The sequence below is a fragment of the Microtus oregoni genome, unplaced genomic scaffold, assembly GCF_018167655.1.
Source record: "Microtus oregoni isolate MIOR12 unplaced genomic scaffold, Mior012 000024F_ref0000369, whole genome shotgun sequence".
Taxonomy (NCBI): Eukaryota; Metazoa; Chordata; class Mammalia; order Rodentia; family Cricetidae; genus Microtus; species Microtus oregoni.
Window position 1 is genome coordinate 30,309,079 of NW_024543083.1, and position 144,179 is coordinate 30,453,257.

Sequence of the window (144,179 nt, forward strand, 5' to 3'; positions counted from 1 at the left end):
AATCTTCCCAGATACTTGATTTGGAATGGAGTGAGATCTAACATTTTTTTTTTACTTACACAGTAATTGACATTATTCTGCTAACTCAGTTCAAACACCCAAACTCCTGAAATAAGTTCTTATACCATGACCGAACCAGACGTTAACCTGAGGTGGTTGAAGAGTCAAATGTAGAATGTCAAACCAGGAAGTTCCTAGAGAAAAAAAAATAAAACAGAGTAAAATTACTTGATACACCTTGGCAAAGATTATTCAGATACGACACCGAAACACAGGCAACAGGGAAAAAATAGACAAAGGTGAATTCATTGAACTAAAATCTTACCCACAACAAACTCGTAATTTAGTTGAAGATACATCAAGCAATATAGACCCAAACACAAAAGCTAAAGCTTAGGAAAGGCACAGAAAGACTTCACAAAATAAGGATACATTTAAAATATAACAAATGAAAAGGTTTATTTTGCTGTAGGTTTTTGAGATAGGGTTTCACAAAGTCAAGCTAGCTTCAAGCCCCAGATCTTGAAGTTCTGACTCTCCTGTTGTCATCCCTAAGTGCTGGGCTTACAAGCAGGAAACACTACCCTTGCTTTTAAAAGTGCTCAGGTAATCTATGTGCTGAGGTGAAGGTTGGTAGAGGACGGCTGTAAACGAAAAACCCATGAAGCTCTTGTTTTCAGCAGAGAGCGGCGTAAGATACAATTTATTTTGGATATTTTATAGTCAGTTGAGACCAGTGCTTGTAAACCTTGCTAATGCTGCGTCCCTTTAATATAGGTCCTCATATTGTGGTGACCCCCACCACAAAATTATTTATATTGCTACCCCATAATTGCAATTTTGCTACTGTTATTAATAGTAGTGTAAAATCTGGTATGCAGGATGGTCTTTGTAAGGATGATTAGACTCCCCCAAGAGGATTATGACCCACAGATTGATAGCCACTGGACAGATGTAGGAGATACCTCTTTTCTGAATGGTAGTTTTTAAAGCCTTGGCTTGCTTCTGAAGCAAAATACTTACATATCTGAAGTCTAGAATGTCATTAATATAGACTTTCGAAGACTCTGAATATACTATATCTGTTTTTCTTTTTTTTTTTTTTTTTGATTTTTTCGAGACAAGGTTTCTCCGTAGCTTTTGGTTCCTGTCCTGGAACTAGCTTTTGTAGACCAGGCTGGCCTCGAACTCACAGAGATCCGCTTGCCTCTGCCTCCCGAGTGCTGGGATTAAAGGCGTGCGCCACCACCGCCCGGCTATATCTGTTTTTCTATATGGCTTTGGTGTTTTTCATTGCTGAATGAATTTAGCATGTCAGTTCATATAGGAAAAAGGACAAGGAATGTCTATGCAATAAGCATAAATTCGGTGTCTTGATGGAAATAGAAAACACTATCCTGAGTGCAGTAAGCCAGACCCAAAAAGAGGAACATGGGATGTACTCACTCATATTTGGTTTCTAGCCATAAATAAAGGACATTGAGCCTATAATTCATGTTCCTAGAGAAGCTAAATAAGGTGAATCCAAAGACAAACACATAGGCATCCTCTGGAATATTAAGCTTCATCAGGCGATGAAAGGAGACAGAGACAGAGACCCACACGGGAGCACCGGACAGAAATCTCAAGGTCCAAATCAGGAGCAGAAGGAGACGGAGCACGAGCAAGGAACTCAGGACCACGAGGGGTGCACCCACACACTAAGACAATGGGGATGTTCTATTGGGATCTCACCAAGGCCAGCTGGCCTAGGTCTGAAAAAGCATGGGATAAATCCGGACTAGCTGAACATAGCGGACAATGAGGAATACTGAGAATTCAAGAACAATTGCAGTGGGTTTTTGATCCTACTGCATGTACTGGCTTTATGGGAGCCGAGGCAGTTTGAATGCTCACCTTAGGAGACCTGGATAGAGGTGGGCAGTCCTTGGGCTTCCCACAGGTCAGGGAACCCTGACTGCTCTTCGAGCAGATGAGGGGGGGGGGGGACTTGATCGGGGGAGGGGGAGGGAAATGGGAAGCGGTTGTGGGGACGAGGCAGAAATCCTTAATAAATAAATAAATTTAAAAAATAAAAAAAAAGAAATTCATGAATAATTTAGGAAGATTGATGTCTAAGGGAAATTTATTAACCAGTTTGTCTTTTACATGAATTAGTCAAATAGAAAGTCAGAATTTTTAGTTCTTTATCTGACCATCATTTTGAAATACTATTTTATGATTTCCCTGAAAGTAAATATTATTTTTACTTATCAATGGATTGTCATAAGGATATAATATATCTTTAATTATTCATGTATATTATCAACTATCAATAACCTGTTTATCACTAATAGCAAGTAATATTATCTATGATGTTTTATCTATAATATTGTCTACAGTGTTCTTTCTGTAAAAGAGGTACTTATTATTATGTCTTTCACAGTTTTTATGTATCAAAAACATGGCATCTATTTATAAATTATTCTAGTTTTTAAACATAATTTGTATGCATTTTATATTGTTAAAAATGCCCATTAAAACTTTGTTTGTTATAACATCCCAAATAACCACTTTAAAAAAAAATTAAATATATTCTGTCATGAACTTTCAGTTGAAAAGATTTGGGAAAGATCTGAAAAAGTGGATAAATATAGTCAAACCATGTACTATGAACTTATAAAATGTAAAAATAATAGGAAGAAATAAAGAAGGAAGAGAGGGAAAATTTCATCAGCATTCAAGAAAAACTAAATTTTTCAGGGTAGACAAAAACAAAGCCAATACAAAACAATGACAAAGACCTGGATGCGAGCAGAAGTGGTGCTGTGTTTCTTTATGTATCCTGATGCTGTTCAGAACTCAGCTGGTCCCAGGCTCAAACATTTCTTCTGATGCCCTGTTTTCTCTAGTTGCTTTCTACTATATAATGTGTCAAGAAAACACAAGACCTTTTTAGAAATAAATATATGAATTTGTAGAATATAAATTGAAATTTGGGTATTTTCCACATATATCCTCATCCGTAAATAAGGAACAGCAATCCCCACCCTTACCTTCCAATAGCTGGGATGGACAAGGTGATAGGTGTAAAACTGTATCTCATACCGATTCAGTAACTCAAAGCTACTTCAGGTACTCAAATATTCATTGGCATTATAGGTTAATTTATATTAAATCTTACATAATCAATTTATAATCTTGACATTTGTCTTCAAGGTCTCATTAGGATAATTTGATTCTGTTTCTCTACTTTTAATACCTGTTTTTTTTTTCCTGTCTCTTAACATGCCTCTATTCTGAAACTTATTATGATAAAATCCAGCCTTCAGTGTATGTGGGTCACTTTCCTCATTGTTGAGCCTAATTATAGCAGACACATGTGTCACTTAAAGAAAGTAGGGCCATTTTTGGCTCAGAGTGAGAGCAGATGCAATCCTTTGGTGGTCCCATTGCACCTAATGTCTGGAGGCAGAGAGAGAGGTGATGTTGCTGGTCCACGTGCCCTCTTTTTATCTAGTTTGGAACTCTAGTCTACTTAAAGATGTGCCCATCCTGTTTTAACATTGTTCTTCCTACCGCAGTTAAGCCAATCCAGAATTTTTTTTAACAGAAATGTACATCTGTGATTCTGCACTCTGTCAAGCGACAATAGTAGCCATCACACACGCGTGCGCACGCGCACACACACACTTTAATGTGCCTCTTTGATGTTGAAACTAAACTGACACTCAATCTGAAGTGTTTCTTTGTTTTTGGCTATCTCTAACATCATACTGTTACCACAAAATGTTACCTTATATTACCTTACTTACATCTCTGTGTTTTTACCCGGATCCAACTTGTTTACCTCCTTCCTCGTGTCTTTTCTCACTATGTCCATTTCAATGTTTTGCTAGAAAGTATAGAAGACTCTTTTCCCACCTGTTGCTTTCCAGTTCTCTACTGCCTCTTCATTGACCTCTGTGATTATTTCTTTCCTGATTTCCTCTTATCTTGGTTAATTCCTGCAGAATAAATAGTTTTTAGTAAGTCATTGATCATTTAGTAATTTCTATACAAGTTTATATTAAGGAGTTTTTCTATATGATAAAAATTTTACACACATTTATTTTCCTAAAAGTTTATTAATACATAATTTGTATTATTCTACATTCTACAATGTAAGAGTAGTGCAAAAATATCACCCTCCATTCTACCTACAAAAATTAACTACCAATAATTTTGTTTTGTGTTTTATATAGTAAGTTATTCTGTTTATGTATGTGGAGTTCACTGTGTGTCACTTGGCCACAAGAAAGCTTTTAAATAATAAATAAGCAAATGTTTGTTTCAAATACCTTATTTACTTTTAGTTGTATGTATTTGTGTGTGTGTGTGTGTGTGTGATCTATAGGTACATATGTACAAGTATGCATTCATGTGCATGCATACACAAATAAGCACACACAGAAGGCTTAGAGGCCAGCATCAGGTGTCTCCCTTTAATACTTTAAAACATTTATTGGGAATAGGATCTCCCATGCTTCTGTTTCAGGCAAATCAACTGAGCAGAGAACTCTGAAGCTCTACCTGTACTCTGTCCCTTAGCTCTAGAGGAATAGTACACACTTTGCTTCATCTGTTCTTTGTGTGGGTGCTGGGCATCCAAACTCAAGTGCTCATGTTTGCATAGCAAGCCCTTTACCCATTCAACCGTCTCCCTATCCCAACTACTAATTAGATTTAATAAATTGCTATGCTAGACATTTTGAGGATAATATTGATGAGTAAAATCCAATCTCTGTACAATCAACTTTTTTCCATTAATGATATAGATGATAAGGATCAATATAAACATTTTGATCTGATCTTCGCTTCTGGAGGGAAATGGAGAAAAAGGAAGAAACCATAAGGTCACTGTTCAAACATTTGCTAAGTACTATGGTTTGGAAAGGTCTTTGGAATGTCCTTCAAGGCTTCTTGCACTGAAATTCCATTCCTATCATGAGTTGTTTTAACAGTGGAAATTTAATCTATGATGTTTGTTGAGAAGGCCTTTGGGAGGTGATTAAGCCTGGATAAGGGCCTTAAGGTGGAGCTTCTGTGATTAATCGATCCTAGTCCTAAAGGTTTTATAAATAAATAATAAAAAGGCAAAGATATACAAAATAAACACATGTATTACTTGTCTCTTGCTGTAACCAGTAGAATAGCAGGCTGGGACTGTGTCAGCCTGAAGGCCATCACCAGTTTTGCTTCTCAACCTTGGATTTCCAGAGTTAGGAGCCAAATTAATGCCTTTCCTTAAAAAATAATCCAACGTGTAGATTCTGTGTCATTGACAGCCCTCCCCCAGTAACCTGAAAAATATCCTTCATGGCATATAATAGCCATTAATTCATAATTATTTTTCACACTCAATAGAAAGTTTACTGGGGGACTATTAAACCTCAGGCATTTTGGGGAGATGTTTACCAGGATTAACTAATACTTTATTTGCATGACTCACATGTGGCAAATTGGGGTTCGCCAAAGGTCACATAAGAGAGCACTGATAGACAGTCAGTTACCGCCTTAGTAAGCGGTAAGGCTTGCAATCCTTTGTAAGGTTTGTAAATACGAGGCAGGCAGGTCTCAAATTCAAACCATCTGTTTCTTGTTCCCTTTCTTCCCTGAAAGTTTGTTTACAGATGTTATCTCTGACAGAGGGTCCTTGAGCTGCTTTCACTGGAGGCAGAAACTTGCTTTCTAGAGGGTTTTGATTCTTGGTTACCTGTCCTGTATGTCCTCTGGGGGTGGGTGGAGAGAGAAAAAATGATTTTAAACAATTGTGAGTAAAACTGAGTATTTTACTATAGGAACTGGCGGGTAGCACTTGCAGAAAAATGTGTGCAAATCAGAACTTCAGCGTTCAGCCTGCTCAGGCCGTGCACAGGACTCTCAGAGTTCGAGTCATGCCATGACTAAAGACACAGAAAGCAACGCTAAAGATAGAGACCTAGAACTTTGGCAGGCTAAACACATAAGTCACCAACTATCTAGAACCTAGTCACTAACCTCTAGATAGTTGTACTGATAATGTATCTTAGGGGAGAAAGGAGTCCATGGGGGAGGAAAGGAGGCCAAGAAGAATGAGAAAGGAGCACAGGCATTCTAGGATGGCCACTGGCCCACCATCTTTTGGGTGCTAGTACTTGGAATGTTGTATAGAAGGATCCCTGTCCTGCAAGATCTCTCTAGAAACAGCCCTGTGGTAGAAATTCTCTCCTTCTGAGGACTGTTTGCTTCTGGAGAATTGTCAAGAATTTCAAACTTTAAGTTTCCTCAAACAACAGCAATCTACTTGCCAGTAGCTCAAATCTTGTGTCTATATAGCTGGGAAATCTTAGTCCCAGTGTTTATAGCCTCGTGTTTTACTAGAGTTCTAGTCAAAATTTCCTTGTTTCCCTCCTGTGTGGCCAGTGTTGTTCCAGGGACTTTTCTATGCAGTCTTTTCACAAGGACAAAGACTTTAGAATAAACGTCTGTGGAGGCAACTTCAGAGAACATAGAGGAAATGAAACTCCTAACTGTTGATGCTAAGATGAACCCTGCGTGAGTCTCTTGTAGTGCTCTGTCATAGCCAGGCAGAGTCAGAAAGACCCCTCCATTATATTCTTAATGGATTTACTAGAAGAGGAAGAGAGACTTGAGTCAGTCAGTTTCTTTACCTAGACTTGTTCTCTGCTCTTTATGATCTTGAAGAAGTTCCTTAAAGAATGGGTAGGATGCTCAAGGACTTCCTAGCTTCCAAAACCATAAGATAAATGAACAACTTTTCTTTATAAATTAACCAATCTGTGGTCTTCAGTTTTAGAAAGTGAAAATAAACTAAGATAGATCTCAAAATTTGAGGGTAAGAGAATATTTATTTTCAAAGGGAAGATGGTTTGGTTGTGTGGTTAGAGTAACTGAGAGGTGGCCTGAGGGTTTTGCTGCTGTTGTTGCTACGTGTTGTGTGAGTGAATATGTGAGCGTATGTTTGTGCGTGTGTACGTGTGTGTAGGTTCAAAGTTGACATTAGGTCTTTCCCTCTATTGTTCTCTACTTAATTTATGGAGATAGAGTTTCTCACGGAACCTGGAGCTTGCCAATTGCAGTGAGTCTTGCACAGTTATAATCAGTCTTTGCCACCCAAGTGGAGGGAATACATTGTGACCACCATATCTAGCAGGCATTTCTATGAGTTCTTGGCACACTCCCTGGTCCTCCCACCAAAGAAAATAAAAGAAAAGAGAGTGCTTTATCCATTGAGCCATCTTCTCAGCCCCTGATTTTAGTTTTAATGTAATCATTTCCATATTTTTGCATTTTTGCAGAAGATTGGGGTGGTGGTTATAGCATATTGGAGTTGCTAAGGTCTCTAATAACTGAGTCAATGCTGGGAGACAGACTGGACTCCTCCATATCAAGAGTTCAAAATCAGTGAGGCTTGCTTTATTTATTTGTTTATTTATTTATTTAGTCAGAATCACAATATCCCAGCAAACAAAAACTTTCCTCCTCCTTTGGAAAGGAGCAAATGTGGTTATAGATTTAACATTTACTGCAAAGAATCTCGAAGTCAGTGTGCAAGCTTCTCTGACACGTGGGCTCTTGGTTCATGATTTACCTTTACAGTGTTTCACAAGCTGGCTAATGCAGAGGAGGCATGCCACGTTCACATAGCCTTATTAAAATTTGCCACTAATATTGGAGGAAAAGGAGAAATATTATCTTGTTCTCCTTTGGTGGACCGTATTGTCTAAAATGTTTTTGCAAGGTTTTGGCTGAGGGGGCTCTGGCAGTTGGTAGAAAAGTGTCGTGAGAACAGCACAGATCTCCATCATTTTTGTTGCAATTGTCACAATTACTCTTCCTGAATACATACATGTTGTTAGAGAACAAAATTAATCTCCTAAAAAAATTCAACTGAAATCTATAACGGAACACAGTCCTCTTAATTGCAGACCTCGAAAGATTCTCAGTGAACGGAACTAATGGAAAAGCAGCTAAGTGAAGAGACACTGGCATCGAGACACACAAAAACAATATCCCCAACTGAGACCCAACTGAGGGTCTCAAGGGGGCAAGTCCAGGATCAAAGTGATGGCAGTTGGAATACCCCGAGAAGAGTTATTCTTCGGAAGGGGTGGCAGTGATGAGGATTTGGGCTGAGCTTACAGCACCGATATTGACAAAAACGTCTAAAACAATCTTTTACTCTTTCTTTAGAGACTCTCTGTGGGAGTTCAAGGGTAAATGGGAAATTGCTTCAATTCACTTGTTGCAGTGACATGGAACCCTTCACATAGCTGTTTTTCCATTATTTTAATTCGCTGAGAATTTTTAGAGATCTGCAATTAGGAGGGTTGTGTTCGATTATAGATTCCAGTTGAAATTTTTTTAGTTGATTAATTTTTTTCTCTAACAACATGTATGAATTCATATTTTCTCTTTCTTCCCCACCACTCTCCCTTGTCTCTTTCTTTTTCCCATTGCCCTCATCATGCATCACTTCCCCTGGATTCTAGTTTTTCCTTGTGTTTTAAATTTGCTATTTCTCTGAATTACAGGTTTTCGAGGTAATATGAGCTGAGAACCAATTGATTTTTCAAGTCTACAAGTGCACGCTTCTAGAGGTGTGAGAGCGCCTCTACCAGGTCTCTAGGATAGCCTTCAATCTGTTTGCTTTAGCTCACAAATTCCAAATTTTTTATTTAAAATTTCATTGAATTTTTAATGCTTCTAGTTTTGCGATGAAACTTGGGGTCTCTATTGTTGCTACTTAAAAAAAAATAGAATCACACTTGAGACTAAAAAGGCTATATCATTTTATTGCAATAATTGATAAACAATTTTTTGAGAGCCTTATGCACTGGGTTCTCCAACAAATGGCTACAGAATCTAAGGGCGTGAAGTCATAGCTTTAAGAAGTGGGAAAAGACTGGTGAGAAACTGTCAAAGCCAGCATCTCATAGGAAAAACAATACCTCTGAAAGCCTTGTCAACTTTTGATAAAGTCTTTGAGAAAGTCTGACCAATAAATGTCAGTCTGAGACAATGTCTGCATGTCCGATCCCCAGGGCTGGCTCAAGGAATTGGTTTAACAAGGTTTACACTTAGTCTCTTTCTTGTGAACTTCCTGTTATTCACTCCCAAAGGAGAATGACAAAGAGAGCAGTGACAAAAGACAATGTTGTTGGAGATGCAGCAGATTTCTTCAAGGAATAAGTGTGATAAATACAATCAAATAATCAAAGCATCCCTGAAAGGGAGTCCAAGGAGACAAAGTCACCGTGCACTTGGTAGCTTGATGAAAAGTAATTGCTACTGAAATCTAGAGGGAGCTAGAAAAATCTCAAAGCAAGAACATTCAAAGCCATCGGGGGGTTGATTTATTTCTGAATTAGGGGGTTTTGGTTTGAGCAATGAAGGGGATATTATTATGATCTCAGTGGGACCTTCTCAAATAACAGCGGGTGCTCTCTCAGTAAACAAAAGTTGCATTTCCGTAGGATTTATTGTCATGCTGGGGAACAGCTTTAACCAATCTTCTCAGAGTCTCAGCTTGTTAGTGTGTAAGAAAACTGAAGGACATTGGAGCAAGAACTCCAGAAGTTTCGAGATAGAGCTTTTGAAGTGAGGAACTGAGGGGGATTGGGCAGAGGGCTAGTGATACAAGTTCTATAGCATTGGCAGACACAAGAAAGGCTTTTGAAATATCAGCTGTTATTGATAATCAGGCTGCCTGTTGGAGTGAAAACATTATTTTCATCAATAAATTGATTTGTTGGCATTTCCTGAAGCCAATGGGAAACTTCAGTTGTTTTCTCATCATTTTGCCTTTATCAGACTAGAGCTTTCTAGAAGAGATTAGCAAGTCATGTTGACATGGTTACAATTTTATTATTTCATGTTTATACCTGGTGTCAAATTGTCAGACTATGATTTTAATGGGAATAGACAGTATTTTAAACTGGAAAGTTTATAGTAGTAAAGACATTTAATCAAATCTGCAGTCTGAAATAGGAAAAAAGACCAGTATAACAGGAGATTTCTAAAATTTGACCAATGTGTGATTTTAATATTGCCAAAGAAGCTCAAAAATTCATATCTAGCAAATATGGTATATATATAATTAGTTACAATAATCAACCATTTAGGTACAAAGAAAATGCTACTGTACTTCTAAAAATGTACATTATTTATAGCCTAACTACATAGAGAAGAATTGTAAAATAGCTAACGTTCTCTTTTCAAACTATAAAACACAAATAAGTTTTTAGTTAAAGACAAATACAAAATTAATTTAAGCTACTATGATGGATAATTTTGGTTGTCAAATTGACTGCATCTAGAAGCAATTGAGACATAATTTGCAGGGCATTTCTGCAAGGGTTTTTCTTGATCAGATTATGAAGCAAGAAGATCCACCCTAAATATGGGCAGAATCTTCTGGTGGAGGCTGGATAAAAAGACATGGAGGAAGAAAATTTGCTTTTAACTGTTTGTCCTCAATTTCCCTAGTAAGTTCATCTCTCCTGCTGCTAGGAATTTTAAGACACTCCTTCACAGATTTTAGAACCCACTTCTTAGCAATTCCAGTGTAGACTGAAGACCAGCAGCTCTCCTGGACTCTTCCAGGCCTTCAGCATCAGACGGAACTAATGAGATATTGGGGGTCCTGAATTGAACGGCTTGTGGCCTCTCCAGTGTGGGATAACCATAGTTGGACTCTTCAGACCACATACTGTAAGTCAATCTAATAAATCCAAAATATAATATGCACATATGTATGTGTGCATGTATGTATTTGTTCTATTAGTGCTCATCTTTTACAGAACCCCTTTTCTACAGAATCTTTTGCTAAAGCAGATTATGGTACCGAGAGTGGAGTAATTGCCATGGTGGTTCTGATGATGTTATTCTTCTCAGAAGGACTGTGGAATAATTTTGGAATCCTGAGATAGAGAATGGCTGTGAGTGTGCAGAGCTGAATGAACTGCTGTAGGATCTTGGAAGACAGGAACATTAAGAGATATGCCTACAATGGAGGACTGGCTTGCAAAGTTGCAGAGGGAGGCAAAGACTCTCTTAGATCCATTTATTTGATATTACGGACTTAGGATCTGTTCGGTTAAAACCTTTGCTTTACTGGACAATAGATGCTGGTTATCTGGGGCTGAGGAATCCAACATTAGTGAGGTGCCATCTTTTGAGGAATATTTTTTTTTTGGAGGAGATAAAATTTTATTGTCCATCATTGTTATACAAAAATCTACAATAGATTTGTACAGGAGAAAAATATCCAAGTGACTAGTAAACGGAAGCACTAACAGAAATAATTTAAACCTGCTTTTTTTCCTCCCATGATATTAGGATGACAGCCATTTCAAAGCATGATTCTGATGTCAAGGTAGCTTTTGTTCACTGGCCAAAGCTTGCCACTTAAATTAAAGCCCTTGGTCTCTGACAGTTCTACTGGCTCTTGACAAAACTTTTGAGGTCCTCGAGAAAGGTGATATATTCTTGGTGCTCTAGGGCTGTACTGAGTTCCACCAACTCATCTGCAAAAGTGTTGTCAATCCCTCAGTCCTCAAGGAAATCCATCAGGTGGTCATACAAGGCCCAGTCCAGGGAATCTGTGTTGAGTATGTAGTTTTTGAGGAATATTGCCTCAGAGTCAGCACACAGAAGCTATGGTCCAGACAGAGCCCAGGCTTTATCTGATGTCGGTAATTTTGTTTACATTCTACTAACATTAGAAGGATGGGGGCATGGATTCTTCCTCGCTTTCAGAGGGCCACTGAGGCCAGGCAGTATGTGACGTGAGACTCCGGGTAGGAAGGAGACCCTGAAAGGTCAGTATGCAAACTTGTGAAAGTGAAACCTGGGTTTCAGACCCAAAGAAAATTCCTTTCTTGCATCACTACTACTTGACTCTGATGGACTCTCAAGGTGACAGATCACAGAATTTGGCCCTGAGGAGGCTAAAAACCTCTGATAATATGCAAACATAGACATATTGTTATTTGCCGTCAAACTGTCTTCCAAAAAGATTTGAAACCCAATGGCTATATCAAACCGTAGGTATCATCCAACTTTTATCCAATTCTCTCATCTCAGTGTCTACCAACAATGTAATACTTTCTGGAAAACAAAATAAAGCAAAGAATAAAATGCCCCTCATACCTTCCTTTAGAAGCACATTTAAAAGAAAGGTAGCAGTGGGTCTTAAAAGATCTTGGAGGAAGTCACCAATTTAAAAAAATATCAAAACAAAACCCAGTAAAAACAATCATTTTTAAACTTCAAAGTCTGTTAATGGTTTATATAATTTTTTAGGTGTTAAGTTGAGAAAAAAAATCCCCAGAAAGTCTTTCATTTTACTTTCCAAGACTTTTTATTCTTTAAATTGTATGCTGTTAAGAAATGGTACTACTGCTGCTGCTGCTGCTGCTGCTGCTGCTGCTGCTGCTGCTGCTGCTGCTTTGAGTCCCTAAGCTTCCTGCATGGTGGGTGAGCATTCTAACACTGGGCTCTATTGCCAGCTCTACTGTATTCTTTTGAAAGATTACTGACATTTTTTTTTATTTAAATAGATCATTATTTGCCTCAAACAGCAATAGCAGTAGGAAGTTAACTATATTTCAATGGAAAAAGTATGTGCTAAGGATTTTTTTAAATCCTGCCACTAATACATTTTGATACACATTGAGTCTGTCGATGTTATGGTATTCATACCATGCTACACCCTGAGGCTGTTGGAAATGTGTAAAGTTCTCTATGTGGGCCTGCTGACATCCAAGTCTTTTCCCAGAATGCCGTAAATTCTGGTGGTGTGCCCAACCATCTGTTTTTACAACCACCCCTTGTGATTCCAAGTACAATAAAAGTCGAGGATCACTGCACTGTGACAAGATTACAAGGGCACTCCATTTCCACTTGAGTTCCAGTCCAGCCTGTCTTTAGATTCTCATTCCCTATAACTTTATTAAGATACAAAGATAAATGTGATAAGTTCTTTAAATACACCCACAACAAGGACACTGAAAGAGGGGAATGTATTAACCAAGTCAAGATCCCTAATTATTTCAACACATTGTGATGGGCCGACTGTGGCAAGGTAGAACTTCTTCATGTTAAATAACAAAGCACAAATCAGGGCACAGGAAGGCAACCCTGACACAAAGGCAGAGCTATGCAGATGGGACTAAATAGCACTATGCATGCAGATTTCTTGAGAAATCTGGTCAACTTTAAGTGTCCATTGCATCAAGAGTTGGGTTTGGCTGCCAGAAAGTAAACTTGGTCCAAGGCTATGTCAACAAATGCTTATGCTTGGGACAAGGAAGACCCTTTTCTTGCATGCTTCAATGGAGGAGTTTAAGTATGGAGCCATGTTCTGAACAGCATACTTTATGAACATAAACTTAGCATGATGGATGAGGATAATTGGAGCTGAAGGTTAAATAAAAAGGAATCTTTCACTGGTAGGAAAAGTTAGGCCTGGGAGAATGTGACATATATTTCCAAAATATCCGAGCAGAGTACATGTGGAAGTTAGATTAGATGAAGTGTGCAGAATGCCAAAGTCAAAAGCAATGGATAGAAGGAAGGAAACTTCAAAAACATTGGTCCTCAGTAAAGGGAACACGCTCAGGCAAACCATGGAGTGTTCCCTGTTTGTAGGGGTATTTGAGTGTTTGTGTAAGTGTTGGGTAAGGAGATCTTCATATTTTAGGATTTGAATCACACAAAAAAGGTTTCCTCAATTTTATACGTTAGTGTACTTAATATAGTTTTTTTATTAAATGAAAAAGACCCTTTATGTTTTGAATTCAGTTGAAACTGCTTAACTGGAACTTCTGCAACATGCACACCAGCCCCAAGGGGGAAAGCCACTACAGTCTCCAGTAACACAACACAGTCCCTGGGTGCTTTTCCAAAGGACAAAGGCACCACAGCAGATGGCTCTTTCAGCATATAAATTGTCACATCCTCATTGACTTTCTCTTATAAATGGAAGGTATGTCTTGCGGAAACTTTTTGGGGTGTGTCTCTTTAAGTGTCCTTGAAAACTGGCTCATCTACCAAGCTGGTATAAGTATGGAACTTTCTGAAGATCACTAATCTTGGAACTATCTCAACAGACTGCCCTGTATTCTAAGAAGTCCCTCATTCTTACTTCAAGCAACAAAGAAAACAATGGAGGTGGTGGTGGTGATGAGACTTCTTATTCCATGGCCCCAAAGATCTCAGCCATGATGACTTTAGATTTTTAGAACTCTTAGACTGATTCCAAACTTCGGGGGGACTCTAACGACAAAGAATGCATAAAGTTAAGATTGACCTCACGGGTCAAAGCATGTATCTCCCCTTACCCACTGTATTCTCACCCCCCCCACACCCCCCCCCAAAAAAAAACCTCCTACCCCTATCTTTCCTATCTTTTTAGTAGTTGAGCTCAGTCATGTGGCCTCTAAAACATGAGGATAGGGCTCCAGTCCCCAGACTTAACCTGAGCCTCCGGCCACCCCCTCCCAGCAGAGTCCAGAGAGAAGGGGAGAGAAAGGGAAAGCAAGAAGAGGATGGAGGTGGGGCTGGAGGAAAGCATGAGGCTGGAGGGAGCGAGCTTCCGAGGGAAAGAGAGGGGAGGGCAGACGGGGCTCGGCACGCTCCCTCCCTCGGCCGCTTTCTCTCACATAAGCGCAGGCAGAGGGCGCATCAGTCATGCCCTGCCCCTGCGCCCGCCGCCGCCACCGCTCGGCCCCGCGCGCGCAGGAGGCTCGAGCGCCCGGGAGCTCGCCGGCCTCGCCGCCGCCGGGCGCCCCGCCGCCCTCCTCCCGCCCCCCGACTCCGCCGCCGCCACCGCCTCTCCCGCGGCTCCCGCGGCCCCGGCTCCTTTCACTTCGGGCGAGGGGAGGGAGGAGGGGGACGAGGGACCCACGGGCTCCTCGGGACCAGTGGAACATCTCGGGGTGACTGGGCTTAACCAACCCCCCTCCCCTTCTTTGCAAAACGCCAAAACAAAACCGCGATCGGCGGGCGGCGGAGCCGGCCCCCGGCGCCCTCGCTTCACCTCGCGGGCCGCCACCGAGGGCAGCTCGGATGTCCGGTTTCCTGTGAGCCTCGTACCTGACACCCGGCGCCTCTCCCAGGCGCGGGCTGCCATATCGGAGGGCAAAAGTTGGGAGCTGCGGAGTCCCCGGGATCCGCTCACCCAGGGGGGTCCCCCGAAGGAAACCGCGGGACTGGGACGAGGACAGGACCTCAGCCTCGCGCCCCAGCCTGCGTCTGCCAGCGGACCGGCCTCCCCGCTCCCGGTCCTTCCACCATGCACTTGCTGGGCTTCTTGGCTCTGGCGTGTTCCTTGCTCGCCGCTGCGCTGATCCCGGGTCCCCGCGAGGCGCCCGCCACCGCCGCCGCCTTCGAGTCGGGACTGGGCTTCTCGGAAGCGGAGCCCGACGGGGGCGAGGTCAAGGTAGGTGCGCGGACCCCGCCGGGCTGGGCTGAGACTCCTCAGCTCCCAGTCCTGGACTGTGGGCTTGGCTTTGCTGGGTGTACAGAGAACCTGCAGTGGAGAGTGTGTGCATAATTATTTATTTAACCTTTGGATCCAAAGTGAGAGATTGGTGCACGCTTCCTTGGAGCAAAGTTTCTCCTTCTTTTTTTTTTTTTTTTTCCAGGGGGAAAGCTGTTACTAGAAAGAAAGCAACTTAGAGGAGTGAAGGGGCCCAAAAAGGTGTCCTGTGACAGAAATGGAGCATTCTCTTTCAGAATGGTATCCTGGTGCCAACAGGAGAGCTTGCACCCTGTCCCCATGGCAAGGCTCCAGAGAGAATTTCATTACTGTAGGGAAATGTTCTTTTCTTTTCCTGGCTGGTTCTTTGGACTCCAAGGAGCTTCTGTGATGTGTGATTAGACAACTTAGCTCTCTGGCCCTGGAGTGTTTATAGCGGGAGCCCTGGGCACTGGGAACTAGTTTGGAAAAAGTGGAAGTAAATTTAGTAACTAGTCTTGGCGGTTTTAGATTTTAGGATTAACTTGAACTTGCTCAAATCAAAGATGTAACAGAGATTGGAATCTGTTAAATCATTGTCAAGAGAGACTTTTCCCCAGCCTTATCAACTGTGTCTCTAAACTCTGGCTATGTTATAGTAAACACTGAAGAGTCAATGTGTTTTATTTTGTTTTTAAGTTTTTTTTTTTTAAAGTCCCTTTCCTAAACATGTTAAGGCACTTTGGAAGACATTCTGATTCTCAAAAGAAGTTATCTTACCTTGTTCTTGTGTATTTCTCTTTGGGACCTTCTAAGGAATATCTGTAAATCTTAAAGTTTTGAGCTCCTGAAGAAGTTGCACCGCGAAGCCCCTCTGGCTGGGAGCAGACTGAAGTGGTTTTACTGTAGCTGACTGCAAGTGGGAAACAGGCAAGGGGTGTGTTCCTCTCAACTTTCAGCTGACTTTATTGGGGATCTCATACGGAATGTGCAGAGATCAAATCACCCTCCCTGGGTTTTGTCTGAGACTACGCTTAGATACGGACAAAGACTCAAGCCAACTACCATTGTGTTTACATTTGGGAAAAGTATCAGAATTTGTAGTTCATTATGAGAATCGTAACTCTCAACGTAAACTTATTAGTGTAACTATAGGGATGAGAACATTATTGTTCAAAGTACCACCAAAATCAAGCTCTGAATCTAATACTGCTTCTTGTAATATGAGCCCTTCAGTTTTGCCAGACCCATTCACTTTCTGACTCTTCAACCTTCATAGGTATGACTTACTCAGACAGCATCTCCATTGCCTCTGATAACTGGCTTTGATTTACCGTAGAGAAGTGTTTAGCACTGAGTAAAATGAGAAACAATTTCTGATAAGCCAATAGTTTACACAATAGTCAGTCACCACCGAGTCAGTCCTGAGTGACTGTACCAAAGCACAAATGTGTGTGTGTGTATGTCTGAGCGCTCAGGTGTGTATTCCAGAAAGGTAGAGAGTTGCGAGATAAAAAAAAAAGTCCCTGCATTTTTAATTTTCAAGGCTATTGTCATTTGCATGCCTTAAATTTCTCCTTTTCTCTGAAATTCTATATATTTTGTTTGCAAAAGTCTCTGTATTTAATCACTTCTTAAATTCTGTATGGTGAACAAGCACTGATATTTGATATGAAATACAATTTTTTTTTTATCTGTAGGAGGACACTTTATTTTGTGTCTTTGAGTTTCGTGGGCAGTGAACCTGTATACTTAGCTGTTCCCTAGTGGGTGAAGAGGACTTGACAGCCTATTTTCCAGATGTTTTCAGGAAACCACTGTGCCCTTGCTGAGTACACAGCACACAGTGAGCCAAGCACTGGTGTAAAAGACTCCATGTCTCTCCCTAGTGGCCTTTCCAAGCACCTCAGTTCCCTTCAAGCAGTGGAGAACCTGAAGGACACCGGTTGTAAGTGACCTAAAACCTCAAGATAACAACAAGGTGTCAATTATACATAGTATTGACTCGTACAAAGTTTTGTTAATGCATAGCTACCCATGTCGCTTTTTTAAATTCACAAATAGAGAAAAGCTATTAAGCTATGAAGAGAGCTGGGCATCCAGCCTTCGTTGTGGCATCCAAGGCTATGCAGATAATTGAAAGTAGGTCCCTCTTTCTCATGTTTTTTTTTTTCATGGTTGTATGATGTAATGAAAAGTCCTAAATCATTTTCTGAAGGGTGTTAATGCAAACAGGACAGTGTTAGAAAACTAAAGCAACAGGATACTGTGGGCGTAAAAAGAAATATTCCAGACTTGTTATCAAACAAATGGCTATTGTTGATCTTGGAGGAAGCACCTAATTGCTGTAGCTAATAATTTGCATTCCAAGTCTGCATGGAGCATACTCTGGTGAGTTGTAATTGAGGAATTTAGCTTTAAGAAAGACATTGGATTATGACAAAAAGTAAACCAGAAGGAAGACTTACGTCATATATACTATAACTATCAAAGTTTTTTCTTTTATCGAAAGCATATTCTTTTCTTACATAATATATCCTGATTGCGGTCCCCCTTCCAATTACTTCCACTTCCATTTTTTGTCTCTTATTTAAAAACAAAAGGTTTTTATGAGCTGATAATAATCGAAATATAATATATAAAACAAAAATGAGCTTGTTGGTTGTGACACATATCTTTAATCTCATCACTCGGGAGGCAGAGGCAGGTGGATCTGTGTGAGTTTGAGGTCAGCCTGGTCTACAAGAGTTACTTCCAGGACAGTTGGGCTACATAGAGAAACTCTATCTTGAAAAACCAACCAATCAAACAAACAAACAAATCCAAAAAAAAAAAACAAAAAACAAAATCAAACAAACAAATAGAAGGAAAAGAACCCAAGAGAAGGCACAAGAAACAAATAAATTTAAAAAAAAAAGAAAGAAAGAAAAGGGAAAGACTTGACAGGACATTATGAGACAAGGTGCCTCCAAAGATGCCACTGAATTCATTTTCGGTTAGCCATGCTCTGCTGGGCATGCAGCCTACACTTAATTGTAGTTTGTTTTTTCTGGGTTAGGGATGGGGCCATGTGTTCATTTCTCCTTTCAGGTCTAAGACTCCATCTGGTAAAGAGCCATGTGGCTTCCTCAGTCTCTGTGAGTTCATATGTATTTTAATCATTGCTGATTTAGGGACAACAAAGGGCCTTGGCGTCCTCCATTCCCTCTGGTTCTTACAATCTTTCTTCCTCTTCTGCAGTGTTCCCTGATCCCTGTGAGAAGGTATTTGATAGAGACTCTCAGTTATAGACAACTGTTCCAAGGTCTCTCACTCTCTGCATGATGTCTGGCTGTTGGGACTGTATTTGCTCCCATCTGCTGCAGGAAGAAGATTCTCCAATAATAGCTGAGCAAGGCATTGATCATATTTGCCTTTTTGGGTAGCTATCAAACTTTAAATACAATGTTTTTATTTTTTCATTGAGTTTTTTTATTCATGTGTACAATTTATTTTGTTCATATCCTTCCTCCACTTTGCCATTCCAAATCTTTCCAGAACTCTCCTCCCCCAAATTTCATGTTTTCCTAATTTGTTCTTGAAAAAGGGTATGCAAATATGTATGTCTTTACTTACTTTGGTTTACAATAGATCAGATTTTATCAATTTTAATAGGTTTATATACTTTGTGTGTTTTAGTTTATTATTTATTCTGTCAACCAAATCAATGGCAGTGTTCTTAAAGGTACCATATGTGTGCCTGCACCAGATTTCCCTAGAGGTCTTTGTTTTTTTTTTTTTTTTAACCTGATACCAAGTAAATCTTTGGGCTTTGGTTAGGAATACACATTTGAAATAATATCCCAAGTCATTTCTATTCTCAATAAAAGTATTACATGCTGCATTTGGATGATTAAGTTCATTAGATTTTATCATGATCATCATTTAATTCATCATTTCAATTTGTGAAATATGTCAGGCAGAAGTCATCTTGAAAGACATGGCCCTTTTCTATTTTTTTTTAAGTACTGTACTATTGAGATGAAAAAGTCAAGGTAAATTATTATCTATTTTCATAAAATTAAAATTATGAAATGTTTATCTATTATGAAATTTATCTATTATTATGATCTATAATTATGAAATTTGCATTGTATATGTTCTGAAGTTTGGGAGAGACTCATCTGTGGGGTTATTTGATCTAGAATCTTTGATCTCAGAGAAGAGCTTTGATTGTAATTGGATTGTTCATTTTTAATAGATGAATTCATCAACACCAGAATTACACTTGCTGTACATGATAGCATGGGGACATGAGAAAGCAAACAGGGCAGTTTGGAGCTGGGGTGTTATATAGATAACAGTGAGTTCTCCTGAGTATCAGTATGTTTAGATAGCCAGAATTCTGCTTGGTTTGTTTCGCCACTCAGCCTTCAGGGTTTTGACTTAACACTGTGAGTCATGGGGGAAGGGTTAGTTATTATCTCAGAAAATAATAAGCAGACCATTGAAATAATCCTAAGACTGGATAAAAGTCATAAAGATTAATGGAGGGTGTCTAATTAAGAAGTCAAAGAGATACATCAGATGGAGAGTCATGCACAGCCCCAGCAGGGCAGAGACAAGAAGGACAGGATGAAGGAGCTGTCCCCAGAGGATGGACCCGTCATTCTGGGGATTGATTACTGTGAAAGTTGAAGGAGCAGGAGAAATTAGCCCTGACCTCAATATTTTAGTCATAGGACAATATTGTTTTCCACTTGTAGAATTAGGCTATTTCATAGAAGAACATGGGTAGCAGTATAATTCCACAGATCACTTAAGGCACTAGCAGGAATAAGACTTATTTGGAAAAGCAAAATAAACCTCAAAGTAAGCTCTTACATCAGTGGTTCTCAACCTTCCTAATACTCAGACTCTTTAATACAGTTCCTCCTGTTATGATTGCCCCCAACCATAAAATTATTTCATTGCTACATCATAACTGTAATTTTGTTACTGTTTTTCAAGAAATCTGATATGCAACTCCCAAAGGCATTGCGCCCCATAGGTTGAGAGCCTCTGTTTTAAAGGGAAGTGACTGTCTTGGGCCAGTAGGACTTAAGGTGTGTGATAAAGTTGTGACAGTTGTTTCTACAATCTCTGTGAATAGTTAAAATATATTAGCTTGTATTTAACATATAAAAACATAATTTTATTCAAGTAAAACAGTTAATATAGCGATGATGTGTCCTCATTTAGTTCGAACCTTGTCTGTGTTTCTCTGTTCTCCTATCTTCTCCTAACTTCTTGGTAGGAACCTCCCCACTTCCACAATATCAGAATTCTAAGATTAGGAATAAGGTGCTGTTAACTTCTTACTTCATTCCACCTCAACTTCTGTTAGAGCCTTCAATTTGACTTCTTAGATGCCTCTTCTGAGGAAGGCAGAGGTTTGTCTAAGGGAAGTATTGGATTGTTGTCTGCTTTTCTGAATTAGCTACTATCTATGGATAGACATAGAGTCATACAGCTTGGTTTTGCTCAAAGTATAATAATGTGTTTTTCTCATTCTTCTCTCTGGTTTTTGCTATGCTGTGTTTACTGCTCTGACAGTGGTGGGAGCTGGGAGAATGGGCCCAAAGAGGGTAACTGAAGTTTCATGCAGTAGCCAACTTTATACAGAGCATCAGACAATTTATACTCGGAGGGTTAAGAGGACTCACACAAGTAAAGTGGACAGTCACAAGGGCAAACCACACATGACAGGCAAGCTGCACATGGCAAAAACATGTTTTCCATACAGGCATATAAACAAATAACACTAGCCGTTTGTGTAGTCAATAATCTGAAATAAACTCACTCCTCTCCACTACACCTGAGCGAAGCAGAAAAATATATTCCGAGAAAAAGTCCATGTTTTTGAAGAAACTGAGGTCACAAGACTCTTGTCTTGTTTTCTTGGAGTTTTCTCATAAGCACTCAGAAATCTCCCTCTGACTCTGTTCTTGAACTGTGTTCTGACAATGCTGGATACATGTGGATTTGTATCCAAAATGCTCAGTTCACCTTTCTTTGGCTTTACTTCTTTATATTTATTCTCAACTATGATTTCCTGGTAACCATTTTTTTCATGTCACTCGATAAAAACTGACTTAGCAAACAGTTTCTGACTGCAGTGCTTCCTCTTTAGGTCTGTAGTCTTTGTTCCAATCCTACACTGATTTGAAAGCTTGGACTCATAGATTTGGGGGCTGTAGCTCTTGCAAGATATATAGTCACCTTGTTTGAAGCCTGGATGCTTGGCTCAGCTGAAACTGGGGTTTTGCGGACAAGGGGATGGGCATGTGGGGATGTCAGATTCTTTCAGTGCCAGTGCCGGTCTTGCCCAAGCTGCTGCACAACACTCCATCTTCTAGATACCAGCTATTCCCTAAACATTGAGACTAAGAGGAAATAATAATGGTCCTCACCACCCTGAGAACCTTTGTGCATCCTCTTTGTCACTCTAGACTCATAATCTGATATCATTTTGATTTTCACTTCATCTCCATAGATGGATGCCATGTTATATTAAGGATGATAAGTGTAAGATGTAAGTTACTGAACCAGGAATAATATCAGTCTTTAGTCTTAGGGTCTGAGATGGTGTTGATGTTGTGTATATGTGTGGCAGGTTCATGTGTGTACTCTGGTTCAAAATCAGATCCTTAGGCCTTCACAACAAGCGTTTTACTGACAGCCATCTCCCATCTAAGAATAGTTTCTTGTTTTGTTTTTCCTTTTTATAAAAACAGTGAACCTTTACAACATTTATCTTAGAATAATGGTTTCACAAACCATCTGGGCTGTGAAGACTCATGCTTTTTTTTAATGTTTGTTTTAAATTTAAGTGCTCTATATGCATGTATGCCTGCAGATCCCATTATAGATGGTTGTAAGTACCATGTGGTTGCTGGGAATTGAACTCAGGACTTCTAGAAGAACAGCCAGTGCTCTTAGCCTCTGAGACATCTCTCCAGCTCCAAGAAAGACTCCATGCTTTTATTTCCTTTCAGAATCTTTCTGCACTTTTTTCTGCTGATTTTATCATTGTGCAAGAACACAGAGGAAATCATATTACAGCCATTAGGGTAAACTAGTTACATTTACTTATGAATGAACAGGAACCTCCTAGCCTTTACCATTTGCCACACCTTTGACTAAAAGTAGATCATAGATGGACAATATCCTGGATCAGGGTTTCACTTAGCCTAGGTTACTCTTGAACACTAAGCAATCTGGGGTGAGGAATTCTCTTTTAATCCCAGAGTGATAGGATTACAGGCTTTTGCCACAATGTCTACTGCATAAATGTTCTGGCTGCCAAATATTGAAAAAAACAATTGCTTAGCCAGGGCCTTTGCAAGAATTTCTAATAGGTTTTCTGAATTTGCAATATGATTTTGTGAAAAAAATAGGTGGGGGGGCTTTTCACGTCTAACAAGCCTTCACCAATCAGAGGGCTCAGCAAGAACCAATCAGAGTTAACAAGAGACCCATCCCTTCTCCAACTTCCAGGCATTTATTCTGTCATCTTTTAAAGATTGCCTTATTACTGGAGGATATACATTCTTGTTATAAGCTGAACTGACCTTTTGCTACATAAGTGCAGGTTCATTTTTATGTTCTTTGGGATTTAAGATACTGTTGATAATTGGAGCTGTCAGGTTAAATAAAAAGGAATATTTCACTGGTAGGAAAAGTTTGGCCTGGGAGAATGTGACATTCTATTTCCAAGATATCTGAGCAGAGTACATGTGGAAGTTAGATTAAATAAAGTATGCAAAATGCTAAAGTCAAAAGCAATGGATAAATAAAAGGGAACCTTAAAAACACTGGTCTTCAATAATTGCAAGACAGATGAAAAATGGATTCAGCAAAGAACTTTGAATAACAATTCAAAGTTGATAATGAGTTTGATTTATATTTAAATTCTAAAGTTTACAACAAAACACTTTAGGCTTGAAATTGGTTCTCCTGCAACATTCCTATTGCTCTTTCAGAGTTTGTAGTTTATGCAAACAGAGACTGTGTTCAATTAGTTGGTTTTATTGAGCATTCAGGGCAAATGTTCTTTTGTATGATTTTACATAAAAATCCTTTTTTGTATGATGAATTCTCATTGTTTTACTGTTTCCTTGTATGAACATTGCCCTGATAGGTTGGAAAGATGGGGTATGTGTCATCTACAAGTGTTCAGTAGACTTTGTTTTGGTATTCATTTTACCTTGTATCTTGGGCTTCCTTCCTTCCTTCCTTCCTTCCTTCCTTCCTTCCTTCCCTCCCTCCCTCCCTCCCTCCCTCCTTCCTTCCTTTCCTCCCCTTTCTTTCATTCTTTTTTCTTTCCTTCCTTCCTTTTCTTCTCTTCTTTTCTTCTCCCCCCCCTTTCTTTTTTTCTTTCTTTCTTTCTGTTTTGGAACTCGCACTCTTGACCAAGATGGCCTCAAATTCACAGATACTGCTTGCCTCTGCATTTCGAGTGCTGGAATTAAGGGCGTAAGCCACCACCACCCCGCCGCCCGGCATATCTTGATTTCTAAATGACCCTTTTTCTTTCACACAAAGTATATGGTCTTAAGTGGTGAAAGCTGGACCCAAACTTGCTTTTTCCTCTGATGGCAGAACCTTTGTAAATTCCTTTGAACTTTCAAGAACAGTGTCTAGAAGTCATGCTGATTGTTTGCAACTTATTGCAGTCACATAACAGCCAAGAGTAGAACTGTTAGGACAGAAAATTAAACAATGGAGAGGGGTGGAGGCATTGTGATAATTCCTGAATCCTTATTGTGGCTATCCACATTTATACCCTGCCAGTGCCTCCTACTGTGCCTAGGACAACACAGGTTAGTCTTTTTTACAAGTAAGGTGAAGATGAAAGTAAAGATTCCCACTATATCATTGAGGCTTCAAGAGTAGAGAGCTAAGTAATGGCTAGAGGGATGGATTAACACTATGACTGGCCTCTGTGGTTAGCGTTCTATAATGTAATGGTTTGGCTTCATGACTAAGGGGAAAAAAATCAAAGCATAGATTATGTCTCGAGCATACGGAGTAACTCTGATTGTCTAGGACATTAAAAAGAAATTTATTGAAAATAATGTATTATAAATTGTCATAATTTCTAAGAAGTTATGTACATAGAGTGTTAATTGTTTGGGCTAAAGCCCCACATGTAGTACTTGTAACATGTTTTCACCTGTTTTGGGTCCTGAGTTTTGTCAGTCCTTGAAAGTGACAGCCCTGGCCCTTTAGAAAATTATTTAAACATTTTAAATATATTTTTATTTGTTCAATCCCCATACATTTGTTTACTAGTTTTTGTTTATTCTTCTCTCATATTTTACATCGTGACCACAATTCTCCCTCTTCTTCTCCCATTCTCTTTCCCCCATCCCCACCCCATCCATTTCTCCTCCAGTTCCCTTCAGAAAAGGGGAGGTTTCCCAGAAATAGCAACTAAATCTGGATATCAAGTTCAATAAGACTAGGCACATCCCCTCATATTAAGGCTGGAAAAGAAGAAATAGGGTCCCAAAAGCAGACGAAAGAGTCAGAGACAACAGCACCCTCTCTCACTTTTAGGATTCCTACAAGAACACCAAACACCACAACCATAACCTGTCTGAAGAAGAAAACAAATCTAAAAAACAGTCTTGAACAGAATATGCTAATTAAAAATAAACTAATATGGTACTTCAATGTGTGAACATCTAAAAATCTCAGCAAAATTATGTTGACAAATCTATAAATCTAAAAACAAGTTAGTGTGTATGCCTAAAATATTAAAAAGCATTTCACTGAAGAACTATGAAGAAAACTCAATGAAAGTTACATGCAACCGCTAAGCTTCTGTGGATTTGCTAGGAAAAGTGAGCTTTCCTTGCTTCTTTGCGATTGTCTTCCTGTATGGCAGCTGGTACAGGATGTACCATGTCTGTTGTCCATTAGATGAATCATGGAATCGACACTTCTGGTTTACCTGGGTGATTTGAATGCCCTCACTCTACCGTAGTTGGTTTCATTTGACCATTCTGTTAGGTCATCAGTCAATGCTATCAACTGCATGATTCCCTTGTGTTCAATGCTATATGTTACTGGGCATTGAGGAACATGAGTGGTCAGAAAAAAGGAATTAAAAAAAAAGACATCAATTTGTTTTACAACGCAAATGATCAGCCATGAAAACATGTGCATACAAGTCACATACAGACTAAGAAGATCATATCTATGTATTTAGAAATATATATGTATATATATATATATAAACATATATGTATCTTACAACAATTAAAGAGAACACGGGTCACAAGAAAGAAGAATACACAATTCTAAGCTCTAGATATCATCTCGAATCTAGTCATTTTTTAGGATCCCCATGTTTTAGGACTTTCAATCAGCTATCAATCATACTTCCCAACAGAACACAGAAACCATCCAGCACATAAATAGATATGCACATGGACAATTCATTATCCATACATTTGTCTACAAGCATACTGGTATCATCTTTTTAAAAAAAATAATTTTGAGTTTTAATTTAAAGGTTAGAATTTCATCTGAACAAAGCACTTATATGGAAGTTTCACAGCATTCAGACTTAGACTTTTACATAAAATAATTTCTTGTATTGACTTTTTTCATTTATAGACTATTAGACTATTTGTCTTAAACACTGCTGAGCTTTTTTTTTTTTTTCATGACAGGGCTTCCACTGCTGTTACTTTTATTTTGCTTTTTGGGCAAATCACAATTAAAAATAATATTGTTTGCTTAATATTATCTTACATGCAGAGTTCAAAACAAAAGGAATCAAAACAGAGCAAACGAGTGCATGGGTGTGTGCCATGCAGAGACAAACAGCACATCAGTCACCCTTGAGGGAATTGACTAGGCATATAGGGACCTACTCCCTCAACAAGTAGTGTGAAATGTGTGCCACCTTTTCAGAAATGGCAAACATAGTTACCAAACTAAAGAAGGTGTGTTGGTAGCAGCCTTTCACCAAGAAAATGTCGATTTTTCTCATTTTTTTTTCTTTACACATGAGTCAGGTCCCTCCCCACCACGTGCATAATTTGACAAATTACATCATATTGGAATCTTAAATAAAATGTTTTCTTTTTCTTTTAACACGAGTGGCCCCACAGCTGCCTTGTGTCTCGTAATTGAATTCCTATAATCTGTAAAATGCATTGCTATTTCCGCTTGCTCAAAAAATTTCTTGGAAGTAGCCAGTTAATATCAAGGACAAGATGTGGGCTTGTTTGAAACCACCATGGGTTACTTTACTACAGTATCATTGCCTAAATGGAATATTTTTAATTCTTTTTCTTTATTTGTGTCTGTTGTATTTAGTTACTTTATTCCTTTTAAATCCCTCTTCCAAGTTTCTGTTTTGAAAATGGAATCCTTACTTAGATTCATGTTTGTTTATAGGTCGTGACATTAATGACATCCTAGGAAAACAAGCCAATCCTTTTGCCTCGAAGCCAAATTTTAGTTTTGAGAGGAAAATGATTCATTGCTTGGTCTCTTTGAGTCTCCTGACTTTCTTCTATTTTTTTGGTGATTATCCATGCTAAACTACAATTTTGGGCCAAAATCACCCATAAGTCATGATAATCACACTTAAAACCAGGATGTCTAAGCTTTAGATACACAAATGAAGCAAATAATGAAATCATAGATTTTAATATAAGATTTTCCCCTCTTAACTTTGCCAGTAATGATACCTGATGTGGTGGAGATGAATTCTAATCTAGAAAATACAAGCTTGTGGTTATCTCCGTGAGTAGAGCATCACTATGTTACTGAGTCATGTTGAAACATGACAGTGAGCTAATTACAAGAAATTTAAGATCTACAGTCAGTATAACCGATTGGCTCCAAACTCTTTTGACTGTTCGCATTCTTAGTTACTTTTCTGTTGCTGTCGTAAACTCCATCATCCAGGCAATTCATAAAAGAAAGCATTTAATTTAGCTTACAATTTCAAAGATGAGAATCCTTGACGAAGGAGTAAAGGAATGACTGAGAGCTCACATCTTGATCCACAACCACTAGGCAGAGAGAGAAACACTGGGTAGGCAGGAGTCTTTTGAAACCTCAACACCTAGTCTCCTAGCACAGCACCTCCAACAGGGCTGCACGTGATAATTCTTCCCAAACAATTCCATCAACCAGGGATGAAGTATCAAATATATAAGCCAATGGAGGCCATTTATACCACCACTACAGTCATAACAAAGGAGTGTTGTTTCTGTGAATGCTACATTTTACACTGAAGTGACTCCATTTTGATTCATTGCCCTTCCTCCTCCTTTCCTTTCATTATTCTTCCTCTGTTCTGCTTTGGTTGCCGTCCTGTAGTGAGTGCTGCTGGGAGAAGTGAAACCTTTAGGATTTAAGGTCTAATGAAAATGACTCAAGTTCGGTTACTAAGGCCATTCCCTTAGAGATATTAGAATCTCCCCACTTCCAGTTCTCCAGAGGTTTTAGTACTCTCTACCACCCACCATGATACTCTGTTTTTATCACATGCCAAAATGACAGAGCCAAGTGATCATATACCGAAACCTGAAAACCGTTAGTTCAAATAATGCTTTTATACTCGAAGTGTTGAGTACTTTGTCAGCCTGTGAAAAGCAGACTCGCACAAGGACATACTTCAAAAGCTCCCCAATCCTTCTTGAGCTGACACCCTCTGAAATTCGATTTAGCTCTCCTGTGCCATTTTTATTAGTACTGAATCTGCTCTTGATGGAGATTTTATGATACCACTGTGAAATGTGCGCACTGTGGTGAGTATATGCCTGATGTGCCTCAGTTAATAGCTATACTTATTCCATTGTGGTTGCACAGCTTCCTCTTCATAGGATCTTCTCAGACCAATCAAAATTTAAATTAAGCAGATAAATATAATTTAATTCCCAATGTGACTTAAAATACCTTACCAACTAAAATTTTTATGCATTCAAGTTAAATTTTGATATCGAAATGAACTATGCATTTTATTGGAACTATTGCGTATTGTGTATAAAAAGTAGATTTTTGCTTAGTGAAAGCAATAGGTGAGTTTTAATAAATATCTCAGTAAAATGCGAAGTTCCCAATTGCCGTTAATCTGAATTATGAGTTCTACATAAGTGCACATTTTACAAATATTTAATTCTTCAAGCAGTGGTGGCATACAACTTTAATCCTAGCATTTGGGATGCAGAGGCAGGCAGATCTCTATGAATTTGAGGCCATCCTGGTCTACAAAGCTAGTTTCAGGACAGGCTCCAAAGCTACAGAAAAAGTTTGTCTCAAAAAAACAAAAAAAGTAAAATAAAATATGAAAAAAATCTTTAATTCTTTAATAAAAGGTCACCAAAATCTCTTATTTCAATATAGTGGCTATGGATTTCACTCCAAATCAAGGACTTACCTGTATCTGAAACTGCATGATTTTACCTTAGAACACTGAAGTTCTTATATATAACATATATATATATATCATATATATATAACATCTTATATACATAAACATATTTATATGAATATTTTTGAAACGGATTTCTCTGTGTAATAGTCCTAGCTTTCCTGGAACTCAGTTTGTAGACCAGGTTGGCCAAGAAGTCATAGAGATCCTCCTGCCTCTGCTTCCCAAAGTGCTAAGATTAAAGGTGTGCCATCACACCGGACAGCTGTTACCATTCTAATTGATATTTTTCCCATGAGAACTTCACTATACTCTAGGTCCTGTGTTTTTTAATTGATAATAAATTGTTCTTTTCTATGTGAAGTAGGAAAAAATATGTCACCGTGCCGGGATCTTTGTAAGAAAGTTGAAATTAGAGTATACTGTTTGACCGTAAAGCAAGGTATCCTATTGGACAATGTGCCGTTTGATACTCAAAGATATAGTGCTGTAGGAATTCCTACCAGCTTTAAGTTACCAGCCCACTTGGGCGGGGCCTCTTAAACTATTTGTGCCGATGTAAAGCACACTTCCGATCTCTTTTCCAACTGTGGTATTTAGTTGCTGATTTTCGTTCCAGCAAAGTATTGTGATTTGTGAGTCTAACCCTAAATAAATAATCCTCCATTATTCTCAATTCTGAGCTCATGTGGGATTTCTTTTAAGCATCCTTCTTCATCTGGTGCCCAACGTGGGTCTGTCATTTGTTGCACATTTTGGAAGTTGTTTGATTACACTTTCTGCTTACTCAAGTAATATTATTTTCCTTCTCGGATCTTAGATGGGGTTGAAGACTAGATACTTGTAGCTACTTTCCTCTCATGACTTAGCCAAGTTACTTATTATGCATGACTTAAACTCATTAGGATAGGATAATTATTGAAACATTTATCACATGTTTCTTGCTTGACATGTTTGTTATTATTGTATATAATTTTGTATTAGGCTTAGAACTTTCTTATTTAAACAAAAATGGGAGGTGCTGTAGGAATTCCTACCACCGATAGCTTATAAGTTACCTGTCCACTGGGTGTGGCCTCATACTATTTATGCCCATGTAAAGTGCAAATCCGGTCTCTTTTCTGCAGATGGGATTCAGTTGCTGATCTCTGTTCCAGCAGAGAATTGTGATTTGTAAGTTTGCCCCTAAATAAACAACCCTCTATTATTCTCAGTTCTGAGCTAGTGTGAGATTTCTTTTAGGCATCCTTCTTCAATATAGTCACTGTTTTAAATCAAAATATCAGACACCCAGTAGGAAGTCTTCTTAGAGTACATCTCAACACTGTTTATTACATTATGTTTATTCCCATTGTGATATTTTTCAATTAAATATTTTAAGTAGGCTTGAAATTACTTTAAAAGATGAAAGAGGGAGAGGGGATATTACAGGTTTACATGTACCACAGTATATGGGTTAAGGCTAGAGGACAACTCCCAGGAGTCCTTGCTGAGGCTGTCTTTAGTCTTTTTTCTATTGTGTAGTGTACTCCAGACTAGCAGGCTGTTAAGCTTCAAGCCAGTTCTCCCCCCCATCTCACGAACCACTGGCATTATGGATTATAGATGTAAATGAGCAAGTCACCCATTACCCCATCAAACAAACAATTGCTTGTTTGTTTGTTTTTAATGTGGATTGAACTCAGTCATGTGGTTTACAATGTGGTGGTTTGAATGAGGATGGCTGGCTTCCACGGCCTCACATGTTTGAATGCTTAGTCTTCAGTTTGGGGAACTGTTTGAGAAGGATTAGGAGGTGTGGCCTTTTTAAGGGAGGTTTCAAAAGCCCTGCCATTCCTGGTTAGTGTTCCTCCCTTTCTCTGTCTCCTGCTGTGAATCAGATGTAAGTTCCCTGCTTCTCTACTAACTCTACACTTGCTGCCTGCTAGCATGTTCCCACCATGACGGATACAGACTCGCCTTCTGAAACTGTACGCGAGGGCGTGAGAAGCTGTGTTCTATAAGTTGCATGGTCATGGTGTCTCTTTACAGCAAAAGAATAACTGAAATACAGTGTACGTCTCTTACCCACCAGCTACTTTCCTGCCCCCAAATTGCCTTTTTTTATTACAGAATAACTGTGTCCATCACTGCTAGAATTGTCTTTATTGTTTATGTACATATATATTGCAATATATATGTGACTTCATAAAATACATGGAAGTGTATATTGAGATTTCTTTTTTAACAGTTTGAGTTTGAACTTAAATTCTTTTGTAACATGGAGCTTTTTATTACATTTTCATAACTAATTTGCATCATCCTATTTTTTTGGATTGTAGTGGATACCTTTTTTGGTGGATTTGATTTTATTACAATATTAGCTGGTGTTATAAGTTGAAATGTTTATTACATGTATAGTAATTATCAGTATAGGACTGTGTCTGTATGAAGTATGCACAAAAATGTATTTTGTTTGTTTAGTTTTTTTTTTTTTTTCTAGACTGGGTTTCTCTGTGGTTTTGGAGCCTGTCCTGGAACTAGCTCTTGTAGACCAGGCTGGTCTCGAACTCACAGAGATCCGCCTGCCTCTGCCTCCCAAGTGCTGGGATTAAAGGCGTGCGCCACCACCGCCTGGTCTTTACAAAAAATGTAAAGAAGCAGGCATCTTCAGCTCTGTGAAACAGTACGGAGGATGCAGTCAGTCTTTGGTAATACAAAATTTGTTAAAACTTTGTCAGATTGGATTTTGTTAATTGAATTTCTGGGATTGTTATTAGAAAAATAGTTTATGTAGGACATGTTAAGAATCACTGTTTCAAATAGCATTCTTTTCTAGAAGAGGGTCCTACTTCCTTAATCGATTTCTTCCTAAATGTGTTTTATGAATTTATTTTTATTTTATTTTCTATATATGTGTGTTTTGCCTGTATGCTTGTATGTATTGTATGTGTATGCTTGTTTCCCAGAGAGGCCAAAAGAGTGTTCAGGTGCCCTGAGATTGGGGTTCCAGGCAATTGGGAGCTCCTGTGTGGGACCTCTGGAATAGCAGCCTGTGCTCTAACTGTAGAGCCTGTCCTAGAAATATGCTTTTTAATTTTTTTACTGTTGGCAAACCATAATATAAATTCATCACATCAGAGTCGAGTCACTGAAGCTTCTGAACAATGGTACCTACAAAGAATCTGCATTTGACACAGCTAGACCATCAGCATGGCAAGGGACATTGTACTTTGCTTGCCTGTCATTATTTTATATTTGTTTTGATTAAAATAAAAGTACTTTTGAGTGTAATTGTGCATAAAATAAAGCCTTATTTAAAAGTTATGAAGTTTTTAGATTTTAGGTTTTTTTAAAAAATCAATATCAGTTAAAGTAAACCAAGGAACCAGATATTTAAGTACACGGGGTCTGTGGCATAGATACTGTGCATTCACCCAAGAACAGCTGCATATTTCTGTCAGTCACTTTATAACACCTGTCAGTGGATTTAGCATTTATTGTTCTTTCTGTTCTAGTGTATAAGTTTTAAAACCTTGAAGAAGCCATGTGATAGATGATTCAAGGAAGCGAAGTATTTTATGTATTAAAGAGTTTTAAGAGTTGAAATCATTCCCATCTGTACACATTAAATAATAAGCAATAAAGTATAAAAAATACTAGACTAAGAATAATGAGGCTGTCCATAACGTAAAATGTTGATAAAGAACATATACTTTAATAAATGTAAATATTGACACTAGGATGAAATTTTATGTTTGATATAGGTGGATTATTCATTCTGATATATATAAAACAATAAAAGCAAACCTAAAACTTGCATAATAAAATTTCCAATTTTCCCAAATCCTTGGGCTATGACATCATCATAGAAAACTGTTCTTGAGTTCAGGTCTAGCCTGGGGTGAGGAGGGGCCAGGGAGCTATGAATCTTCTATGTCCTTCCTGGTTCTCTGGGAAGCTTTGGCAACAACTTTGAAATATCTCAGGATCACATTCAGAGGGACTAGTTTGTTCCCATGCTCGTTCACTCCCAGTCCAGTTGGAGTTGGTGAGCTACCATTAGCTCAGGCAAACTGTCTCAGTGGATGAACCCCTCATGGTCTTGACTTCCTTGCTCATACCCTTATTCCTTCCACTCTTCTCCTGGATCTTGGGAGCTCAGTCCATTGCTCCGATGTGGGTCTTTGTGGTTGACAGTTGGGGCAGACTGAGGGGCCACTGATAGTGACACTGAGATTTATCTCTCCTGCATGTACTGGCTTCTTGGGATCCTATTCTCTTTGAATATATACCTTGCCCAACCTAGATGTAGTAGGGAGGGCCTTGGACTTTCCACAGGGTGGGGTGAATTGCCCTCTCTTAGGATTGGAGGGGGTGGGATGGGAGAGTGTGTGGAGGGAGTGGAAGGGGACTGGAAAGAGGGGAGGGAGTGGAAATTTTGATTGGTATTTTTTTAATAGTTTTCTCATTTCTTTATTTTTATTTTTTATTTATTTATTAAAGGTATTTTTTAATTAATAAAATAAAAAATGCAGAAAGGAAATATTCAATTTGTTTGTGCAATTCAAAGAAATAATTAGGTTTCAGCTATGAAAAGTTCCAATTATTTCTTTGAATTGCACAAACAAATTGAATCAGAGCTGACAGAGCTATGACATAAAACACAACATATGATCACTTCTATGAGGGGAAAAAAAAACAACACATTCATGTCCTGAGATATTTCCTTTTTGTATTTTTTATTTTATTAATTAAAAAATACCTTTAATAAATAAACAAGGAATCCAGAGTAACTTGTAACAAGTACTGCCAGAGGTTAGTTGATAAAATGCATTAGGGGTTTATCTGCTTTTTTTTAAAATCGCTTTTCTGCTAAAGGAACTATTTTCTTCTTGTTTCCTTATTTTCTTTCTTGCGAAGCAGAACATGTTTTACATTTTCAGATTGTTCTGTATGTCAAAAGAAAATTAAAAATTTTACATTTAGGTGGATCAAGACTTTCATAATTACTACATAAACCTTTGATGAAGGATTAAATTTCTGAATTTGCACATGTACTGACCCTTAAAATTAGAATAACTTTTATCTTTGTAATTTAATTTCTAGATTCGGCTGATGGATAGTTTAAAAATGTTATAGTTCTGTTTTATGCATGCTTTAAGATATCTTACTCAAGAGTGAATTTCAAGCAAATAAAGGTCGTATGTTTTGGTAATGCCATATACTCATTGTTCATTCTGTTTCCTTGATGGGGAGTGAGGATTACACTTATCTTTGAGTATCACGCTAAATGTTTACATTGTTAGGGATAATGCTGGTTTAGTAAATTAGTGGTTATAGATTTTCCTCCAATATCCACGACTTCATTAGCACTAAATAATTAACTAGGTTTCCAGTATCAGACATGATTTCCTCTTGTTGACTAGGTCTTAAGTCCAATTAGAGAGTAATTGGTTATCACTGAGTTGTAAATTCCACTACTCTTGCAACCTTAGGATTATTTTGTCATGTTGGCCATTGATGTTATGACTCAAAAATCATCACTGGGTAAAATTGTTGGTTGCCTCTCTCATTTGGAAGACTTTATGGTTAAGAAATATCTTTGTGACAGATGAAGACTGCTACAGAAAACTACAACAAATCAAAACTGCAGAGTGTGGAGCCCAGTCCCAATGGATACATCTACAAAACATTCCTACAGCTAAGATACAAGTAACATTGTGGAAGAAGGGGTAGAAAAATTGCAATACCCAGGAGGTCTGGAATGTGTGGTGAAACTGTGTGTCCTAGTAATACCAGAAAATACACCCATAAAGTATCAACAACACAACGATTCCAAAATGCCAAAGTAACATTATACTGATTAAGTAGCTTATACCTAAGAATATATATGTATGCACATATATCAAGTAACAACAATTAATGCAAAAAGACTGTATTTGAAAGAGCTAGGGTGAATATATGGGAAGGTTTGGAGTGAGGAAAGGAAACAGAGAAATGCAATTAAATTATGATCTCAATAATAAAAAAGAAAGTTATAAAAGAAGTGATTGTAGCCTGAAGATGAACCTCTTCTAGTTCTGATTGCTTGGATAATTAGGCAGGATAGAGGGGGGGCATTCTTTTTTTTTTTTTTTTTTTGAGAAAAAAAAAGTTTCTGCCTCCTCCCAGCCTCGCATTTCCCTCCCCCTCCTCCCACCCTTCTCCCCCTCCCCCCACTCCTCTCCCCCTCCCTCTCCAGTCCAAAGAGCAGTCAGGGTTCCCTGCCCTGTGGAAAGTCCAAGGTCCTCGCCCCTCCATCCAGGTCTAGGAAGGTGAACATCCAAACTGGCTAGGCTCCCACAAAGCCAGAACATGAAGTAAGATCAAAACCCCGTGCCATTGTCCTTGGCTTCTCATCAGCCCTCATTGTTAGCCATGTTCAGAGTCTGGTTTTGTCCCGTGCTTTTTCAGTCACAGTCCAGCTGGCCTTAGTGAGCTCCCAATAGATCAGCCCCACTGTCTCAGTGGGTGGGTGCACCCCTCGTGGTCCTGACTTCCTTGCTCATGTTCATGTAAGGTATTAGAGAGGAAAATTGGATGAGAAGTCTTGAAACTGACAAGAAACAATGTTGAAGAAAATATTTTCCTAAGTTTTCTAAGATCAATGAATAATTAACACACCTGAACTGTGCAGAACTAGTGATTGATTATAGGCCTTGGGAACCCTGAGTGTGTCATCACAGTCCTCAGATGCGACCTTAGGAAAGAATGTTCATTGAAATGTAAAACAGCTGGGTCTACAGTTTATGACTTCCAGGCTTATCACATCTGTCAGCAACGGCTTGCAGATGTCACATAACTGTTTTAACTGCAGTTCTAAAACTCAAAGGAATGTCTAGAGGTGATAAAAAACATGATTGGGTGACTTGCGGAGTTTGCTTCCAAACCATTCTGTACATCATACACCCAAATGTGTGCAAACTCTTCTACACTGATTAAGGGTTTGAGTTTAACATTTTTGTCCAAAATATCAAGCAATAAATGAAATATTGTATATGTAAAATAGTTTACTTATAGACTTGGTGCATTTCTTTCAATTAAATTATTTTCTTAGTTATAAAACTGGAACTAAATAGTACAAGCAAGGCAGCAGTACAGCTAAAATGATTCAAGATTTGAATCTTGACAGCTTCCTACCTGCAACGTATTTATTTCTCTTTTGGGCTTAGATTTGCTCAATTTAACTCCAGGATATGTGTCTAAAATTATTTCTGCCAGATCATTTCCCATTTGTTTGTTGGTTAAACTTCCTTGGAGTTGGCAGCATTTATGCAACATATTTCCTATGGAGGCACTTTGACAGTATCAATTATTTAAATCTGATCAATTGCTCCATAGCTTGCCCTGGTCTGAAGCAGGAACAATTAATTTTTAAGATATTCTTATTTGGCAATCTGCAGAATATAAATTTATTCAGGTATAAGAAGCAATGTTAATTAAAACATGTTCTGATGTGTCCTTTCGAGACATAATCTATATCAACAAATGACATTTTTACTAAGCTTACATAGGGAAATCAATTTTTTTTCAAAGAAAACTAGAGACATCATCTTTCTATGTATCCCTGACTCTCAAAGAACTTGCTCTCTAGATCAGGCTGGCCTCAAAATCAGAGATCTACCTGTCTCTGCCTCTGATTCCTGAGTGTCTGGATTAAAGGTGTGTTCCACCACACTTGGCAAATTATATCATTATAATTGGTAAGACTGGTCATACTTTTTCTGATTCCATTGTTTTGTTTAAAGGTTTAATATCATGCTATTTTATTTTATCTGCTGTCTATACTTGGTTTGCTATGAATATTTGACAAACTTCATGAATTTTTAGATAGCTGCCCTAACTGTACACAATTTTTGAATGATTGACAGGATGCCTTAACAGCACACAGTATTCATTGTATTGAAATCATTTGCTGTGATGTAAATTAAGTGATCCCAGAGTGTACATTATTTTAGAACTACATAATATGCAAATATGTGTGGTGGCGTAAATCTCCTTTATAATCTATATCATTGATGATCATGGTTTCTACTTTTTCCTCCCCTAGACATGTGCTGAGAACATCTAAGTTTCACATGCATGGGATATTAAATGACCATTCATTTTTATTTGAATTGAAGTTGTCTTTCTAATTGTATGTCTGGGTTTCTGAAAATAAACATTTTAAGTGAATAGGTATTGAGTATAACCCTATCCTAATGAATCAGCTGAAGTCCCAGAATCATGGTTGCTTCTCATTGATCAAGTGTGCTCATTATCATTTTCCTCCTTGCCTTCCTACATTTCAACAGTTCCTTCTACATTCCTTTCTCTTCTTTGCTGTGGGAGAATGCTCTTTTGTACACTGCAAAGATTTGCCACTTATATTAATTTAATAAAACACTGATTGGCTAGTAACCAAGAAGTATAGACGGGGTGACCAGACTTAGAGAATTCTGAGAAGAGGAAAGAGAGGGAGATGCAGGCACAAGCCAGACTCATAGGAAACAAGATGAGAATGCCTCACTGAGAAAAGGTACCTAGGCATGTGGCTAAACATAGATCAGAAATATGGATTAATTTAAGTAGTAATAGCTTATTAATGATAACCCTGAGCAATAGGCCAAATAATTTGAAACTGAACAACTGTGGGACCAGGTGAGACAGAAACTTAAGTCTATACTTCATTCCCCAGCTTTCTTCTATACCCCTGTTCTTTGATACTAGAAAGAACTTTTAATAGTAATGTCAAAACCGTAAAATAGTTTCATTTCAATCTCAAATGATTTTACACAATATTTTGAGATTATCAATCAATTAGTTGCTGAAAAATTGGAGTTTATTACTAAGCAATAACCAAACAACCTCCGTGGGTGGCTAAGATATAGTACAGCATAGATTTTTCTCTCTGGTATATGTTGCCAATATTCTGGACTTCAGTCTCATTTTCAGTTGTTCATTTTAGCATGAATTTGGTTTTCTTTACTGTGTTTCCCCTTTCATGTTTGCAGTGACTCTTAGAGCTCCATAACATTATAGCTGATTGCAAGGAAGTATAAATGGAGGAGCAGGTTAGCGGTGCGGTGGTAATATCTCAACAAAAAGGCAAAGCTTCTCAAAAATACTTTTTTATTAGAACTGTCTTTTTTTTTTAAAACATCTTTAATTGCTGAGAAGCAAAAACTCAGTGACTTCCAACATGTCCAAATGCTCCTTATAAGGAAGAAATGGAGAATAGAATCCAATTAGAATACTGGTAGTATTGGTTGCATTTTCTTTTTTTTTGGTTTCTAGATATTTTACCTTTTTGTGACTTACAATCTTGATGTACTCTTTTTAGATTTGCTTACACAGTTAATGTTTTCAAAACACTGGGATTTTAGTAAGATTGATATTATTATGCATGTCCAAAAGATTTAAAACCTAATTTGCCGAAAGCATTTTTACATGAAATATTCATACAGATGAGGATTTGAACTCACTAATTTTAATGTATCAAAAGTAGATGTACGAAAGAGAAGGGAAAATCTTGGGAAGACTATTGCTCAGAAAGCACTAAAACAATGAGGTTTCATTTAAATAAAATAAAATTAGCTAAATATCATATTAGTTTTTGAAACATAATGGTATTCAGCATTCTTTCACTTTCTTATCTTCTATGCATGACGGGAAAACAGAAAAATTTCTAGTATTGATTCTCCCTGAGAATTTTCTTTAATCTCTTACTGTATGGACCATGACCTAGCATTCTTCAGTCAAAATGCTGAGCTTTTGTATGAAAAGTGGGTTGTAATACTAGACCACAGCCATGTGCTATGATATTATGGCAAAAAATAAAAGGCAAGTTGATGGGGAACTTTAGCCAATCACATCCTTAAATATTATTTGAAGTTGATCTGGTTAATTACAACTTTCTATCGACCACACCCCTTTAGCAAGTCATCAAGCCAGGTATATGATTACATTTTTTGGCACTGCTATAGCACCCCAGTTACACATGACATGCATTGCAATCTCTCCTGGTAATAAATTAATGTTTCCTGTTCTCAAATGGAATCCTATGTCATTGGGTCCAATATGGCACTATGGAACTCTTCATGTGTGTTCAACAGTATGTATGTGTGTCACTTTTGAACTCTATGATTTACCCATAAAAAAAATTAAGAAAACCAGAAGCTTAAAAAATGTGTTTAGTGCATTTGTAATGCTAATGAAAAATAGGAATACATTTCTCTATTTACTTGTTATCCTTGATATTTCACCCTATTGATTTCATGATTCTAATTCTTCAAAATTAGATTTATTTATTTTTATGTGAATGAATGTTTTTGTTCTCGTGCATGTATATGTGTATACCGTGTGTCTGCCTGGTGCCCTTGGAGGTCAGAAGAATTCTTCAGGTCCCCTAGATTTGGAGAGACAGGCAGTTGCTAGCCACCATGTGGGTGCTGAAAACTGAACCCAGAACCTCTTTGAGAACAAAACTCTTAAGTACTGTGTAGTAATAAGGGTGGCGGCGGGGCTGCGTCCACAACACCCCAGCCGCCTGCCCGGCTAGCTTATGCCCCGAAATAATTACACGGACACTGTATTCTTTTAAACACTGCTTGCCCCATTCTCTTCTAGGCTAATTCTCACATATTAATTTAGCCCATTTCTAATCATCTGTGTGTAGCACCCCAAGGTGCGCTTACCGGGAAGATTCTAGCCTATGTCCATCCTGGGTCAGAGCATCATCCCGGAGCACGGCATGGCATCTCTCTCAGGCCTCTGCTCCTGAGAGGAGAGCTGTCGCGTCTCTGACCTCACTTCCTCTTCCTCCCAGCGTTCTGATCTGTTTACTCCACCTACCTATGTCCTAACCAATAAAATGGGCCAGGGCAGTTCCTTTATTAGCCAATGACCTTCCTCCATCAGTACTGTGCCATCATCTCTCCAGCTCTTATTATTCTAATTCTAAATCATAATATGTAAAACACTTTTTCACTATATAGACTGCATATTAAGTGTAATGGCACTTGGCAAGAAAAGCATTTAAACTAGAACTGATAACATCTATTCTTCCAAGAACATTTGAAATTTGAGCATTTTCTCATTTAATTTCCTTACTACGACTTGACTGGTTTACGTTACTTGAATTTTCACCTGCAATTGGATTATGTATCCTTAATGTTTTGAACTGTTTTCATAGGATGACTTTCAAATGGGCTGATGTTTCCAGTGTTGTCCACATTAGAGTTTACATTTAACATTGTTTTCTGATTTGGAAGATGCTCAATAAACAATTGCTATAAGAGAGGCAATCCTCACATAATTATCTGTTATTTTAATTTCCATGTAGTATGAAGTAAGAGGATGTTGCACGATTTTCGTGAGAACTTGTGGCATCCAGTGAGAATAGCCACTTTGTGGACATAAAGGTAGTGATCACAAGCGAAACGAATCATGATGAACCTCACTATTCACCAGCCATAGCACAGTTCCATAATTTTAATTAAACTCTAAACTGTAATCTATTAAAACTACTGCACAGTGAGTCGGCTTCTAAAATAGCTCAGTTATTCCTTTTAGAAACGGGGCCCCACAAGTAGATAATACCAATGTTGAGACATATAATGTGCTTTTTCCTTGGGGCTTTATTTTGCTCTGCTGTCTCATGGCAACACCATTTGTCATCACTGGAAATGCCAGGTCACTTTGCAAAAGTGATTTCAGGGGTAGTCAAATCAAGTTGCTGAAAATACTTTTAAAGATCATTCTGGTGACTATTATCATAAAATGTTTCCTTAATAACAGGTTCAGTAATATTATAATTTATAATTTTCATCCTAAATGACTTGCCAAATTTGAAAAGTCTCAGAACCAAATATAATTGCCAAATATACCATAAAATGCTTTTTTAATAACAAAAGGTCTTTTTTAAAGCATAAAATCCTACTTTTAAGTAATAGTATTTATAGAGGCTACTCAGTTGCTTCAGAGAGAAGTGGACCTGGTTGTAGCTGGTATAACTCTTCTAAGTATTTCAAGGACATTGGAATAAAAGGGATAAGATCCTAGTAACAACCAAGAGATTGAGCATTTACTCTTGTTTAATTTTCATAGATACTGTTTTATAATCCTATATAATTGCCCGATATTTTGAAAATTGCCTTAGGAACTTATTTCTAACAGGGATTTTTTTAAAATCAAACATTGTAAGAGTATGCTTTATTGAATTTATTAACTATGCGTTACTAGGTAAACAACATTTTTATTTAGTATGGGATTTTAAATTTGACTCCCAAATAATTCAAGTACATTATCTTTAGTCATTATATTTTGAACTATTAGTAGAGATTATAGGATAATTAAAATCAAATAGATTTTGGAGTCAGACTTGGTTTTTTTGGTTGATGTCATTGTTTTTCTCCCTACGAAGTCTGGCTTCCTTGACTATAAACTGGGTAAACAATACATATTTTTGTTTGATGAAAAGTAAAACAATATATGCCTTTCTCATTGTTGTCACAAAGTATCGGATGCACACCTTGTAAGGGAGGAAAGACATGCTTTTATCTCATGATTTAATAGAGGCTCCATGTTTTCAGACCCTTGGTGAAGAAGAGCATCCTGGCAGAGGAAACATTTGGAGGATCCTATTGTACCTACTTCATGGCAAACAGGAAGTGAGACAAAGAGGGGCAGAAAGTCTAGGATCAAGATAACCCAAGGACATTCCCTTGGTGACCAACTGCCTCCATAAAGGACCCACCTTCTAAAGTTTGCCAAATCTCCCAAAAATATTTCTTCCATCTGAGGTCCAAGTAGACCATTTTACTCAAACTATTGCTCTTCCCACATTGCAAGGAAGCCCATTTAAACCAGAGTTTTATGCTTGTGTCCAGTTCCAATAAATCATTGACTCATTCTCCAGTGCCTATCAAAATCTATAACTCCATAAGTTTCAGTTACACTCCTGTCATGGCCCACAGGAGAGAAGGAAGATCTTCCAAGCACTCATTTATTAATGCTGTCTGTGTTTGTTAGCTACATACTTAGGAGATATAGATAAAAATAACTCTTTTTAATACCAACACCCTTCATGTTGCGGAATCCATTTAAAGATATCAGATTCTGTTTTTTAAGTCACTGTCTGTCATCCAAGGACACAGAAAAGGAACAAGTCCACTGTTCTTTGATAATAAGTTGAGACACCCTTGGGGTAGAACAACCCTTTCGCAAGGACTATATATCAGATATCCCACATCTCAGATATTTGCATGACAATTCATAACAGTTTCAAAAGTCCAGGTATGAAGTAGCAATGAGAATAATTTAATGATTGGGGGTCACCAGCACATGAGGAACTGTATTAAAGGGTTACCGTATTAGGAAGGTTCAGAACCACTGGTCTAAGAGATGGCTAGGAGCATATTCTATGATATATGGTAACAGGGTGTCTTATTCTCTTCAAGCCCCTGTAACAAGATACCTTAGCACTGAGACCTGGGTACAGCAGAAATTTATTGTTCCCAGTTCTAGAGGCTGGAAAGTCCAAGATCAGGATGGTCATTGATCATACACGCCACCTTTCGGCTGTGGCCTCATACAAAAAAGGAGAGAGGGTAACTAGTTGTTCTTATTCCTTTTTTATCATAAGGGTTCTGTATTGGCTTATTTCATGCCATCTCGACACAGCATCAAGTCATTAGGGAATATGGAACATTATGTTATTGAATGCTTTTACCAGACTGGCTGTTGGACAAGCCTGTGCAGCATTTTCTTGATTACTGATTGGTGTCAATCCCACAGTGGTTCTTACCACTTCTGTGCTAATGGTCCAGGGTGATCTGAGAAAGCAGTTTGAACAAGTCACAAAAAACAACGAGTAAGCAGTACTTTTCGATGAGCCATTGTGGGTGGTCCCACCCATAGGCAGGTAGTCCAGGGTGTCTAAGGAAAGAGGTCTAAAGGCAAGCTATGAAAACAGAGCTATTGCATCCAGTAAAAAACGTGACACCTTTGTCAGCTCCTGCCTGGTTCCTGCCCTGACTTTTCATATTGGCCTGGAATCTGTAAACTGAATAATCCCCTTTTCCCCAAGAGAAGCAAGCCTTAGGCATCCTTTTGTCTCTGCCTCCCCAGCACTTCAGTTGAGTGTATGCCACCATGCCATATCTTTATCTGGGTACTGGGGATTAAACTCAGTTCCTCCCACGGCGTCAAGCACTTCACCCACCCTTTTCACCTTTTAATTATGGAAATATCTCTATTATATATCTACTTTATTTATTTACTTGATTAGTTTACTTAAATCTCTACTCACTCTCAGAACTCTTGTTCTCACTTTATAAATTTTCCCGAATTCTCCATCTCTGTCTGAACGTACCTTCTTAACTTTAGAATATGATCAATTTCTTATTTAATATTATTACTCTAACAAGTTTAGGACTTTCATAACCAAGTTAGTGGACTCCCCACTTCTTGGTCACATTCATTCTATACATGGCTTTCTCCAACTCATTCCACTGCAGCAAATTAAATTATGTAAGTAGAAGTTCATGAAGTTTTCTTTTATTTCATTTTCACCCTATGTCCAAATTGTCAGGAAGTCTAGTCTTTTGATTCAGTCTTGAGGATATTTCCAAGGTCTTGCCACTTTTTCCCAAGTACTGGAGTCTCTGATCTAAATGCCAATGTGTAAAGGAGTCTATACTTACATTCTATAGAGAATGTTAATCTCAACACAGGTATAATGATCACTGAGGATATAAATCATATTGCATTTCTATTCTATTCTATGTGAGGCCCTAGGATGGCTCTCTGCTTAAAACAAGATTTTTAAAGAATGATAACAATGAAGTTAAAAACTGGAGTTTTTAAATTTTAATGCTAAACTAAGTTTTTTTCTCTTTCTTATTTTATTTGATTTTATGTCTTGATTTAAAAAAACTGTATATGAAAACAGCTTTCTAGAAGCTCTATTATTTTTGCTCTCATATTAATATTTATAGTCCCCCTATAACTGTCTGTGCAGGGCAAAGGAAAGGGGTTGAGATTAGTTTTTTCATTTGCATATTTGGCTGTGTCAGCATCTTCTCTCCTCATTGTTCATCCTGTCACTCCTGTCATAAATGATACCTCCCTGAAACTTCCATTTGGACTGTGTTTTGTTATTATATCAATTATATCTTGAATCAAGATGCATTGCTTAATTCTCTAATTTCATATTTAGTATTAATCTGTTGCAGAGCTATATCCAGTTGTCGTTTAACATGAACTTGAATGCATGCTATTATTGCTTTAGCACTTAGGAGCATCTCCTTTTGCATCTGTGAAGTTCATAGCAGTTCTTGAATCAAAAAGCCTAATGAGTTTTTCTGCTTTAGAAAACCCTAGAGAGTTCTTCCTCAAATACTCCTGTCTCTCTTTTCTGTCTAACATTGATGTGGTGGTGTGAATAAAAATGGCCCCCGGAGGCTTCTAGGGAGTGGCACTATTAGGAGTTGAGGCCTTTTTGGAGTAGATGTGACTTTGTTGGAGGAAGTGTTCACTATAGGCAGGCTTTGAGGTCTCAGATGCTCAAGTCTGACTGGTGTGTCACTGTTATTACCTGCCGCATGCAGATTCAGATGTGTAGCTCTCAGCTACCTCTCCACTATGTCTGCCTGCAAGCAGCCATGCTCCTCACCATGATGAGAATTAACTAAACCTCTGAAATCGTAAGCCAGCCCCAGTTAAGTGCTTTCTTTTGTAAGAGTCGTTGTGGTCATGGTGTCTCTTCACAGCAATAGAACACTGTATAATCTCTGATAGTCAGCTAAAATTAAATCAGGTCACTTCAGTTATATCCCAACATGCCACAGTGTATTGTCTGGAGCCCTTGCTAGCTCTGGCTGGTTTGATCCACATTTGTTGACTGGGAGTTGACATTTAGTAGATACACTTCAGAGACAAAAGTTTAAGGTGCCGTACCTCTTTCTGGTTTTGAAAGTCCAGTTTGGTTATTGTCAGCACTCTGGGACTGCTGAAAGCATACTTATGCTTGTCAAAAAGATTTCATTGACTTATTTTTATCTAATCCTATGCACATGTACTTCAACACTTTGTTTCCTCATTTTTGAATTCGATTAATCATCATTTTATATGTTCTTTATTTTGATTCATGTTAGTGTCCAGCAAGTTTATTCTCTCATCATACTTATTTTCCATGCCCTCAAGAATCTCTTATCTGACTGTTAGTGACATCCCAAACACCAGAGATTTTCATTCTAGTCTTATAAAAATGCTGCAAGTCTCATTTTAATATATAAACTATTTCCCATTGATATTATAAGTATTTAATTTCTAGTATTAAATACTATTTATTTTTGATAACGTACAATTAGAAACAACTAAGGGAAGAATGATTTAATTAAACTCATGCTCCATTATGGTAAGAAAGCCATAGGAGCTAAATGACGTCTTTGAAAACAGGATTCATAATTATGTAAATTAATGGATTAAATCCAAGAATTTCTAACACAGGAGAAGATTTCTCATCTAATTATCTAACAAATAAGGGCTATTTATTCTCACAATACTACACTGTACTACAATTTATGGTGCTAAGATTTTTTCCAGGAAGTTATCTTTGTTTCATGTGTATTTATAAGTGTTTGTGATGTAGTTGTGTCTTTACCATTTTCACTAGCTTTTTTCTTTAAGGTAGATAACTGGGATACAGGCTCTTAGCAGAAAGTTCTATTACTTTCAGTAGGAAATTCTTCAGAAGCATTTAAATGTATTTCAATAACAGTTGATTTATAGATAAGTAATTGCAACTCTGATGTGTGTGTGTGTGTGTGTGTGTGTGTGTGTGTGTGCAGGTGTCCATGCAGCTACCCATACTTTGGAAGCCAGAAGCCGGAAGTTGCCACTGGGTATCTTCCTTAAATTGTTATCCCCATTATTTCATGAGATTGGGTATCTCAATGAACCAATATGTCACTGGATAGACTGACTGGGTATTAAGCCCTAGGGATCTTCTGTCTCTGTCTTCTCTGCACTGTGATTACAGGAAGATACCATGCCCAGCTTTTCACATGGGTGATGGAGATCTGAATTCAAGTTCTCTTGCTTTTGTACCTCATGCTTCACTGATCAAGCAGCACCTTAGCTCTGTTATTATTGGTCTTGTTCTGGATGGGATAAGCTCGGGAGTCTAGAAAAGAGCTGAACAATTACTAACTGAAGATGAATGCTTAGAAGGAGCCTGGTTGGCTTCTAAGAATGATCATTTGATGGTGGCCATGTCAAAAAGGGCTTGACCCTGAGCATTTCAAGAGAAAAGCATTTGACAATACAGATAGCAGTAAGGTCTGGTATTTGAATACTTCACAGGCTAAGAAGTAGCTGTTATGGAAAGGGCTCATATTTGTATCTAAGATTTGGAAGAAAAATCCATTTCCTAGGAACAAGTTACCCACCCAAGCAAAGCACCAAGTCCAAAATGGGGCTGACTTGGGAATCTACTGACAAATGCAGCTTATATGTTTCCCGACATGGATCAAGATTGATAATCACATTTAATTTAGTTTTTGTCAGCATGGAAGTGTTCTAATGCCAACTGCCAAGACTGAAAGTGTGCATGCCCTGATGCTCACGACTGTCTGCTATGATTGATGCTTGGTACTTGCTCCTCTAAATACAAGTTTAGTGCCAGGAAGTACGTTAAAGCTCTAGTGTTCATTTGGTAAAGCAGCAAAGCAATAAGGTGCATCAGAAGTCAGAATGATTAGAAAAAAATATCCTATGAAGAAAATCAGAGACAGTTGAAAGATTTGCTCACTAAGATGAGCCTTCAGCTATGTAATCATGCGTTACTAGTTTCTGTCCACTAATGATGCACTTGCACATTCGCTGCATTCCATGTCAGTGACCGTTTTTGTTTAGAATTCTGTATTAAACAAGCCTATGTTATTGAATGGATGTTTACCAAAGAAAATGTTGTGATGTAAACTACATCATTTCAGATTATGAAACACAGAAAACCTTCAGTGAGATTGTGCATTCACCTCTATGAAAAAAAAAAAAGGAAAAGAAGAGACAAAATTTCCCCAACAGACATTGACTCTATAAACTTTCTGAATGTAAGTTGTTCTAACAAAGAATACTAAGGGGCCAAATGATTTGGTTTGTGATACTTTCAGGTTGTTTAAAGAGGCTGTTGCCCATCAAAATTAGGAATAAATATATGTTGAGGACACGTGAAAAAATTAGACTCTGAGGAAGCTATGAAGAAAGGTAGTTGAAGATATATTCAGAAGAAGAAAGAGATCGTTTAAAATTGATCACAAGATGATGTGGAATAATGGTAAATGTTACTAGTGAGTGCGTGCTATATGTGTGTGTTGAGAATAGCATTTTGGGTTCATTAATCTCTCTAATGAATAAATGAATACTTTAGAATTTCCATTAGAATTTAGTTGCCTATGATTGAACCAATATTCTTCTGTTGGGAGTGTAAGCTTTGTTTTTGATTATGTCTATTTGTTATAGTTTTAACAGATCAAACCTTTGGTTTGAATTAAATGCCTTGTGATATAAATTGTATCTATGCTCATATAAGCACAGATCCAGGGATCTCACATCTTCTAACTTTCAAATGATTATGATCTATTCAGTTTGCAATTAGCATGTATTACATTGAGGACTAGTGTCATATGTGTGACTTTCTTATAGATTTTTGTTTGATTGTTTTGTTTTTCAAGACAGAGATTCTCTGTGCAACTTTGGCTATCCTGGTATTTTCTTTGTAGATTACGCTGGCCTCAGACTCAGAGAGAGACCTGTCAGTTTGTGGGCCAACACCACCCAGTTGGATTTTTATAGATTTAACATTAACAACCTAGTTAGATGAATCTACAATGTGGATATCCTCATGTAGAAAAAAGAACATGTTAAGAAATAATTGTTTTATCCATTAGCTTATTTTTCTGTCTATTAGCACACACTCACCCTGTATCTCAGTTAAGTGATCTGTATTTTAATCCCCTTTCTTTATGTGCCTGGTTATCATTTCATTTACTGGGTGCTTCCTATGTGTCAGACATTGAGCGTGTGCATCTAATTAAAATGAATTTATTAAAATCTTTGATTTTTTTCATTTAATATTATTGCCTAAATCCTCGAGTAATCTATCAGTAAGTCATCTTTTCTCTTTCTCTAAAATGTATCTTAAATCCATGTTTTCCTTGCATTTCAACTGTTAGTATTATACTCTGTTCTCATGATTGCAGAAAAAAATCTGACTGGTCTTCTTCATTTTCTTCTCCTACTCCTCTTCTTCCCCTTTTTCCTTCCCCTTCTCCTCCTCCTTCATTGTTTTGCATCTTCAAGTCAAGTCTGTCCATGGAAGACAGAATGTTTCTCTAATTGTGAAGAAACACCATCCCTAGATAATGCTAGCACGGAGTATAATGCAACCCATCCTGCTTTGACCACTAAGTACTTCTGTGGTTTATATTTCCACCACGCTGCCACATACACCATTTTCAGAAGAATGTTGCTTTTTCTTTCTGTCTGTTTTGTAATCGCATTCTTTTCTGAGAGCTTGGAATGTTCTTCCTTAGACGAGCATGGCTGGATCTGCTTTGTGTTGAGGGTCCGGCTTCAATGCCAATTCCTTAGGGGGGTATACTTTCTTTTTCTCTTCCAAAGTAACCACTCAGTTCCTATCATGGCCCTCTATTTTCAGCATAATTTTGATTATTTTTTTCTTTATTTGCATATTTTCTAATCGACTTTATCTCCCTCTATATAAAAAATCTCCAAAGCTTTGAAGGATCCCATTCATAGCTGTGTATACCTGAATGCTCATAATTTAGAGTGAAATTTATTTTTCTTCATTTTCTTTGTCATATCATTTTCTTTTCTATTTTGAGAGAGGGTCTTACTGTATAATTGAGCTTGGCTTGAAACTTGTTGTGTTACCTTGTAACTCTCCCGATTCTGCTAGGATTACTTACACATGCCACCCACAGATTAAAGTGATTTCTTACACTGTCTATAAACATTTAGTATTTTTTATTCAATTGTAAACTTTTTATAAGATCATGGAATACTATTTTAAGTTTAATCACATTATTATGATCTGATAGATCTTAAAAGCCAAGAATTTGCCTAGGGTTCATGTGATGTCAGAATGTGTTGTCAGCACTGTTAAAAACTGAGGGATGATTACCCCAGGTGAGTATTACTACTGGAAGAGGCTAATATGGTTCTTGAAGGATGGGTTAGCTCCCACAGTGAACTGGCTCCTTCCTCTTCTCCTTCCTCTTTCCCATTTGAAGTCTTTGCCATGTAGATGCCATCTGCCACACTGGGTGACTAAGCCAGAAGGCCTTCACAAGATACCCCTTGGTGTATTGCCTGATCTTTGATTTTTAACCCTCAAAACTGTGTTCTAAATAAATATCTGTTCTTTGTAGACTAGCCACAGCCAAGATTTGAATAACACTAAATATGAACTAAGGCAATATGAATATCTGAGTAGCATACTTGCCAGGCATATTTAAGGCCCTAGATTCATGCTGAGCTCCACAAAGGAGCAGCTGCAGTTCCAGGAAAGCCTATTCCCTTTAAAGTCAGTGATAAGATGTGGGGGTATATGTCAGTAATCTCAGCAGGGTGGGGGTGGAGGCAAAAGAGGGTCCCCAGACCAAGGCCAGCATAGATTAAATAGCCAGACTGCTTCTCAAAAACAAAACAGACAAGCAAAGAAGAATGAACCAAAATCTAATCACATATGCATGTATGATTTCTAGAAATTGCGTAGCATATCAATCAGTTATGGATCTACCCATAAATATTTGTGATTAACTGAGTTTAAATCTTTCCCAGAAGTAAACTTTGAGAGTTATTTGAAGGAAGAGTTTTCTGAGGGAGGGATTCTAGGTTAACTGGCAAGGAGATGACAAAGTGGGACAAGATAGGAAAGGATTGCCGCTAAGGAAAGCTGAAGCTTAATTCTATGGGCAAACCCTGGAGGATGGTATAAAACACGTCTCTGGGTGTAATCCTAACTTAAAGCACAGAGACTGATGCATATAAATTTACTCACCCATTCTTGTTAGTCACGGGTTTAGCAGCCAAGGGCTATTTTAGGGGCTTTAATCCCCCAAATGCCCATCGTGCTGTAAGTGGGCATTGTGACATTAGGCAACACATGGACACTCAACAACAAAATGCAGATGCTGATGACGGAAACTAGACTGGAATTTACTGAAATTGGAAGGACCTGAACATACTAGGGGAAGCAGCTTCTTAACTTTATTAACTACCCACATGTGTGGTAATCTGTATGCATTTGTGTGCGTTTACAACTGATTAGGAACAGCAGATGAGAGTAACTAAGTGAAAATCAAATATATGAGGTAATAAATCCAACAGGAGCATTAGAATGTAGACAGTATTCTAAGAATACTGGCCTTTATGCGAATATATACATTGATATAGATAATAAGGCAATTTGTATTAAGAATTGTAGGTGTACTATCAAAAGTTATGCACAAGCATGTACACGTGCGGGCACACACACATGCCAATGTTACTATGTAACCTAAACTGTTATGGTATTCATAGTCTTCCAGGTTACTAAGTATTTGTGTTATAGTCATGCACTCCATACATAGAGAAAGTTACAACTCTTCTTCAGGATGTGTCAGTAACACACTAAATCTTTCAATATTTCCTTGACTTATTCACCCTCATCTCACACTGACAGGTTTTGTTTGTTTGTTTGTTTTGAGATGGGGGTCTTTCTATATAGCCCTGGATGTCCTGGAGCTCACAGTGTAGACCAATGTGACTGGGACTCACAGAAATCTGACTTCTTCTGCCTCTTCAGTGCTGGGATTACAGATGTGCACCATCATGGCCTGGCTTACTTAGAGACTTCTGATAACTCAAACCCACCTGTATTATACTAAATAATGACCTATAAAGATGAGCGTGTGCTGTGACCTAGATAATGAATGACTTCCTTCATTGCACTACCCTGCATTAGCAGATGTTACCAAGTTAAGATTCTTGAGATGAGAAGAATGTGATCTGGGCCATAGATGTGTAATGGAGTCCAGTGAGTACCTTCTGGTATTTCTACATTCTTTTGTCCTGCAACAAGAATTTGGATATATGGATAGTGGTGAAGAAAGACAAGTTATTAGGAAAGAAACCATTGCCAAGAAAGGAAATAGGTCAGAACTGGGGAAAAGATCAGAGGCTCAGTGGCTCCAAGCAGAGAGGGTTATAATATTTTATGGCTCATTTGCTTAGTGCTGTTTTTTCTCTCACATGCTGTCCCATGCATGTTGGCTTGTTCAGGGAGGTTTCTTGTCTTTCTCCTTGACTAATGGTTTCTTTTATCTTCTAATTTTGACCTTACTCCCTACCCTATTCTCCTGTACCTCTGGGTGGGCCCAGTGTCCTTATAAGTGTGATACAGAAGGTAGAGAGTCGGCTTCAGAGTAATGAGATGGAACAGACTCCTCGAATCATGACTGGCCATGGAGGCAGTAAGGACATGAGCCAAGCGGTGCAGACAGCTTCTTGACTTTGGAAAGGCAAGATGGGATCCTTCTGTAGACCGCAGCACAGGCCCCATTGACACGTTGACCCCAACGGAATCATTTTCAACGTCTTACCTCTACGTTGTAACATAATGCATCTGTGTTGTTTTAAGCAACTCTCCTTGTGTAATTTATTCTAGCAGCAACAGGAAACCGTTATTTTTCCTAATCAAACACAGAGATATAAAGTCTTCTTTCCTCAAGTGAAAACAGTATAAAGAATTGCGGTTTTAAAACTGTGGCAGCCCTTCCATTTTCTGTATATATCCAAGTAGTTATAAACGCTAAGCTACAAGAAGAGATTTGAACTGTAAGTAAGTAACAGTGGGTTGGAACTCTTCCTAGTTACTCTCCATTAGCTCTCAGATAGTTTTCCATTTCTCATAGCTTTAAGTTCAACATCAGGAGTATGAGGACAGCAACTTTTCTTTTAGAAGTTCGTTGTATTAATTTGCATAATTCATCTTAAAAAACTGTACTGTAACCAAAAAGTCTGTCAATAAAATATTAAGAGGTTCTCCTGAAAAAATAAATACGTTGCAGATGGCAAAGCAGGGCAAACAGTCTTGTTTGTCTCTCACACAATGGTAGTTGCGGAAGTCATCCCCAAAGTCAAACATTCAAAAGATAGAAACTATGTTATGTAGTTCTAAGTAGAGTGTTCGTAAATCAAACTAGCTGCGTGTATCTGCAGCATGTAAGCCAGCCTGGTTTATGAATGGATGGATGCAGTAACCTCAGATACAGAACATATTTTCACTTTGGAAGAATTAGAAGACTGAATTTTAGCTTGGCTTAAAAATGTTGGTAAAATTATTGTGTGTGTTTTCTTCTCATCTTTGCATCTATCTTAACATGAACAAAGATGCCTTGGGGGTCACACACACACACACACACACACACACACAAAAGAATCAATGATCTCTGATGAAAGGGTCAACCTAAATTCCAGTGACCAAAAGAGCTGCCTGCTGACAACTTTGTTGCAATCCTCCAGGCTGCCACAGAGTCATGGCTGAGGAATCCACACAGCTAATGAATTCCATAAGGTGTTTCTCTCTTCTTAAGCCCGAGGCATGCAGCATTGCTGCTCCTTGTTCAACAGTGCAGACTCTAGCTCATTCTTGACACCCACTGCCATTTCCTGTCCCTCCCCAAAGTCAGCCCCAAACAGAACAACAACGCACAACTTTCAATTTAATTTCCACCAGCATCCGCTGCCCTCAGCTGGTAGGAGCACCACTGCTGCCTCCCTGAAGTATCTCGCTGGGGTCATACGAGAAACAGGGATAGATAAAGCAAAGCTCCACCACCTTAAGGATTTCACTTCATTGCTAGCAGTTCTAACAAACTGTCTTGGACCTGTTTCTCTGTATTTATGTCCATCATTAAGTTATAAGTAAGCATGGCTGAACAAAAAACGTGCCTCACGTTGTACTTTTGTTCTTAAGATAATACCAGGACCTGGACATTGGTATCATCTTACAAACATGGAAACATTTCTAACAGTGACCAACAATGCAAACAAATGGCATGACTGATGGTTTTGAAAGTTAAGTCTCTGTGGCGTCCTACTTCTTTATTATTATTATTATTATTTCACTTCTGCAGGGGAAATGCTTCTGAGTTAAGTGTGAGAAGAATTCTTGATGGAGAAAATGTGCACACTTATATCATAAGTTTGACATTTTTATTAGAGGAATGATTTTATTAGAGGTTTATTTCTAGTGTGAGAATAATGAAGTAACCATCCCAAGGATATTAGAGGTCAAGAATTTAAACATAATTTAATATAGTCATATTACTAATATTTTAGTAAGGATTTTATATTGTACTTCCCATATTTTGTAGAAACAAAATTGTACGAGGTGTGATACTTATCCATCTGTTTGGTTTTCTTTTGTCACATATCCCAAATATAGAAGAGGGCCAAGACCCAAAGCCTTCACAGTCACTGAAATTTCTTACAACTTGCCTTATGTTGACATATGTGTATGTGTGTGCCATATATATACACACACAAACATATATATATATGTATGATAACATAAAACCTGCACATACATGCATGCACTCATATACAAGCATATGCATGCAAACATGCATATATACATGCCTACACACCACATTTACACATACATATGCAAAAATAGTTGCACATTCACATGCCCAGACTTGTATAAGAATGTACAGAATAATCTTATTCATATATGTTTGTGTGTGTATGTGTCTATTTATTTATTTATTTTATTTAAAATTTCCACCTCCTCCCATGTCCCTCTCTCTCCCCCCAACCCCTCTTCTCCTCCCTCTCCAGTCCAAAGAGCAGTCAGGATTCCCTGCCCTGTGGGAAGTTTAAGGTCCTCCCCGCTCCATCCAGGTCTAGGAAGGTGAGCATCCAAAACAGACTAGGTTCCCACAAAGCCAGTACATGCAGTAGAATCAGAACCCAGTGCCATTGTCCTTGGCTTCTCAGTCAGCCCTCTTTGTCAGCCACATTCAGAGAGTCCGGTTTGATCACGTGCTCCGTCAGTCCCAGTCCAGCTGGCCTTGGTGAGCTCCCATTAGATCAGCTCCACCATCTCAGTGGGTGGGCGCACCCCTTGCGGTCCTGCCTTCCTTCCTCATGTTCTCTCTCCTTCTGCTCCTCATTTGGACCTTGGGAGCTCGGTCCAGTGCTCCAGTGTGGGTCTCTATCTCTATCTCCATCCATTGCCAGATGAAGGTTCTATGCAAGAAGGTGATATGCAAGATATTCATCAGTGTGACTATAGGATAGGGCCAGTTCAGGTGCCCTCTCCTCAGCTGCCCAAGGAACAAGCTGGGGACATTTCCTTGGACACCTGGGAACCCCTCTAGAGTCAAGTCTCTTGCCAACCCTAAAATGGCTCCCTTAATTAAGATATATACTTCCCTGCTCCCATATCCACCTTTCCTCCATCCCAACCATCCCATTCCCCCAAGCTCTCCCCATCCTCCCCTTCTCACTTCTCTCTCCCCATCTCCTCTTACCCCCACTTCACCCCCACCCCCAAGCTCCCAATTTTTGCCTGGCAATCTTGTCTACTTCCAATATCCAGAAAAATAACTATATGTTTTTCTTTGGGTTCACCTTCTTATTTAGCTTCTCTAGGATCACAAATAGTAGGCTCAGTGTGGGTATTAGTGATCTGCTAGGGTAGTAGATGAACATTTACCCTCAGGCTTTATTTTAGTACTTAGGATTACATATGTGCCAGCGTTATCATCATGATTTTTAATATGGACAAGTTTAATTTGTTTAATATTTTTTTCTTTCTGTTTATTTCTTTCTCCTGGAAAATGTATTTATTTCATATTTAATTTTTCTCAAAACAGATAATTTAAACTTAGGTAAAAATCAAAACCAACTAGTTCTAGGGTTGGTGAGATGAGTTAGCAGGTAAAATGCTTGCTGTTCGAGCTTGGAGACATGACTGAGTTCAGATCCCCAGCACCCATCGGGCATAGTGGAGGAGTCTTTAACCCTAGCATTTGGGCTGCATGAAAGATAGGGCCCGGTAGATCTCCAGAGCTTATTGGTCAGCCAGGCTACCTAATTGGTGAGATCCTGATTCAGTGAGGAACAATCTTATCTCAAAAAGAAAGAACCGCCGATGAAGAATGGAGTGTTATCTTCTGGCCTTCCCTTGCACATACATCCATGTACAGGCACTCGCCCATGCACATATATGCATACGATCATGTCAACATATGCATATGTCATGCACCCACCCCCACACACCACAACTGGTGTTTTAAATTTCTAGGTAATTATACATTGTTTATTGATCTATAGCAAGTTTCCATAAGTTCTCAGAAAATGTATTATTCAAAATTTTTAAAAGAACTATTTGGGATTTTTTTTTAAAGAAAAGAAGTACGTCTTTTCATGGAATATTTTTAGATTAGTTAATATTTCTAAATTTTATTTCAGCTTGTATTAATACTTAACTGTTCCTATGTGCAAAAATCGTCTAAGAGACTAACCTCCATTTAGTTTACAGAGTGTATGCTTCAGCTATTCTTTCTTTGCATTTTCCAAGGTTTTCAATCTTTTGATGATCTTACAGAGAGATAAACTGGGTTTCAGTATTTAAGCTACTGTCTGCCACCCTGGAATATTCTTTATTGTCAAGATGATTGGTTACATTTAGGTACATTTTCTTCTTCTCTCTTTGATATCACTAATATTGCCCCGCTTCAATATGCTTTTAGTCTTTACTGTGATCATAGAATTTAGATTATCACATGATGGCTATACATTATCAATGTTCTCTTAAGAATAAAACTGACAATTCATCTTCTTATTTTATTAATTTTTCCCAGCTTGATTACAGTTTTCCTGTCCTCTTCTCCTCTCAGTACCTCCCATCTATTCTGCTTTTTTTTGAAAGATTTATTTATTATGTGTACAGCATTCCTCCCATGTGTGCCCACAGGCCAGAAAGGGGCACCGTGTCTCATTATAGATGGCTGTGAGCCACCATGTGGTTGCTGGGAATTGAACTCAGGACCTCTGGAAGAGCATTCGGTGCTCTTAACCACTGAGCCATTTCTCCAGCCCTGCTAATCTTTTTTTTATTGATTTTTATTGAGCTGTACATTTTTCTCTGCTCCTCTTCCTGCCTCTCCCCTCCCCTTCAACCCTCTCCTAAGGTCCCCATGCTCCCAATTTACTCAGGAGATCTTGTCTTTTTCTACTTCCCATGTAGATTAGATCTATGTATGTCTCTCTTAGAGTCCTCAGTGTTGTCTAGGTTCTAAAGGATTGTGATTTGTGCTCATCTTTTTATGTGATTGACTTTCCAAGTTCCTTAGATCAATCTTTATTTTATATTGTTTCATTAATTGCTTATTTTCTCCCTACATGAGCTGCTTTCTCTTTTGCAAATTTCCATTAACTACTATTCATTTGTATTTTATTTTGGTTTCATACTGTATACCCCTTCAAAATCTGTTCATTTCCCTTCCGTGTTTGTTTGCTTTGCCATTCATTATGGTGAATAGCCTTTACTTCCACAATTACTCATGACCTATTTATACAGAAAATACAGAAAAATCTTTCTCTCCCCTTAAAAGAAATGTTATCACATGATAATGATATCTAAGATGTGGGGTTAATACAGAGCTAATTCAATGCAGTCTTGATAAAGCCTAAAATTTTAGGAAGTTCCGATACACACGCTAAATGATTTTGTACATATCTTAAATGGCTTTACCAATCTCAGTTTATTTACTATATCGATATTTATTTTTGTTGCAGTCTTTAAAAAATATTAGTGTAGTCTAGAAAGATGACTGAGCAGTTAAGAGCACTAACTGCTCTTACAGAAGACCTGTGTTCAGTTCTCAGGACTGACATTGGACAGCGCAAAACTGCCAACAGTCCTAGTTAGGAGTTTAGATATGCCGTTCTAACCTGGATGCACCTGCACACAGATGGTGTACATTAATCCACACAGCCATATAAATACAAAGATAAATCAAAAAATATTAATGTAAATTCAAGATTTGCCAAAGAAAATAATTATTGCTGGGCCGAAACTGCTTATCTCTAAAATCTATTTAATGAAGCACATTTTGGTTATTACGTGTATGACGAACTTAAGGCATCTAATCTTTGTTCCTGACACTGGGCTTCCAAGCGCATTCTTCGTATTTTTTGAATGAGGACTGTGGTATTTTTTTAAAAAATGGTGTTTTCAGTTTTACATCATTTGCTTCTGCCTTAATATACTTTTCTTAATTATTCAAAAGACACTGACATCAACAAATAATTGTAATTAATTTATTTTCTATACCCAGACCTACTAAAGAAGAACATTTTCAGTTTGTAATGTGAGTTCGCATCTATCTTGACTTGCTTATAAGTGCATCTCATTCCCCCGTGCTTCTGTCTTTAATTCTTTTATAAACCACATTGCTGAACCTTATGCATGATGTAACAGATTACGGCCCCATGATATATTTCCATGATGTCAAGGCTTTGAATTATGTAAATGGAAACATGAAGCAGAAGCCTGCCACTTGTTCAATATGCGCTATCACGTGGCATTATGCATAGTCAAGTGAGGCTATCTATCTCCCTATCTGCATTTTTGCAAAGTGCATATCTCTGTGGTATCTATGCACTCAGGCAGTAAGTTTCTGCATCTGGCTAATAAACCCAGCAAACAAAAGTTTATCTACATCTGGCATCTGCTTTCCTTTTGTGAATTTCCATGAATAACTAATGCATGGTGACCTTTGATAATTTCTGTGTTTGCTTAGAATTTCAATGGTGGTTCATGTTATTTCTCTGATGCTGGGAATTTCAATATGACAACCAACCTCTTCATGGTTACTTGCCTCACATTGGAATTCATAGGCTTAAGCACCCAAATGTTACTCAGCCTTAAGTTTTACACATGGGCCACACTAACTGGTACAACTTTCTACAGTATAATAAACTCAAACAAGATAATATGAGAATTATGAAGATTGTGGTCACAGTTAAGGATAATTTTTCTCTCTTGTATGTTACAGTGCAGGAAGCTAATAAACAACACACACTGTCCTGGGAGGATCCTGGTGTTCTAGATCTCATTTCTCTTTTCTCCTCTTTGTCCTTGGCTTCCTCTTTCTCTTTTCCCCTCTTTCCTGTCATCCTTTGCTTTTGACTTTCTGGTACTAATGTATCATGTGTTTTTCTTAGTGAACAGAGAGTTTCCTAAAAGGCTGACATTATTAGCCTGATATGAATTAATTTTCCCTCCTTCTAGACAGAGTCTAGGCAGAGAATGGGCAACACAGGTTTACCTAAAGTAGGCAGAGTGGAAGGTATTTTTGTCCCCTCTGCTTGTCACATTAAATTGGTGGGAAAAAAAAAAAACTCAAGGAACTAAGAAATAAAAATTTATCTGCCAGGTATCTTCCTTACTGTCTCTCACAAGTTACTTATCTTCCATTATGTGGATTTCACCCCTCTACATTACATTCCTGAAAACTTACAGATTAGAAAGAACTGCATCTCAGGAACCATTTCTTAAATTGGACTGAGGCTTTTGTCTTTGTATACTGGCTCTGATTACATAAACTGGGTAATTGAAAACATGTCTTCTGCAGGTCAACACAAGAAGTGCATGCAAAATGATGATACATCTTTTGTTTGTTTTTCATGCTACATGTCTATCCACAGTGCCATTAATAACAAATTAGGCAGTCTGACTTGTAGCTGTTGTTATCCCATTGTCTTGAAGTACAACAATCGCAATTATAATTGGACACCATATGGCATTTGTCAAGGGCCTAGGTCATACCCAGGCAGGCCATGGCACAGCTTTAGCAGGTTGTCATATGTATGTTTTGTAATAAATTTGTTAGGTCTTTCCACTCCATTTCCCATGAATCCTTGATAAAGAAGGTTGTGTGCACATTTATTGAGACTATTGTTTACACGATTGTCCCTGGAACCAGATCTAAAATTTCCATAGGCTGGCGGCAAAGCCCAGAAATAACCCCGTAATTCTTGACAGATTTGGGTAGTGTGCACTGCAGACAGAATGCTGTAGAGACTCATGCCACATAGAATGCTTGCCCACCAAATTGTCAAGAACTCGTGAGCCAGAGATTAAAAAGACGGACTGGAATTTATATATTTTAAACAGCATGTGTTTGTGTGCATTCACTTTCAACAAAGGCTTTAGAATGACTGTTATAAGGAAGACAGTAGCAGTGGTCATGCAGGCAAGTAACTGGGCAACTGTGTAACTCATATCAGACATGATAAAACGTCTTCAGTCCTCAAGGAAACAGTGACATGCGCACATCCATAAGGATCCGTGATCTAGTGTGTGGCTCAGGGCCTTCTGTCACTGTCTTTGTACTTTGTTTCGTCAGCTGGGTGGAGGAAGCTCGTCAGAAACCATCCACTCAGAGTTATCTAGGAGCCCACTACCGCCTGAGATACAAGGGCGTTTCAGAATTGCACAAATAATGTAAGATCGTTTGGATAGATAGTGCGGACTCTAGAGGAAAAACATCTTGGAAGAGAGTTTGTGCTTTTCCTCTCCAACTTAGAAACTTATTCAGAACTTAACTTCTCTTTAAACTTCAGGTTTATCTTATGCATTCTGACGAGCTCTAGCTTGAAGTGTATGAAATCACCATGTATTCATAAGCAGCCCTGATTCTGGTCAAGATAAAAATGAAAATATTCATATCTCTAAAGATGAAAATTACATTTGTAATATTAGGCTGTGGCTTCTGATAGCTCGGCGGCTGCACGCTGTAGGATGCCCTGAGGCCCGGGGGCATTTTTACTGAACTTTGCACATATAATCTATTATATTGCCTCTCAATTGGACCTAAGTTTCCTAAAGAATGAAGTCATTTTTCTTAATTTAGAGAAGAGTATTCTCACGTCGTAAGGAAATTTTAGTTACAAACATTGCAGGATTTATAAGAATACAAGATGGTTTCCCTCCGTAAAATGTGTGCCGGCTGTCCAAGCTTTTCCAGATGCTCTGATCAGCCTGTATATCCTAACGCAAACTTCATTTGCCAAAGGCCTCATTAACAATAAATTATGTTTATGAATTGGCACCTGATACACAAACAGTGCAATTGACTTTATTTTGTTTCTTTGTTTTGTTTTTTGGTATCAATGAGTGAACCCAGATTACCGCAAATGATAATAAGCCACAATTGCCTTTATAAAAATAATTTCATGGCCAGTAACTTCATTTTCATATTTAATCAGCAGATTTGGGGGAATGAATGTGCAAGATTAATTGCAGTCAAACATTGTCAACATAAGGAGATACTTCAGAATGATACTTTTTTGTATTCAAATTTTATTAATATTGTAAGCATGAAAAGTTCTGAGACAAGTAGTGCATTTGAGAATACATGACTATGGCTTTGGAAACAGAGTAACAGACCGGAAGCCTAGCTTAGAATTAGCATGTACTTAGTATGAAGCAAAGCCATGAGTTCAGTAGCTAAAACCAAAACCAAATGAATCCTCACATGGTTGACCAAACACACAGAACAACACTGCCTATATTAGCTACAATTCCATGACAGTGGCTGTTTTCCCTTTTCAGAAGGGATACTAGAGCTTTTGGAAATCCAAACTTGGATGCCTTAGTGTGAACTTAATTATAAATAAAATTAAGCATAGGATGGAGATTTGAGGCCATAGGTTAAATGGCATTTATTCCACATTGACTTTATTGTTGGTATTATGAAGGATTTAGAAAGGTTATATTTCTTTAGCTTGTAGGATAAAGGTTTTAAAACTCAATAAATAGCATACATCATTAAATGCCTTAATATAGTCACCATTCTGTATAAAAATAGATAAACAAGTTTTGATTTTCCCTGATGAATTTAAGCCAGTTATTTACAATCTATATCATCAGACATGTTTATAAGTATCTATAAAATCATTATTATATATAGTATAATACACATAGCATATATAAATATATATGTGACTAAAATATGGGTTGTTTTATGTATATTATAAAACTTAACTTTTAAAATTTTGCACTTTTTTGCATATAACAATCACATGATTGTACATGAAGAATACTATCTTAAATCTCTTGTCATTACAAGACTTTTAGCCACTTAATCATATTTTATGATTCTGTAGTACCACTTTTATTGGCTATAAATTCTTATTAATGAGGAAAACATCAAATAAGCAGCCACCTAATTTACTAGGGATTTTCTTGTCCTAAATATTTTGACTGTTGTGTATTATCCACGTAAAAATAGATACTTTGAAAACAACCTTCAATATTCCGCTCTGCCTTCAGTCATTTCAAGGAGAGCATCCTCAGGAAAACCCACATTGAAATGTACAAGGAGAGACTCTCATTGTGGTCAGCAAAGTTGCCCTTTCTACCTTTTGCTGTTTTTTTTTTTTTTTTCTAACTTGTTACTCTCCTGGCTTCGCTGGGTTGCTCTTCTTTTGTTGAGTATATCTGGCTTTCGGTGTTAATTCTTCCCATACCATTATACCAGCATTCACTGAGCTCGCCTTTGGGGCTTTACTCACCTCTGTTGCGATCATGGTCATTCAGTATAGTGATATTTTATTTTGGTTTTAATAAATAAAGCTTTCCTAAATTAGATCAGAAGGACAAAGCTAAGCCACTAGAGGTCATCCAGGCAGTGGTGGTGCAAGCCTTTAATCCTAGCACTTAAGAGGCAGAGTCAGAGACAGACAGACCTCTGTGAGTTCAAGGCCACATCGGGCTACACTAGCTGGACTCAGAAACAAATCCAGGTGGAGGTGGTTTACACCTTTAATCCCCGTACTAGGGAGTCATGCCTTTAATTCCAGCACTAGAGTAGATATAAAATGGGAGGAGAGAGAGGCTTAGTGTGCTTAGGTCTGCATAGTTTGCAGTTACCCAGCCTTGGAAGAGGTAAAACTTCTCTAGTCGCTTGGCTTCTTTACTTTTCTGATTTTTGGGTTTAACCCCAATATCTGTTTCCGGGTTTTTAATACTAGTATTTAACTCAGTATTGCTCCTGTCTGAAATTAGGAGATCCTTGACAACAGGAGTTCCTGTTGTCTCTAGAACCTGGCTCAGTTCTAGCCAAGTAATTATTTTATGAGATAACCTTAATATTTGACCTTTCACGTCATTGTGGGCAAATCCTACATTGCAAATATCAGAGAGATTTGAAGAGAGCTGACTGGGAGAAGAATTGCTGTGCATAATTTTACAATTTAAAAAATCATTCCTAAGGGAATAGGTCACAGCAGTGATTGGTCGTTATCTGTACCACGTGTTTTAGTCCTCAGCCTGGCCGAAAAGATCTTTGTGATGAGACGCATTTAAACCTGATAAAGTTGGGTTTTAAAATGACTGCTGATATTATTTGAATGTAGATTTAAGAATGTTCTAAGATGGAGAGTTTGAATTAAGATGGCTGTAATTCCAAACCTTTGGTATTGCTCCTAAGTCATACATCTAGATGTCATGTAGAAGAAGTAGAAGGGAAGGAAGGGATTAGAGATAACTCTTTTGATGGTCGACCATTCAATGTCTTTTTCTAAGAATGGCAAATGCCAAGGCACTGCGTAGCATGGATAGATATAATTTGCTTTTCCTTCTTTTATACAGATCTTGGTTTCAATCCAGGTTATTTTCTTTCTAATGAACAATCCATTCAGCATTCCTCAAAACAAATATTTTAATTCATGACATGCATTAAATAGATTTCCAAGCAAAGGTTACACTTTATCTTTTTTTTTTATTAGCCACAACATAATATATTGTAGATTGTATAGAACACCATGTACTCGGTTAGCCTTAAATTAGGAACTAAGGGTCTGAGGTACCACATCCACAGCATAATTCAGTAGCTTCTGGCAGTTTCCCAATGGCTCTGATACTAAAGATAACCACCACAGATAAATCAAGCCCCAAAGTGGACTCTCCAGCCCAGATTGCTCAAGCTTTAATGTGCCTGTGTAATCTCCCAATGCAATCTTCATCACTGCCGATTACACTGCTGCCGCTGCCTAGGGCACTAAAGTGATTTACATAAGCTAAGTCATTATTCTAACAATTAAATCACTTGGAATTAGCACAAGCACTTTTTTCTTGCTCCAATATTAGATTTTGAAGTCAATTGAACACAACTCTCCATATGTTACATAATGTTACTAGAAAACAATGGTTTAATAGCAGGGCAAACAAACCAGAGCTCTTAGGCTGCAAACAAAGACATGTTTATTCAGGTGACAAAGAGTAAAGAATATGCAGGAAATACTGGATGATGGTGTTTCAAATTTAGAATGTAAAAGTATCCTTCAGATTGATTTCCCCTTTCACTATTTCCTTTTTCTTTCTTTAATCAGATTTGAACAATTCTTTTCAGCCCCATCAAGTAATAGGTTAACAAGTAAATACGAACAAATGTTTGTTGAGTATTGCAATTCATCCTTGATTGCAGAGTCCCTTGTTTCACGAAAAATAAATATCTGAGCTCATGGCCAAGATGATTTACTTTTGCTTAGATAATTTTGTATATTTAATTTTTGACTTCTATTAGCATTTATTTTTGTTATTCTGAGATGTCTGAATGATGCCATATATACAGATAAGCTCAATCATCTATAAGTCTAATAAATAAATATTTGTTTCATTAGGCAAGGCCGAGTTTTATCTAAGTGCCTCTATGAGAATAAACTGAAGGGTTTTATTTCCATGTTCTGAAACAATCGTGAGCTTATGCTTGAATCATGTTCCCTAACTGACTTTACAGCTTCTTCCACCAAACTCACAATCAGGTGAAGCATAAGGAGGGCCCACTTGTTATCACACTGTACATGAAATGAGCTGGAGGCTGACTTCTTGGGAAACTAACCTTGCTGTATCAAGCTATAAATAAGGGAATGAGTGCCAGAAACAGGTTGAACCAGAAGAGTTACCACTTAAATGTTATATGATGTGTTTTATAAGGTGACACTGTGAGTGACATCATTCTTTATTTTTAGTTTTCTATTTTTGTGGTTCTGGAAATGGGACCCAGAACCTGATGCTCACAGGATGAGTACTTGACCTCCAGGTATAATATGAAATTCTTGATACTTTTAGTTTAGGTACTTACCTGAATTTCAACCGTGAAAGGACTCTACGGAGTTTGCTGTAACTTATTTGTCCATCACATGTTTCTGAAATTTCAAGTATATCTTTATATTACACTGGCATTTAGAAGGCATAAACTGATTAGTTATTTTATTTCTTAAAATATTTCAAAAACATTCCTAATGGCAAGTTTATTACTATCTTTTGCCTGGCTTATTATATTTGTGTCTATGCTTTGTTTATTTGGTTTTTAAATTTTATCTTTTAAAGCCTGGTATTTGATTTTTCATATGGAAGTATTTTTATGAATTCTTTAAGAATTTTATATATTATATTTTGATTGTATTCACTCTTACTCTTCAACACCTCATAGATTCATTCCCTTTTCCACACCTACGAAGCCTTTATCTTCACTTTTTAAAAACTCATCAAGTTCAATTAGTCCTGGCTGTGTACTCGGGTGTGTGGCCATGCACTGGAGTCTCTACCACACCAGGGTCCATGCCTGTTGACAGAGGTTTTCTGTTGTGCCCAGTCCTACAACCAGTCAGTCCCAAAGAAACACACAGAGGTCTACATTAATTATAAACTTGTTGACCTATTAACTCAGGCTTCTTATTAACTCTTACATCTTAAATTAGCCCATAATTCTTGTCTGTCTTAGCCACGTGACTTGGTACCTTTCATCAGTGAGGCATTCTCATCTTGCTTCCTCTTGGTCTGGGTTACAACTGCAGACAGAGCCTTTCCTCTTCCCAGAATTCTTCCTTTCTTGTCACACCCCCTCTACTTCCTGCCTGGTCACCCTTCCTATACTTCCTGCCTGGCTACTGGTCAGTCAGGGTTTTATTAAAATAATACAAATGACAGGGTACAATACCATTGTCCCACAGAACATGCATTTAGAAAACGACCACCCTGTCTCCTGACAACTATCCATGGTCAGTAGCTCGTCAGCTGAAGGTAGGACATCCTAACCTTCTGTTCTTTCCTTGCTTGGATTTCAGTTGACTTGTGCTTGCCATCACAATGTTGAGTGTGCAACTTCCCTGTTGTTTCAGGAAAACAGTATTTCCTTATTTCTTTGTAGTCAATTGCCACCTCTGGTTCTTATAATTTTTTTTTAACCTACTCTTCTACAGTGATTTCTGAGTCTTGGCTGGAGGAGATGTGCCATAGATGTCCATTTAGGGCTGAGCACTCCTTAGCCAGTTATTCTTTGCCCTTTGATGAGCTGTGGATCTCTATGGTAAATGTCATCTACTGAAAAGAATCTTCTCTGCTGAGGTAGGAAGGATACACTAATCTGTGAGTGTAAAGAGAAGTCATCAGAAGTGGGTTTAATGCTATGTCCCATTAGCAGAGTAACAGTTGCAGGTTCTCTCCTAGGGCATATGATCTGTCTTGCCCTCGGCACTTAGCCCCAATCATGGTGCCAGGTATGGATTCCATCTTGTGAACTGGACCTTCAGTGTAATCAGGAAGTAGTTTGTTACACTCAGGACATTCGTGCCACTTTGATAACACTGAGCTTATCTGCCAAGCGTGCTATTATTGTACTTCTCAGAGTTCACAGCTTGATACTATTGATTAATTTTCTCTTCCAGTACTGTCATAGCACCTTAGCGCATTTTGAAAGCTAGCCAGCAGAGATGACGCTTCCGTTTCAGCAACAGCTGGGTTTATGCATGTTCTATGACTCAAATAAACTTCTGGAGTGTAAGGACGAACAATAACATGAGTCTATACTTTTAGTGGGACCTCACTGGTCCATAAATCCAGTAGAGATTACCCATTTCCAGCACTGTACCTTTTATTTTCTAGTCTGGTGTGTAGTAGAGCATGGTTACCTACTCTAGGGTAAGTTAATTTAAATTCTTTTTATATGTGTGTATGTTTATATTTTAGGACACTTCTGTAGTGGAGTTTTGCATATGAACTTTCCAGAAAATCTTTAAGGTTATTTATAACTCCCTGTGTTAATCCCCTCCTCTACCAGGCCCTCTATCCCTCATACCATTTAACCCACCCCTTTCTAGTATTTCCCTTTAATCCTTTATATCACTGTGTTCTATTTTCTCTCCCTTGTCACCATTTTCCAGTGGCTTCTGGAGTTTCTAGACTGCTGTGAATGTTCACAAGTATTTTGTTTTGAGACAGTCTTTCTGTGGGGCCAAACTGAACCTCAGAGTTACTGTGTAGTCCAGGGTAGGTTCAAACTTGAGATTTCTGTCTTTTCTCCTCTCAAGCTCTGAATGTGCACCACTAGATATATCCTAGCATCTCAAGCAGACATCACATAGCATTTACTTTCTACTTGATAGATTATTGATATTTTACAATCAAACAACCTTAATTAAGTCACCAAAGAAGGTGGCATAATGCCTCTTAAAGTTAGTAAGGCATAATTATACTCATTTATTGCTTTCTTCATTTACAAGTTATAAAGAAATAAGAAACCTACTCTGAAGTAGGACCAAGGTTGAAACATGAAATATTTGAAGTATTGATGTGATTTTTCTAATACAGGTTTTACTTGACGAAAAAATTCCACAATTATGCAAGTAGACTCTTCTTATAATGGATCTGTTCAAAATATTAACTTATTTTTAAAAATATTTTTTTTTGTTTATCAATTAAGGAAAGGTCGTTTTCAAATCTTCATGATAAAATTTTAAAACTTTTTTTGAATAATTCTGGGTTAAATCTACAGATGCATTTTAAACATAACCCTGATGGAGGAAGGTCATTGGCTAATAAAGGAACTGCCCTGGCCCATTTTATTGGTTAGAAGATAGGTGGGAGGAGAAAACAGAATAGGACGCTGGGAGGAAGAGGAAGTGAGCTCAGAGACTCCACAGCTCTCTCGGGAGCAGACGCCTGAGAGAGACGCCATGCCCCGCTCCCAGGATGAAGCTCCGAACCAGGATGGACTAGGCTAGAATCTTCCCGGTAAGACCGGTTCTCACAGATTACTAGAGATGGGTTGATTGGGATGTGAGAATTAGCCTGTAAGTGCTAGAGCTAAAGGGCCAAGCAGTGCTTAAAAGAATACATTGTCTGTGTAATTATTTTGGGGCATAAGCTAGCTGAGCAGGCAGCCGGGATGCTGGGGACGCAGTCCCACCGCCCTTATTACTTCATAACCCTTTATATGAAAAAAATAATTATAAGACATTTAAAAATTTTTTTTTTGCATAACCTTATTACATAATTCTGGTGTTTCAATTAACTAATTTTCATACTGGTTTATATTTCTTTTTCAATGTTATTTTACATTTGACTTTAGAAAGTTTACTACTTAATGTGACAATGTGGGTGGTCTCTTAAATTACTGTTACCACATATTTTGTGATGAGTTCTAGATTTGCATAACTATTTAAAATCTACGCACACTAATACATTAGACATTTTGTTTAAGTATTCTTAAAATTGTGGATCCAGAAGATCATTATTTTAATGGCATCCTTAAACATAAAATCAGATAAGCCTTTCTGCATAAGCAGCTTATTGATAAATATTTATTTCATTGTTTTGTCTCTTTGTATTTGTCATTTGAGAAAATTTATATGAATATGAAAAACATCTAAGTGATTATAAAATAGTAAATTTACAAAAGAGAAGCATTAAAATAAGTATGATAAATATTTCCATTGAAATGACTGATTATATGCAAGTCTTTCATTCCTTGTATGTGTATATATTTAAATTTTAATGTTCTTGGCAGGCATCTCAAGGAAAATTATTTAATATTTACTGAATGTCTATTATGTGTCCCAAGCATTATACTGAGTTCTACCAAGACATTCCTTTTAATCATCATAGGGATTCACGAAGTAGATTGCTGCCTTTTTGGAATAGAAGTAATTGAAGCAAAAAGAAACTAAACAACTTTCTCAATTTCCACAGCTGTTAGTGAAAGATAAATTATGTGCTCAGGCCAGTTCACATTTGAGGCTATCCAAATGGCCAAGAAACAGTGGCCATAATCTAAAGACTATTCTCTCTGCTTCTATTTTGGGTGCACAGAAAAAAATGTGATTTTTAATTTTAAGCAAAAAAAAAAAAAAACAGTTGAATTTTAAGCCAAAAGGAAACAGTTGAACTGAACTACAGATACTTGTGTAAAATATGGTGACATCATTATGTGAATATGTTTAATTGGTGGGTGAGTTCTACAGACTCAGAGAAAGGTAATTCAAAGTTATTGTCCAAACCATTCAGTTGCTTAATTTTTTCTCATGTTATAGTTTTTGTTTTCTCCAAAATGATTCTCCCTCTCCCTATTCAGTAAAAACTTAGAGTTGGAACCTTAAAGAATTTTCTGCTAATAAAAATTAATGTAAATATCTCCACAGACAAAAGATGTTTTTTTTTTCTCTAGCAGTAAGCAGTGACTATAAAACCTTTTTTTTTTTTTTGTCATTTGGTCTCTCCATTTCAGTTAAGGTGGAGTAATTTCCAAAGCCTTTGGTGTTGTAGGGTTTATAAAAGGCTATGTATATGTCACAGTTTAATAATACCCACTTTAAATGTTTTTCCATACCATACTAAAACAATTTCATGATCTTTCCAAATAATGTATTTTAAAACACTCAACTGCCAGGCATCTCTTTACGGTGGTATTTATTGGCTGTCGGTACAATCTCTCTTCACATTGGGAAGTCAATATTATGTTCCCTTGAATCCGATGTAAACTTTGCAGTTCCTGAAAAAAGGACCCTGTTCAGAAGACTGTTTTTAAACTATTAAAATAGGGTTTCAGAATTTCCTTTCTACACTGAACTCTTCTTCTAATTCCAAATAAAGAAAAAATAAGAATTTAATTTCTGTACAAATTTCTTCCAAAAGTCTCTGTCCAAAATACCAAGTGCTGAAATGTAAAAAATTTTCAGCGTAGCATATGCTAATTTACTCCTTTTTTTCTTCTTCTTTTGTTCTTTTTTTAATGGCTAAATGATAGAACAGCTAAATGACCCACATTCAAAATGTGGCCCATTCTTTCCTATTGCAAATATGAATTACTTAATACTGTTGTTATTTTATTAACTGTGCTTTGTGTGTATACAAAATAAAACTATTGTGAAATGCATGCAATAATTAATATTCTGGTGAAATAACAAACAGGGATTCCATTTTTGATGCTAAAGGAGTTGATAAATCAGTGAAAGAGGAATGCTGTTTAAAATTCCTAGCCATTTGAATAACTGAAGTCAAGTTTTTATTTGTGCTTAAATTCTGGTTTAGATAAATAGTAATAAGAGGCAAATGTTAGGTGAATATGTTTGGCTAACTTTAAGGAAATAATTAGTAAATGATACAGGAAATAATCCATGAGAAGAGAAAACATTATACAGCAAGGGGAAAGAAGTTCTCATCAGATTGGATTATAAACAGATTCCAAGAATCAACTGGGTCCATCAAAATATGTACTTTCTAAAAAATGACAGAAAAAATGAGATGAAGGAAAAGAAGAAAATGCTGAGAGAGAGAGCCAACATAAAATAGTTAAAATACAATAGTTTCTTAAAATGCAAGAGAGTTAAAACCTGATTTGCAAGGCTAGCTAAGTAAATAAATAGTCAAGTAAATAAATGAATAGTTTAAAAGTGAAAGAAATATCTTAAAAGATAATTTCTCTCCTCCAAAGCAAAAACTTATTCCAGCCACAGATGACTTTAAAAAGCTTATATTGTTTGATTTGCTGCTAGTCATTTAAAGGAAAGAAATAAAGTTCATGATTGATTATTTCAAAGTGTATTCATTGAATACTTTGCCTAACTGAAAAGTCATAGTTATTGTGTTATTTAATTCTTTAGTAACATTATTATTATGAAATTTTATGGCTCAATATTATGTTACTATTTCTACATATCATAAATGAGACTTTCAACTGAGATATGGCATATAACATAATGATTAGTTAATATGTATTTGCAAACACATGCAATTCTCCAAATACTTTTTTCAAATAATTTGACACTTATTTAGCTTTCTCCTATTGAATTTTTGATCTTTTGTCATTTTTAAAGCATAACAATCAAGTATTTGAATATAATTTGTTAAGATATCTGTTCAAGTATTATAATTTTGAAACAGGGTTATTGGGAAAAATTCATATATTCTCTATAAATTCTTTATCAGATATTTGACTCATACTTTATTCATAATTTTAGTTTGTCTTTAATTCTCTTTAAATTTTAGTATATTTATTTATTTATTGTGTGTGCATGTGTATATTTGGGTGAGAGAGAGGAAAGATAGTCAGGGTCTCAGTTGAATTAGTCAGAGGACTAGTTTAAGACAAGTTCTCTCTTCTGTCATGTGAGTCTCCATTATTGAACTTAGATCCTTTGGTGTGGAGCTTGTTGCCTATACTAGCTAAACTGTTTTACTAGTCTTTGCCTTTTATTTTTCTTAATGCTTTTCAATGAAGAGTAAAATTGTAATTTTGGTTAATCCAACTTATTCTTATTTTCAAAAGTTCTGCTTTTGATGTCATGTCAGAGTTTCAAAGAGGTCAAAGTCACAAAGATAAAATTGCATTTGGTGCTGCAAGTGTTGTAGTTTCTACTCTGTACTGAAGTAAGATCTGACTTTTGGTCCTCTCCCCTCACCCTCCCTCCCCCCCCTGGCCCAGAAGAAATCTCTTGATTTCAGGTAAAATTTGAAAAATGGTTTTGCTTGATGGAATGAGGATAGTAGCTTGGAAATATGAAGGCTACCTTGATCCTTAATTAAACCTTAATCAATCTACCAACATATTCTCTGCCTCTTCATTTCCATTTCTGCATAGTAGCTAGTGCATGAATAGAACTATGTATTTGGAGTTTTGAATCCCTCTTCATTTTATCATTTTTGTAAGTAGGCACATCTATTCTGCTTTTCCTCGCTGGGTAAACCTATTGATCTTCATCCTAAAAAATTGTACTCTTCTAGGTGCAGCATGACTTCATATCGTTTTATCTCTGTGTTTTTAACATATTACTCTCATTTTAGTAGATTTGGAGCAAATCCAAGCTATAAGGCTGCATTCATCCTGTCATGTTTTAGTAGACGCTGAAAGATTCATCTTCACTTCAAGTTATTCATTCACGCATTTTCTGTTTGTGTATGTGTAGGTCTGGGCATGTGTGCTTAGAGGGCACATGCAGTCATTTACACAGCATAAGTGCCTTTCTTTTCTGCTCCCTGGTTTACTGCCTTGACTCAGGTCTCATGTGGAGCCTAATTTTCATCCATAGTTTGAAACAATTTGAAATAATATCTCCTATAGAGCCTAGTGCTCATCAATTTGCCTAGGATGACCGGCTTGAATCCCGCATCCCCCTGTCCCGCAACACACACACTGGTCTTCCTGCTCCCACCCACTGACCAGCCCCAGTCCTGAAATTAAAAGCACATGCCACTGCACCAATGGGTACTGGAAGTATAAATTTGACCCCCATACTTGCATGGCAAACCCTCAGTTTCTCACTTGTAATTCACTTGGTCTTAGTTCTCTTACCTTAGCGCTTAATGCAGCACGTGTATTTAAAACTAGGACAAAGCGATGGACGGACATTATAAGATTTGAACATGTTGCATGACATCCCTTTGTCTTTGTCAAGGCCTGGGACTGTCCTTGCTTGATGTAAGACTTGCACAAGAGTCAAGACATTAGGAAGAGATGTCACTGATATTTTACCTTCACAAAGCAAACGCTATACAAATTACATTCACCAACACTGAGTTCAAAGCCCTGACTCCCAATTTTATCTTTTGATGCACTTTTGAAATTTAGTACCAGTGTGTTGGGGGATGGATGTACTTGGATGTGGAACATGCTTATGTGTAATAATAAGGGTGCGGCGGGGCTGCGTCCCCATCACCCCGGCTGCCTGCTCGGCTAGCTTATGCCCCGAAATAATTACACGGACACTGTATTCTTTTAAACACTGCTTGGCCCATTCTCTTCTAGGCTAATTCTCACATATTAATTTAGCCCATCTCTAATCATCTGTGTATGGCAACCCAAGGTGCGCTTACCAGGAAGATTCTAGCCTATGTCCATCCTGGGTCGGAGCTTCATCCCGGGAGCAGGGCATGGCATCTCTCTCAGGCGTCTGCTCCCGAGAGGAGAGATGTCGAGACTGACCTCACTTCCTCTTCCTCCTGGCATTCTGTTCTGTTTACTCCTCCCACCTATCCTCTAACCAATAAAATGGGCCATCAAAGACTCCAGAAAGATACAATACTACATAAGCAAACAAGAAAAAAGCAACTTTTAAAACTCTAGAAATGACAGAGACATCTCGCTGCCTGGACAGTCACCCAAAGTTCTTTTGTACCGTTGGGGCATCCATCTTCAGCCTTCAGGCCCAGGCTATCCAGCAGACATTTCCATAAAGCAGGAAAATTCAAAGTCAGTTCAGTCACTATCTGTTGTGTCCTGCAGAATGTCTCGCCGACTCTTTCAAAAATCAGGAACCCCGAAAGATCATCTCACCTTAGGCAAGTTCAGTAGTCCTCTCTCTGTGGGTTCTCTGTGTCCAGTTTATGCAATAGTCCAGGCAAGAGCAGTTTCTTGCCCAAATGGCTATCAAACTCCATAAGGATCCTCTTCGATGCCCATCTTCCTCTTGAAGTAGATTGGTGCTGCCAGGAGCAGAGTGTCTCATTGTCATGAAAAGTCCTCACTTATTAAAACATTAAATGTCCTATTCTGTAAACTTTGAAAGACATGAAGAATGTCTATCTAAAATATATCTCTATATATCTAGAAAATCTAACTAACATGACTACAAGCTTTACTATTATCGATGATTATCCATCAACAACCTATACTTCTTAATTATACAGTACATATTTAAATGAACTACACTATCACAATACCTTAATCAAAATCAGAAACACTTATACATATAACAAAATTGACCTTAAATCTCTATCAATAAAGCAAAATCTATACTAATGTAAATTATTCATATCTATATCATATCCCCCTTTAAATGTAAAAGAACATTTATAAACATTTTTTGGGAATATGGGCGCAGTTATTTCTCTCCAAACTGCTTCCTGCTGAATGGGGGCATCGTTAATTAGGTCTTTCATGGTATAACATGTGTGCTAGTTTCATCTCAGTTGGCAGTTGAGCGAAGCAATTTTCTGAAGATGTTTACACCAACCCTTCAGGAGGGCGTGGTCCATCATACCAAATTGGAATAGAAGAAATGAACAGCGTCTCATCCTCTGTGAAAACAAAATAAGAAACTCCTTTCCAAAGTATCATGTCCTTAGATCCAAATTTCAAAGTCAAGGCATCAAAATATCTATGTTGGATTAGTTCAGCAGCATTTATAAATAAATATCTTTTAGCAGCTGTTGCTCCTTCCTCAGCATTCAAACAATTCAAAGAGAGCATAATAGCATACAGTATCAAGATTCTCTGTGTAATTTCCATCTTTGTTCGTTTTATTTTAACCTCTATTTTGTTTATTTTTACTTTTAATTTTTTGCTTTTTGTGATAGGTTCTCTGTATCTTTGACCTGAAGTAACTCTGTAGACCAGGCTGTCTTTGAACTCTCAGAGATCTGCCTGTCTCTGCCTCCCAGGCATTCGGGATTAAAGGTGTACACTACTACACCTTGAACTCACAGAGATCTGTTTGTCTCTGCCTTCTAGGCACTGGGATTAAAGGTGTGTGCTACCACACACAACAACTCTCTTCCTTTTTTTGTTTTTTACTTTAAGAACTTCAACTTTTAGTCTGCATATATTTTTAACACACTTCAAACCATTTAGAAATTTTCTTTGTCTTTGAATCTCTCTTTACTGTATCTCTCTTTTTCTGACCACAGGAGCCTTTAAATTACTGAGCAATATCGGTAGGATTAAAGGCGTGGCTTTGCCAGCTAGATCCAGTCCATTCCTTAGCTTTCCAGCCTCATGGCTGAGGTACTGGCTGTAGCCATGTTTACTGCTACAACTCTATGGCATTTCAAGGTCCCTGCCAGCAAGCGAGCTTCAGCAGCTTTAGATGCCTTTCTCTACCACTTCCTTCCTTGACACAGATTTCATACTGGACATGCTCACTTTTGATCTTGGTTGTCTAGTAGAGGTTGGCAAGATCTGCCAGTTTGTTACCACCCATTACTAGGGTATACCTTCGCCATACTTTTTATGTGGGTCTGAGGATCAGAACTCAGGTCTTCATGCCCTCATGTCTGCAGAGCAAGTCTTCCTACCACAGAGCCCTTTCCATAGTCCTGCTTGGTAGATTTCCATACTGGTTCTTTTGTAACTACCTTTATCCATACATGCTTTTTATCTTTATTTCCTGTTATGCTAGGGCTGTGCTTCAGTTAAAATGGGGTTAGTTGTCTACGAGTAGTAGCAGTAGTCAGTGGTAGTGATTAGCCAGTAAGAGTCTTGGACCAGGCATAAATGAAAACCCAGTAAGACTTTACCTATCAGCACTGGTGCAGTACAGGTGATATTTCGTCTTCTCTGACGTTCGGTTTCAGGTCTTCAGGAAAGAGATGAAATCATTGTTTCTTGCATCATATTAAATGCCCCTTATAGAACTTCTTATAACAGTCAGCTGTTCATACTACATTTTAGTTGGTTTAAAAGGAAATTTAAAAAAAAAATTCAGATTAAAAAACCATAACATTTCTGTGTTTGTTATTCTTTCTTTTGCTTAGCCTAGTTGGAAAGTTACAGTACTAACATGGTGAAAAACTTGGCTGAAATACAAATATTCTTTCAATCTTCCCTCTTAGAAGGAAATTGTGTTTATTTTCTCTATTCATGATTGAGATTAAAAAAAGGAAACCCTCCTAAATATCATTGTAGAAGCATTTGCTTTTGGAGCAGCTTTAATGAAATTCCTTTTAGCCGGTTTTATAAGGCTTTGTGAAAGTTATCAGTGATGCTATTTCTTGATGTGAGAAATGAAAAATGACTGCTTACCTGTACCCCGTTATATTGTTTTCTGTAGGTGCTTAGAAGCAACAAAAGAGGTGTGGCGGGAAGTAAATGAGAAGAAATGAAGCAAAAAAATGAGTGAGGATGTTTTCATAGTGACGTAGGTGGTATGGAAGACATAACAGGAGTTAAAATAAAATTTGTGGCTCAGGATATCAAGTTACATCAGATGGACATCTGTAGTGATAATTTGACATTTACGTTGCCCCTTAGTGACAGGATGGTGCCAGGCACATATAGTGTTAGGATAATCTAATTCTATGAAATGAAAGAGATCTTTGCCTAGGTTATTTGCTTAAAATAAACTTAAAGATTGTAAGATGCTAAAATTCTAATAGCAGTGGTTCCTCTGTCTTTCTAATGCTGTGACCCCCAACCATAAAACTATTACATTGTTAGCAAATAACTGTAATTCTGCTACTTTTATGAATTGTAATGTATTTTTTATTTTTTGGAGATAGACGTTGGTCAAAAGGGTCACGACCCACAGATTGAGAACCACTATTCTAAAGTGAAGTATATGCAGTTGAGAAAAACTGAGGCATCAACTGGAGCCAGATCATCCAAGGACACTGAGTTACTTATCCAGCAGATCAGCTGGGTAAGTGGCTTCGTTAAGAGAGCATTGATAAGGACTTCTCTGGTTTGTGTAGAAAGCCAGTTGCGTGGTTTAGAACAGCAAGTGGATAGACCAGTTTTGAGGATGATTCTGTGAGTTGGACAGAAGTGATGGTTGTGTTGATCAAGAATTTCATGGCAAACAGGGATGGCATTAATAGAATTTAGTAATAAAGCATTTAATACTTGATGATAGATTTCATTGGAATAAGAATGAGTTATAACATCTAATTTTCAGGCTCTTGAAGGTACAGATTAGTAAATTCTGTGAATATGGGTAAAGATTCTGAGGGGGACGTTAGAGACTTCTATGTTAGATGCTAGAAGTGGTGTCTTGAGAACTCTAATGACAAACTTTGAAGTTGAATGTACACATTTCCATCTTCAGACACAGATTATTCGGGGAAAGTCAAGAATAGATTACGTTACTAAGAAGGGGAAGTAAGAGGATGGGAGGCAAAATAGTTCTGAATCTTTAGTGCCAAAACTGGAGAGATTATATATGGGGGAAGTAAGCAAAGGTCACAGATAATAATAGACACTGATGGAGAGAAAATAGCAGAAAAATATGGCCTTGAGGAGGCACACACACACATGGCTTTAATAGAAAAACAGCACAGTGACCCATGAGCTAGTTCCAGGGGACTTCTGGGTAAAAGAACCCAGATGGAACGCTGACAGTAGACTGTCAAGGAAGGGCAGAGAACAGGAGTCCCTCTAAACCCTTAAGTTCTGAGAGGGAAGAAGGAGGGTATGGATTTAAGGAGTGTTTTTATCTGCTTGATATTTTCTTTGTATGTTCGTATTTATTATCTGTTTGTTGGAGTGTGTGCTTGTATGTGTATGTGCGTGCTTGCGTGTGTGTGTGTGTGTGTGTGTGTGTGTGTGTGTGTAGAACTCTCAATAACAAGAACAGTTAAGAGTTGCTTTGATAAGGACAGAAGTGATGCAGACATCTGTGGAGTTAATGGCCTCTGAGAAGAATGGAAAAGCATTTGATTAGTCTTCTTGAAAGGAAAAAGAAAGATTTGGAAATGGGATTTTTGCTGAAGGTCAGACGAAGTGATCAGATGTGATCCAGGAATGGCTGGGAAATGTGAGATTTGATCAAATACCCCAGGTGATCACCTATGAAAGGAGATGAGGTTCTCTCTAAACTCAAGTAGTGGGGAAAAAAAAACCTGTTAGTTAGATGTCCATCCCTGCATCAAATAACTGGGGTAAATAATTTATAACAGAAGAAGGTTGATTTGAAGCTTACATGTGATTCCAGTCTATCCACAGGTGCTTCTGGGCCTGTGCTTAGGCAGCGCACCATGCCAGGAGTGTTTAGTGCAGCCAGATTTTAAGTCATCATGAGCCTAGAGGAAAAGAGGACAAGAAAGGGTCAAGGTCACACAACCTCCTTCTGCTAGCTGCCTGTCCCCAGTAACCCAAAGAACCTCCCATTGAACCCCACCACTTAAATATTCTATTGCCTTCTATGGTTATCCTCCTGGGACCCAATACTATCACATTGTCATTGGGGGTGTGGACTAGAGTCAACATTCAAACCTTGTTTTGAATGTTTGAATGTTTGAATGTTTGAATGTTGGTTTGAAGAACCTTTTGGTTCTTCGAGGAAATGTTGGTAAGACACAATGATAAGACCAATTGAACAGGGGCTCAACAGCTTGCTAACAGTTCATTGTCAGCCTGAGCTAGTTATAGTGGAGATTATTAAAGCTCTTTATACATTCAAGTTGACAGAATACCACATTCTCAGAACAAAATGAATAGATTAGAGTAGTGACATACTAGTTTTGTGAACATGGCGTCGGTGCACATGCTCTATTTTCCCCTCTCTACTGGAGTTTTCTGTTGGGAAATGTGGGCCCTCTAGAAACATAAAATGCTCCTTTCACATAAATATCCAATAAATATTAATTGTATTAATGAATATATAAAGCAAATATGTTGACATGATTTTCTGCTAGATAGATAAGTTGGTTTCTTCCACCCATCTCTCCCTCCTCCTTCCCCTCATCCCTTCCCTACTTCTCTCTTTCCTTCTCCTTCTCCTCCTGACTCCCTCCCTCCTCCCCCTCCTCTTCTCCCTATTTCTTCTCTTGATCACATTCCTCCTCCTCGCTCTCTTCCTCTCCCTTCTTCTCCTGATTTCTCAAGTCAAGTGATATCTTAGGAATAGTCCAACAGACAAGAAGAATAAAGAATATTCATTTCAGTTATCTTAAAATCAAATCCAGTTTGGTAAATATACTGGTCATATAGAACTGTACCTAGAAAATCTTAGTAAATACGCAATTTGGACTTTTACCAACTAAATCAAACGAACTGAGCTCCATAATGCTTTGCTTGTATCTTCGGGTCAGGAAGCTAATAGCAGACAGGAGAGTGCAATGTTTGAAAGTTGCTGCCTCAGTTAAATGGATAGTTTCCTCTAGTGAAACTTTAAACATGAATTCTGCTTATTGGCACAAAGCATTGGAGAATGTAAATATTTAATTCTAAACTTGACCTCCACAGGTCAAGATTTTAAACTAGAAAGAAAATGTGGTCTAGGATTATTCTTAAGCTAAAATCTAAGATTTAAAGAATAAATATTGGTTGCAAATTCCATTAACATAATAGTTTTCTTCTCTTATTTAATGAAAACTTCGACTCATCCACTTACATTATCCTACAGAAAGGTAGAAATGTCTGTGCTAAAGATCAACTGAGTTTTTAACACCATATTCATTTGTCTAAATTCTAGTTTGTTAGGACTGGGAAGGTTACAGCAAATATTTATTACTACACGGAATTTGGTTTTAAATTTCCATCTTCTGTTAGGAAGGAATGCCTCATTCCTTACTATTCCTGTACAAATAATAGTATTTGCAATGACACACCTGCCGACAGTCTTGTGAAATTCTAACTGCACAAAGCGTGAAATGAGGAAATATGTTGTGGGAAGGCATTGCCGAAAGCAGCCTTGACAGTGAGTAATGGAACAGGCTTAGTGACATTCTTAAAGTAAGCAGTTAGGGATCTAGGGAATCCTGGCGTGATAAGGAAGTGTGTGTGGCTTCCCAGACTAAGTACTTTTCCCAGAGCTCATTAAGTGAACTGACCTCAGGCAAACTTAATGATGAATTAGATATAGTGGTAATAGTTCCTATTCCAGCTTCCTTAAAAAGTATATAGCTGCATAATCTAACCACCAACTGCTAAGCCCACTTCTCTATCCCCTCCCTCCATCCTTCTCTCTTTCTGCCCTCCCCCCCTCACACACACACACACATTCTAGAAGCAAGATACAACTGTGGACCAAATTAGTGTCATCATATAAGACGATGAGTTAACGGATTTTATTTGTGCATCCATTCATTCACGTGTGTGTGTGTGTGTGTGTGTGTGTGTGTGTGTGTGTTCGCCATGTATGTGCAGATGCTCTCAGGGTTAGAAGAGAGTGTTGGAATCCTTTGATTTACAGTTACATGCAGTCATTTGGTCTCCTATGTGGAGAGCTGGGAATTGAACTGAGGTCCTCTGGGAGGGCATAACTCTCTTGTCACCACTGAGCCATCTCTCCAACGCTAGTAAAGAGATTATTAAGAAGACAATTGAAAATTGATAGTTTGCCTCTCTGAAATAAGTTCTCGCACAGGTTTTAATCATAGAAAGTAAATTTAACAACTCATGAGTTGGTGAGAGTACAAAAGAGAAGTTTTATGTTTTTTGATGCAGTACTTCTGGTTAAATAATTCAACTTTGTTTTCCTCAACATTGTTTCATAGCAACAAATTCCTCTCCCTGACACTTTAGTAACTAATCTGGAATCCTTTAGACACAAGCACATAAACTACAGAGAATTTGTCTGGAATTAATTGCTTTTATACAAAACAGGTATGTCTTAAGATTTGCAAGTTCCTCGAAAAGAAGAAATTCGGGAAGCTGCTATTTAGGATTCTTAGTTCTCAAAATAAACATACGTAATTTCTAGCTTACAAAGTGCAACAAAGCAGAGACTTTGTTCCAGTATAACATGCCTAGAACATTCCTTGGCACACTGTAGTTACTCAGTAGAAAGTGGTTACTTCATAATCTTTTCTCTTTTGCCGTTCATTTAAAATACTTTATTAAAGGTAGAGGCTGCGTAGCTAGCATGTCTCAGTCCTCTGTTATTTACAAAGATAATGGTTAAGTATGGGAAATAGAAGTTTCCCAAGGTACACCTCACTATACAGTGTTTGTTTGTGAATATACATAATTAGTTTTGTTGTTATCTATACATTAAAATGTATTAGGACTACATTCCAAATGTCAGCTGAAGAGGCATTGTTATATATATATATATATATACATATATACATATGAATAATATATTTCTTAATGGACAGATCATAGTTCTGCTTCAGGGTTTCAGGGGTATACAAGATGATTTAGAAGAGAAAACACGTGACCCATTTAGTTTCACACAAATAAGTAAAGCATGGGTTTCAAGATTAGCCACGTAGGGCTAGAAAGGAAAGTGTGGGTAGCTTCCAGTGTCACTTGTCATTCCCATTCACTTTAATCCTGGACATTTCTTATGTGGACTTTGCCTCCCTTTGAAGATGTAGACTTTGCATGCCTTTGAAGACAAGCTTTCCTTTTCTGTAAAATGCATTCTGTTCTTCACGCATTGTTGGCTATGTCCTTTAACACTTCCAGGACTGAGTTTTGACGACTTCGTCCTGGTTTGGTATAATAAACAGAGGTTATCTTTGTTTATTTGAAACAATTATGAGACATATTTTATATATAATACAATTTACCAACCTATATTTTACAATTTGATAGGTTTAGAAGATTCAGAGTTATGCAACCATCACAATATATCTGATTTTTTCACCTGTTTGAGTTCTTTGTGGGCAGCAATCCTGTTATTCATTTTTGTAACTCAGTACATACTACACATGGCATCAGGAGGACAGAGGTCTGCATGTTTGTTGAATAAATGAATATATGCATACAAAAATTAGTGACTTAATGAGAATGTCAAGCCTGAAAAACAAAGATAAAAGGAAGAAGGTAAGGAAGGGAAGAAGGAAGAAAGAAAAGTAGAAAGAAAAAAAGAAAGAAAGAAGGAAGGAAGGAAGGAAAAAAGGAAGGAAGGAAGGAAAAAAGGAAGGAAAGAAGGAAGGAAGGAAGGAAGGAGGAAGGAAGGAAGGAAAGAAGGAATGGAAAAACACATTCTGTTTCTATGTAAGCCTTGGTGTGTGTTATGCTTGTTTTGAGAACTATGCATGCAAATCCTTGAATCCTCTGGGTTGTAGGGTACTTAACAATGTCTCAGCTGTTTGCAGCTGACACTTGACTAAATGGGATAGGTGGTGGAATTAAGGAAGCTGTTAAAATTGTGTATCATCCCCACACCTAGATTAAAGTGTAGGCATCATGTAACCATTTAAAAACCACTAAGGATTCAGAGCACCAGGCCGGCTTCTCGTTCTCAAGACTTTTGAGCTCTGTCTTAATTCTCTTGAGTAGCTGGAATATGTTCTTCTGGTCTGTGTCCTCACGGATAATCATATCCTTTTTCTTCTCCCCACTTTCCATCCTCATAGGATTAAATGGGATCTGGTTACAAACAAAGAAGCCGCTTTTGGGGTAATGATGCACCTTAAAACTTCCTCATGAGATTTCATAACTTTGAGCACATTTCAGCTTTTGTGGAAAGGCTTAAAGTGCCTTGTCACAAAGAGAAATAGTTGTTTCCTGCTCCCCTACATAGAGGGCCATAAGTGAAAAGAATAAAAAATAAATAAATGAATGTTGCTTTATGAATAGAAACATTGGAGAAAGAAAACAATAATTTATATGAAATAGATTGGCATAATAAATTCAGTTCAAGTTCAGCCATGAAACAATACTAATAAAACATCGTTAATATGGAAAGAAACTTTAAGGAAATTAGGAAACCATAAATAAGTGTCTGCCTACTTACATACCTTATTTCGCAGGATCACATTAAATTTTTAGAGCTGTTTCAGTTGAGGAAATGAACCCTAAATTAGGTCATGCACACAGTAAATGTGGCGGCTAAGAATAAAAAAGTAAGTTTGTCTGTCTGTGCTGAAAGCGTGTTATGCACATGTGCTTCCCCAAAATATGATCTGCAAGAAAACCCAGATCTTAGGCAGATACTGTATTAAGCATATGTCTTTAGGTAGGCAACGTGTGCTTTATATTAACATGCACATATGATTGGGGGAAATGAGGTTTCACAGAATATAGGTTATAAGAACTTGAGAATGAAGAGTGCTTTGAAGTTGAACTTGCTCTATCAGAGTGAATACTCTTAAAACAGTGCTTAGATGGTTACTGTTGTTACCAACACTCTTGGTTATAGTAGTCCTTAGTACGTACCATATATGAAGCACTGGATGTTTCATTAGACCTGCTGATTTATGAAATAGAGAACATGAAGTATATTTTTTCAAACAAATGTAACTGAAATTTGTGATAGAAGAAAAAGAAATAAAATTTCAATTATTTTGGATATCAATGCTGTTAAAATAAGGAAATCGCATGTACTATCCAAATACTATACTTAATATCAAGCTTCATTGTAAAGCTATTGTAGGGACTGGTGATGTATTCTACAGTAGAGTATTTACTTACCCGCACTTGTAAGACCCTGGGCTCAGTCTCTAGTACTTAATTGAACAGTTAGTGTTAGCATAGGGGTAGATAATTAAACAGATACCTGAGAAGGGGATCAGTTTTGCTCTATGCAAAAGTGATGGAGATCTGAATAAATGATGCAGGATAAATTAGATATAAGAAAATAGGATTCTGGCATCTGCTTCACACTATATTGGACAAATAATTCCAGGTTCATAACTGTCCTAAAAATAAAATTTTAGAAAATAATGTAGAAAGACAATTTTCATGATCCTGAATTAAATGTTATTTAAAAAAAATATACCAGTAACATTAACCTTGAAAAAACTCAGATAATGTTAGTATAAAAAACTTCCGTTCACTAGAAATCACTATTGAATGAGTGAAAAGAGATGCACAATATATGTCTGTGGTTTACATATCCAAAGGTACACAATAAAAAGAGCTTTTATGCAGAATATTTTTATAATTCTCACCAATAACAGCACCAAGAATGGTTAACAGAAATGAATAAAAAGCTTTTTTGGCCTCTGCAAACAGCCAAACACATTAAACCACAATGAGATATTATTGCTTACATATTAAAATAACTGGAAATTTAAAAAAAAAACAACTAATATTTGTTGGCAAAGACGCAGAGCAAGAGAATTTATATACAGCCTTCAGAAGTGTAAATTGATACTTTTTTTTGCCTTATCTGGACAGCTAATTACGTGATTAATTCATGAGTCTCAATTTCTTTTCTTATTATGTACCGTCCCCAAGTGCATACTGCATACACACAGACTAGCGAATTGCAGTAGTTTACAGAATGGTTCGATTTCACAAACACAAGGTTGAGAAAAGAAACCCAGTACTGTGGATACATACTGCAACACACTACTGTTGTAATCTCAAAGCAAAGTAAAAGCCATATTAAAGAGCTCAGAATAATGTTAGCTACTTTTAGTGGACTATTATAATTAAAAAGCATGGTAAAAAAATCTGCTAGAATGTATTAAGTGTGCTCATCTGATTGGGGTTACCAAAGTTCAGTTTACGAAAGATCCTCAAACTGTGTGATCATGATCTAGTCACTTTCTAATGGAATATATGTTTACTAAAAATTTAAAAATCATACTATTGATATTATAATTAGTAGTAAATAATGTCAGCACCAGTTGTTTCTTTTTTATATCAAAGAAATGTTACTAAAATAAATGTTTTAAAACCTATTACATATTTTAATTTCAAGGCAAATTTTTAAATATTCATTTGTGTGTGTGTGTCTTTACACGTGATTGCTGACGTGTGTGAGGTGCACACATATGTGCTTTTGAGTATAGAGACGGGAATTGACACTGATGTTGAGATGGGGTCTCACTTGAACCCAGAGCTTGCCAATTCCAATATCTATCTCTGAAGGACTAAGATTGCAGGCAGTTGCCATATCCGCTCCCCATTCATGTGAGTCCTGTGGATACAAACTGGTCCTCATGCTTGCTCCATTGCCAGTGCTTACCTACGAAGCCAGCTCTCGAGAAGTTGAGTGCACATTTTTCAAAGATGTAAAGCTCGTTTTTGAAATTATAAACAATAAAATGGAAATAATCAACATATTGTATTTACTTAGGAATACCATATATAAATGAATACATTGTGCTATTTGTTATGAGCCAAGAGAACACTATTAAGAATGGTTTTTGTAAAAACAGAAGCGTGCTCCTGTCACTGAGTGATACACATTAATCCAAGCAGGTGGTAGTATTTCAACCTACTAATTCATTTCAAATTCCAAAGAATTTTACAAAATGAAATTTATAAAATATTTCCCCCTTCTGGAGTAGTCTTGAGAGCAATACGTGATGTGTGTACTTTACACCATCACATGAAATTGACTTAACCACCTAATGAAGCCCTCTACTGCCCCCTACAGTGTTTCCTAAAATTAGCAGTGTTAAAACATTAGCCTAAGACAATTTTTCTGTAGGACATTGACCTAAAAGTGTAATGATATTCTTGGTCACTGTCCCTTACTACTAATAGGAACACACTCATTGTTCTGAAAAGGAAAGTTATCTCTTGACCTAGTTAGATGTTTCCAAATGTCTCTAGATGGACAGGAATCAAACCTGCTGTAAACATTTTTTTGTTTATCTGTTTAATGCTATGTTTGCAGTCATACCTGAGGGGGGAAAAAGAGAAGAATTATTAATTGTTCTAGAAAGTAGAATCAATGGGAATTTGATTCTAGCAAAAAGTCTTACCAGTAGTGATCCGTGTCCTGTGTCTTTCACGTGTCTTGTTTTCCATTGTGTTGACTGCAGAGCTGACAGGGGAAGCAGAAGGTTGCCTTGGAAATAACATAATTTAAAATGAATAAAGCATTCTTTACTATACCACTTAAACTCCATTAGGAAAATAATCCACTATTTTAATTTTGATATCTCTATGTAACAAACTAAAATGTAGCCTGTTTAAAAATAATAGGTGTTAAAAGCATCTCTTCTTTATGAGAGAAATATTTACAACATTTACAATGCAACATTTCAGATAAAACTTAGAAATTTAAACCTCCCAGAGGAAGCTTTGAACACTAAACTAAAATTGAAATAACCTTTTCCATCTTTGGGCTTTTGTGGTTTCAGACTTGTGTAGACCTGGTTGGCAGGTGGCCGGAGGGTGAAATAAGCCCAACTCTTCCCTTTCTTTAGAACATTAGGTGAAAGGACTTGATAAGACTTTGGAAAAATATTTACAAAATTTCTTTCATTAGGGTGATGTTTGAGTTTCCTTTTATAGTTATGGATTATAAGAGAGAAAGATTTAAAAGGTGATTTTTAAAATTGCATGTTAAATCTCACTTTTCTGTGGTGTGTGTGTCTTAAATAATTAGGATGTGATTTTAAATTTTTAGACATTCGCCCAAGAGAAAATTCCATGTGTTATGAAAATGCCATTGTTAAGTAGTACAAAATAGCAAAAATAAAACACATCTTTGTTTTATATTTATTTTTTGCTATCTTAGTGGATGAGTAAATTCAATACTCATTTAATTTAATAATTTAATTTGAACCTATTTAATAGAAAGTAATGCAAGCAATTGTGTCAGTTACTGACTTTGATTACTGTGGTAGGTGACATCTACTAATAATCTGATTTCTTAAGACAGAGAAGTGATGTGTATAACAAGTAATATGAAAAATGTTTTCTAATCTGTAGTTTAGTCAAACTCTATTCTTATTGAACTGATACCTTGACCTAGAATTATAAGATGCAATCTGCTATCTTATAAATTGTGTAAGATAATACAAATTACTGCTTATAATACACCATTAAAGATAATGCATGGCTAACTTAAAATACAAACATTTAGTATTTAAGCTTATGTATTGCTGTCATCTTCTTTACCCACTTCTAAAATACAAATATATTGGGTAAGCAACCATATTTATATATGAACCTTTGGGCTCTCATAAAAAAAGAACAGAATGATAAACCACTATCACTTCTGATTATTATCACTTGGTAACTGTGTAAATTTAAGGGAAAAAGCTTTCATAATTGCAATATATGGATTTACCTATGAGTTTCAACCCCATCCAGTTATTAATAAAGATCCAGTTTATACATGCATGCTATATACTCGATAGCAGTTTGAACAAATGCTTGACATTTGTTTACAGACTGTTAAAAACAAATTTTTAGTCATAGCAAGTTCAGCATGTTTTTCACACTTACTATTTATTATAATCCCCTGGGCTTTTTCAAATTGAAATGCCTACATGCAATCATGTCTTCTCCCTGCCAGTCACCTGAGCAAACTTTAATCAAGCCAAGGCACCTGAAGGAACACTAGTGAGTGACAAGGTTGTCGGTCACACATGGGAACCCACTTTCTCAGCTTCTCTTACGGCTTCTTCACAACAGAGAAGAAACACAGAGTGCAGGTGAAAGGCTCTTTCTCGTGTGATTCCAAGGAGTATAGATCGGCATTGTTGTCCGAATAACGTTGACACCGAGACGATTGCTTCTCTTGTTCTCTGCTCATCATGTCGCTACCTTATCTCTGACATTTGTTCCACCTTTATGTGCTTCCCTCAATGTCTTTGAGGTTGTTCTTTGCTAATAGAGAGATGCTAACAGTTATGCAAGGACTACTGCTAATATCTCCTAGGTGATCTACCCACATTGACATGCAAAATTACATTCAGTTTTAGATTGCATGAGGCTTTACTTCAAGTTATGTATATGTTTTTAAGATACTGTCACTTTTAAACTGTGTGGGATTTCTGGAAAACAAAAACAACACATATTCAAGCAAATAAGCTAAGTGTTCTAGACAACATTAGTGAAATAAATATTCAAGGGTATGTTAAAACTAACCTGACTCTCATGTAATTAACTCTTCCCTTTGAAGGGATTTTGCGTGTTGCTTGCTCAGTTGAGAATTCATTCTAGGTTGGTGAGGCCTCTTCACATCTTCAAAAATAGATTACAAATTGAATGTTCCACAATCAGATGGTCAAATACAATCTTAAGTCTTCTGGACACTCTATCACTATTCCTTGAAATACTAACAGAGCACCTGCCACTTCATAGCCAACAGTGCTCAGTTACTAGCTTGCTAGTCCCTTATTATAAAAACGCAGGGGTCATATAAGAAATTCCACACCACACCTGTGTTCACAGCAGCATAAAAGCTTCACTTTAACTAAAGACGAGCAAATGACAGTTCCTCTGCTGTCTGTGGCAGTTACATTATGCTTTTAAGTGGTTTCTTTGAACCATCATAAAAACTCCATGAATAGACATGATTGTCATTTCACAAAGTAAGATAACGCTATGAAGTTTAATATTAGGCAACATAATAGGATCTTTCAATCCAAGATGGAGATCATCTGGGTCTTTCGATGATAAGGGCTGTCATTCATACAAATGTATTACAGTAATGAACATCTGGTGGGTAAAGGGACTGGATAGCTCAACCTGTAATCCACTTTCATTCCATTTGTTTGTAATAACCTCTGCCCCTTTCAGTGATTCTTACAATTTAAATACTATAGCAAAGGCACATTCTATGAAATTATAAGAGCTAATCTGAGAACCTACAATGTACTTATAGATGATAGTTTTATCTGATTATTAAGAGTTATGTCTGTACATTACTAAAACTCATTGCTCTTCGGGGTGACGAGGGAGGGGGACTTGATTGGGGGAGGGGGAGGGAAATGGGAGGCGGAGGGGAGGAGGCAGAAATCTTTAATAAATAAATAAATAAATAACAAAATTCACCCTATAATTTGTAGAACATAACTAGGCTTGCTGTGTCTCTTTAACTCAAGACAGTATATATTTATCCAATATGTATATTTTTTCAAGAAGTATATATCTTATCATTATGTGTGTTAATGTACATATTGTGTACCTTTTCCATGTTTAAATCGTACAGCTCTCTCATCATTTTGTAATGTGATTATATTACATTCTGTAATTTCTGTTGTTTATTGCAACTTGTTTGATCAATTCTTTATTTTCTATATAGCACTTTTTCACATTCATATATGGACAGATTTACAATGAGTTTGCATGTATACTTTGGCAGAACAGACACATATGGAAAAGGTGATTTCACAGTAAATCTACTGTCTTTGTGAACCTTGTGTAAAGTCCCATCAGCTTGTAATGCAGTATTTTCCTTGACTAACACAAATATATGCTCCTACTGGTACTCAAAAGAATTATTTTTCCTTTCTTATTGTTATCATCCAATATATATATACTTATTGTCCATCTAATATTCTGTACATGTCTCCCATGGATGGTAGAAGTATCCTGATGGTGCTCTTCTTGGTTCAGTGAACACATGACCTATTCTGCATTTCTCTGTGATTTGATAAGGTCAGAAGTTGGCTGTAGTCTTTGCAGAGTTGTAAGGGAAGGCTCTAGCAACCTTCCTGTCACAATCAGTCCCCCCTGTTACTCATTTTCTAGAGGCTAACAATTAGATACTAACAGAAGCATTATGAAATTTTATTGCACTTGGCAGTTTTTAAAAATATATCTGATTACTATTTTATTCTCTAGCTTTACTAGGATTGATTGGCAATATATATATATATATATATATATATATGCATTATGTCTTGACATGCATGCTCATGGTATTTTGATATGCTCAGAATGTCATATGCACAGATGTCATCTCATAGAATGAGCTTCATTCAGTCACTTTGCCTACATAACTGTTGTCTCCCTCAGTAAACATTTTATATCTCCAAACTTTTGATTCCTGAGTTTTGTGTCATATCTGAGGTTTTCCTCAAGCAAATATACCATGTATACAAACTGGGAAGTTATGAAATTGTGTCACTGAGTGATGCTAAGATGTCCTCTAAAGTTCAACTTTATGTATTTATGTCATGCTGCCATAACCGGTCCAGCCTTTGCCCTTTTTCTTAGTGCTGAGAATCAAGCCGGGAGCTTTGACAGCCTTCAATCCAACTTTTAAAGCCTGTTATGTAATTATGTTTCAATTAAAATTAATATGTACATATTTTAAAGACTACATGTTTAAAGACTAGTTGTATAGATGCTGGTGTATAACTTTAGAAGAAAGTTATCTCATTTTGTTTATATATGGTAGATGGGCAATATATATGTGGTAATTATTTATTTTACTTTATTTTTTAAATTTCATTTTACATTCCATTCACAGTTCTCTCCCTTACTCTATCTTTCCCTCCACCTCTACCCCTGTCCATCCCCCATCCATTCCTCCTAAGGGATAAGGACTTTTATGAAGTCAACAAAGTCTGGCACATTAAGTTGAGGCAGGACCAACACCCTCCTCACTGCATTAAGGCTGAGCCTGGCATCCCACCATAGGTAATGGGCACCAATAAGCTAGCTCATGCACCAGGGATGAATCCTGGTCCTATTGCCAGGTACCTCACATATAGTCCAAACTTCATCACTATTTCCCATATAAGAAGGGCTGAGTTCGGTCCCATGGGGGCTCCACCACTATCGGTCTAATGTTCATAAGTTTCCACGAGCTTTATGTATAGATTTCTCCATCATGATCTTCAAGACCGTGAATAAGTTTGTAAGCCAACACATTTGTCAATATGCAAAAGAGCTGTTATACAACAAAAAATTAAAATCATTTTAAAAATCATATGCCCAATATTTGTCTTAAAACCAAATACAGTTTAATTGTGCTTATTCAGAGAACAAAATATTAATATGAACCCTGTTTTACCATAAAAATTTAAACAAGTCAATATTTGTTGATAAGATGTTTATTAGCAGATTCTGTGTCTGTCATATTAAGACATAAGTGTTTTGAATTTGTCTTCCTAAACTTTCAGCCTGGTGCAGTCTTGATTGTGTGCTTTTCCTTGACAGGCTTTCGCAGGCAAAGACCTGGAGGAGCAGCTTCGGGCAGTATCCAGTGTAGATGAGCTCATGTCGGTCCTGTACCCAGACTACTGGAAAATGTACAAGTGCCAGCTGAGGAAAGGTGGCTGGCAGCAGCCTGCCCTCAACACAAGGACAGGGGACACTGTCAAATTTGCTGCTGCACACTATAACACAGAGATCCTGAAAAGTAAGTACGGGCAGCAAAGTGCAAGAAGAGCTTTGTGCGTTCATCAGTGATGATGATGGTGTGGGCCTTTGCTTCCAGCTCAATATACTTTAAGCCCCCCCCCCAAAAAAAAATTAGGAAATAGAAATTAGTGGAATTACTTTGAATAAAACACTTTGGCAATCCTTTTTACGTAGTTAGATGATTTCTTGAAATTCACAGCTAGAAGGCATATACATATCAACAAATATTTATTTTGGGAATTGAGACAATATTTCACTGCAAACATTTGAAAATACTTAAATTTTCTATACTGTTTTAATTTGTTTTAGTAACTTAGGTTAGTTTAAATGTTTATATTTCAAGAAAACTTGTATATTAGGAAAAAGCAGTGCATGCATTTCCTTTTGGGGGGATATGCTTAATTTAACTTTTCTGCTAAAACATTAGAATGTTTATCCATTGTGCATAAGGTACATAACACTCTGGGCACTATTTTCACAGACAGGCAGGCAGACAGACGCACACACACACACACACACACACGCACATACACGCACACACACAAACACTTAAAAACAGTGAAAGGGAAGTAGTTACTAATCCACATCACCTTCCGAAAGCTACATGTTCTCTTATCATCTCAGAAATAACTGACTCAGAGTTTCCCTTTATGAAGTAGATGAATATCTACCATAATATCTTACAAAATTATGATGTTGTATAAAATGACATAATAGGAGTTGGCAGACCAATTAAGAAAAAGCTTTCTTTAGTTTTAAATATTACTCTGTTTTAACATTTGGTATTGGGGTCAGGGAGATAACTCAGGGAGTAAGAAAGTTGGCTTTACAAGCATGAAGACCTGAATTTCAATGCCCAGCACTTATGTAAAATATGCATAGTTAGGAGTGCCTAAAACCTCAGCATTGCAGAGAACAGACAATGGGAAGTCCTGTGAACTAAGAGGCCAGCCAGCCAAGCCTAAACAGAGTTTCTGGTTCACTGAGGAAGCCTATCTCAAGATAATAAGGTAGAGAATGGAAGAGGTCTCAGCATCTCCCTCTAGCCTGTGAATGGCATGCACCTCACCACACACATACAAATTGATACTGCAAAGTATGTTTAAAGCAAAACCAAACAAATTAACGGGAATCAGTGGGATAACCCATAATATATTATTCTTGAAAATGTTTAGAGGAAATATGGAAGAAATAAACTACAACACTCAGAAACGGCATCATTTTTAATATAATACAGAGTCAATAATGTCACAGGTCAGCCAACATCTTATTGGAAGCAGAGGTCCAAAAGAAAGCATGAAGGGGATAAGAACTTTGATTTTCCTGAGAAGAGTCAGTTTAGGTTACACGTTGTAATAGGTAGAAAATAACTTTGCTTGCACATTGCTACTGTCATGACATTGTTCATAATTGCTGGAAAGCTTGTCTGAAAATGAGCTTTGAATAGACACCAAAACCATAGTTTTTTTTCGTTTGCATCTCAGTTTAAGGAGAAAAACAGGAACATGTTGTTTACATTTGCTTCATGACCACAGAAGTTGCACATGCCAGGCAAAGAGCGTGGCGTAGTTTCTGCACAACTTGTAAGCCTCCATATATTAAATTTCCCTTTTTTTTAAGCAAGGAGAACCAAACATATGTGTTATGATAGTGGTGTAATTTTTTAAATCCTTAATTTAAATCTATTTTTGTTACCTCCCTGAAAAAAAATCATTTTAAAAGGAAACTTCCCCAACTATTCTGCTAAATCTTGTCTTACGTTCCGATTCCTACACAAAATATTAAAATCTGAAGTCAAATATGAGTAAGTTCCCAATGCTGTAGGCTTTGTTTCTCCCTTGGTGGCTTCTGTGTAACTTATGGACTTCCCTATGACTCGACAGGTATTGATAATGAGTGGAGAAAGACTCAATGCATGCCACGTGAGGTGTGTATAGATGTGGGGAAGGAGTTTGGAGCAGCCACAAACACCTTCTTTAAACCTCCATGTGTGTCCGTCTACAGATGTGGGGGCTGCTGCAACAGCGAGGGGCTGCAATGCATGAACACCAGCACAGGTTACCTCAGCAAGACGGTAGGTATTTCACACCTCAGTTCTCCTTTAGAGCCCTCTAAGTAATAAAGGGAATAGGAGCATATACCTCTGATCCCATTACAGTGACTTACTTCCTGTAGAATGGTTCTTACGTTTTATTTGGAAAAATGAAGTAAATGTATCGATCAGCTTGTGGTTTTGGTGCTACAGTTTCACAAGGAAAGAAATTCATGCATTATAAACTCTGCTCATATAGAAAAGTCTTGTCAAGAAAACAATATGCATGACAGTACAATCATATGCATATATGCTGCATATAGGACATGTATGTCTACCTGCATTGCGTATACACTTATTTAAACCCGCGTTTGTGGTGAACTTAATCCCATCATCGGACACCAGAAGGATAACTCAGTTGTTACACTTAATTTGGAAGTACAATTTCTGAGTTTAGTCTCCAGTACCAGTGATAGGGGTTTATAATGCCTGTGCTAAGGAGGGAGAAATAGGCTCAATAGCCAGCCAGGCTAACCAGTAAGTCCCAGGTCTCTGTGAGAGACACTGTCTCTAGTAACACAGTAGGTGGCTTCAGAGGTATTATACCTGAGGTTGACCTCTGGCTGTCATATGTACACACACTTGCACACACACATATACACACACAACCTGGATAGAGAGAGAGAAAGAGAGAGAGAGAGAATAACCATTTTCATTTACTGACCAAGCACTTTAAAATATTTAAAGCCTCTGGCTTTAGAAATGTAGCAAAAATATGCTCTCAAAAAACTAAGTTAAATAATCACTTTCAGTGGTACAATCAAAAATTTAAACTGGGATTTGATTTGCTTGATGTAAAATTGTATCAAATTGATGGTTTAATTGAATACACACTTTAGCTGATCAACAGTATCAGCTATTTTAGGATAATCTCATTGATGGTAGGAAGTAAGACTACTCCCTCAATTATTACTGGTCTTTCCAGTTAAAAACCAATCTTTAAGTCTAACTAAAAGTTATATGTGAAATCACTAGAACAGAGGGGACTAGGTGATCCTTAAGAATTGAAGAGAGTCTAGAACATTGGTCATACAAAATGGTCAGAAGATATTATAGTAGGAGATTCTAAGGGGTAAATTACAGGATAGTCATGAATATGATAATCTTATTCTAAAACCAGTGGGGCTCAGTGAACGACCTTGAAGTTGGAGAATGACAACATTAGACATGTGCTTTTTATAAAAACATGCTGGGTAACCATGGGATAGATGCGGAAGAGAAGAAACTAAAGTATGGACAACAGAAAGGATACCATCACACTAACTGGGAAGAGCAGCGAAGGCATCTTGATGCACAATGACAGTGGAATCATGGCAATTTAAGATAGTTGGGAACCAGTTAACATTTGTCTAAAGACCTCTCTTATCCAGCTGCACACTCATGGTCTTCCATCTATTGTGTTTGCTTTTCACAGTGATTCATTCCAAATCTCTCCTGATTTCCATAATCCATACTTAAAGCTGTGACTCAGCTTCCTCCTAGAAAGTCAGTCAGTATGCCTATGACTGCCTGAGAAGCAACTAAGTCAATCTCATTCTCCCCCATTTCCCTCTGTTTTTATTGTCACACCGTCATCTGTTTGGTCAAGCCAAGTATTCTTTTAACGAAAAGTTTAATCAACAGTTCCACTAATAAACTTAACTTCCAAGTATCTCCGGAACCCCTATTATGTCTTCACTCTGGTGTAGCCCACATTTATCTCTCACTAGGACCATAAAACATGGATCTAATAGCTGCTGTCCCACATCTATGATTAGTTCTTTCCAACATACTTGCAACATTATGTAGTGACATAAACTCTTCTCAGTAGCCCTGTATTGTTGAGTCCGGGCCAGCATCTTTCCAGTGTACTGATTGGCTCGTGTTTGACTATTGGAATACCCAGAAAAGCATGTCTTCTCATCTACAAAGACTGCAAGCTGACTGCTTTTATCGTTCCCTTCATTAAGACGTGATTTGCCAGGCCCACCGTAATCCCTCACTCTCGGCTCCCGTCTCTCTTTGCTTCTGTCCTCAAGAGCTGCTCTTCACTGCTACTTGTATTCCTCTGACCCAGGTCACGTGGCTGCTCACCTGTCAGTCATTTTAGTGTTGTGCACCGTGTCAGAAATGTCTCCATACATGTTCTTCCTCAAGTCTCCATTTATCCCGCGAGGCTCTGCTCGCCCTTAGAGTCACTCACAGAAGCTGTTTCCACATTTCCCTGACGTGGCGCTGTGTTATTCCATAGCTTCTTTCGTTACTTGTCATTTTCCATCATCACATCCTCTGTCGTATTTGCCATGTGTTTACTTCTTATTTTTTATTCTTTTCCCTTAATTCCAAGAAAACAAAACCCGTGTGTTTATTAACCTAGAGAATACAGTGCAGTCTTTGACACATGCTAAACACTTGGCTGAGTAGAATGAATACTTGAGTGAAAAGATGTTACTTCCAGGTTGGAGGTCGAGTTTGCGGTGTGCTGGTTTCAGGACTTTGAAAGCACTAAAAGGTGCAGATAATTAGAATCATGTTGCACCTAGAATTCTATCTAGTGAAGTGACTGGGTCTGTTGCTTTTGATTTGTGAGAAAGCACCATGCTGCTAATTTTTATTTGAAGTGAAGCCTAGTGTGCTTTTTAATAGCAACTTAATTTTTCAGAATAGAAAAACAAATACCAACGTAAAATCAGAATCCATTATTTGTCTCAGCCATGACTTCTTATTTTGTAAAACCATGCTTTCCTTAGACTAAAACAATGAATATGACATAAATTCACATAAATAAGTAGCATCCCATTGTGTTTTACAGGAAGTTGCAACATATACATCCTGTCCAAGTAAGATTTTGTATATGGCCAAGATGATTAGTATCTGAGACTGGAGAGATAACTCAGAGATTAAGAGTGCTGATCTTATGCATACAGGACCAGAGTTTAATTCCCAACGCGAAGACCTGGTTGTTCACAAAGATCTATAACCAGCTTCAGGGGATCCAACTTCTCTAATATACATGCCTCACCAGACACACGCACGTACACATAATTAAAACTAACCTTGTAAAATAAAAATATTTATAATGTCATTAAAAGTAGTACAAGTATTACGAATGAGAACTGCACAGGTTTATGGAAGTGCATTCAACGAGCCATCCCAAGTAACTAGAGCATAAAACTCCCAACGGCAGGATGGAATGCTCAGATGTATTTTGCTTTTTAATACAGTTTGCTAAATCTTCTACTTAAAAAATTTCTCCTAAAGCAATCTAACCAATTTACACATGAGTATGTGTAAAGATTTCTCTTCAATGAAAAGAACTAGGCTTTTACTGCTAAATTTCTTTAACATAAAAGAAAAAAAAACCACAAATAAACAAAATACCCAAGTTTTTGTTTTGTTTTGTTAAAGTTTCAGACACATATTTGAGCAGTCCAAGTCACCTATGTGAGTCATATGGACTTTAAGACCACCGGGGCTTCTGGTGTTGTGCTCTGATGGTTGATTTTTTTATAATAGAGAAATAGAAATGTTTGTATAGGTCTCTGTGAAGGGCAGGTTATCAGAATGCACGAGGAAGACCGTTTCTAGTTGTAAAGTAAAACCACATTGGCTGAGCATTCCAACCTGAAGTAATCAATACCAACTGCTTCAGAGGCTTCCCCGTTAAACACCTAGGGACATACAGATTGGATGTCATCTTAAACTCCTGCAGAAACATTCTCTAAGTGTATTTTCTTCTGTTAAGTTGTATATTTAGGCGATAAAACCGAAAGCTAAAGCGATTTGTGCCGGAAGTAAAAGCTATTTGGAGATGAAAGTAGAGACAGAAGGAAGGTGGGTGCTTTGAAGCCACATGCTTGTTGTAAGAAGCTCCTGAATGTTACCTGGGCAGTGGTGGTGCATACCTTTAATCCCAGGATTTGGGAAGCAAAGGCAGGCGGATTTTTGTGAGTTCAAGGCCAGCCTGGTCTACAAGAGCTAGTTCCAGGACAGAATCCAAAGCTACAGAGTAAACCCTGTTTTGAAAAACAAACAAACAAACAAAAAAAACAAAAACAAAACAAAAAAAAAACAAATTCCTGAATGTTCCCATTTGCCCAAAATGTCATCTCACTGACTTTGGTGCTCAAGAAACTGGACCCTTTTGTATATGTGATAGTATTAGGCCAGAGCTACCTGCCTTGCCAACAGGAGCTAATTTTGAGCATTATTTAAAATACTTTATTTCCATCTCAAAAATTCTCAATTTATGTTTAGAATTTTTATAGAAATCATATAAGGTCACGCCTTTAATCCCAGTACTCAGGAGGCAGAGGCAGGCAGATCTCTGTGGGTTCGAGGCCAGCTTGGTGTACTAAAGTTAGTTGCAGGACAACTAGGACTGCTACACGGAGAAATCCTGTCTCGAAAAATCAAATTAAAAAAAGAAAGAAATCATATAAGCATAGGTGATGACAAAATTATTCCTTTATAGGTTATATTTAAAGAAAAGGTATCATAATTTCTTTGTAGCATTACATTTCTGCCTTAGTATAAAATTGAACTTTATAATAAAAATAGGCACTGTTGTTTTGTACTGTAGTTAGAAACATTTCTTCCAGAATGCTGCAGTAGTGTGAAAGATTAATTTATTCAACTCATGTATATTTGTGAATTTGATAACTAGAATATTATTTGTCTTGTACCTTTAACATGTTAGTATTTGGCAAGTACAGTTGTTAGAAAACAGGTTTTATCTTGATGGGGAGAAAGAGCTCTCGGCCAGGAATAGTTATCAGGAAGTTTTGCAATAATCCTATTTTCCTGCAGAGAGTAATAAAGACATCTGTGAAAAAGATGCTACTTTGGTCAAATAACAGTATCGCTTTGTTAAAATTTTATCACGTACTCTGAAAACTCCTAGTTTGGGGTTTATATGTAACCCAGGGTGTGCATCTCATGCAGGACAGTATGTTGAGAACCTCTGCCTTCTCTCTGCTTTTCCTTCCAGAAACATCTAAGTTCCGCGGTCTTTGAATGGCTGTGTGTGCCGCTGAAACACTAAGCTTAACCACTAAGCTCAGCTTTGAACTTTCATCTCTTCCCATTTTTAGGAATTAAATGTTTTATAATTTTAAGTCAGATTTTACTATTGCTATTACAGCCTCTAGCCACACAGTCTGTTATGTTTATGTTGAGTGTGTGAAAAGTTAGGATAGTTAGAGGAAAAGCGAATTATATTTTAGATATGAAGATGGTTGAAAAGTCTCAATTTGTGATTATATTTCTGTCCAAAAATATTCTTGTTGAGTTTAGTAATGTACTGTAGCCCAGTTTATTCCCAGCAAAGACGTTTTGCACTTTTTCTTGGCCAGCCTGTAATGTATGGAGATGGAAAGTGCTGATCTGCAGCAGTTGCTGTGCCGGGTAAACACTATTGTTCCAAAGTGTGCTTTACTTGGAGTCCTTTCTTGTTGGTAAGAGTTGGCCATTACAGATTCTCATTAAAGAATGCCAGTAGATAACACCAGGGAACCTAACGTCAGAAATATTTCCCATTTCTCTTTACTTAGCACGTATTGGCAGAATATAAAATCAGAAGTTTTTCCATTTTTAGACATTAAGGAAAACCTTATTAATATGTATGCCTTTTAAAATCGATCCCAAAGCCCAACCAAACATGTAAACGTATATAAAAATATTTTCATAAAATTACTTTTATCACTTAAATATTAAATCAAATATAAATTAATATTATGTGTTGTTCTGGAAGTACTTTCTTTGTAGCATAAAATTGTTTTATTTATTTATATTATACTGTAATTCATTACATTTTTAAGTAGATCGTGCTATCTTTTAGTGCCTACTAAATAGACACACTAGACAGGGACTATTATTTAATTCTGCACACCGTGCCTGAATTTTTTACTTTGGACTTAAGTGAATAAAAAATGCTACTAGGTACAGATTAAAATGCAAATTCACGTGACAGCAGTGTGAGAACACTGTTAAAGCATGATAGAATCCGTTTACTGTTTCAAGCATCAATATTTCTATATAGCTGATGACTCTGCTGACAGATGATTGTAGTTAATTGTTCAGATTTCACATGGACAGAGAAACTTCACATGGAGTTTGCACTGCAGCTTCTTGTTTACTAAGAGCATTTATTGGAAACTCTGTGGTACCTTAAAAATTCTCCCATGGTATCTGTCCAAGCACACACGTGTGCTGCCATTCACTCTTAGTGATAATACTGTTAACCGTGAGCATCGTGTTGATGACTATCATCTGGGAGTTCCATTTAGGATCTTTCCAGTTTAGAGAGACACTCGATCAATAATTATTGATGATCGGAATAAGGAAAAGAATTTAAACAGAAAGAAAGAAAAATAAACATCAGAATTCAACATCCATTCAGCAAAGTTTCACATTAATCTCTTATTATGGTTTTTAAAAAGAGGAGCAGGGAGAAGACAGAATCCAAACTCAATACTAGTCATCACTATTATCACAGTAATTTTATACATAACATAATGGATGCTTAGAATTAAAATCACTGTTCCTAAGATATACTCACACATGGCAATTGCAAGACTCTACCCAATGTCTGGTATTCCTTAAGACCTCAAGCTCTTGGTTGTTGATTTATACTAGGGATTGCCTAAAGAGAAAAGCAACCAACTATTTGAAGAGTGTGTATGTTTGGTTAGTCAGTGGCACATGCATCTTAAAAATGTACATGTAGTGATTATCTACTTAATTTTTAAAGCATATGCTTTGAAAACATATGATCTGATTAAGAAAAAAGGCCTATGTATTCGTTTTAAGTAATATTTAGTTTATCAATTATAGAAAAAAAATCACAAATTAACATGCAAATAAGCAAGTTTACAATAATTTAAAATGTAAGACAGAGTCCCATCGTCATACACATACAGGGCAATAGAGAAGGAAATTGGAAACTCGAGAAGCCTCTTGAGTATCCAGCAAAAGTTGGCATAGTTACAGTTTGTTTTAGTAAACTCACATAATTGGCAATGTTTTTGAGGTTGATAGATGGATAAAACTTAAGTATTAAGAATCCTTCTACTTGGCATATTAGTCAAATCTTTCCTGGGATCCCTAGCCTGTCACTGATATAGTCAACTACAGAATGAATAAAGCTCCCTGAAAAACTTGTCTTTGGAATGAAAGTGTCTTGTTTCATCCAGATTGCCCCTGTAGGTCAGGTGGACTCAGTTCAGCTTCCCCATTCTCTGCTTAGCCACAGTGAACTGTGAAAATGTTCATTGTGATTTTGTTTGCCTTGTGTTTGGTTAACTCCGAAAGCACCCCTGTGGCCGCTTATTACAGCTCCTCAGTTTTTGGCAGAGTCAACTCTGTAGTGTTAGGATCTTCAGCCTCTTCACCTGATACTTCATACCTTTACATATTCATTATACATCTCTTCCTACCTTCCAAAGCTTACAGCCGTGTTATTTTTCTAAGGATATGCTTTAACAATCCTCCATCTTACCAAAACATTCTTCAGAGCTCTCACTACTAAATACAACCCAGACATGTGAGAGACGCTGATAGTAAATATTTTCTATGTGGTTGAAATAATGGTACCATGATCACTGAGACTACCCACTGTGGCCTTCGGGTCCTTTTCCCCCCTTGGATAACAGGGTGGATGGAGCTTGGAGTGGCAGCAACATCATAGATAGAGATGTTACTGCCAAGGCTTGGGGCAGGGCAATTCAGCCCTTTGATGTAGCCATAATCTCCAAAAATATCTTTTCTATCACTGTGGGAGTTTGTGCTGCCTCATCATGAAAGCCAATGTCAGTGCTTGCAATAGGAAACCTGTAACAACAGATTTCCCAGTGGTCTGCCCCCTCTGAGTCCTTTCCCAGGCATACTGTTTTCTTTCTTCCTGTCCTCCAGTTCTCTTTTCTGCTCCTCTCTTACAGCTTCTGCCCAACCACTGCCTGTAGAGCTGTTTGCGGGCTCCTAGCCTCCATCCAGTCCCTACGACTCTGGTTAGATGTTTGCCTAACATTTAACCAAAGACACCCTTTTCAAGTTCTTCTTTCTGTCTTTGGCTCAGCTTCCATTGCATAGTCCCTCCTGGCTTACTCCCTACTTAGTCTTATCTTTTCACAAGATATTTATGTGTCTCTGCCTCCTCTATTAATGTTCCTGTTATTATGTTCATCCTCTTTCCATTTCCAATAATCTCACTGCATATCACAGCAATGCCATAATTTATTTCACAACTTTGATACTGAAAACTCTCTTACAGCTCTAGACACAAATATTTATCTGCATATTATAATCATTATTGCACCTTTATTGCTAACTTATAGACCTTACTATCATTTGTATCATTTTAAAATGTAAAATACATTAAAATATGCAGTTAAAATCATATATAACTATAAAAATATTAAGAACTGAAACACAATTCAGTATCAGATCATATGCAAGTGCCCAGATTCTGTCCCCAGTATCACATAAATTAAAGAAATAATTTATAAATATATTTAAATTCCTATTTTGATGCACAACCTATACATCGTCTATGCTGATTACTGTTATTGTAGGCTTAGTGCAAGTTCTAAAAAAACAGAAAAGCAGTTGCTTATGTAAACCTACAAAATTCTTTATTTAAACAGCAATCTAGAGATCAAATGAGAAGTTTCATCCCAGCAACATAAGCAATAGCATGCTCAGAGAACAACTGCTCAAAATCATAATTCTGGCCATGTTGTAATCATATATTATCTATGAAAAGTACATAGTATTCTGGAAAAAACATAGCCTTGAGAATTTATTCAAATAATAACATCTCTATAGAAAATTGTATACATAATCATGTTCGTGCACACTGTTACATAATTTTCATAGTAGTCTTGTGAGGTAATACATCAGTCAATACTTTTAGTTAACTGATTATTAAAAACAAAATATATTTCTTGGAAAAGATTAACTACTTTTCTAAACGCATGTAGTATTTGAATACAGAAACTAAGAAAAATATGCTTTCTGGGTATAATCTATATCCATCCTTATGAACATGTTATGTTTTTTATAGAAAATAGTTGAATTGTTGAATGTATATGTACCCTTCAAGTAAAGAAAATACACATCATATACTTCAGATCATTCTTTTTCTTCAATTTACGTTTATTTTGATAGCTACATTAAAAACGGAATTTCATATTGATAGTATACTGAATATTTAAATATGTATGCATTGTGTAATCAGGTTAAAAGCCTATGTGCTCAAATATTTATAAGTTATATCTGCAAAAATACTGAAGATACTTCTTGCTTTTTGAAATATGCAACACGCAATGACTGTAAGTTGTCCCCTTGCTGTGAAATAGTACCCTAGAGCGTACTGAAGCCTTGTCCTATCGTTCTTCCCCAGCTTCTGAAAACCATCCTTTCTATTCTTAATTTCAGTGATTTTGCTTACTTGATTTTCCACGTACATATGAGACAATGTAGTACTTGTATTTCTGGGCCTGGCTTGTATCACTTTACACAATCTTCATTCAGGTTTAGCCATGATGCCATAAATAACTTTATTTCTTTCTTGACAATTCAGTGAAAATGTCTTCCTAGTGTGTGCCCCAAGCTGTCAAATGTATTTTAACCACTGTCAGTAATTGTTATGTTATGTGATGGCGTGAAATTACAACCAGGGAACAGGGGGAAGTTGCACAGCTCGGAGGTATTTCTCCCTGTGGAGCACGTCTCAGACTGCTAAGGCAATGCAGAATAACACAGTGTCCAACTATCATTGTTTTACTATAAGTAGATCTTACAGGCAGGCAGCTAAGGGGCAGGCTCTTGCTTCTACCATTCTTTCCAGTAATAAGCTGGCTTATGAACCTTAGAATCAAAATCCACTTAGTTTATGTGTTACGCCCGCCCACATCCCTTTTTGAGACGTATAGTTCTCCATGAACTAGGAATGCAGAAAACACCTTAGTTACACCTCATCTTCAGACTCTGGCCCAACAACACATAACATGCCCTACTTTATTTTCAGCTCCATTTTTATAAGGTCTGTCAAGATTGCAATAACACAGCTTTGTTTGTCAAAATAATGGATTGCTTGTTTTTATTTTAAATGTAAATTCTTGAGATCTGAGATGTGTAAAACTTTCAAGAAGAAATTTCTTTTGGAATGGAAATGAGTTTTATAACTGTAATTTATGTCTGTGGATGTGGTTGCCATAAAATAGGACTTAACTAAGCATTTCTAGGCTGTGTGGCCAGTAGCTTTGCTCATAAGTCAGGAAGATATTCACTACAGATACTTTGTATTGCATTTTAAATTCCTAGGCTTTTAAGACCTTGATACTAAGTAATCTTGGACTCTGAAACAATTCTTTTTCCTTGAACATACTGGTCTGTCACTCCTCTGTTCTATATCATTAGTTGGTCATCATATTTTTAATATGCTCCATAGCAAGTGATTTGATGTCAGCATCTGAAATATTTATTATTCTGGTGGAAGACAGTATTTAGGAGCAAACTTTTTTTACTTTGTTATCATTTTAAAAGCATTAAGGAGGCTCTGCCTATATGACATAGTACCAAGCTATAGCAAGCTAATTTCATGCACTCTTGTGGACTCCAACATTCACCATAGAAGTCCTTAGTAGCATCTATATAATAATTTTTTCTTTTTTGTCCCTTTGTAGTTGTTTGAAATTACAGTGCCTCTCTCTCAAGGCCCCAAACCAGTCACAATCAGTTTTGCCAATCATACTTCCTGCCGATGCATGTCTAAACTGGACGTTTACAGACAAGTTCATTCCATTATTAGACGTTCTCTGCCAGCAACACTATCACAGTGAGTATGAATTCAGTCTGTCTTTCTACACCTTCTCCTAAGTTAAAATTACCTTCAAAGAAACCCAAGTTTATTTAAGGAAGTTTTATAAAGACTGTTCTATTTATCATCAAATACAAAACATAAAACATTATCCAATAAAAGTAGATTTATACTGAACTACCCCTTGTATGGACAGGGTAGTTCACAACATAAACAGTCTATAGAATGGTTCACAGCCCACCGCCATTCACATAACTAAGGAAGTAGCCACATTGATTTAATGTCTGTGAAGTTGACTATTCACTTGGAAATTATTCTAAAGCTTAAAAATTTAAGCCTTAATGATTTAAGTTTAAAACAATTATTAACCACTCATATTATGATGGTATACTAAAATGTAAGTTGAAATATACTTCCTATTTCTTGTTTCAGCAAAGATTGACTTGAAATATTACTAATTAATTGGATTTTCTCTTTATATTACTTGAAATAATATTCAAGCTATCATTTAACATTCAAGTTGTTTTCTTGTCTCTCTTTTACTATAGCAAAGAGTAGCACTAGATTAAAGGGAAGGGCAGATTATCAATTTAGACACTGAATAACTGATATTAGTACAAATCTGTCCTCCTTTGCTTGGAAAAGAAAAGATCTTGCAGATATCGCTGAAGAAAACCATAGTAATTTAAGGAAAGTGACCCACCTTAACTGACAGGGCCCATCTCTCATCTCATTCATGCAGGCCCTCGAGTACTATTTATTTCTTGACCCTATTTCTGTAGGCAAAGCATCTGTTCTGAGAACTTTAGGTATCCTCTCTTTGTTCATGGTTCCCAAAATTTTATTTGTAGATCCGATCATGTATTTGTTTTCTAATAATTTTCTACACTTATCTATTTTTCATATAATTATGTTAGCTCTGTCTTAAACCCAAAGATTAGTTCATTCCCTTCTATTTCTCTTTATTTCATATCACAAAATCCTCATATTCTTTGGAAATTTAGAAGTTGCAGTTATCAGTAATTTCTTCTTTTATCCCACACAACTATGAATCATTATCTTGGAGAAGAGGGAGATCCATCTTCAGCCTTCATTTAATTCTCATCACTTCCATTCATCCACTCTAGTCTGTGTGGATGTCGGATTTAGCACATCAGCAGCAAACCGGTCTCTTAATATCAAATATTTCCCTCATTCCTGTACGCTGTTGTAAATAACCTTCAAAAGACATCATTTGATTTATCCAAGCAAGAATAGTGCTTATCTGTTGCTGAAGGAATTGTGCACAAGTTTCTCACCATTCTTTTTCTTTGTCATCTTTCTTGTCATTATTCTCCACGTCTATGTTTTACAAAGTTTGATTCCCTGATCACAAGGTCTTTTCCTATTCTGTATCTTGTTTCTATTATGACTTCAGCTTGAAGTAAGTTCTCTTTCTTTTATTCCTTTCGAAGGCCACATCCATTTCCTAGTGCTCAGATGAAAGCCTTTCCCCTGCATTTGTCTCATCAAAATACCACAATCAGCATTGCTTCTGTATTAATTTGATAGCATCTTTGCTTTGTGCTATGAATATTATGGTTTTAGAGATGTAATTGTGTTGTTACATGCACATGTAGTTTGCTTATTTCATAGCTACTATATTCTGTTAAATTGATAACTGATTATGTTTCCATGGCAAATACTACAGGAAAATCAATGTACTACAAAATATAAATAGAAGGATATAATCATGGAAGGGTAGAAGAACACAAAGAGAGAGATAAAAAGAGAGAGAGGGAAAGGGAGGAGAGGGAGAGAGAGAAGTGAATATTATATAAAGACATAAGTATCTTGGTTTTTCGAGACAGGGTTTCCCCGTATAGCCTTGGACAACCTGGAACTCACTCTGCAGACCCGGCTGGCCTTGAACTCACAGAAATCTGCCTGCCTTTGCCTCATGAGTACTGGGATTAAAAGTGTGAGACACCAATGACTGGAAAGACACAAACAAGTATCTTAAAGTTACTAGTGGTGATTTTATTGCCTAATTGATTAATGCCTCCATTGTCCATGAAGATGTAAGAAAATTTAAATCTAGTGGCAAAATTGGGATGATTTAATTACATTTTAATCCATGAAATTAATATGCTATTAAATAATCAAAAGACTAAGGCTGTGATTTTGAAGTAGTGAAGACCTATCTATGAATCTTCATGTTTTTATAAAAATATGAAAATAGAATATGAAGTTTTATTGATAAATGTTATGTAAAGGTTTAATATAGTCAAAGCATCTTGAATTGTAATTTATACATCATTGAATGACTGCAAATTATTATTTGAAATCAATCATCATATTATGGCAGTCTTTCAGGTAGTGTCTAATTGAAAAGAAAGATAAAGGGGGATTATAAAATAGAAAATTCTAGCACAGGTTATAATTCATCTTTTATTTGATTCCTGAATTGTTATAAAATATTGACCCTAAAACACTAAATATGTTTAATAGTAATAAGTTACATTTATTGGAATTTAAGAGGAGGATTTCATTATTGTGAGGACTCTTATTTTTGCTAAAGAGAACAGAGGATACACAGCCCAGGGAACTTTTTACTTAAGACTTGAGAACTCAATGTCTTTAGTCCATTAATCTATAATAGATCCTCAATCTCATTGCTTAAAAGCTCAAAAGCTAGGATGTTTTCTTTTTCTAGCTCTAATTGCCCAGTTTTCCCTTTGAATTCTTGAGTGTCATGCATTGTTCTTTTCCTTTAAATATAAATAAACAGAAAAGAATAAGAATAATTTACTAACATTTAAAAAAGAGTAGACCTTGGATACTCCCATTAAATTGATTAAGACATAATCTTAAACCATCTGATCAAAAATAATTTTTCATCAGAATACAAAAGAAATCATTTCAGGAAGTTCTAGAAATGTTCTCTTTGCAAATTTACAATTGCTGTGAACATAGGTCATTATTTTTTGAAATTTTAATGTATATATCTGTTTATCATTTTCTACAGTATTCTCTCTGTATATAGAAATAGAACATATATACATGTGTTTATTTTTAATTTTTTTAATTTTTTCTTTGTCTTTTTGAGACAAGGTTTTTCTGTGTTACTTTGTTGCCTGCCCTGGAAATAGCTCTCGTTAGACCAAGCTGGCCTCGAACTCACAGAGATCCTCCTGCCTTGCCTTCTGAGTGCTGTGTTTATATATAAGGGTATAGAATATGTATACCTATAAATATAGAAACATAGGTATAGAATATTTATGAACATGTGTTTGTATACCTATAGAATATATATAGTCTAACTTGCTCAGTTTAGGACCTCTTGACATGAATGTATTTACCAGTAAAACTCAGTCAAGAGAAGTATTGTTTAAACCCTAAAGCATTATTTTCTTTCCTAGCAAAATATTATGTAATAGCTGCATGGCCTGGTTTATTGAATAATCATAACATTTCAGTTCATTTCTATCAAATACCAAATAGAAGTGGTAGTGTTTTTGGTTAATTTTACGTAGATTTGGGGAGTCAAGGATCTCTTAGTGCACAAAACCTCAGTGCGAAAATGTAGAGAAAATGAGTCACAAATATGCATGCATGAAGCAGCATGACATAAGATTCAAAGTGTAGAGGGTTGCTACCAAACATTTAGAATTTACACATTCTAAATGTCCAGAATGGACACATTTTTCTAAGTTTTCAGAGATATAAATTGACTAATAAAATTGATTTTAGCATTGAATACACCAGTTTTTCTCATTGAGAAATGCATAGATCCTTGAATTCATGACCAGAAGTTTTCAAATAATGAAATAATTCTTATAAAAGTAACTTTATGCTTCATAAAAATTACAAGTTCTGTTTAAATGAGAAAGTAAGGTTTATTTGCTTACATGGTTCCCCACATAGATCTACATGAAAAATTATTTTATGCCTTGCAGAAAGTGTATGCTTCAAGTAATATGTTTTCCAAATGAAGCACATGAAATGTCTTATTTATAAAAATGTATATATGCTCATTAATCATTTATTACTTTTGAATATCAGTTTCAACAGCATGAAAATGCCTTGAAGATTGAAACATAAGGGCAATAAGCACTTTGTTGTAATCCTTCTGTCTATCCTGACAATACTTCCTTTCATTATAATATAATAACATTTAAAACTTTTGTTTCTACTTCGTTTTTTAGGATAGTATGCTATAAATCCTAAGCTGTTGCTTTTTACACCTGAAGGAGGGAGTGTCATTTAGGAGTTATAAATATATATTTCTCCGAATATTGGTTTCTTTAATTCAATAATATCTAGCATAATTTCAGATTTCAACATTAGAATATGTTTATGATGAGTAATATTTTCTTATTTGTGTGAAGCTTCTCATATATATTAGAAATTTAAATTGCATTTTAAAACTATTAGAATTCAAAATACTTATTTACCTTTAAGCAAACTGTTACTTACTATTCCGAAGTTTGTTTTATCAAGAATATTTCAGTCTAATATAATTGAAAGTGTTTGCCAAAACCTCTGTTCTTGTTCAGCATGCGCATGAAAAAGAAGAAGAGGTGGTACAACCAGATTATGTGGACTCCGCATTTTCTATGCATGAAAATACATATACATGTTCGTATAACATTCACAAAGTAAATTCCTGCAATTGTGTCTACACATAGAGTTCATATGTTTACATTTATATTTTTGCAAATGCTCTGTCATAAAATAGAAATCTCTATGTAAAAGAAAAAATTGGTTCTGTTTTCTTGGTTACTAAGGGTAGAAACCCACCTGGTTGGACATACTTAAATGCAGGTATAAACCCTACCAAGCTCGCCCAAAAGGGAAGATCCTTCAGTACGTTCAGGGCTAGAAACTGAGAGGACTCCTGTAACTCTGCCATTTATACAGCTTGGATCTGTTTGTCAAAATTTTAGACTGAAATAAAAGGGATAACTGAAATCAAATAAACACATACCACAAGTGGGAGAGGGGACCCATGTCTGAGACTTTGTATGAGTATGTTAATGCTTGCTTGTGTCTGTGTGTAACTGAAGGAAAGCTGTAGAAATCCATCTTTACTACACTCAGTTAGGTAGGCTGTGTTATTGCATGTCATTTCATCACACTAGGGAATATATGGCTTTGACTTTATTTTGATTGTGTGTGTGTGTGTGTGTGTGTGTGTGTGTGTGTTTGAGAAGCTTTCTTATAGAGCACAGGCTAGCCTCAAGCTTATTATATAGTCCAGCAAAATTATCTTAGACTCCTGATGTATCTCCCTGAGAATTTCAGATGCTGGGATTCATTTCATATGCCGCCATGCTGGGATTAAGATGTGTATTTTGACTCTTTAGTTGGTTTCATGTTCCACATAAGAGCTGTAACCAGTGACTGGAAAAATGCCACATCAGACAAGTGTAGGATAAATTACATTTTGGCAAAATGAAAAAGGAATGTTTTCTATTGTCATCATTGTCATATGTGTCCACCTATAACCTATATGCACTGTCACCATGTGTAGAAGGATACTAAAGGGTATTTTATGGCAGGAGGCTAAAGTTTGGATAGAATATACATACAAAATTATTGATATCTGTTTATAAAATTGATAAATACTCTAAAGTTATCAGGAACAATTCATACTTATGATTAAACTAAAATATAAAATAACGACTTATTTAATTTTCTATTGCTGTGATAAAATACCATAACCAAGATAACAATTTTAAAAAAAGAGTTTCTTTGATGGTTTCCAGTGCCCATAGGATAATAGCCATTACCATTCTAGCGAGAATGATGGAAGTGTGGTTCAGGAGCAATAGCTAAGAACTTGATCCACATGCAGAAATCAGAACCCTGACTCAAAATGCATCAGTTTTTTGAAATTTCAGGACCTGCTGTCAATGGCACACCCTCTAGCAAACCACAAACATCTACCAAATGGAGACCACTTGTCCAGGAATCTGTGACTTACAGGGAGTCCCTCCTTCAAACCACCACAGTGACAAAATACTGGAGTGTGCGGAGAGATTTTCCCTTAGGATTAAGTGGATTTTTTTAGGATAGTTTGGCATGTTCCGAGAAATGCTAAGTGAACAAACAAGGTTTAAACATGTTGCCTTGTTGTTGATTTTTGGTTTTGGTTATTTTCCAGGAAGAAATACTGACATATATAAACAAAAATATCTAAACAAAAAAGTAATGGCACACTGGGATATGGATCAGAATGAGCACACTTCTCATAGTCTTAACTCATTATCACATAAGTAAATATGTTTTATCTTTAAGAGTAAAAACAAAAGGCGTGTAGTGTACACAGAATAAAGCAAGCAGCTATTTGTATAAAGACTGTTGGAGCCCAAGTATTTTAGTGGAATTTGTTAGGATTAAGTTAAACATACGGAAAGTCCTAGCTATCCTGTGTTGGTTTTGGACATAACTGACCTTCTTTTTGCCTAAAAGTGCATACATGCTTATCTCCCTTAAAATTACATACTTATTGCAGAAAATATATGTGGCAAACATATTTAATTTTACTTTAAAGGGAAAAACATACAGTCAACTGTAATTAGCCCTCAAGCCCAGCTTATTTCTGATGAATTACCATGAATCATAGTGTCTCCAAAAGACACATTGTGAAAGCATCTAAGATGCTTATAAAGTTTTATATTCATCTAACAATTATTACTGCTTTTGCATATATACTTGTTTGGTTACCATCTAGACTATTTTCATGCTCTACAAGAGACTAGTTTCCATGACGTAGCAAAAAATATAGCGATTAACAGATCAGACTTAAACTAAATCAAGAAACTCCCTGTAACTGACTCCCTAAGTAGACTGAAACATATGGGACACTTTAGACAAGCTGCCATGTTGAAATGTGTGAATAGATCCTTTCTTAGAATTGCTGTAGACTGCTGGAAAGGAAAACACTGATAAATCATCAGAGGTGATGCTCAGAATGACAGTAGACATGGTCGTAATGTACAGATTTAGAAGATAAGTACAGAGATGTGAGTCTGTGATCCCAGCACTGGGGGGGCCAAGGGTCAGAAGTCCAAAGCCAACTTTATACTATATAGTGAGGGCTTTCTGCCAAGCACACACAATTTGGAATTGCTTTTTCTGTAAAGTAAAGCCCAAAACAAATTCTTTGTGTGGTTTCATAGTACTTCTTAGATGTTTTTAAAACAGTGTTTCATCACCTTGAATAATCTATATAACTTTTCGTAGTAACATCCAAAGCACGTGGCCTGTTTGTTCTTCACTTGGAGCCCATTTCAGGGTGTCTGCAGATCGTTTCTTTGTTGTAGCATTTTGGAGCATTCTTCGCCACATACTGTTGTTTATAATATTGCTTTAAAATGAATGATGTGTGATATCTAAGTAAATATTTGCCTTTGACATCCACACCAATGTCCGTGACAAGTCACGTAGTAAAGGTTCATGAAAGCTCTCACTGTTAGAATATTAAAAGGAAAGGCGTCTCCTGGATAGACATTAACCGGGAGAACAGGCTGCAGAGTGTATCTGCATTTGACTCAGACGATCTAGAAGAAATTGAATATAATAGTACAGAACATGATTAAACCCAAATGATAGATTCTAAATGTCATTTTCCAGAGTAGTAGTAGTAGTAATGATGATGATGATGACGGTGATGATGATGGTGATAAAGAGTAATATTGCTCCGTGAAGAATGGTTCATTCTAGGTGGAGTAGTGAATAACTGAGGTTTGTCACACTAAAGTGCCCAATGTTGTAGTCATTAAGGTGAATGGGTTCCTATTAGCCAAGGGCAAACAATCAAGGAGTAATTTAAGTCCTCAATAGAAGACAATTTGTTGGTAATGTTTTCTAAAACAAATATTGAATATTGAAAGGAGGTAGGGATGAAAGAAGGAAAAGAGGGTAAGAAGAAAGAAAAGAAGGAAGGAAATAGTCATCACCCCCCCCCCCAAAAAAAATCCAAATGTGCTCTGGGAAATTTATGGTGAAATGGAAAGTGGGAATTATACATTAATCAAGTGATATTAGAGCTATAGGATCTAGGGTTCAGAATTAAAACAGTAAATGTGTTTGTATGGGAATATCACGATAGCTGCAGTACTTTAATGAGGCAAGAGCTGAAAGCCACCTAAACTATTATTATAAGAAATAAACCATATTACATCTTTTCATGAAAGTTTGTATGTCACTAAAAGTCCTTCAGATAAAAATTATCAAATAACCTCTAGAGTTGCCTGAAATATATTTTTTATTTGGTAAAGGAAATTACAGGGAAAGATAGAAGGCATCATTGCATTTTTTTGAAAGTCAAACAATATGTCATTATACAAAGATGCCTACTTGCTTTTAAAAAGTTTAAGTCCTCTTAGGCCTTATAACTTATAAGGGTAAGCTCAGATTGGAACCTGGAGCAGGTGAGGTGGGGGTAGTTTTAGGGGAGACACTAATGGTTCATCTCTATTCTTGCGTATTTTCAAGCTTTGCTGTTACCATGTTTTGACTTATAACATGCACATGCAAAGAAATGATCCTTCTCTATGCCAGTTACACCATTCTTTAGCTCCTGTTTGATTTGTCTTCCCCCAAGGTGTCAAGCAGTCAACAAAACTTGTCCTGCAAACTATGTGTGGAATAACTACATGTGCCGATGCCTGGCCCAGCAGGATTTTATCTTTTATTCAAATGCTGAGGGTGGTAAGTAAAAAAACACTTCAGTTTGTATCTGATCTGTATTTTGATGAACATATTTCCATTTTAAATGCTCACAATATTCTGCTCATCACTTACTGATGAGTACAAAGTAGGATATTAGCTACTTCCTTTGCTATTACTTTTAATTTCTACTTAAAGGGTGTTTACATATATTACTGAAAAGCGAAAAAGGAGGGTATTTTGAATGCATGTATGTAAACCCACACCTTGAAGTACTAAGGTCTGGTAAATATGTTCTGTGTTCTTCTAGACTCCACCCATGGATTCCATGATGTCTGTGGACCCAACAAGGAGCTGGATGAAGATACCTGCCAGTGTATCTGCAAAGGTGGCCTTCGGCCATCCAGCTGTGGACCCCACAAAGAACTGGACAGAAACTCGTGCCAGTGTGTCTGTAAAAACAAACTTTTCCCCAGCTCATGTGGAGCCAACAGAGAATTTGATGAAAACACATGCCAGTGTGTATGTAAAAGAACCTGTCCTAGAAATCAACCGCTGAATCCTGGGAAATGTGTCTGTGAATGTACAGAAAACACACAGAAGTGCTTCCTAAAAGGGAAGAAATTCCACCATCAAACATGCAGGTAAGGAGTCTAGGTAAACAACGCTAATTTGCTTCTAGAACATGCAGTCTTCTCAACCAGGAGCTGTTTTTCTCAACCCAAACTAGCAGCAGCTTATTTGAATGAAGACAATAAACCCTCGGAGAAGAAAGAATGCAGTTACTTAAATCAATGCTATTCTTTCTTAACACTAGACTTCTTTGAGTCAGACTTGCTATATAGTCAGGCTGACTTAAAATTTAGCATACTCCTACCTTGATTTCCTAAGTGGATGGATTCCAGGATTACATAAGTACATTTGGTCCCTGGGAGTTGAGTAATATCAAAGGCAACAAAGAAACATCAAGGCACAAAAAGAAGTCTAAAATATACCCCAAACTAATTCTTTGTCCAAGAGACTAATATAGCAAAGCCCAATATGAGTAGAGGATAGATATATTATTTTACAAATGCATTCTATGTCTGATGCCTTCAAAAATTTTACTTTCAGATGGAATTTACGACCAGATGCTTCAAATGAATCTTTTTTTTTTTTTTTTTTTTTTTGGACAGGGTTTCTCTGTAGCTTTGGTGCCTGTCCTGGAACTAGCTCTGTAGACCAGGCTGTCCTTGAACTCACAGAGATCCTCCTGCCTCTGCCTCCCGAGTGCTGGGATCAAAGGCATACACCACCATGACCCAGCCCAATGCATTATTTTAAAGCTTAAAAATAAAACGCAGCACCATTTTCTGAAGAATTTTATCTGAAAATGAAATATTTACACGGAATTCCTAATGAGAACTGGATAAATGTTCTAGCTCGCTCTCTGTTGCTGTGATAAAATACCATACCCGAAAGCAACTCGGGGAAGAATGGGCTTATTTGACTTCCAGGTTGCAGTCTATCACGAAGGAAGCCAAGGCAGAAAAGCTGGAGACAAGAACTGAAGGAAACCTGGAGGCACACTTTGTATTGGCTTGCTCCCAGGCTTCCTTGCAGGATCAAAGTCTACCTGTCTAGGGATAGTACCATCCACTGTGGGCTGGCTCTGTATCAATTAATAATTAAGAAAATGTCTCACAGACACGGACATAGGCCAGTCTGATCTCATCACTTTCTTAGTTGAGATTCACTGTGTTCTCAGATGCCTCTAGATTTGTGTCATGTTTAAGGTTACTCGAGCAACTTGAGAAATAACTAAGTGATCGAGAACATGGTACTCCTTCAGAGAAACTGGCTTTGGTTTCCAGCACCGATTTCAAACAGATCACAACTGCCTTTAACTTCAGTTACAGAGGAGCCAACACCCTCTTCTGGCATCTGTGGTCAACTGAACCCACATGCATGTACTCAGAGACAAACACAGACCTAAACACATAATTACAAATTAAAAACAGAATTATTGAAAATTACTCAAGATTCACTTTTGAAATGTTATTTTATTTTACCTCTATGGGTATTTTACCCATAGGCATGTGTGTCCTGTGCACCACGTGTGTGCCTGGTGCCCATGGGGGACACTGGATCTCTGGCACTAGAGTTAGACAGGTATAAATCAATAATCTGGGTTCTGGACGCTGATCCTTTGTCCTGTGTAAGAGCAACAAGTACTTAACCACTGAGTCATCTCTTCTGTTCCATCACTCACTTTTTTTTTTTAAAGAGTTTAGGACTTTTAATTTGTCTTAAAGTCACTGAAGCAAACAAAACATGATAAACATTCTCTTACAACCCCCAATGCAAAAAAAAAAAAAAAAGAAAGAAGAAAAAAAAGAGTGTATGAAAAGAAAACCTCTTGAAATGTCCTTAAAAGGCTCTGTCATTACTGGCTGCAACATCTGCCACTTGTTTTTATTTTTACAGCATGGTTTTGTAGTCTTTTTCATTAGGAAACATAAATAAGGTTCTTGGACTCAAAGACTTTCTATATTTATGTCTGAATTTGTATCTCTTACATCTCAGAGGATAAGATGACTACTGTTTAATCCAGACCTCTCTTTGGGATATTTTAGTTGTTTTCCTTCGATACTAGCCCAGCAGCCTTGCTTCTGCTTAAATTACCTCAGTATCTTCTACTCTGTCTCCCTGCTCTCTCAGTTCAAGAAGAATACAGATTTCTGACTTTGATGCTGAGAACACTTCATGCTGTTTCTCAGAGTTGCTCCTCTTTGTATGGCATTGGTTTTCTCTTCTCTTCCATCTCCAGTCTAAGGAGGGACAATAACCTGGCAGATGTTTCTGTATCTAGCTGCGTTTAAGCCTCTGAGTTACGAGATCCAGTAAAGATTGCCATATGTATCTAGAACAGTGATTCTCAACCTTGCTAATGCTGGAACCCTTTAATACAGTTCCTCATGTTGTGGTGCCCCCCCATACATAAAACTGTTTTCATTGGTATTTTATAACTGTAGTTTATCTACTGTTGTGAATTATAATATAAATATTTGATATATAGGATATCTGATATGCAACCCCTGTGAAAGGGTCATTTGACTCCCCATAGGCGTCATGACCCATTGATTGAGAACCACCAGTGTGTTTAATGTCACCATTTTTCTGCTTTTATTCTTTTCTCATAGCACATGAGATTTTAGTGTCCTCATTTTCAATAATTTTTCTCTTTCATTGAGTATCTTCTTCCATCCATAAATTAGACATGGGCAAATAATACCCTTTCATCATCTAAAATAAAAGCTGTTTTCTTTTTATTTTTATATTGTATCCTTGTGACTATTTAGCATTAACCTTGTACCTCATTAAGTAGAGGCTATCTTTTGAGTCTCGAGACTTTGTGTTCTTATTTTCACTTTTAATTCTGAAGATCTGTCATTTGTAGTTACTGCAAAATGGGTCACTGCTAAATCCAGGTTTTTCATTGATGATATTTTTTTATTTCTTGTGTTGCTGAAGAGTTCCTTATATAAATCTTAATACTTATTTTTGAAAAATATTTTTAATAATACACATTTTCCAATTTTACGGCACTTACCAAAAGGTAGTTTCAAAATTCAGTATTATATCCAAATGAATACAGCTGTTATATTTCAGCAAACCTGATTAAGTCATGTTTCACATTGAATCTTTTTTCAATGAATTTAGTACATGTTAACAAATTTGAATCTTTTGAGAATGCGTTTTGACTAGCCAGACATCTAAATTTTCTACAGAGAATTGTCATGTAGCTGCAGAGTAGACTATATGTATATCATACATCTTTGCTGAACAAACAAGACACATCTTTCATAAATTCTTTTCCTGTTTTTCTCCTATTTAAGGTTGAAGTTGGTTGTCCTGGTCAAGTGGCCATGGAGCAATACTCTAAGTCTTGAACTATATCCCTATGCTGAGTTATTATACATATTGTAACTCTTTGTGTGCCCAGTTTTCTAACCACACTAAGTGTATGGTTCCATAGGTTATGGTATCAAATAGATGGAGAAAATTGTAAAGTATATATATGCACATTTCTCTTAATATTTATTTCAGTGAAGAAAGGCAGAATGTATTTTCATTTTACTGCCTTAATCAACAGCTGTCATTGACCATTAAAAATCTCATGCCTTTTTGATAAGCAAATTGTATTCATTGTGTAATTATGAATATTTTAAAAGTTTTTAGCAATACATTTATACTATCCTGCTCTAAGGCTCTAAGAACATTCTAGAGATGAAGACTGAAAGAATGTAAGAGCTAGGAAGATAGAGCAAAGAGCTGCAGAGTTCTTCTGGGAAAGGCACAGCCATTACAATCATGAGCTCTTTGTAGTTATAGTTGCTCATAGTGGCTCAACAAGAATGGGCCTTTGTGGGGCAAGAATGGAGGAAGGGTAGGAGGACACAGCCCCTTACTGCCGAATTCTTTGTTCCTGATGATTCAGGAAGAGAGAACTTATTGCCATTAGTTTTATACCCACATCTGACCCATCCTTCCCCCTACTCTAGTGGATACTTCCAAACCAGTGATCACTCAGCTGGCCATGGTTAAAATGAATGGTAGAATGGTTCAAAAGCCAAAGAAAAAGTCATGAATGTGTGAGAGGGACCAGGAGAGAGGATTAGGAGTTGATAGATGTGACAGGGACACGAGAAAGAGTAATAAGGAGACATTATATATGCACATGAAACTTTCAGAGATTAAAGTGAATAAAATTAAAAATTTAAAATACGTTAAAAAAAATCATTGGCTATGCTTTCCTTTCCATATCAAATGAGATGAAATTTGAAGTGTTTAAGGGTCTCTTTAGTTCACTTTCACGTTTCCTTTCTAGCCCATTACACAGTGAGGCATACTTATCTTCTGTATCATTCTTCAAAGTTAGAGTCAATTCACTATAGCAAGCAGAACTTTCAAAAATTAAATGATCGAAATTTGTCTTTTCACTACTACCAGCAGCTGGAAGTCTAGTGTGGATGGAGAAGGCCCCAGCCAATCATGTTTTCCCTGACTATCCAGAGTACAGGTGGGGAAGGAAGAGTTACCCACCATTACCCAGCCAGCTGCTGAGTAAAAACACAAGAGTGTGGATGGTGCTGCTCGCCAAAGACTATGGTCCTGCCAAGATGACTGGGTTTAATTGCCTGGAAGTCTGGGTCCCATGCACATGCCAGACTTTTGTGAATGTTGCCATGTTTATGTGATCACAGGAAATCAGCAGACCTTAAATATTCACTTTCAAAATTTCTGTTTTATGTTACTTTCATCCACAAAGCAGAAAGTACTTCAAAAGAACTAATGCTTACAATAGCCCATCTTTCCATTGTTATGTCAGCAACTGGGACATGTTTTTAAGGCTTTTTATTCTCCTACAGTGCCGTAAGCGTAAGCACACACTTAAACATTTATAAACCTATAAACACATTTTAATAAAATTAGTAATTTTTCTGAGTTTAAACTTAAGAAAATATAAAAGCTGATTTTTAGCATCATGACCTTGGTCTTCACCATATGTGTTTCTCTCTGTTTTTCTAGTTGTTACAGACGACCCTGTACAAATCGACTGAAGCACTGTGACCCGGGACTGTCATTTAGTGAAGAAGTATGTCGCTGTGTCCCATCATATTGGAAAAGACCACATATGAGCTAAGATCATACCAATTTTCAGTTCATCATTTTACTGTCTTGAAAAACTGTTGCCCCGATAGAACTGTTTATGCACAGAAAGACTCTGTGGGACCACAGTAACAGAGGCCCAAGTCTGTGTTTCCTGAACCATGTGGAGAGCTGCAGGAACGGACTGGTGCTTGTGGGAAAAGGCTTCTTCAAAGTCTGCTCTTCTACCGGTGACAGACAGCCAAGGGTTTTCTCTTGTGATTTAAAAAGAAAAAAAAAAAGAATGACTATATAATTTATTTCCACTAAAAATATTGTTCCTGCATTCATTTTTATAGCAATAACAATTGGTAAAGCTCACTGTGATCAGTATTTTTATAACATGCAAACTATGTTTAAAATAAAGTGAAAATTGTATTATAAATGGTGAAGTTCTGTCCATCGCCATCTTACATTATGTTCCAGTTGTAGAAAATGGAATGTCGTCTTCCAAAATTCTCTTATCACAGATTTTTGAGTTGTCTTGCATTTCATAATGATGAGCTCTCTGCACACTCAAAGCGGATATCAAGTGCACTCTGCGTTAAGTTACATTCTGGATACACTGGAAAAAGCCTACTTTTTTAACTTTGATGGAAAAAGAAAGTGAGAGAAAAAAAATCATTTGACAACATCAGGATGTTTAAACTGAGTTCATCATTGTTTAAAGAGGAAAATCATGGTCAACCTCTTTGAATCCAACAGCATAGCATGATCCATGTTCATCCAGTGTTCTCCGTCTTTGAAACTCATCCAAAATTCAAATCATCTTTCGACTCATTGGTTCCAACAATGAAGCAAAACATGTTATATATCAGTTACTATCCATGTGATAATTTTTTTTATTTCGTACATTTGGAACATAATAATTATTTTAGCAAATAGTATTTTAGCTTCATTTGGTAAGCTTTCTGAAGTTTTGTAAAGAAGGTTTGAACCCAATACAAGGGCTGTTATGAATTAGCTTGAATATCAATCTAAGTCTTGTGTTTCTTAAAATTTATTGGCAAAACAAAACAATAAAAGAATCACTAAAGTAAAAATTAAAGCCAGAAGTATCCAAGACACAAAAAATTATTTGTCCCTGGAGATGTAATAATTTTGATTGAAAACCAAGAGTAGCATAGACAAAGATAACACATTACCATAGAAGCTTGAAAACAATTTTATGTGGACCATAAAAAAAAATCCCACTTCAACACATCGTAATAAATGGTTTTTTTGAGTCATTAGTATAGATGGACTGGGGAGAGAGCTGAACAGTTGTTTAGAATATCCACACATGTGATTTAACAAAAAGCTAAAAATTAGTGAGAATATTCTTCAACTCGGCAAAGAATCCCAAGATACCGTGGTTGATCCAAAAGATAAAGTTGAGAAAACACTAGAAGCTCCCAGCAACAGCTAATATATCCAAACTTGGAAAGTTTAAAAGCAACATTTCATGTGCAGAAATCTAATATTGGATTCTCAGTCTAAAAGGCCAAAGGCAAAAATGTTTTGCAAAGCAGTTGTATAAGATTTAGCTTCCAGATTGCTTTTGAAGGAAGTTTTAATATTTACAAACTGTTTGAGTGAAGCTGGTTCCATTACTAGAATGTCTAAAAATATCCCTTCCTTCGTATGTGTACCACTTAGAACAGAGTTGTGGGACGTGAGCATAAGAGTAAGTTCCTCACCGCATGCTCTACAAGAGGGAATAAGGGTCAGTCACTAAACTGGACTCAAGCCTTCCTCTGTGCACACCTTGCTCTCAAAGGAATGCCACTCAGTGGTGAAGAGAAGATGTGGGTGTTACAGGGGAGAGGGTTCACATAGAATAGTTTTACCACAGTGTCAGAGCTTTGGAAAACTGGTTTATGGTGTAAGCAGAGCATGCACTCTATTTTCCGGGCCATCGAGACCCAAGTAATTACACAAAATTACAACACTGTTTGACCAAAAGGTCAGGCATGTTTTTAAATAGCGCTTCCATTTTAAATTAACACATTTTTGTTAATCTGTGTATTGCCCCAAGGCTGTGGCTTACTGGTAAATTTCTGGCATCCTCCTTTATCAGATACATGGCATCTTCCTGACTCTGCCTTCTTTCTCTCTGTATCTTTGTTTGGATTTCCTGACTAGCTATATTCTTCCCTGCCATAGGTCAAAGCAGTTTCTTTATTAACGAAATGGTAATAAAACATATTCACAGCCAGGCGGTGGTGGCGCATGCCTTTAATCCCAGCACTCGGGAGGCAGAGGCAGGCAGATCTCTGTGAGTTCGAGGCCAGCCTGGTCTACAATAGCTAGTTCCAGGACAGGAACAAAAAGCTACGGAGAAACACTGTCTCGAAAAAATAAAAAAATAAAAATAAAACATATTCACAGCATACAGAGGGGAAACCCGCATCATTATGGTCTAAGTTTAGTCAACCTAGAATGTGCAGATAGGAATGAAGGAACACCTTCAGATTCACACTTCTCTCTGTGACTCTGCTGTGTGCATAGCACAGACTTTCATTAGAAGATGTTCTAAAAGATACATTCGGAGTTTGTGAGTTCTAGAATGCTCTGAATTAATACATTATTTAATCCTTAAAAATGCAATATAATACCCAAATAACTCTTTAAGAATATCAGTGACACATTTTAAAACACTACTTATGATTACTAGCTGATCTCTCAGTATGCTTAACTGCTGTTCTTTTGGTCCATTTTTTTTTTAACTGAAAGTGATGGTTGCTCAACTACAGGACCCAGAGATTTTTTTCCAGAGATGGCAACTTATTGCTTTAAAGAAGCAAGTTGCGGTAAGAGAGTCCAATCTAATTGGGCACTGAATTATAAATAATGGATCATGTTAAATTCTGACATATCTGTGTCCCTAAGAAAATCAACAATGTCCCCAAGTATTAGCATTTGAGGCTTTGAAGGGAAAGGGCTGGATTGAAGTTGTGTCTAAAGACCTGTCTGTAATGTTTCAATTTGTCTTAACTAAAAAGGGAAATCAAAACCACAGCAACTAAGAACTTTGTGGAAACACCACTCAAATGCTTCACTTGTAAAATTATGAATAAAAACTCTACTTCCTTTATGCACTCATTCTAATTTGATCTTTAATCCTAAGTAATGTGGATAGGTAGGAAGCACTGTTTGTTCTGACTTCCTAATGTCTAATGTTACCACATATAGAAGCAGAAATTCTTTACAAATATCTTAAAAATCAAAACCATGCAACTTTTGCGGAATGACATTAAGGTTTACTGTACTCTTCTTCCAGAGTTCAATTAGCTGTGCATAACTAGTATTTAATCCAGAAAGAGGCTTTGAAACAGAAATTGACTTTGAACTATTGCTGTTGTCTGTCATTCTGACTATAGAATTTGGGTTAGCCATTAAGAAGGATTTAGCTCGTACAAATGTATATGTATAGCGGCCAAAATTCTTAGAAGGTTCGTTTAGTGGACTCATCAGTGTTGATTATATACTAGGCAGAAGACAGAACTATCCATAACAGATAATGGTAAATGTTTGATTTTGTGAAAGTAAGGCAATATTAAAAGCTTCTTTTTTCAAAACTTGAAGTTATGATTGATTGCCCAAGAAACAATCCATTCTATGTGGCTCCATGGATATATCCTTCAGTGATAGGATGGGAATGGAAGTCTATAATTTCAGCCCTTAAAAGAGTGAGACAGGAGGATTGTTGCTAGTTTGCTCCCAATGGCTGTTATTAAATAGTCAGTTGCAGGACAGCATGAGATATATTGTGAGATTTTTTTTTTAGAAAACAAAAGATAAAACACATTACTTTTATTTTATTTACTTTTTTTCCAGACAAGATCTAGTGTAGCTGAGGCTAACCTTGGACTCCTGATCCTACCAGTTTCATTCTCCCATGGTCTGTGTCACCAGGCTCAGCTTTGTTACTACTAAAAGGTGTAAACAGTTTCTAGAGGGTTCCACACACCCTTTGTCTTTGTAGCAATGCTTTTGGTGCCATTTTATATCTTAAAAATATTTTTAATATCAATCTTTCATATATATATAATATACATAGTTCCAATAGAATTCTTTTCAGAATCTTACCGTATCTACAAACTATAAAGATGCTAATGAGGGCACCTTTCTTGATCCAGTGACATCACTCTAAACAGCACTGGAATGACAGAAAGACTGAGTACTTCGCTTCACTTTCTAGTTCATTCTTTATATTTCTTTTAAATTAGAACCTTTTAAGTGTGTGTGTGTGTGTGTGTGTGTGTGTGTGTGTACGCAGATGCTTGCAGAGTCCAGAAGATGTTTTGGATTGAGTTACGAATGGTTAGCACCTGGAGGCTGAGAAAATCCACACCTTACACTGTGACAGGATCTCTTGAAACTGGAATACAGTTGTGAGCTACCCAAAAGGAGTTCTGAGAATTGTACCCCAGGCTCCTTTGTAAAAACAGCAAGTATTCTAACAGAGGAACTTTCTCTCCAGCCCCCATTACTGTTTTTAAGGAACTGTTTATTTCTCTCTATAGTCACTCATTCTTCAGCAGTAACCCTTTAGCCATGATTTTGGGTCCCCTCTTTTATCCATGCTCTAACATTTGGCAAACACTGCTAAAGGTATACTGAGAATCAAATGAAATTTTGGTATCCAAGATCAAACACTCACAGCTTTCTCTAATTTCATTCTAAACTTTACACTGACAGACTGCAATTCATTTTAAAGCATTGCTGCTTTTCAAATTTTTAAATTTAACATACAAAATAATAGGTTTCATTATGGCATTATCATATCTACCTTATTGAACCTTTCCAGCCATTCCTCTACTTGATCCCTGCCTCTCTCCTACTCTTAGTTTTCCCCACCATTTCTTAATGTTGACGTGTTTGAAGTTCATACTCCTCACAAAACACATCAATAAAGGATCAGAGTTGTGACCTTGAACTTGTTCCTAAGATGAAGAGAACAAGGAAGAGGGAGATGAAGTGAGGAAAAAAGAAAGAAGGTATATAGAAGAGAAAGCAGATGGGATTTTTTTTTATAAAAAAAAAGGCAAACAGGAAAAGAAAAACCAAAGATTTTAAAGTAAAAAATTAAGGACATCTACCATGTTAGACAGGGACTGGAAAGATGTACAAACTCTTGAGAGGCATAGAAACATTTCAGCAATTTGTGAACCAGAATGACAGGAATATTCTATATTTTCCATTGCAACAATTTTGAGTTAGACCATGAATGAGACACGCCATAATGGTTTTATTAAACATTTGTTTCAGTAAACATTGAAATATAGCACAGAAAGTTCTTTGTGATGAAATAACTTCAGTTTTATTGTCCATGTGGATGTGCAGAATGTTATTTCATTCCCCATCATCCCTAGTGGTGCCTTGCTTTTGAGGTCAGTGGGAAAGCTAAACTGTCTCTTCCCACACAGATTAAGGACAGACGTTTCCACGTGAAAGCTGAGATCATGTGAGAACCTCTTTATCTATCTTATCTCACTGAGGATTTTCTCTAACACGTTAGATGACTTATTTGTCCCCATATGAGATGAGAAGCTCTTTGCTCCTGTGACATCAAGGTAGGCAATCATGATGGACAATTTGTTTTACAGAGCGTATAGAGAAAGCTCACTTCAGTCATGGTGTGTATTTGTATTCTGTGCTTCATGAATCTAGGGTTTGAATATGTGGAAGGGTGTAGTTTATTTTGTAAGGTGTAGTTTATTTGAACACAGTCCAGTCCCTTTATGCTCCCAGAATAATTACTGAAATTTGTGTTAGACCTAGAAAGGGTTTACAATAATTATAGAGAATAATCTCTCATTTTTAGAAAGAACACCTATGTCCAGAAACTGGTAAAAGCCTTTCATTGCACCACACAGGGAGTGATGGCACAATAGCATAAAAACACAGGAAAAATGATATATATTCATGCTCTTTCTGCTCCTACAGAAATACGTATGTGTGCCACGCTAATTTCCCTGCTGGAGAATCAGACTGTTAGTCCCCTATTTAATCAATGTAGTCTTATAGTTGTTTATTATTATTATTATTATTATTATTATGTCTTATGTAAAAATACTGAGGGATTTGTTGAAGATATTTGCCAATTATTTTATCTAGACATTTCTACACAACACAACATTTTCTTTATTATTTCAGCAGTATCTTTTGATGTACTAAATACTACCTTACATAAATATATACATGTCTCCATTTGTGTCAAAATCTTGGAGTACTGAAGTTCTTCCCATCAAAGGATGCATACTTTGGTGACCCTGGGGAAGGACACCACACAGTTCCCAATGTCCCCGCCATTTTACTCAGAGCAAAGAATGTATGGCAACAGTTCTACAGGTGTTAAATCAGGTTTAAAGATAAATGAAAAATGTATACTCTTGACCTAAGTAACTCAAGATGAACGAGGCTGGAATGCTCTCTGAGCTACTACCTTCAGAGTCATATCCGTACCTTTATCCACAGGCCTTTTTTTAAATTATCTTTATTTCCTGTGTGGTTGTGGCTCACAACTTTAATTCCAACACTTGGGAGGCAGAGGTAGGCAGATCTCTGTGAGTTTGAGGCCAGTCTGGATTACCGAGCAAGTTCCAGGGCAGGGTCCAAGGCTATACAGAAAAATCTTGTCTCAAGAAAACAACAAAAAAAATTATCTTCATTTAAAATATAATTGTATGACTCCTCTCTTTCCCCTTCTTCTTCCTTCTATGAATCCACCCTTCTTTAACAAGGTTTGGAGGCACAAACATTATTCTTACACAAAATTCCTATTCCTTAACTGTCTCTGCTTCTGTGAAAAACTGTCGTACCATGTACTTTAACTTTTTTTTCAATCCATTTCCCTCATCTAGCTATGTCTCATTAGTCTACTATACACTCAACTCCCCATTTAATGCATTTTTCTTCTCTATTTTTAGTTGCCATAAGACAATATTCAAGGTTTGGGCTTAAAGAACATAAATACATTTCTCCCACAGCTTTAGAAGACAGATCCAAGATGAAGTTGAAGAGTTGGACTCTGCTGAGACCTCCCAGCTCGCTGCTAGCCACCTTCTCATAGCATCCACACTAAGAGCGTACTTTGACCAAGCAACAGAGAGCTCTGCTGTCCTGTTGTGAGCAAATCACACTTTAACTTTTTTCTCCATTCTGACTGACTGCTTCATTTCAGAAGGCAAAAGGCTGGGTCCACCACCAGCTTTTACTAAATATGACTATGGTTCCCCCAGATGCTACCTAACATCTGTCTGACAGTATATTTTTAGTGACTTGTTATTAAATTCTTAGACCTAATTCTCAAACGTGAGAGAGTTCTGTCTATTCAGCTGTGATTACTTTCCCCTATCCTTTTGGAAAGTCTCAAATTACACTGCGCTTTGCCAGCATGCAGGGAGGAATGTTGATGTTTTCTATAGCTCACACTCTGTTGAGAAGAAGCCCCCAAGGATTACAGAATTTACACCAGGATTCATGCCCAGTGACCAGAAAATTTAAGAAACCCCAGTGATGGTATGTTTGACCAAAGAAAATATGTAATTACTTCCTTCTTACAGTATTTTTTTAGTGGTGGTGACCAGGTAAAAGAAATAAGATCTCCGTCAAAGCCAATAAGCATTTTGGAGTGGAAAAGAGTTTTAAAGGAAGCATTATTTGTATATTTCTATCCTAACTAAGGTTTTATGTCAAATTACAAATGCCCCTTTGGACTGGGCTACCTCACTCAAGATGATTTTTCTAGTTCCATCAATTTACCTGCAAATTTCAAGATGTCTTTTTTTTTTCTTTTTCTGGCTGTAAAATGTGTAAGTGTACCACGTTTTCTTTAGCCACTAAAAATGCGTAGCCCAGTCTGTCCTTGAAATCATGATCCTCCTGTTTCCACATCCTTCAGCAAATTCTACCAGTGTGGGCTACCATCAGAAAGACAAACATGGTATGTACTCACTCATAAGTGAATATTAGATGAAAGCAAAGGATAATCAACTTATAATCCATGACCCCAAAGAAGTTAGGTAACAAGGAGAACCTTAAGAGAGAAATACATGGATCCCCTGGGAAAGAAGATAAGATCTCCTGAGAAAATTGGGAGTTGGGGGAGAGAAGAAGGGGAGGGAGAGGGGAAAAAGAGATGGAGGAGGAGAACATGAAGGAATGGAATGCCTGAGATAAGGAAAGGATAGAGAGGGAGAGCAAGGAAAGAGATATCTTGATTGTGGGAGCCATTATGGGGTCAGCAAGTCAATTCGACTGTGGGAAAATTCACAAGAATCCACAAAGAAGACCCCAGCTAAGACCCTAAGCATTAGTGGAGAAGGTAGCTGAATTGGCTTTCCCCTGTAATCAGATTGATGACTACCTTAATTATCATCATAGAAACTTCATCCAGCAACTTATGGAAGCAAAAGCAGAGATATACAGCTAAGATTTGAGCCAGGCTCCCAGAGTACAGTCATAGAGAGGGAGGAGCAATAATATGAGCAAAGAGGTCAAGACCATGTTACCCACAGAAACACCTGACCTGAACTTGGGTAGTTCACTGACTTTGTACTGATAACGGGGGAGCCTGCACAGGATCTAACTAGGTCCCCTAAATGTGGGTGACAGTTGTGTGGCTAGAGCAGTGTGTGGGGCCACTAGCAGTGGGACCAGGACTTATCTTTTGTGTTTGAACTGGTTTTTTTTGAAGCCCATTCTTTTTGGAGGGATACCTTGCTAAAGATATAGGGGGTAGGGCCTTGGTCCTGCCTCAAAGTGATATGCCAGACTTTGTTGACACCTCATGGGAAGCCTTATCCTCTCTGAGGAAGTGGGGGAGGGAGCAGGAAGAGGGGACAGAGTGAGAAGTAGGATTGGCATGTAAAATGAGAAAGAGGTTGTTTTAAAATAAAAAAAAAAACTTCCTATAAAAAATACAAAACAAATAAATCTCTAACAAGAAAGTCATTCATGCGTGTGTTCTTAGATAAACCAAGACTTTCAAAGCTGGGCCAGCAAGGTGGTCAGTGGGGAAAAGTGCTCACTACCACACCTGAGAGGCTGAGTTGAGTCTTTGGGAGCCACATGGTTATGAGAATAAACGAACAAACAAGCTTTAAGATTTCTTTTATTTTAGGTGTGTGTGTGTGTGTGTGTGTGTGTGTGTGTGTGTGTGTATGTGTGAAGGCACACACATGTGTACGTGTGTGCAAATGCTCACAAAGTCCAGAAGATCTATAGGAGCTGAATTTATAGGCAGTGGTGAGCCTGGGTGCTCATACAAAATTCTGATCTTCCACAAGACTGCCAAGTGCCCAGGCATGCCAGGGGTCACTGCAGAGGTCGCCACAACATGCAGTCCGTGAAGCATAAGAGCCAGCCCTCTCTAGGGCTCTTTCGTGGCCACCCATGACTACTACCAATGATCCCTGTCCTCCTTGTCCAGTAACAGCTCCTGGAGAAGTGGTGAGTACAGGTGCCATTATGCACCACACAGTTCTCTCCAGGGCCAAGTATGGCCTCTGGTGGGACAGCTCTGTCTTTGGGAGTCCACAGTATTAGAGACTCCTGAGCACTCAGCGGAAATCCATCTCCCTGCCCTCCCCACACATCTCTACTATCCTGCAGAAGCATCATGGTCATGGGTGGCCTGGCTTCTAAAACCATGAAGAAGCAATTAGTCATTCTTCCTGGCAAGGCCACCACTAAGGCCCCTTCCTGACCCAGTAGAAACACCAGCAGTCCTAAGCTTTACTGGTGCCAGGATGGAGACCCATTGGTCCACCCACCCCACCATGTAAACTAAGCAGGCTGTCACAAACACCAAACATCAGCAAGAGTTGTACTGAGCCAGATGGTGGTGACTCCAGCCTTTAATCCCCGCACTTAGGAAGTAGAAACAGGTGGATTTCTGTGAGTTAGAGCCAGTCTGGTCTACAGAGCGAGTTCCATGTCAGCTAGAGGTACACAGAGATTCTGTGTCTCGAAATACAAAACAAAACACAGAGTTGGATTGAGGTCCTCTCTTCTCTCACAATCCTGTCCTTTCCTAATCCATAACTGTGCCTTGCACCAAGCAGAAAACACACATCTGCCATCCCCTAGCAACAAAAAGAAAAGTATACTAAGTGCTCCTAACTGCTGAACAATCTCTCCAGCCCCTTAAGAATAAAAGAAAAAAAAATCAACCCATCAGTAATATTCATTTCTACAGCAATTCAATTTTAAAATGTTTGACCCTATCACCTAATTTTTATTTCTTATTACCAAAGAAATCTCATTTTCCTTTTCTGAGTTTATTACAAATGGAACGGAATTTCAGGACTTAAGACAGAAGCTTTCTCATCGGAGGTGTGCCAAGCCCTGCAAAGATAGTAAGTGTGTGATTTTGGTCCCCGTAGATCTTCTCTGACTTTGCTTTCTCAAATGTGCAGGCTGTTGACCTCATCCGTTTTCAGAATAAGATGACTTTCAGTCTCTGAGAGCCTCTTGAGTTTCTATGACAGCTAGTTATATTTATATAAAGCCGGACAATTTCAAATTCTCTGAAATATTTTCTCCATAGCTACACACATTCAACTAGTCAACTCTTGAGATCATATCTAAAAACAAAATCTTAGCTGCCTCAGACCAAAGGAATGAGTTTCATTGAAATCTCTCTTGCCTTCAGTGCATCGCTGGATAGAAGTCTTAGGTGTTATATAAAGTTTGACTCAAACAGAAATTAAACAGGACCAATTGGAGGCATTTTAACTTGTAGAAAAAAAAAAGAGGAACTTTTGCCCGGCAATCTTATTTGCTTCCAGTTTCCAGGAGGATCTATATGTTTTTCTTTGGGTCCACCTTGTTATTTGGCTTCTCTGGGCTTATGAACTACAGGCTTAATGTCCTTTGTTTATGTCTAGAGTCCACTAATGAGTGAGTACATACCATATTCATCTTTTTGGGTCTGAGTTATCTCACTCAGGATAGTGTTTTCTATTTCCAGCCATTTGCATACAAAATTCAAAATGTCATTATTTTTACCTCTGAGTAGTACACTAATGTGAATATATTCCACACTTTCTTTATCCATTCTTCCATTGAGGGGCATCTAGGTTGTTTCCAGGTTCTGGCTATTACAAATAATGCTACTATGACCATAGTTGAACAAATGCTTTTGCAGTATGATTGGGCATCTCTTGGGTATATTCCCAAGAGTGGTATTGCTAGATCCTGAAGTAGATGGAGGTTGTGGTTGGAAGAAGGGGAGAGGGGGAGAGAGAAGGGAGAAAGGAAAGACTGGAGAGAGCTTGGGGGAGTGGGAGGGTGGAGATGGAGGAAGGGTGGATATAGGAGCAGGGAAGAAGATATCGAAATTAAGGGAGCCATTTTAGGGTTGGCAAGAGACTTGGCTCTAGAGGGGATCCCAGGTATCCCAGGTATCCATGGGTATGTCTCCAGTTAGGTCCTTGGGCAGCAGAGCAGAAGGTGCCTGAACTGGCCTTGCCCCACTATCACATTGATGGTTATCTCTAATATCACCATAGAATCTTCGTCCTGCGATGGATAGAGATAGACACAGACCCTCATCAGAGCAACGGACTGAGCTCGAAGGTCCAGTTGAAGAGCAGAAGGAGGTGAGAAGAGGAGAAGGTGAGCAAGGAAGTCTAGACCGCGAGGGGTTGGTCCACCCACTAAGACAGTGTGCCTGTTCTAATGGGAGCTCATCAAATCCAGCTGGACTGGGACTGAATGAGCATGCCATCAAACTGGACTCTCTGAATGTGGCTCACAATGGGGGCTGACTGAGACGCCATTGATAAAGGCACTGGAATTTGTTTCTACTGCATGTACTGGCTTTTTGGGACCCTAGTCTATTTGGATGCAAAGCTTCCTATGCCTGGATGTAGGGAGGAGGACCTTGGACTTCCCATAGGGCAGGGTTCCCTGCCCTCTCTTAAGGAGGGAGGGGAATGGGAGGAGGGGAGGAAATGTAAATTTTTGAATGGAAAAAAATAGAAAAATAAAGAAAGAAAGAAAGAAAGAAAGAAAAGAAAAAAGAGGAAAAAACAACTAGAAGGTTCCATTTTGCCATGATTTATGGGACTTTTTCCTTGGACTAATGAATGAGCAGAAGGCACATATAAACAACAGAAAAATTAACAAGTTGGTTATAGTTTTAAATTTCTTCATTGAGAAATCTGTTAAATTTATCATCCTTCGTTATATCTATTTAAATCTTTATTGTAGATGATGATTTGTTCTCCATTGAAAATATTGCACCTAGAACCATCTATCAAGATGAAAGACATCATGCAGAAATTGTTGAGTCCTCAGAATCAGAGCATCTCCTAAGGGATAGGGTCCCAACAACATCATTTTGTACCCACAGGTAGCATACATCTTAATGAAGGACTCGTAAGTTGACGAACACTTCCGTCAATTAGGGTAATACATAAGTCAATCCAGAAAGGAAATACCATGATTTCCCCTTTACTGGATTCTGTGTTTTCAATATAAAAGGCCTACTTTCTATCTATTTGAGTTCTCTTTTATTGTCTACATTTTACTTCAGAGCTCTCTAACACTCAGTTGGAGGCAGGCAATGGATCATGGATACTGCCGTGTAAATGGAAGTCAGGTAGTTGATTTCCAGGGTGAGGCAGTGGGAAAAAGCCTGTGTACAGTGATACAGTCTTTCTCTTCATTTCGAAAAGGGCACTCCAAGAAGCTATTGTCTTAAAATGGGCGAGTCACAGATTTAACTACCTTCAAGTTGGAGAGGCTTTGAGAAAGTCATCTATACAGGAGAGCTGCCAAAGTAAAGAAGAGTACTATGCAAAGTGAGAAGAAAATTTTTATTACAGAAAACCACATATACTTTGGTTTGGGGCTATTCAAAGACATCAAGCCCCATCTTTTCGTTCCAACTTGTCTGAAAGTCAGAGAGTTTGAGCTTATCTTGTTCTCTCAAATTGTTAACAACAGGTGTGGCTACAACAAGAAATTCTAGCCAAGAATGTTGTTAATTAGTATTTTGAGTATTGAAGTAGATCTGCTCCACCTGTACCAAAGGTCAGAGAATTCAAGTCTATTCCTTGTGTCATGCTAATGAAGACTGTTGCCTCCACCTCTCCTTTTGGAGTAAAGTATGTAATAAACATGTGGAAGAATAAACGAGGCCAATTCAGTATTCAGTGAATTTCCCTCCCCATGCTGTCTTGTGTTTAAATCTCTGTTCCTTTTACCTAATACTTCTAATCATCATGCTCCTATCCTGGAATGTACGAGTTTTGTTGAAGCTGGTTTTCAACAAGTATCTTTCCCTTTTAAAGAAAAATTATTATCATTTGCATTGAGTATTCTCATAAATATATACAGTATAATGCTGCCAGTGTCCGTTTCTTATATTTCCTGACAAAGTCCTGAGTAACAGTTTACATAATCAGATAATATCTTTTCTCAATTACCGTTATAGAGTTCTTATTCATATTATTTATGCTTATGCTATCACCTTGGTATAGAATTCTTGACATGGTATCCTTTAATTTCATTAGCGTTGAGACATTCTTTCACCTACTTCAAGACAACAATTTTTATTACTTCCTTTATTTTGAGATTATATAAGCTACACAGAAACCTTCAGGAAAAAAAAACAAAAACAAAAAAAAACCCAAAACCAGACGTCTCTATTGATATTGGATTATGAGTCTCTGGGTTCTGTCTTGATAATGCACATGAATGCACAGGCACAATTTCATTTTTCTCTCTTAGAGTACTTGCTCAGGGGAAGGCTGTGCTGTGCATACTTCAGTAGAGAATATCAGGTAAGGAACTGAAGGTTCTTGTCAAATGCTTCATAGATTTGTCTTGAACATGGTGCTTCACCAACAGTCAATGACCAGAGCCTCCTGCAGCATTCTGGCTGCAATTTCATGGAAGAACCAGTGAGAACCAGGCTTTCTGACCCACGGTGACCATTAAATAATAACAGTGCACTGTCATAACACTCTTAGTTTTAGAGTAATTTGTAATAGAAAAATAGATGTCTACTATAATGCCATATTTATTACATCTGTCATTGTTCACACTTCTTCTAGTAGAAACAACCATTTTAGCGTCTTATGTAACCAACATATAAGAACACATCACCTTGAAAAGTAGGCCTACAAAATTCAAACTATCTTTTACTCTATTTAATGTACAAAATGATATCTTTTATCCCTGCAGAGTAAAAAGCATTAACAACAGATGGAGGCAGAAAAGAAGTGATCCAATTACCATTTTTACAAATTTTAAAGAAAAGAAAAATACTCAGCCAACTTTTAGCGAAAATAAAAATAGCTTTGTCTATCAAGTATTCTGTCTTGAAAGTAGAAATCTGTCATTGTTGCAAAATAAGTTCGGTAAAAAAAAATGTGGTTTCTTGGTAGCATACAAGAGAAATGTAGAAACTAATGGACTATTATTGCTGCTAAAAATAACTCAAAGTTAAGGATCAAACCAAAATGTTGTTGGCTTTTCAAAGGCCAACATATCAGAAAAATTCATTTAACCTAGTATGGATCTACACAGTTCAGGGAGATTTTATCTCTATTAGGTTTCCTTTGAGATTTTTTTTTTTTTAAATCAAGTGCTCTTGATAGCTTAGAAATTATGCTAGGCATTTACAGCAATATTTTTTATAATTATTCTTTTTTTACAGCAATATTTTGACTCTTCAAAATTCTGTCAATTTTTTCATCATTTTCTGCATTTGAAAACTTGAAAAATATTGGTTATTTAACCTGGAGTCTAGGTCTTGTGAAAACTAAGGTGGAAGTATTAATTTTGTGTCTCACGGTGCTTTCAATAAATTTTAAAATGAAAAACCAAACCCACCTGAAAGAATGATAAGATGGTAAGCCATAATATTTATGTATTTATTTATTTATTTATGTTTTTCAAGACAGGGTTTTTCTGAAGCTTTGGATTTTGTCCTGCAACTCATTCTGTACACCAGGTTGGCCTCAAACTCAGAGATCCTTCTGCTTCTGCCTCCCCAGGGGTGGGATTAAAAGCATGTGCTACTACTGCCCAGCTAATTTTTTTCTAATTTCTAATAAAAAGAAATTTTAGCTAGTGAAGTCCCTCTCGTGCCACATCAACCTAGCCAGATCTCCCCCACATCCTTCTGTAGAGTCTAGTCCCATGTGTCTGCTTGACCGTCCTGTCCACATGAGCTCCCTAATCTGCCAGATATAGCCTGGATTCTACATCTTGTGCCTAGGTCTGGTCTATACACCCCCGTCTACTTTATAACCGATCTCCAAGCTTCTGCCTATGCCCAGCATGCTTACTTCCCAATTCACAGGCCTCTATTATCCCGTGCACAATGTGTGTCCACCCGTCAAGCTCTACCCCCACACTCCAAGCTTCAACCAGACTATGGAGTATAAAAATGAACAGATGGATTGATAAACCAGAGGGTGGAATATATATATATATATATCAACTTTGGTGGTAACCAACAGTTCTCTATTTGGATTAAAAACTGCACAACCAGAGGGAAGGCATGCGTTGTGCTGATGTCCTAGCTAACTACCCAGAACTTGTTGAAATGACGGATCTTGGATAAGAATCTAAAACCACAACTTTACTAAATTAGCATAATCCCTAACTACATTCTAAATATTTGTCCTTAGACCCACAGATAAGTGCAGTTCTTTGCCTCATCAAAGACCTTCTCTTTTCAACAAAGGAGATCACTAAAAAACAAAAGAAAAAAATAATACAAAACCCCACAATTAGTCAAAATGCAGAGTTGTGGATATAGCTTCAAATAATGCTGCACATAAGACCCAGGGAACATATCATAAGACGGGGCAGAAAGATTGTAAGAGCCAAAGCATCAGAGAGTTGCTGACCAAGATTTCTGTACCACCCAGTCCCATAACTTTTCAGTCCCACAAAAACACACAGAGGTCTACATTAATTATAAATTGGTTAGCCTCTTAGCTCAGGCTTCTTATTAATGCTTGCATCCTACATTAACCCATAATTCTTGTCAGTGTCAGCCATGTGGCTTGTGTACCTTTTATCCACAAGGCATTCTCATTTTGCTTCCTCTGTGTCTGGGTTATGACTGTAGACTTAGTTTTTCCTCTTCCCAGAATTCTCCTGTTTTTATTGCCCACCTCTACTTCCTGCCTATAATTCCTGCCTGGCTACTAGCCAATCAGTGTTTTATTAAAGCCATACAACTAATAAATCTTTACAAAGTACATGATCATTGACCCACAGCAGGGAGTTTGCTGTGTCTCCTAGTGTTAAAATATATACTCACCAAAATGACAGACTTCTAAAAAAGAGGAACAATAGACATGGCAGAGAGGACAAGGAAAGGACCAGGACACGTCAACACTACACAAAGAACTACTGGCCACCAAGAATGCCAAGGAGAAATGATCTTCCCATGGAAAAGCTCACCAACAGGTCTTCCAATTCCAAATGGTCAGCCCCAAAAACATACAGACAAGTACATTGTGCAGACCAAGCAAGTTATATTTAGAAATATAATCCTGTGTGTATGTAAGTATATGTGTGTGTTTGTGCGTGTGTGTGCATGTGTATACAACACAGTTATTTTTTTAAAAAAATCCATGATTTTGAAAAAGAGAAAAGAGTGGTATATAAGAAAAAAATTTTTTTTTGCTTACAACGGTACTTTATTCAACAAAAACACACACTCAAAAGTGCTCAGTTTCCCGAGCACGTTGGAAGCCTTAAATAAAGCTTCGTTACAAATTTTGAAACCTTAAAAGAAGGATTTCTGCTATAAAATATGACAAGATCATTCTAAAGTCATGCTCACTTTGAAAACTCAGATTTTTATAGCTAAAAATATAGCAACGTGTGGCAAACCTTTATTTTGCTAAGACACACACATATGAAGCAATACAACAGCACACACAACCCAGGCTCTAAACACCTAAGCACGACAGTGGCTTTGAGGAAGTCCACAGGCCTCAGGTTTGCAGGGGCCTCTTCTCCTCCCTTTCGCCCAAGGTTAGAAGTCTTGGTGGATGTTCTCCTTGTTTGCCTCCCCATGCTGCTGCTTGATTTGATAGATCTCGTTCTCCAGCTGCACGATAGTCCGCTCAATCTCATAGTTCTTACTTACCAGGGATACCCAATTTGACTCCATTTCTCTCAATTTAGATCCTGCTGTGAGCTGCACGTTTTTTCGCTGCCAGTTTAAATCTTGAATATGTTTCCTTAACTTCTGAAGTTCTTTCTGTGCATGTTCAATCATATGAACGAGTTTTTCATTGTACACCTTCCAGGCGTTACACCCGTGCTGTGACATCAGCTCCAGATTCTCGATTCGAACTGCCTGGTGCTCTAACTGGGCCATGGAATTGTTTACACACTCTTGCCAGGCAGTGATGTCATTTTTTTGACCCGAGGAAGGGGCTGGAAGTTCATATCGTCTCATGCTGAGTAATTCGATTGGTTGTCGGGCAGCCAGTCTTTCAAATTCATTTCTCATTATGCCCGTTTCTAAAGCGGAGTAATCCGGGGCTGACAGGTAGCTCAGGTAGTTCTTGGTCGGCGGTACCTGCGCGTCTCCTCCTCCACCAGGGCTGCAGCCGCTTCCCGCACGCTGGGCGCCTGGTAGCCTTGGTCAAAGTATGGCAGCGCATCCACCATCACCTCCCTGGCTACCAAGCCCCTGCCTGCCATTGCGCGCGGCACTGGGCTCCACGAGCGCCTCCTGAGTCTGCCTATATAAGAGAATTTAAAGGAAGAAAGGAGTGTGGAAAGAAAGTAATTATATTATCTTTAAAATAAAATAAATATTTTTTTCAAAGTTTAGCATTCAGAATGATAAGTTTAATTATAATTTTTATATATATTATCTTTACACTTTTAAAACTATATTTATCCTGAACTACCCTCCTCCATCACCATCCCTCCCTTTTGTTGGTAACCTTTCTCCTCTCAAGTTGTTCATCGGTCTGCTTTCATGTCACACATATATTCTTAGCTGCTTTTGCACACACTTATAGGTTTCTTTATCCCCACGCATAGGTGCCTTTCTACATTAATTTATGGCCTACATATATATGTGTATATGTATATGCTTTTATATATATTTAAACCCAGATTAATTAGAAGAAAACACATTAAATATTCCAAGTCTATCTTATTTTATTTAATATGTTGATATATTCATTTGCTTTCATTTTTAAAAAAAATCGACATAATTTCATCCTTCTCTTTTCCATAACTCTAAAATTTCAGTATGTGTGTGTGTGTCTTTTTCTGTGTCCTTAATAGCATTTGTTGTCACATATTATCTCAATGATCTGCATTCTGACTGGGATAAGACAGAGTCTTAATGTAGTTTTTACTTGTTTTTCCTAATGGATATGGTTGTTGAATTCTCTTTCAAAGATTTAGTATGATTTGTATCTCTTCTTTTGAGAAGTGTCTGTTCAGTTCTTAGCACACTTACAGATCAAATTCATCTGAATTAAAAGGGAGGATGTTACTGGAGAGCACATTTTTTTTTGTTGCCTCCAAAGAAAATAAATTAAGGCATAAAGAATAGGTGTGAACTCAGGGAAACATTGCTGTGAAGAGGTAAAGAGTATGTTCAGAATTAGAGTAGGGTGGTGTTGAGCCACACATCAAACTCTAGAACACTCTTCTTTAGAAGTTTATGAGAAATAAATGGAAGGCCTAGCACCTCAGAAAGTGTGAGCACATTGTTATACTCATGTGTATATTTATAGCTGCCCTGAATACAAAAGTTCTTTAAAATCAGTATGATAAAGCAGTTTTTTGCTCAAAGGGCCTTTTTTCTTCTAATCACTTAAAATCCAGCTCAAGAATCTGCCAAACCCTGAATAATTATGTGAAAGATTTAATCGTCTTCCCCCGTCATTATAAATCACAGGAAACAATGCTTGGTTTCAGCCCTACAGAGTTTGAGCTGCAAAACACACAAAGAACACTTCAAAGGTCACGTACCATCAAATAAAATTCCGACTAGAATAGTGCTCATACATGTCAACAAAGGAAAATAGAACCAAGATGTTTAAAGAGAGATGCCCTACAAATCAAGAACACACAAAGGTGAATGCCTGCAGAGTGCCTCCCTAGGAAAGTCACCGCAGCTGCTGTGAAGGCTTAGGGCTTTCTTCTGCTGCACATGCGCCCAGTCACCACTGGACAGGAACAATAAAGTCTCTAGATCACTTCTGGCTGCAAAATTCAGCTATTTCACTCTGTGTCAGTCATACTTTTACCAGGGGAGAGGGAGACCAGTTGGTGTCTGGGGGTTATCGGGAGACTTCCCAAGTGGGGAATCCTCCCATTACTAAAGTCAGTGACAGAGAATAGATGGGGAAAGAATTATTCATCCATGAAAGGCTGTAGATGACACTAATATACAAATGAAGAGATGCCAGCCAGAGTATCAGAAAAGGTAGGCTGCTTCAGGTCAAAAGTCATGAATAAAAAATAGAAATTACTTATCCAGGCTCAGTAGTTCCAAAACTACACTCACAAAAGTTTAAGTGTAACCTCTGATAAAAAGGTCAAAATTCTTTTTTATTATTACTGTGTACGAATATACATGATATGTGTGGGGTGTGTACATGCCTCAGCATATATATGGAGGTTAGGGTACAATTATGGAGTTATTTCCCTCTCCTTCTTTCTTTACATGGGCTCCATGGAGCACGCTCAGGCTACTAGGTCTACATAGTGTCTACGCTTACCTACTGAAGCATCTCATCAGCACCTCAGACTAGTTTCTCAGAGGTGGCTCTTGTATTTAGATATTCTGCAACTTATCTTTCCAATACTTCTGGCTCTTCATTCTTTATCTTGTTTCTGTTAAAATCATATCATCATCATTTTCAAAATGGTTATAAAGTTCTTAAAGTAGTTGTTCTTTGAGTACATAAAAACATATGCAGCTAAAACAAGTCAGATCAGAAAATAACTGTCATCTACTCAAGAAAAAAAATCCACTCTTCTCTTTCTCAACATATTTTCTATAGGCATAAACTGAGAAAATATTTAGCACATCATAAATGTATCTTTAATATAATTGTTAAAAAATGCTGCTAAGATCGATTCTATGGATCAACATGAAAACACAATAGACTCAAAATAAATGATAGAAGAAAAATTTTTCCTAACTTCTTGAGAAATTATTTATAAGTTCCTAACATCCAACTTTTGACAACTGTTAAGACAAAAAAATGGAATGTGGGGATTAAAATGTTAATTCTCCTCAATGAAGTTTACATTTTGTATCAAATAATTCTTCAAACAGCTCTTAGCTCTCAGATACTCATGTTAATACCAAAGCTTTATGCTTCATACAATGAGGTGGTGTGAGGGTAGGAGCATCAGGGTAGCTGTGGACACATGTACGCACGTAAGCGTGTGTATGTTAGCTATGTAGTAGAAAAAGTGGCCTGAAAAGTAGACATGTTATATAAATTACATGTTAATTATTTGATATTTTTATTGCTTTATGTTATTTACATGTGGCTTTTGCTTTGGTTTTTATTATATCATAGGAGGTAGATAGTATTTTTTCCACTTTACAAGTAAGGAATTTAAAGCTCAAAAAAGCTTAAAAAAATCCTAAATTACACAGATACCAAATTCTATGTGGGGTAATAGAACAGAGCGGTACTACTGGGTCAGAGTTCTTCCCTTTATCTTTCTGAATATACGGTGTAAACACTACACATTGTGTTTTTCCAGCTACTTAAAGATAAGTTTATTATAGAAAAGATAGGTTTTCTATAGAAATTCACTTGCTCTGGGTGGGGAATCTTATCAGTTTGCTTGTCTTTTATCCTAGAGAAAGACCATGTACTTTAAAGGCTTTGAAGCATGAGTAAATAAATAAGGAAAGCATACACTTAGTGTATATACGTACATTGAAATGAGACTGTAGTCTGCAGCATGTTTCTTGTTTCTATTCAGGCATCTGTACTGGCCTGGCCTTGGGGTTCCTGACAGAATATGCCCTCAGGTGTACACATCTACTACATTCTTTTTTAAAAGGTGGGCGTTGCCTATCTCCTGTTTCTCTCTCTCTCCTTTCCCCTCTCTCCTCTCTCTGCTTCTCTGCCTCTCTCTCTGTCTCTCCATCTCTTTCTGTCTCTCTCCCTCTCTCTTCTCTTCTGTTGCTCCTGTCCCCAGATGTTGGTCTCTCCTCTTCCCTCCCCTCTTTTCCTATTTACTTTCCCCCAGTAAAGAAACCTGTCCACATGAGCTTTGTCACATGGTGTCTTTCTCTGTCACGCTGCATTTGAAAATTATAATATTGGTTCCTTAACTGGGAAAGGCTCTCCTGGCGCGTCCTCCTGCCGGCCAGGAATTCAGTCCACATACAAAAATCGCTCTTCTCCAACTAATAAATCTCTGGACCTGTCCATCTAACATCAGCAAGATTGGTGAGTCCCTTTTCTCTGCCCATTTTCCATGAGTAAGGCCTCCTTTCTTGTCTGTCTGACACAAGTATCCTTGAGGCTCAGACCTTAAACCTACCCCAAGTCCCACCCCTGCGATGGCTCAGCCCTTCCGTCTTTGTGCCTTCTCGTCTTTAGCACTCATGCCCTTCCTTTGGGCTTTGTGCCCTAGACCCCGTTTTTTGCTGATGAGCAATTAAATGACTTGAGCCATTATTGTTCTCTCCTTGTTTGATAAAAGCTATCGGATCTCATGTCTACCTTACTCGTGGGAACTGCAAGGTGGCTACTTATCAGCACTACATGTCCCAATATTTCACGGGACCCCGTTTCCTTAAATTTCAGAGGACACAGAGATTAACTATTGGATTGGAAACCCCACACGCTTTCTTTCCTGACCCCTCTTCCTCCCTTCCAGGTTGCTTCACGTTATTTTTTCTTCTGTTTTCACTAATCACACCCTGCTTCATCAATTCCCTCTCTATGTATCCCGAGTAACATGTTTAAAACCTCTAATCAAACCAATCAGCTGTTGTTGTAGGACTACCAGCCATGGGCTATAGAGCTGGAGGCACAAGACTTCCAAACATGTCCCGGTGGTGAGAATTAGCAGCACCCCAAAGGCGCTTCTCTCAGTAATCAACCACCTGAGTTTCCTGGTGGATTGGATGGAAGGAGAGTGTCTGGGTGAGGCTCTGGTGATGGGAAAGGATCGGGTGCTTTAAGCCGTAGGCAGTTGACTTACATCCAACTCAAACAGCATTTTGCCAGATCCAGGTGGTGCCTGATGGTTCTGTAGAGCCTGGACAGCGAAGTGAAATAGCCATATACTTCAGGATGTGGCCAGCAGTACAGTTTTCCCAGGTCCGCAAAAATGAACAACACTCCCCTCCCAGGTAAGAAGGAAGTAGTCTTAAGAACACGGTGTCCTTATCCCTGCCTCACACCCCTTTCTGATTCCTTACCTTTTCATAATAAATAAAAAGAGAGGAATATAAGTATTCAGGCATGTGAACTAGTCTGCTTTGGAGGACCTGATAGGATATATCCTCAGCTGCACCCACTAAGAGCACCTTCTGTGCACTGTGCACATTCCCTGCATTCCCTTTTATTTTTTTATTTTTATTTATTTATTTATTTATTAAAGATTTCTTCCTCCTCCCCGCCACCGCCTCCCATTTCCCTCCCCTGTCCCAAATCAAGTCCCCCTCCCTCGTCAGCCTGAAGAGCAATCAGGGTTCCTTGCCCTGTGGGAAGTCCACGGACCAAAAGATGTGCCTTGCCCACATCCTGTTGCTTCCTCTTTCTCTCTCTCTTCTCCTCCCCCAACCCCAGGAACTCAGCATTACCTGGAAACTCTCTTTCCATCCAATCCACTAGGAAACTCAGCTGGTTAAGTATTGAGAGCAGCCATTTTAGTACCCTTTGGTTGCTGCTGATTCTCACCACCAGGACATGTTTAGTAGTCTTGCACCTCCAGCTCTATAGCCCATGGCTCGTAGTCCTACAACAACAGCTGATTGGTCTGATTAGAGGTTTTCAACATGTTATTGGGGATGCAAAGAGAGAGAATTGATGAAGCAGGGTGTGATTAGTACAAAACAGCAAAACACAGAGCAGCCAGGAAGGGAGGGAGAGGGTTCAGCAAGGAAAGCATGTAGGGTTCCCAATCCAGTAAGAGGCCTCATTCTTCTGAATGAGACTGCCTTGGAGACAAGGCGGTTAATCTTTGTGTCCTCTGAACTTAAGGAAGCAGGGTCCTATGAAATATTGAGACGTGGAGTACTGGTAAGCAGCCACCTTGCAGTTCCCACGAGTAAGGTAGGATGAGATTCAATAGCATTTATCAAGCAAGGATAGAACAATAATGGCTCAAGCTGGCACAGAGCCCAAAAGAAGGGTGTGAGTCTGCAAGATGAGAAGGCACAAAGGCCAAAGGGCTGAGCCCGAGAAACACTTAGGCTTAGGTCAGAGATAAGAAAGGAGCAAGCTGCCTTGTGGAGACAGGAGTCTTAAAGTCTGAGTCCAAAGGGTGCTTGGGTCTATGAGACAAGAAAGGCACAAGCTGCCCTTGTAAGGGGGGGGGGGGGGAGGGAGCTAGGCAAGAAGGCTGCTTATGTCTGAGAGAAAAAACAAGGCCTTACTCATGGGAAATGCTCAGATAAAAGGGTCTCACCAGTCCTGCAAGTGTTAGGTGGAGAGACCCAGAGATCTGTTAGTTAGAGAAGTGAGGCTGTTGTATGTGTACTGAGTTCCAGGGTCCTGGCGGGCCTCAGACTGCAGTGGGCAGAAAGAAGCAAAAAGGAGAGCCTTTCCCAGGCAGGGAGCCAATGTTTTAATTTTAAAAAGCAGCACAGGAGAGAAAGATGTCATGTGAGAGAGTTCATGGGAGGTAGAGACACAGAAGAGAGGAGAGAAGCAGAGAGAGAAAAAGAGAAAGGAAGAAAAGGGAGCCGGGGACGGCCCACCTTTTAAAAAGGAAATGTATTGCTTATCTAACCTTCTGCAGTGTGGGATGTTTTTTTTTTTTTTTTTTTTTTTTTTTTTTTTAAATTTATTTATTTATTAAGGATTTCTGCCTCGTCCCCACAACCGCTTCCCATTTCCCTCCCCCTCCCCCGATCAATTCCCCCTCCCTCATCTGCTCGAAGAGCAATCAGGGTTCCCTGACCTGTGGGAAGCCCAAGGACTGCCCACCTCTATCCAGGTCTCGTAAGGTGAGCATCCAAACTGCCTAGGCTCCCACAAAGCCAGTACGTGCAGTAGGATCAAAAACCCACTGCAATTGTTCTTGAATTCTCAGTATTCCTCATTGTCCGCTATGTTCAGCTAGTCCGGATTTATCCCATGTTTTTTCAGACCTAGGCCAGCTGGCCTTGGTGAGATCCCAATAGAACATCCCCATTGTCTTAGTGTGTGGGTGCACCCCTCGTGGTCCTGAGTTCCTTGCTCGTGCTCCGTCTCCTTCTGCTCCTGATTTGGACCTTGAGATTTCTGTCCGGTGCTCCCGTGTGGGTCTCTGTCTCTGTCTCCTTTCATCGCCTGATGAAGGTTAATATTCCTGAGGATGCCTATGTGTTTGTCTTTGGATTCACCTTCTTATTTAGCTTCTCTAGGAACATGAATTATAAGCTCAATGTCCTTTATTTATGGCTAGAAACCAAATATGAGTGAGTACATCCCATGTTCCTCTTTTTGGGTCTGGCTTACCTCACTCTATTACAGAGCTACAGTATTGAAAACAGCTTGGTATTGGCATAAAAACAGAGAAGTCGACCAATGGAATCGAATAGAAGACCCTGACATTAACCCACAAACCTATGAACACCTGATCTTCGATAAAGGAGCTAAAAGTATACAATGGAAAAAAGAGAGCATCTTCAACAAATGGTGCTGGCAAAACTGGATGTCAATCTGTAGAAGAATGAAAATAGATCCATATCTATCACCATGCACAAAACTCAAATCCAAATGGATTAAAGACCTCAATATCAGTCCGAACACACTGAACCTGATAGAAGAGAAAGTGGGAAGTACTCTACAGCACATGGGCACAGGGGACCACTTCCTATGTATAACCCCAGCAGCACAGACACTAAGGGCATCATTGAATAAATGGGACTCCCTGAGGCTGAGAAGCTTCTGTAAAGCAAAGGACACTGTCACTAAGACAAAAAGACAACCCACTGACTGGGAGAAGATCTTCACCAACCCTGCTACTGACAAAGGTTTGATCTCCAAAATATATAAAGAACTCAAGAAACTAGACCGTAAAAGGCTAATCAACCCAATTATAAAGTGGGGCACTGATCTGAACAGAGAATTCTCAACAGAAGAACTTCAAATGGCCAAAAGACACTTAAGGTCATGCTCAACTTCCTTAGCGATCAGGGAAATGCAAATCAAGACAACTTTAAGATACCACCTTACACCTGTCAGAATGGCGAAAATAAAAAACACCAATGATAGCCTTTGCTGGAGAGGTTGTGGAGAAAGGGGTACACTCACCCATTGCTGGTGGGAATGCAAACTTGTGCAACCACTCTGGAAAGCAGTGTTTCGGTTTCTCAGGAAATTCGGGATCAACCTACCCCTGGATCCAACAATACCACTCTTGGGAATATACCCAAGAGAGGCCCTATCATACAACAAAAGTATATGCTCAACTATGTTCATGGCAGCATTGTTTGTAATAGCCAGAACCTGGAAACAACCTAGATGCCCTTCAACGGAAGAATGGATGAAGAAAGTATGGAATATATACATATTAGAGTATTACTCAGCAGTAAAAAACAAGGACTTCTTGAATTTTGCATACAAATGGATGGAAATAGAAAACAGTGTGGGATGTTTTACTGTTTCCTCTTTAAGAGACCCAGCCTAGCAATGTAAGTTCAGTCCCCGAGACCCACAGGTTAGAAGTGGAATACCAAGTCATGTAAGTTTTCCACTGAAATCCACATGTGCACCATGAGTGTACACACATTCACACACACACACACACACACACACACACACACACACACACTGAGAGGAATAATAATACAAAACTTAAGTATAGGTCTCATCTTTTGACAGTTGAGCAGACTCTCACATCAAGAAAGATAGTGGTGTAGGAGCTCTCCAGACAATCCTAAATGATACATGTGATTTTTCAAAAACTAGTCAGCAATTGTTCTAGTTAGCTACATGTCGCAGTGGTAAACACTGAGAGTAAGAAACTTGCAGAAGAAAAGAGGTTTACTTGGCTTCCAGTTATAGGTCACAATTTATCAGGAATGAAATTAGGGCAGGAAACCAAACAAACACATGAAGCAGATTCCATGGAGAAATGTCATCTTCTGGCTTACTCTCTGGCGTGCTGTCCTGCTTACTTGGACTCCTCCTCAGCTAGTTAGCTTATATGTCCTAGAACCACCTCCAAGGGAATGTTATCTTCCATAGTGGAGTGGGCCCACTTCCATCAATTAATAATCAAGACAATTCCTGAATTTGTACACAAGCACCCATCTGATCCAGGCAACTCCTAAATAAAGAGGTAAGTACAAAGTATAAAAAAGTTCAACAAAAAGATAAAGATACTTATAAAATGTATACAAAGTTTTGAAATTGACAGCTAAATAAGTTAAATTTAAAAAAAAAATCAGTGGAAAGCTTCACCAATAGAATAGATCAAGTAAAGAGAGTAAGTATATCAGGGTTGAAGACTTGGTATTTAGACTATAATAAGTACAAAATACATGGACAGAACTTACACAATCTATGGGATACCATTAAAAGATCAAATTTATGAATCCTGGATATAGAAAAGGGAGAAGACAATAAAAACAAAGAAAATGTGTAGAATAAAATCACAGAAATAAAAAATAGGCATATCTATGGTAGGAGATGGCCATTCAGAAACATAAGGTACTTAGAATGATAAACAACAACCAAAAAGAAAAGAAAAGAACCTCTTTTCATCATACTAGTATAGCAACACTAAGCACACAAAATAAAGAGATAATATAGAAAGTAACCAGAGAATCAACAGCTCATATATAAAGACAA

General features: G+C 37.5%; 1 protein-coding gene and 1 pseudogene across 1 annotated transcript; one reads left to right on the forward strand and one right to left on the reverse strand.

Moving 5' to 3' along the window:
• The first annotated feature begins 14,834 nt into the window (after nucleotides 1-14,834).
• Nucleotides 14,835-118,230, forward strand: Vegfc (vascular endothelial growth factor C). Its single transcript, XM_041673857.1, has 7 exons — nucleotides 14,835-15,466; nucleotides 89,747-89,948; nucleotides 91,834-92,024; nucleotides 102,707-102,858; nucleotides 111,434-111,540; nucleotides 111,809-112,142; nucleotides 117,070-118,230. Exons 1-7 carry the CDS (start codon nucleotides 15,320-15,322, stop codon nucleotides 117,182-117,184), a joined length of 1,248 nt encoding a protein of 415 aa, XP_041529791.1. The 5' UTR covers nucleotides 14,835-15,319; the 3' UTR covers nucleotides 117,185-118,230.
• A 15,803-nt stretch (nucleotides 118,231-134,033) lies between these two features.
• Nucleotides 134,034-134,868, reverse strand: LOC121462393 (annotated as a pseudogene).
• Nucleotides 134,869-144,179: the final 9,311 nt, after the last annotated feature.

Bases quoted from the DNA above. Each gene is read 5' to 3' on its own strand.
- Vegfc (XM_041673857.1), top strand. From the start codon at position 15,320: ATGCACTTGCTGGGCTTCTTGGCTCTGGCGTGTTCCTTGCTCGCCGCT. The intron at 92,025-102,706 runs GTAGGTATTTCA...GTCCCTTTGTAG, and splicing joins CAGGTTACCTCAGCAAGACG to TTGTTTGAAATTACAGTGCC. The intron at 102,859-111,433 runs GTGAGTATGAAT...TCTTCCCCCAAG, and splicing joins CTGCCAGCAACACTATCACA to GTGTCAAGCAGTCAACAAAA.